The 144,179-nt window shown below is 39.6% G+C and overlaps 7 protein-coding genes and 1 long non-coding RNA gene across 14 annotated transcripts; 5 read left to right on the forward strand and 3 right to left on the reverse strand.

The window, feature by feature from the left end:
- The first annotated feature begins 21,013 nt into the window (after window positions 1-21,013).
- On the forward strand, window positions 21,014-28,277 carry LOC107828925 (uncharacterized). Of its 2 annotated transcripts, XM_075255333.1 has the most exons (7): window positions 21,014-21,474; window positions 21,917-22,058; window positions 23,057-23,148; window positions 23,332-23,438; window positions 24,493-24,499; window positions 26,894-27,153; window positions 27,866-28,277. In XM_075255333.1, exons 1-7 carry the CDS (start codon window positions 21,172-21,174, stop codon window positions 28,014-28,016), a joined length of 1,062 nt encoding a protein of 353 aa, XP_075111434.1. In that variant the 5' UTR covers window positions 21,014-21,171; the 3' UTR covers window positions 28,017-28,277. The 2 variants fall into 2 exon arrangements, with proteins under 2 accessions (XP_075111434.1, XP_016511804.1); XM_016656318.2 differs by lacking the exons at window positions 26,894-27,153; window positions 27,866-28,277 and having other exon boundaries at window positions 21,020-21,474; window positions 23,332-23,434; window positions 24,471-25,291.
- Window positions 28,278-28,592: 315 nt separating this feature from the next.
- On the reverse strand, window positions 28,593-35,237 carry LOC107828926 (uncharacterized). Of its 4 annotated transcripts, none has more exons than XM_016656321.2 (7): window positions 34,541-35,237; window positions 34,173-34,351; window positions 30,733-31,400; window positions 30,452-30,644; window positions 30,007-30,071; window positions 29,669-29,879; window positions 28,593-29,246 (listed from the first exon to the last, which is right to left on the reverse strand). In XM_016656321.2, exons 2-7 carry the CDS (start codon window positions 34,278-34,280, stop codon window positions 28,884-28,886), a joined length of 1,608 nt encoding a protein of 535 aa, XP_016511807.1. In that variant the 5' UTR covers window positions 34,281-34,351; window positions 34,541-35,237; the 3' UTR covers window positions 28,593-28,883. The 4 variants fall into 4 exon arrangements, with proteins under 4 accessions (XP_016511807.1, XP_075111433.1, XP_016511805.1 ...); XM_075255332.1 differs by having other exon boundaries at window positions 34,173-34,442; XM_016656319.2 differs by having other exon boundaries at window positions 34,490-35,237.
- Window positions 35,238-37,111: 1,874 nt separating this feature from the next.
- LOC107828924 (uncharacterized) lies at window positions 37,112-37,474 on the forward strand. The gene has a single exon (XM_016656316.1). It carries the CDS (start codon window positions 37,112-37,114, stop codon window positions 37,472-37,474), a length of 363 nt encoding a protein of 120 aa, XP_016511802.1.
- Window positions 37,475-42,022: 4,548 nt separating this feature from the next.
- Window positions 42,023-42,703, reverse strand: LOC142182046 (putative mitochondrial protein AtMg00860). The gene has a single exon (XM_075255906.1). It carries the CDS (start codon window positions 42,701-42,703, stop codon window positions 42,023-42,025), a length of 681 nt encoding a protein of 226 aa, XP_075112007.1.
- A 4,239-nt stretch (window positions 42,704-46,942) lies between these two features.
- Window positions 46,943-50,464, reverse strand: LOC107828928 (uncharacterized). The gene is made up of 6 exons (XM_016656324.2): window positions 49,969-50,464; window positions 48,796-49,316; window positions 48,507-48,699; window positions 47,996-48,060; window positions 47,610-47,820; window positions 46,943-47,541 (listed from the first exon to the last, which is right to left on the reverse strand). Exons 1-6 carry the CDS (start codon window positions 50,134-50,136, stop codon window positions 47,188-47,190), a joined length of 1,512 nt encoding a protein of 503 aa, XP_016511810.1. The 5' UTR covers window positions 50,137-50,464; the 3' UTR covers window positions 46,943-47,187.
- Window positions 50,465-55,004: 4,540 nt separating this feature from the next.
- Window positions 55,005-57,464, forward strand: LOC107828929 (heavy metal-associated isoprenylated plant protein 31-like). 3 transcript variants are annotated; one of them, XM_075255335.1, is made up of 3 exons: window positions 55,005-55,258; window positions 55,336-55,414; window positions 57,053-57,458. In XM_075255335.1, the coding sequence occupies exons 2-3, from the start codon at window positions 55,336-55,338 to the stop codon at window positions 57,382-57,384; spliced, it is 411 nt and encodes a 136-aa protein (XP_075111436.1). In that variant the 5' UTR covers window positions 55,005-55,258; the 3' UTR covers window positions 57,385-57,458. The 3 variants fall into 3 exon arrangements, with proteins under 3 accessions (XP_075111436.1, XP_016511812.1, XP_016511811.1); XM_016656326.2 differs by having other exon boundaries at window positions 55,009-55,262; window positions 57,053-57,464; XM_016656325.2 differs by lacking the exon at window positions 55,005-55,258 and having other exon boundaries at window positions 55,327-55,414.
- Window positions 57,465-57,850: 386 nt separating this feature from the next.
- On the forward strand, window positions 57,851-103,613 carry LOC142181497 (uncharacterized). The gene is made up of 3 exons (XR_012710159.1): window positions 57,851-58,054; window positions 95,236-95,294; window positions 103,383-103,613. It is a non-coding gene; the product is annotated as an uncharacterized LOC142181497 (long non-coding RNA).
- A 13,769-nt stretch (window positions 103,614-117,382) lies between these two features.
- On the forward strand, window positions 117,383-118,078 carry LOC142182047 (uncharacterized). Its single transcript, XM_075255908.1, has 2 exons — window positions 117,383-117,581; window positions 117,756-118,078. The coding sequence occupies exons 1-2, from the start codon at window positions 117,383-117,385 to the stop codon at window positions 118,076-118,078; spliced, it is 522 nt and encodes a 173-aa protein (XP_075112009.1).
- Window positions 118,079-144,179: the final 26,101 nt, after the last annotated feature.

The raw sequence follows: 144,179 nt of genomic DNA on the forward strand, positions 1-144,179 counted from the left end.
AAACTTTTCTTTGATGGGGCTGCAAACATGAAAGGCGTGGGAATAAGAGCGGTGCTTATTTCTGAAACAGGACAACATTACCCTGTTACAGCTCAGCTTCGTTTTTATTGTACGAATAACATGGCAGAATATGAGGCATGTATCTTGGGTTTGAGATTAGCTGTAGATATGTATGTCCAGGAAGTCTTGGTCATGGGTGACTCGGACCTACTGGTACACTAAATTCAAGGAAAATGGGAAACACAGGACTTAAAGCTTATACTGTACCGACAATGTTTGCATGAGCTTTGTCAGCGGTTTCAGTTAATAGAATTCAAGCACATTCCAAGGATTCATAATGAAGTGTTCGATGCGTTGGCTACTCTGGCATCAATGTTACACCATCCGGATAAGGCTTACATGGACCTTTTGCAGATTCAAGTCCGCGATCAGCACGCTTATTGTAACGTAGTGGAAGAGGAACTTGACAGTGAGCCATGGTTCCATGACATCAAGGAGTATATTAGGATGGGTGTGTATCCGATACAGGCCACAGGTGATCAGAAATGAACAATTCGACTGTTGGCAAGCGGGTTTTTCCTTAGTGGAGGAGTGTTGTACAAAAGAACTCCAGACCTCGGGTTGTTGAGGTGCATGGATGCGAGGCAGGCCACATCTATCATGACTGAGGTACATTCAGGAGTCTGTGGACCGCATATGAGTGGATATGTTTTGGCAAAGAAGATCCTACGGGCAGGTTACTATTGGCTTACTATGGAGCGAGATTGTATCAGTTTCGTACGTAAATATCATCAGTGCCAAGTGCATGGAGACTTGATTCATTCTCCACCATCAGAACTACACACAATGTTCGCACCATGGCCTTTTATTGCCTGGGGCATGGATGTTATTAGGCCAATTAATCCAGCAACGTCAAATGGGCACAGGTTTATTCTGGTAGCTATAAATTATTTTACCAAATGGGTGGAAGCTAAGACGTTCAAGTTTGTGACCAAGAAAACTGTGGTGGATTTTGTGCATGCGAACATTATTTGTCGGTTTGGGATATCGAAGGTGATTATCACAAACAATGGGGCTAATCTTAATAGTCATCTGATGAAGGAGACATGTGAGCAGTTTAAGATTACTCATCGTCATTCTACCCCATACCGCCCTAAGGCAAATGGTGTGGTTGAGGCAGCCAATAAGAATATAAAGAAAATACTCTGGAAAATGGTGGAAGGATCTAGACAGTGGCACGAAAAGCTGACTTTTGCATTGTTGGGATACCGCACCACTGTTCGTACCTCAGTGGGGCAACTCCTTACTCTTTGGTGTATGGCACGGAAGCAGTGATACCCGCAGAAGTGGAAATCCTGTCTCTCCGAATCATAGTAGAGGCTGAGATCGATGATGATGAATGGGTGAAAAGCCGCCTTGAGCAGTTGAGTTTGATTGACGAGAAGATATTGGCATTAGTGTGTCATGGTCAACTGTACCAGCAAAGAATGGCAAGAGCGTACAATAAGAAAGTGCATCTGAGGAAGTTTGAAGTCGGACAGTTAGTGCTGAGACGTATTTTGCCTCATTGGGTTGAAGCAAAAGGAAAGTTTGCTCCAAATTGGCAGGGACCATTCGTCGTAACCAGAGTGTTGTCTAACGGTGCACTATATCTGACAGATGTAGAAGGAAAATGTGTAGAAATAGCCATCAATTCCGATGCGGTCAAGACATACTATGTATGATTTCTTTATTTTGATTGTACTTGTTTGTATTTGGCATATTTTAAAGATTGAAATGACGAACGCATTTTGTTCTGCTATCTAAACACTTGTACCCCTTGTCATCCCCTTTGAGCCTTATTTATTCTCTTTCATATCCCTCTTTCGGAATCAATGGCACCATTAAGAAACGCGAGTGCTGAAGAAAAAAAATGAAAAGAAAAAAAAGTAAAAAAAAAAGAAAGTAAAAAAGGAAAAGAAGAAGAAGGAAGAAAAGAAGGAAAAGAAGAGAAGAGGAAAATTGAAGGTGAAAAGAAGAAAGAGAAGAAAGGGAAAAGAAAAGAAAATGAAGAAAAGAAAGGAAAACAAGAGCAAAAAAGAAAAACAACAACGTAGTCTCTATGACGTAAACTACGTTTGACTTGATCCCGCAAGGGTACGTAGGCAGTCTCGCTGAGGTTCTGTCATACCAAAATAAAATTCAAAAGTTCCCAAGCAAAGACTGGGGCAGAAGTCGTGGTTGTTGTAAGAAATCTGATTTCGAAAGTTGTAATTTTAACCCATTTTGAAATTATTTTGATGCCTTTCACACCCTTTCTTTCTAGCCCCGGCCAAAACCCACATTATGGTCCAAAAAAAGACCTCCTGATCAATCTTTGAAAAATACCAAGTCAAGCAGGTAAATCTAATTCATGTCTGGGGCAACATCTGGTTCAAGCAAGAAAAGCAAAATATAAAAATGAGAGAGTCTTATTGGTGAAAACCTGCATAGGCACCGTAAGGCGAAGGGAGTTGAGAGAAAGAATAAAATGAGAGAGTCTTATTGGTGAAAACCCTTGCGGGCACCTTGAGGCGAAAGTGAGTTGAGAAATGATTGATGGAGAAAGGCATGTTGGTGGAAAATTGTTTCGAGGTACCACAAGATGAACAAGGCTAAGGTTTGGATAAAGTAATATGGAAATTCTGGGGCAACAAAGGGTGGCGACCAAGAGTTGGTTAGTTGGACAGATTGGGCCGATTAGTCCGAAATGCAGGTCATGACGATTGGTACCAGCTGTTCCGGTCAGATAAGTTTCTTTCCCTTTTTCTTTTTAACAGTCATCCAGTTTTGGATTCTTCTTATCCTTAACTCGTAAACTCATTGCATTTCATTTTCTTTGGGGGTTTTATCTATCTAAAATGTTTCAATGTTAGTTTTGTTTAAAGCAAGTGGAAAGGGATTTCAAAACTCACTACCAGATTCCGGAAAGTGTAAAGCGCGATGTGGTCAGAGCATGTCAAAAAACAATGTGATGAAAGGTGGAATATAGGGAATCACCGGAAATGTCATTGGTGGAATGATTGGGAAATCTCGGGGGAAGTGCAAAGGTTCAAAAAAGGGTCAAAGGTGTGAAACAACAACATGGGTACAGAACACTCGGTTTGTTAGAGTCATGGGTTCGGAGATCAGTCAGAAAGTCAAAGCGGTTCAGGGCCAGTTCGGGAAGCTAGTCGGAACAAAACAATGCAGCAGAAAGATCTCCAACAAGAATGCCGCCAACTAACCACCATTTTTTTGAACTGACAAATTTTCTTTGATTAAAACAGGGGCAGAAAAAGTTCGTTTGTGTCAGGGGAACTCTCTGTGGGGAAAGGCAGTCACCAAAGGGATTTAGTTTTTAAATTTTCAGGACCCTCCTGGATAATGGGATTTAATTTAAAGCTTTCAGGGCCCTCCTGGATAATGGGATTTAATTTAAAGTTTTCAGGACCCTCCTGGATAATGGGATTTAATTTAAAATTCTCATGACCCTCCTGGATAATGGGATTTAGTTTTTAAATTTTCAGGACCCTCCTGGATAATGGGATTTAATTTAAAATTTTCAGGACCCTCCTGGATAATGGGATTTAATTTAAAGCTTTCAGGACCCTACTGGATAATGGGATTTAGTTTTTAAATTTTCAGGACTCTCCTGGATAATGGGATTTAGTTTTTAAATTTTTAGGACCCTCTTGGAAAATGGGACCTAGTTTAAAGTTCAGAAATAGCATAATCTAGCATAATTGTATTCCAAAAGAATATAAGTTAGCTTAGAAGTTTGCATGTTCGAGACAGGATTCAATTAGGAGTTTCCAGGACCCTCCTGAATAATGGGACTTAGCTTTAAGATTTCAATCAGATAACAACATTTAGCATAAACTTTGTTGTAAGGTAGTATAATTCAGACATGAAAGTTGTCGCCTTTAAGATAAAATTTGACCTTTGATTTTCAGGACCCTCCTGGATAATGGGGAGTAGTTTAAAGATCCTCTTAGATAGCATGATTTAGCAGAAGTCATGCCTATAGGAGATATAACTTAGATTTTAAATCGTTGTTTAGTCAAGAGTTGTCAGGACCCCCCTGAATAATGGGACCTAGCTTTCAAATTCTTAGTAATACTTGGTAGTATGGTTTAGTTTTACAATCACATCTGCCACAGCCACCAAACTAGGGTAGAAAATCTTCTTTGTTTTGTCTATCTTGAAGTCAGGAGCCCGCCTGGAGAGCAGGGAATACATTTCAAGTTGAAGTCAGGAGCCCGCCTGGAAAGCAGGGAATACTTTCAAGCGCAGCAGTCAGGAGCCCGCCTGGAGAACAAGGGAGTACAATTTAAGTTTTAGCTTTCAAATTCTTTGTTTTATCTATTCAGAAGTCAGGAGCTCGCCTGGATAATAGAGGAATACATTCAATTTCAAGATTCAGAAGTCAGGAGTCCGCCTGGAGAATGGAGACATACGGTTCAAGTTTCAGTAATCGGAAGCCCACCCGTACAATAAGGGAATACATTCAAGTTCAGCAATTTGAAGAAAGGAACAACACCTCAGTTTGTAGTTCGCAATGGCAACAAGGGATTTTACCAAGAAAACACAAGACAACAAAACAACGAGGAAGTACAATAACAAGTTTGAAGAATTCAGTAGAATTTTGTAATTCGTAGGTCATAGTTTAGTCTAACTTCTTTTATTTTGCCATGGTGTAATAAGGAAGGTCAGCAAGCAGTAGCAGCAGCAATCGCAGTGAAATCATAGCTCCTGGTAGTCCCAGCTACCAGACACTCCCGAACTACACTGACCTGATTCCTGTTTAGCCCAGGATATGTAGGCAACCTCTGAAGCAGGGTGCGGTCAGCTCTTTCAAAAAATGCTTCACACGGAATATTCAAACGGGCAAAAATTGTTCGTTTCCGCTCACTTGTCTTTGCGCGAAAACCCTTCATGTTTTCGGGCAAAGAGGGGCAGCTGTGAGCACGTGATTTTTGCCCAAAGAAAATTATTCCCAGAAATTCAAACAAAAACAATTTCTTTATTATTTTACAATTTTTGTGAATTTTGTTGTCATTTTCTGTTAATTGTTGCATTGTATTTGTGCATTTTTATTCATATGAAAAATACAAAAGTATGCATTTGCATTTAGGATTTAATTTCATATTTTTAGTATTAATTAGGGGTTAATCTATTTTAGAACAAATATGCATAAAATAACAAAGATAGTTCACTTTTGTATTTTTAATTGTTTAATTGTGAATTTGACCCGAAATAGTTTTTAAAATAATTTTAGAAATCAATTAGTGAAATATATTAGGACTTTATTTTAATTGTTGCAATTTTATAAAATCAGAAAAATACAAAAAATATAGATAAAAGAAACAAATGAAAAGAGAAAAAAAAGAAAATAAAAAGAAATAGAGAAAGGGCTGCCCACGATTTGGGCCATGCCCAATTCATTTCACCCGGGCCCAACATTTTTTCTTCCTTCCCACGCCCCAAGCCCAATCCAACACAGACCAGGTCCGGATCTTCAAAAGTCTAAACGACGTCGTTTTCAGGAAGCTCATCTCAGCCGTTGTTTCTTGATCAAACGGATGAGATCGTCTTAGGATGTTTTATATATATATGTCCGAATGTTCATGCCCCCCTATCTCGTCTCTCAGACCCCCCGTCCATCTCTAACCCTAAAAACCAGCCGCCCTTATATCCTCCGTCGGAACCCCACCGCCGGCGAACGCCACTACTCCTAAACCCCTCCAAAATAACACCACGAAACCTCCTCTTCCCCCTCGTTATGGATCCACCACCCATTTCCTTCAAATCCAGCCCTAGCTCGTCGAATCTTCGATCAAAGGTTTCCGGCCAAAACACAAAGTAACCCAATCACCACCAAATTAACACCATGAGACCGCCTGAGCCTCCCCTACCCAAACCCCATGGCCTTGTCTCTCGAATCTGCCTGGAAAAGCTCGAATATCAAATCGAAGGTTTCCGACCAAAACCCTAAGGCAAAATCTCCATGATTTCGGACCCTAACAACCCTAACCAGGTGTTTTCTTATGAAAAACACATGGTTAGGGATGTTACGGGTCAGAAATTTCGGGGAATTTGGAAACAACCATTGGCCGGAGCTCTTTGTTGTCAGTGAGTTCGTAATTGGTATTTTCTTTTATTTGCAATTTCTTTTTCCTTTTCTGATTCTCTGCATGTGTGAATTCCATGGTTAATGTTTTGTTAATTTGCGTTTTATGTTTTGTCAATATTGTTCTAATCTTGTGTCCTGATTTGATTAAGTCTAGTTGCTTGTTTGATTTTAATATGTTCCAATTCCTGATCTTAGTTCGATTTATAATTTGTTAATTAGTTTTACTAAGTTTTGCTTAATTTAATTTCTGGTGTTCCTTTAGTTAATTACTAATTAGTTCATGTTTGGCTTCAGTTTGATTAGTCGTCTAGCTAGTTCTAATTAGTTTAGTTTGTTTTGGTCTGATTAAGGCTGAACTGGACTCTTTGGGAGACTATAATTGATTTGTAGTTAGGCTAACAGAGTGTTTGAGTCAGTTAGTTAGGGGTTTGAAGCTTAGCTTGTTTGGGTAGTAATTTCAGGGAGGAAATAAGGGTAGTTTAGGCATGGAAAAGGGTAGTTGTATTAAGAATAGTAATTTCAAACCAAGATAAGGGTAGTATAGGTATTGTATAGGTAACACCCTAGGGCCTTCTAGAATAAGACTTTAGTGTAGATTTCAGTAAACTTAGGGCAGTAACTTGAGAAACAAGGCAGAAATTGAAGGACTAATAGGGAGAATCTGAAATTAAAAGAGGGAAAATATGTGAGTGCCATCTAGAACATTCTACCCTATTTGATGCCTATAAAAGGCAACCCCAATGCCTTCATTAGGGGGTCTTGGCCAGAAAAATTCCCCAAGGAAGATCCTCTCTGATTTTTCATATCTGAACTTGAAGTTCAAAACATTCAAAAAAAACCAACAGAAAATCTAATAGAAAAAACAAAAAAAATAGTTATTATTCCATTGGAATTTTCAGTTCAATTTCCAGTTTCCTAGTTCAAAATCGGATAAGCTGTGATTTCAGAGAAATTTGAGATGGTTTCGCATGAGATTAGGTCCAATTAAGCTAAGTTTGATTGAGCTTGGGTCTGGTTGAAAGTGTTGAGTTCATTCTGAGTGATTTCCAAGGTTATTTGGTCTGTTTTGAAATTGATTCAAGTTGATCCATCACTTTGTCTGATTTTCAAACTTCTTTCTGGGCTATACTTCGATTTTCTGGGCTGTATATTTGTTGTTGTTTGGTTATCTCAAAGTGTTGTTGCCTGTTATCCACTACTGCTGATCTTTTCTTCTTCTTTGAATCTTCATATCCAGGTACCAATGCTGTAATTTTCAGGCTTTCGAATATGAAGCGAAGTGATGTTTAAAGAGATCTATGAATTCGCGTTTTGTCCTAATTTCATGCCCTATTTTAATTTCATCCAAATTATTTGTATAAGGTGGACTACATGAGTCATTTGGACTATATTTTAGCATGTTAATTGTTTTCCATTTGTTCTGGCAGCAAGTATGATGAATTGATTTCTGTTAGCAGTTAGTATTTGAGTAAGCATAATGATGCCTTAAATTTAGCTGAGGTGTGAACTTGATGTTAGTACTTGAATGAGCATTAGTGTTGGGAGTGTAATTAGATATCAGCTATTCATGTTGGTTAAATTAGCTTTTGGATGTAATAGTTTCATTTAGCTAATAGTGTTTCAGCTTAATCGACATGTTCTGGATAAAGCAATAGAATACGTAGGTCTGGGTATAAAAAATCGGAACTCAAGCAATAACTACCTTTGGAATTCGATCAGAACATTGAAGAAACATTTCAGTAAGAACGGGGTGAATTGATTAGTAGGTTGGTTGATTTGGTGGGTTTGGCTCAACAACCTATCTGCACAAGGTAAAGGGTGTAAATACCTCCATGGGTGGCCCAGGTCACGTTCCACTGTGAATATACGTCTGGACCTGGGCCCAAGTCTATAGTTGCCCATTTATTGTTATGAAACACAATCCGATAGTTTCGAGCAAGAATGCTAAGGCTATGTTGTTATTGTTTCATCGGGCTTAACTAAGTTTGGATTGAATCATGAGGATTTGTTTTCCTCTAATACTTTAATTAACTAGGATTTTCTTTTTGTATTATTTTAGAGATAAAAATTAGAAAAATCATAGTTGCTTTTAGGCTTGCCCTTTTAAAATAAAATGAAATGAGCCTCGCCAAATGAGAAATAAAATTGTGGGGCCCTCAATAAATATTGTATTAACTTTTAGACTTCGGGATGGGCCGTTTAGCGAATCTCACGGCCTTCCCCAAAATAATAATACACTAGACTCTTTAAGCACGACTTTAATAAAATTACATTCCTAAACTCGGGTGCGCATTGATGCGACCCAAATCCAAATCTCAACGGAGTCGAAATGTGTTGACAACCATGGGTGCATTGATTGCGACGTGGTTCGAGATGCATTTCCACAACGTTGCAATTCTTTTAAAATATAATGATAAAAGCGGTTTACGAATAAGTGGCACATAGGCTAGCATGTATTAAAATCAGATAAAATCAAATACAATAGTTGAGTGACCGTACTAGAACCACGGAACCCGGGAATGCCTGACACCTTCTTCCGGGTTAACAGAATTCCTTACTCAGATTTCTGGTTCACGAACTGTTAATAGAGTCATACGATTCCTCGGTTCGGGATACAACCGGTGACTTGGGACACCATTAATTTCCCGAGTGGTGACTCTAAATAATAATAATAAATCCCGTTCTGATTGTCCTTTAATTGGAAAAACTCATTTCTGCCCTTGCGGGTGTAAGTGAAAAAGGAGGTGTGACAAGTTTGAAAACTGTAACTTTTTCCCGAGACTTTTCATCAAGTAAGTGTTTCATTTTCAGATAGCATGAGGAAAGTACATCTCTATGTCTACATGTCAAGATACAGTTAAAAATCATGAATGTCACCAAAACTGGGTAGCAAAAGGCAAAATGCATCTCTATGCATGTATCTCAAGTATGTATGTCTAATGCAATGCCTCTCAGTGATGAACTCATGTACTCACACTCCCAGGGTGCTCAACTTCACTGTCTCGCATTATCTCTTACCGTGCTCAATACTCAGCACACTAAATCACTCAGCATTGTATAGTACCCGTAGCGGCGTGCAACCCTATCCATAAACGTATACATAGTCGACTGCGCTCACTAGGGGTGTGCAGACTCCGGAGGGGCTCCTACATCCCAAGCACTATAATCCGCACAGACAACTCACGTGCCATAGTATCAATATCATCACTCGCACGGACAACTCACGTGCTATAGTATCAATATCTGAACCCGCACGGACAACTCACGTGCCAATAATATCAATAATTTGAATTCGCATGGACAACTCACGTACTGCATGGACAACTCACGTGCCATAGTATCAAGATTTCACAATCAAGCCATTGGCCTCACTCAGTCATCAAGCTCTCTAGTCTCACTCACACACCTACAATGTCGTGAAACTAGCCCGACAATAATGATATGATGTATCAATAAACAACAACTGAGACTCAGATATGATATGAATGCAAGAATATGACTCAGTACGAAATATCAATGAAATCAGTGAGATGACAGCAAGAAACGATCTCTATGGGTCCTAACAATATCATCATAAAGCCTAGACAAGATATCTAGCATGATTTGACAACTCAGTTACTTAATCACATAGTGAAAGCATAGATATCAACAAAATAGGACAATTAAATAGTGCCATGGAACAACAGAGTCACAATTCACAAGGTGCACGCCCACATGCCCATCACTTAGCATGTATGTCGCCTCAATATCAATCACATAACACGTAATTCGGGGTTTCATACCCTCAGAACTAAGTTTAGAAGAGTTAATTATCATAAACAAGCTAATTCCAAATGCCGAGCAGGCCCAGCAGTGCTCCAAGAATGCCATCCCATGCATAGCGAACTCCGAACAGCTCAAAACTAGCCAATAACAACTCAAATACATCAGATAAAGCCCAAGGAAACAATTACAAATGATAAAGATCAAATCCTAAATCAAATCCCAAATCCGGCCAAAAATACACCATGGCCCGCGCCTCAGAATCCGACGAAACTCACAAAATCCGATAACCTATTTGATTACGAGTCCAACCATACTAGTTTCACTCAATTCCGACTCCAATTTGATATTCAAAACTCAAAAATTCATATTATGAAATTCTAGGCCAAAACCCCCAATTTAACTTTAAAATTCATCAACCCATAGCCAAAAATGAAGATAGATTCATGAAATGTAATCAAAACTGAGTAGAGAACACTTACCCCAATCCTTGTGATGAAATTTGCTCCACAAATCGCCTCAATTCGAGTCAGGGATCTTAAAATATGAAGAAAGAACCAAAACCTTGATTTTTATAACTCTGCCCAGCACTTTCGCATCTATGGCCTCGCACCTGCGCAATATCTATCGCAGGTGCGGAACATCATAACCAATAGCTCCTTAGCAATAGAAACATGAAGAAAAATGGTCCAAAATCGATTCGAAACATGCCCCAAGCCCCTTGGAACCCCGTCCAAACATACCAACAAGTCCCATAACATAAGACGGACCTACTCGAGGCCTCAAAACACACATGACAACAACGAATCACACCTCAATTCGAAATAAATGAACTTTGAAACTTCAAACTTCCACAACCGATGCCAAAACCTATCAAATCACGTACGATTGACCTCAATTTTTGCACACAAGTCACATTGGACATTATGAACCTATTCCAACTTTCGGAATCGGAATCCGACCCCGATATCAAAAAGTCCACTACCGATCAAACTTTCCAAAATCCCAACTTTCGCCATTCCAAGCCAAATTCTACTGCGGACCTCCAAATCACAATCCATACGCACTCCTAAGTCCAAAATCGCCCAACGGAGCTAACAGAACCATTAGAAATCCAATCCGAGGTCAAATACTAAAAAGTCAAACTTGGTCAATCCTTTAAAATTAAAGTCTCTAGCTGAGAATCATTCTTCTAAATAAATTTCGATTAACCTGAAAATCAAAACCGACGATTCACATAAGTCATAATACATCATACGGGGCTACTCATACCCGAGAACTAGCGAGCGAAGTGCAAATGCTTAAATTGACCATGTCGGGTCGTTACATCCTCCCTCACTTAAACATACGTTCGTCCTCGAATGTGCCTAGAGTTGTTCTCAAAGGCATCAAATCGCAGAGTAACCTTACTATGCACATACTTGGGGGTGATCCCATGTTACCCTATCCCATATAGGTCTTATAACACAACATAATGGAAATTCCATAAGTCATCCTAGCCCATAAACATCAGAACCAAATTTCCAACCAAGTTTGAACAAGTTGTATCAAACCAAATCCGTAACCTAAGATGTAATCACATGATATACCTAAAAACTCAAATACTCAAAGCGATAATTTCTACTCACGGTAGTTGCTCAAAGCCACCCAACGCCGGTAATAAACCTCGTATCAAACCAAGCCTCGTTCTAACACCTTCCTATACTGCCAATGATGAAAGAAACACGCATAAACTCATAACCATTCATTAGATCAACCAGTTGTGGAATTTCCCTCTCCTTCGACAAGAACTATAATAAATTTTCTAAGCCGACTTTCGATATTATCCTTCCAACATGTTGTAATCAATTCCGATAGTATTCATTCTAGGTCCAATGACCTCATCTCATCCAATACGACCACTCTAGTGACATGACACATCAATACAATCTAAAGCCACAACCCGCACAATCCGACCACTCATCTAATCATAAATTCCACTCATAGGGACGCCACCGGACGTATAAGTCCAAAAGCACGTGCTCACACAACCAACATCTCTGCGCTCAAGCTACAGTCAAAGCCCAGCCTCAAGTCCTTCGGACTGGCCCATCATCAGCTTACCAAAATCATATCTCGTGCCTCTTCCATGGAATCACAAGCCGTCGATGCACAACTAATACTGAGCGCTCATGTACGCATATGAATCCAAGGAAGGAATTCAAAGGATTACGCTTCAAGCTGAATCAACGCCACACGATAATGAAAGAAAGATGGGAAGTATATCATAAGTGCCCTGTAGTCTTTCAAAGATAAGTATAGACGTCATCATACCGATCCGCAAGACTTTACTAGACACATGCTCATGACTTGTAGTACCTATGAACCTAGAGCTGTGATACCAACCTGTCACGACCCAAAATCCACCAGTCGTGATGGCACCTACCCTAACCTGCTAGGTAAGCCAACTAATACCTATCCAATTTCAATAATATTAATAAGACAATTAAACAGAGGAATTATCTAAATCTTATACATTTCCCAAGGACTAGTAGTACAAATTATGAGCTTCTAAGAATAGAGTTTACAAAGCTGATATGAAGTAAATACATCATCTATTTGAAAAATACATAAACAGAGTTTTATAATTCTAAGGCTACCATGAATAAGAGGTAGTTATAATAGGGATGCAGGTACATTTTCCAATTCAGCTCCCATCGAACACAATAACATCGGCATGCGAAATCTACACGCAATATGGAGGAAGTGTAGTATGAGTACAACCGACCCAATGTACTCAATAAGTAACAAACCTAAACTTAGGTTGAAAGTAGTGACGAGCTAGAATAAGTTCGGGTCCAGCACCAAAAACCAATAGCAGTTCATAACAATGTAAATCAAGTAAATAAATAAGTAGCTCAGAGATAAAATGCTCAACCTTTTTCATAGTTTTCTTAAATAGTTCTGCTTTTCAAGTATATTAGTAAAAATCCAAATCCTTCACCGAAATAGTCAAAAATATGAGTAAGTTTGAAAACTGTAACTTTTTCCCAAGACTTTTCATCAGGTAAGTGTTTCATTTTCAGATAGCATGAGGAAAGTACATCTCTATGCCTACATGTCAAGATACATGTAAAAATCATGAATGTCACCAAAACCGGGCAGCAAAAGGAAAATACATTTCTATGCATGTATCTCAAGTACGTATGTCAAATGCAATGCCTCTCAATGATGAACTCATGTACTCACACTCCCAAGGTGTTCAACTTTACCGTCTCGCATTATCTCTTACCGTGCTCAATACTCAGCACTCTCAATCACTCAGCACTGTACTATACTCGTTGCATAAATATATACATAGTCGACTGCGCTTACTGGGGGTGTGTAGACTCCAGAGGGGTTCCTACACCCCAAGCGCTATAATCCGCAAGGACAACTCACTTATTGCACGGATAACTCAAGTTCCATAGTATCAATATCAGAATCAGTACGGAGAACTCACGTGATATAGTATCAAGATCAAAATACGCATGTGCGTAATGTCTCACGTGCTGCACGGACAACTCACGTACCATAGTATCAAGATTAGAATCAGCACGGATAACTCACGTGCTGCACAAACAACTCACGTGCCATAGTATCATGATTTCACAATCAAGCCCTCAGCCTCACTCAGTCATCAGGCTCTCCAATCTCACTCACGGGCCTACAATGTCATGAAACTATCCTGACAACAATGATATGATGTATCAATAAACAACAACTGAGACTAAGTTATGATATGAATGAATGAATGAATATGAGTGAGTACAAAATATCAATAAAAACAGAGAGATGACAGCAAGAAACGACCTCTATGGGTCCTAACAATATCATCATAAAGCCTAGACATAATATCTAACATGATTTGACAGCTCAGTTACTTAATCACATGGTGAAATTACAAATATCAACAAAATAGGACCATTAAACAATGCCATGGAACAACAGAGTCACAATTCACAGGGTGCACGTCCACACGCCCGTCACTTATCATGTGCGTCACCTGAATACCGATTACATAACACGTAATTCGGGGTTTCATGCCCTCAGCACTAAGTTTAAAAGAGTTACTTATCTCAAACAAGCCAATTCCAGAGGCTGAGCAGGCCCAGCGATGCTCCAAGAATGCCATCTCACGCGTAGCGATCTCTGACAACTCAAAACTAGCTAATAAAATACATCGGATAAAGCCCAAGGAAACAACTACAAATGATAAAAATCGAAACTTAAATCAAATCTAAAATTCGGCCAAAAATCACACTAGGGCCCACACCTTAGAATCCGACAACCCATTCGATTACGAGTCCAACCATACTAGTTTCACTCGATTCCGACTCCAATTCGATGTTCAAAACTCAAAAATTCATATTATGAAACTCTAGGCCAAAAACCCCAATTTCACTTTAAAATTCATCAACCTATTGCCAAAAATGAAGATATATTCATGAAATGTAATCAAAACTGAGTAGAGAACACTTACTCCAATCCTTGTGATGAAATTTGCTCCAAATATTGCCTCAATCCGAGTCCCACATCGTAAAATATGAAGAAAGAACTAAAACCTCAATTTTTATAACTCTGTCCAGCACTTTCGCATCTGCGGATAAGTGGCCATCTGCGACCTTCGCTTTTACGGAAAAAGGGCTCGCATTTGCGAGACAAGCTGCTTCTGCGATAGCCATGACCGCATCTGCGATCGCGCTTCTACGCAAATACCTCCGCACATGCAGACCTTCACTCCTCAATGAAATCTCGCATATGCGATGCTTGGCTCGCATCTGTGGCCATCGCTTCTGCACAATATCAATTGCAGGTGCGGAACACCAGAACCAACAGCTCCTCAGCAATAGCAACATGAAGAAAAATGGCCCGAAATTGATCCGAAACACGCTTGAGCCCCTTGGGACCCCGTCCAAACATACCAACAAGTCCCATAACATAAGATGGACCTACTCGAGGCCTCAAAACACACATAACAACATAAAATGACGAATCATATCTCAATTTGAAATAAATGAACTTTGAAACTTCAAACTTCCATAACCGATGCCGAAACCTATCAAATCACGTTCGATTGGCATCAATTTTTGCACTCAAGTCACATTGGACATTACAAACCTGTTTCAACTTTCGGAATTAGAATCCGACCCCGATATCAAAAAGTCCACTTCTGGTCTAACTTTCCAAAATCCAACTTTTGTCATTTCAAGCCAAATTCTACTTCAGACCTCCAAATCACAATTCGGACGCGCTCCTAAGTCCAAAATCGCCCAACGAAGCTAACGGAACTATCAGAAATTCAATCCGAGGTCAAATACTAAAAAGTCAAACTTGGTCAATCCTTTCAAATTAAAGCCTCTAGTTGAGAATCATTTGTCCAAATAAATTCCGATTAACATGAAATTTAAAACCAACGATTCACATAAGTCATAGTACATCATATGTGGCTACTCATGCCCCAGAACTGGTGAGCAAAGTGCAAATGTTCGAAACGACTGGTTGGGTCATTATACAAAGTCACTCATTGATCCAACAGAACAACACTGATTCCAGAATTGATGAAGATTTGCAGCCCATCGACAGCCAATTAGATAAGGAAAGTACTTCTGACACCTTGAACAATTTTAAAGGGAAGAGCAACACAGAACCTACTAATGTTAGCAGCATCGAACAAGACAAGGAAAATGAGAGGAATATATGCATAGAAGATGAGGAATCCAAAAGCAATGACATAAAGTATGGGATGGAAAATAATCAGATGGTTGATAATAGAATGGAAAACAAAGAGGAGAACACCATTACTAATAGGGATGCATCATATACCAATATCCCTAAAGAAGCTACAAAATCCAACTCCATGGGAAGTAATAAGAATGTCGAGAAGATCACAGAAGGTAACCAGATTCCAAACAATCCTCCAAAGGATCCTCTTGAGATCACATAAAAAACACAAAGAAGTTATACAAGAAGATGAAAATGACAGTGATAAAGATTTACCTGGTGGCAGAGGAAGAACCAAAACCAAAAAGACTGGAAAAGGGAGCAAAGCAAGAACTACACACTCTGTGAAAAGGAGACAAAAAATGAGTACCCCAAATTGTTCTAATGATTAGTGCAATCTTCTGGAATATAAGGGGAGTTAGATCCAAAAAAGCAATCCACAGATTAAATCATCTTATTTGCATCAATAAAGCACAGTTTGTTGTTGTCTTTGAACCTTTTGTGAATAAGAATAAAACTAATAGCTACAGGAAGTTCTTGGGCTTTCATAATTGCATCTCTAATGATAACGGTAAAATTTGGTACTTCTGGAGTAGCAACTCTAATGCCTTTATTTGTGCTAGTGAGGAGCAACATGTTACTATTAAGTTTGACAATGGGATTGACGACAATTGGGTCTTTACCGCATCTGTTTATGCTAAATGCACTTCTGCAGAAAGAACGGTTCTTTGGGACAACTTAGAATGCTTAAGCTATAGCGTTAATTCTCCATGGTGTATCAGTGGAGATTTCAACATCATTTTAGATATCAGTAAAAAATTTAGAGGTAAACCACACAGAATCCATAGAAGTTTTCATTTTATCAACTGTATGGATACTTGTGGGGTCACTGACACTAGCTTCTCTGGTCCCAAATTTACATGGTATAACAATATGAGACCTAGTAAGAGAATATGGAAGAGGTTGGATAAGGTTCTTACAAATGATATTTGGAATCAAAAATTTCAGAATTGATTCATAAGACATATTGTCATGACAGGGTTTGATCATAGACCTCTCCTTATGAAATGTTAGGACACCAATAAGCCTATATTCAAGTACTTTAGATTTCTTAATTGTTGGGTGGATCAACATGGCTTCTTTGATGTGGTAAAACAAGTTTGGGAGGTTCAGGTTAATGATAATCTAATGTGGAGACTCCAGACTAAGCTCAAAAATCTCAACAAAAAACTTAGTCATTGATCCAGAAATGAGTTGGGTGATATTAATGATGAAATGATCAAATAGGAGGAAAAAGTTCAAGAAATGGAAGATATGGACTTAACCAACGCTTCATACAGACTAGAGAAGAGTCTAGCATAGTTCATGAAGAATACATCAAGTGGCTTAGCATGTAAGAATCTGTGCTTAAATAGTAATCTCATATCAAATGGTATGAAGAGGGTGATAGTAACTCTAAGTGTTTTCATTGTTTGCTTAGAGAGAAGAGGAGAAAACTTCAGCTAAACAAAATTAAGAATGATAGAGGAAGATGGATCAAAGGGAATGATAAGATATCCAGAGCTGTAGTGAAGCATTTTGAATCCATATTTAATCTTCCTAAGTGTATTCTTAACCCCAACATCTTAGACTGCATTCTTAGTAGCATTTCTGAAGAAGACAATGATATGCTGACAGTTTTGCCCAATGAAGAAGAAGTTAAAGAAGTTGTCTTTAGTCTTAGTGCTTCGAGTACAATAGGCCTGGATAGGTATAATAGTACTTTCTTTCAAAATGCTGGAGCATCATCAAAACTGATATCTTAGATTATGTCCTGTATTTTTTCAATGGTAAAAACCTTACCAAATTCTTCTCACATACTTGTCTTGCCTTAATTCCCAAAGTAAATGCTCCTACTACTTTCTCTAAGTTTAGGCCAATTAGTATATCCAACTTCACCAATAAGTTATTATCTAAAGTCATTTCTCTTAGACTCAATCCCCTATTACCCAAATTGATTTATAAATGCCAAAGTGGCTTGTCAAAGATAGACTTATGACAGAGAATGTTTTATTGGCACAAGAAATAACTTATGACATGAATCAGCCTAAAAAGGAGGCAATGTAGTGATTAAACTTGATATGGCCAAGGCTTATGATCGAATGCAATGGCCTTTTGTCACAATTGTTCTAAGAAAATTTGGATTCTCTGAACCTTGGATTGATTTAATTTACAATCTTATCTCGGGGATGTCGTATTCAATCAATATTAATGGCTCTAGAAATGGTTTCTTCACCTCCTCACAAGGGCTTAAATAGGGGGATCCTCTATCTCCCTCCTTATTTATCATTTTTGCCGAAGTTCTTTCCCTATCCCTTTATGACTTACTTCTTAGTGACAATTTAGTATTGTTCTCTATGCCACAAAAGGGTCCTCAAATCAATCACCTGGCCTATGCTAATGATATTGTAATCTTCAGTAGTGGCAAGAGTAGTTCTATCAATATCATCATGAAGTCATTCAGGAATTATGAGCTTGATTCTGAGCAAAAAGTCAACAAGAACAAAAGCTTTTTCCTGACTTCTCCTAAAATGCCACCAGAATTAACAAAATTAGAGACTGCACCAGCATGTTGGATAAATAGTTCCTCTCACTTATCTTGGATGCCCTTTATATGTGGGGAGAAGAAAATTCAATATTTTGATGGTATGGTCAACAAGGTGGTTCAGAGACTCAATGGATGGCATAGTAAAATATTATCTCATAGAGGTAAAATTGTTCTTATCAAAAATGTGCTTCAGTCCCTTCCTACCTATACTCTTTCTGCTATGTGTCCCCTTAAGGGCAGTTTGAAACAACTAAAGAGGCATTTTGCTAACTTCTTCTGGGGATCAAGTAGTGAGCACAATAAGTATCATTGGAGTGCATGGAAGAAAATACGTTTCCGTAAGGAAGAAGGAGGAATTGGTATTAGAAGCATGGAGGAAATCAGTGATACACTGGCCACCAAGAGATAGTGGAGATTCAGAGCCACTCCATCTTTATGGTCAGACTTTCTTAGAAATAAATATTGTATCGGCTTCATCCTAGCACCAAAGTGTGAACTTCTAAGGATTCTCATCAATGGAAAGGATTACTGCAGTCCAGAAAGAAGGCAGAAACCAACACGACTGGCAGATTAATCTAGGCAACAATATTTTCTACTTTGATAATTGGACAGGAAAAGGAATAATTCATCCAATCACTTCACAAGTGAGAAAAAGTACTAAAGTGATGGTTATCCACTTCATCACCAATGGGCATTGGAATATCCAAAAGCTCAGTGAAGTTACTTCCCCTAGTGATATCCACTATGTTAGAAGCATTATCATAGGAAATCCATATGAGAAGGATCATATTATTTGGAACTTGACTGAAGATGGAAGATATTCTAACTTCTCAACTTGGCATATGAACAGGACCAGAAGATCAAAGGATCACCTGCTTAACAATGTGTGGCATACTAGTATTCCTTTTAAAATTTCCTTTCTTTCATGGAGACTGTGGAACAAGAAATGTCCTTTTGATGAAACCATGAACAGATTTGGGAGAAACACAGTTTCTAGATGTAATTGTTGTATCAACCGCAAAATCGACATTATGCATCATGTCTTTATAGAAGGAAGTGCTACAAATTATATTTGAAATTTTTTTGGAGCTATCAGGTATCTTCTAAACTCATGATGGCAATGTAAAGCTACTAATACAATTCAAAATTTTATTTTGCAGGCACTTCCAATTATAATTTGATGGGAGATTCGGAAGGAAAATTGAGCTTGCAAGTATGGTGGTCAAAAAAGATTTAAGCTTTTCAAAACAACAAATTAGTTGGACTATACAGCTAGCTATCAATAAGGAATTCCCCAATTGCTACCTGGCATTACCATGGATCAACCAGTGTGGTAAAATGATGAGAATGAAGCCTATCTCAAAGTGTATTGTTGTTTGTTGGCAAAAACCTGAACCAGGTACACTCAGATTGAACACTGATGGTAGCTATATCATTCAAACTGGTAAGGCTGGAATAAGTGGTATTCTAAGAGATGAAAGGGAGGTGTGTATCATGGTCTTCTCGTGTCCAATCACCTGTAGCAGTAACAATATCTTTGAAGCTTCAACTGCCGAGTTTGGTGTCAATTGGTGCCTAATAATGGATGCACGAACTTTACTTTGGAGATGGACTCTCTAATTTTTATAAATATGCTAAAAAAAGACTATCAACAACTACAAAATGAAGAGGATAGTTGATGTAACTTCAAAGAGTTGCAACATACTAATGTCAAGTTCACCCACTACTTTAGCGAGGCCAATTATGTGGCGGATTACTTAGCAAAGCATGCAAGTAATGATAATGAAGCTTCTCTATATCTCTCTGCTATGCAACTTCCAAGAGAAGTTATAGGATTTTACCAATTGGATAATGGGCAGATGCCAAGCTTAAGATCAAGGTTCAACAAGGCCAACTTTTTTGTTAGCTAAATCACATTACCGATTCGCCGGATATAGTTATTTTTGCCCACCACTACCCTGTTTTTTGTAGGATAAAGTTTTTATCCTATTGTTGTATTTTTGAAGGTAAGGTCTAGTCTTCCTCTTGTACACTTTTTCCAGTTAATACAACTCCCCAAACATCTAGGAAATTTTATTTAAAAAAAGTGTAGTTTCTACTATTTTTTATTTATATCTAGTATTTGATGTAGGTTTAGATGGGATGTTTATGGTGCTTTTAGTAATCATTCTTTTCATAATTTCAATTAAATCTAACAAGCAGAGTTTGTTAATTTTTTTTATGAGGACAAAAGTATTTAAAGTACCAAGACCGCTCAAAAAAGGATCAAAGAGTGCTATTTAAACTTACCACTGCAAAGGGGCCATTTTTATCATTGTGATCAATTGGTTGGAAAATAAATTATTCCTGGATAATAATTTCAGAATTAATTATCTAGGGATTATTATCCCATACTTCCGTATGGATTAAAAAAAATATAATCTCAGGATCCGGATTAGTTATGCCGCAATTTTATCCCAACTAAACGTGAGATAAACTCATCTCAAATTTAATCCCGGGATTATTGTCCCGTATTCCTTGTACCAAACGAGCCTTAAGGGATCATTTGGTTGGATAACAAGTTATACTATGATGAATTATCTCAAGATTAGTTATCCTGCCCTCCCATGGAGATAAAGTAACACTACAATCCCGGGATAACTAATGCAGGGATTAGTTATGCCATGATTTGATACCAACCAAATGTGGGATAAACTCATCTCAAATTTAATCCCGGAATTAATTATTCTTTATGTCCAGTACCAAATGAGCCCTTAGCCTATTATTTACCCCGAATCCGAGAACCCATGGAGCTTGGTGCGGTCCGAAATCGGGCCGTAATGTCGAATTTGGTATCTAAAACATCACAAAACCCTCGTCTTCAACTTGCAGCCTTACCTTCATAGTATTCACCTTGGAGCTACAGGCAACTGTTAATATCAGCCAGAAAAGCGATACTCTAAGAAAAATGGTGAGCAAAAGGCAGAAATTAGCTCGAAAGCGATACAAGGAAGAACACCCGGAACTATTCCCCAAGCCAGAACCAACTCCACCCAAAGACCCGAACAAGAAAAAGAAGAAAAATAGCAATTTTAAGAAGAGAAAAGGAGAATCCAAAGATGTTAGAGATCCTAATAAGAAGCGTTTATTACATACAAAGCACCCTTTTAGAGTCGCTGGAATGAAGCCTGGCGAAAGCTGTTTTATTTGTAAAGAACACGACCATATTGCCAAGGATTGTCCTAGGAAAGCTGAATGGGAAAAGAATAAGGTATGCTTTTTTCCTTGGGCTAAATTTTTAGTTTCTTTATTTTTCTGTAAATCTGTGTTGCAGTCTCTTTGAGCTTAATATTCCATAATTTGCTATTTTTACTAACCAAAAAAGAAAATATACACTCCATATCATTTGCAAGATATTATTCATTCTTTACAACTCCGTGCCCAATCCCAGTGTCCACAGCCACTGATTCCACCAACTTTTGTGCCCAATGAGATATTGACAAATGACTTAGGAAATGATTTTCTTAGGTAAAACGTTTTAACCGAGTCTGCCAAAAACATTCAAGTCATACCAGAGATGGCCAAATTGGATTGAAGCTATTTAGTCTTTTAATTTTACGTTCACTGCACAATGTTAATGTTTTGCTACATTAGAAGCATATTATTGCTCTCATACTGATTGATGCTTCTTTGTTTGATATGCGTTTATGAAGATATGTTTGCTTTGTCGTCGGCGCGGTCACAGCCTGAAGAATTGCCCCAACAAAGATGATGAAAAGGTGGATAAAAAGTTATGTTACAATTGTGGGGAAACAAGTCATTCGTTGTCTAACTGCCCCTATCCGCTTCAAGATGGTATATTGCCTTTGAACTTATCAAATATCTCGTTTCTTCATTTTGTGTACAATGTATTTTCTGTTACTCTTTTTTATTTGGGCATGCATAGCGTTTTTTCATGTTTCCAGCTTTTTCTTGCCCTTCTCATTTTATTTTCATTAGTGGCCCTTTATTTTCCATGTACTCTATGTAATATGTATTAACTTAGTAATGCAAAGTATGGAAGTGTTTAAGCCTCAAATAGTTTAACGCTAAAGTACTAAATAAGACGCTTAACCAACTGGCGGGGTCATGGATAGTTGGTGAACTGGATATTGCTGTCTTGAACAGTGGTTCTCCATGTATCTATACTTGCAAAGTCAGGAGCTGCCACAAATTGGGTTAATTCCGAACACTGTTGTCAAAGGCACGCTTAAGCCCTAAAGGCGAGGCTCAAACCATGTTGAGCGCTTCGCCTCGCTTTGTGGGCGCTTCAATGTCGCATCAAGGCTTTAAGGCATATTTTTCCTTGCCAATGAGTTTAAACCTGTAAAGGCAACACTAGAATCGATATTTTACTTTATCGTAAATTTTTTTTAATTTTTTTGTCCATATATTTGTTATTCATGCTTATAATTATTGATCTTGGACTACATATACATATTTTAGTTTTTCTCCAGTTGCACCTTTTTTCATTAAAGCCCACGCCTTAATTGCACTTTGCGCTTAAAGCCCTGACGGAACTTAGAGCTATTTTGCATTTTTCGCCTTTGATAACACTGATTCCGAGTTATAAAATAATTCTCATTCAGAATTCTCTGGCGGAGACAGGAAACGAAATGTATACAAGCAGTGAGTATAAGAGCTACACAAAAAAGGATACGCAAAATTCTTGCTATATGTCTGCTATTCCAAATTGAGTTGCCCTTGTGTTACAAGGGTCCATCAAAATCGACGAACAATAATATCACTTCTTTTAGAAAGTTTCTTCTTGTTTCTCTTATTAGTAATATCATGTTGTTTTCTTAATTATGCAGGAGGAACAAAGTTTGCCAATTGCTTTATTTGTAAAGAACAAGGTCACTTGAGTAAGAATTGCCCTAAAAGTACTCATGGTATATACCCAAAGGTACATATATTTGATTGGCTTCAGACACCATTTTCAATCACTTCACAACTACCTTCTGATGCTGGTTCAATACCCTTCGTGTTTATTTCTAGCCTAAAACAAGCTCATTTCTGAGAAGGAAACTTAAAAAATTAAGTCTTACAGGAGGTTAGAAGTTCAAGTTTTTGATGTCTTTTTTTGCAGGGTGGTTGTTGCAAAATTTGTGGCGGTGTTACACATTTGGCAAAAGATTGTCCTAATAAAACCGGCAAAGCTTCTGAAGGGGCCTTTGGTAGAGTTAAAGCTTGTACGTATTTTCGTGTATTATTCCATTGATTTGTTCTTCGAGACATCTACTTTGCCTTTGCATCTGGAAAAAAAAAAATGCTACCTGCAGGCTGCAACTTTTGTATGCTATCATTTTACATACCATACAATCATTATACCTTTTTATATGCTTTGACTTCTTTACTTATATGCTATCACTGCACATATTTCACTCTCTAACTTCTTTGTTATTCAGCTTGGCTCATGTCCTATATACATAATCATTTTGGCCTCAACTGTTGTAGATTTAGCCAGGCTGCATATGAACTCTATGAACTGAACCACTCACTCTCTTCTTTTTTCTTTTTTTTGGTACAAGGCCTAGTCTTACTTGTTTAGTCTTTGATGGTATAATGACAGTGACAACTTCATCAGAAATTTTCTTGCTTTCCGTGTCTCTGTGGAACAATTTTGGTCACGGCACAGCCAAGCCAACTTCTTTGTAGCAGAAGATAACTAATCAAGCTACAGTTTGTTTGTTTTTCATGTTTGTTCCAAATAGTTGAATGCCTAATACTTCCTCCGTCCCAATTTATGTGACGTTGACTAGGTACGGAGTTTAAGAAAGAAAGAAAGATTTTTGAAACATGTGGTCTAAATATAGAAAGGTGTTATTCTTTTCGCGACTGACTAAAAAGGAAAGAGTTTCACATAAATTGAGACAGAGAGAGTAGGTCATATCGCAGTCAATCTAGTTCTGTTATAATATAATCGTGCACTCCAACAATTCCATGTCCATGAATTTGTGTCAAATGTGGCAATGAAGCAGTGCATTTAATTGGCTTGTGTGGGTGATTGTTATAGAAGAGATGTGTCATGACATAAGTGGCTGACATGTGAATAACTTTGGTGGATGCTTGTTTGCTCCTTAATTGATTCCAAAACATGCTGTGATATATTTCTTTTTACTATATGCCATTAGTTTGGTGGCAGCAGATGCTGCTTGTTAGTGTTGGTTCAGTTTTAATTCTTACACTTTTGCACTTCCTTTTTGCGACTTTTCCTGTTTCTGGCAGTTCAATTTGAGGATCGGCCAAGAGGACAAGTTACCAAACTCAGCGGCGGGGATGATCTCGAAGATGACTTCATGGCAGAGGAAGTTCATGAAAATGGTGATGTTAAATTAAAGAAGAAAAAAGAACCTAAAGTTGTGAATTTTGTAGGATGAGTGAATCTCTGGTAGAAGTGGTGATTCTGTAACTGAAGTGCAATCTATTGAATATGTCTTGTCCGATAACTGCAATCCGTTTTAAATTTACATTTGGCAGTATTCTTTTCTCCTCTAGTTAATGAGGATCTTGGACATAAAATACGCCAGAAAATGAAACACTTAATGACAAATTGTTTGAGAGTTGCTGCTGGGAGCAGCTAATGCCTAACGGAGTCCTTTGAGTTTTGACGAAAAGGCATAGGACCATTTCAGTGATCAATCTACTCGCCATCAGTTCGTAGGTGAATTGCATTCTTCCCAGTTCTACTTCTATCCACCTGTTTCTTTCTCACAAATAGATGTTATGCTCATCTGCACTGCATAGTATATGTTATGAGAATCATTTTTGATGTCAAGAATTTCTGGTTGATAGCAGCATAACAGAGTAGATTCGTGCTTATCATTTTAACTTTGTGGATTTCCATCGGAAGGTACATTTCTTTAGGTCAATAAGGCCTTGTTGAAGTGGCAACATTGAGATGTCCTTGTATTTTATTACTTATTCCCTTATGTAGGTAATTTATAATTCTCTTATAGTAATGTCAGACTCTGATATTATTTCATTTGAGTCGTGTATATGCATTTTTCTTTCCACAAAAATGAATATATCTTGTCTTCGTTATCCAATGAAATATTTTATCCTGATAATAAGTTTATATGATCGTTTTTAATATTAAACTTACAACAACAACAAACCCAGTATCATCCCACATAGTGGGGTCTGGAGAGGGTAGTGTGTATGCAGCCTTAACTCTACCTTATGGAGATAAAGAGGATGTTTCCAATAAACCTCCGCATAGAGAAGCATAAGCATCACATTAATAAAGAGAAACAAAAGCGCGACAGCGAGAAGCCATGTAAAAGCAACATAAATAACAATCAGATAGTCAGACCGAAATGAAAGAGACGATATGTAGTCATAGAAATCTAATACCAACAGAATACGAAAGTACGTGCTAATACTACCGGTACGACAAGGAGAACACTAAACTAACTACCCTACTATGTTACTACCCTACTCAAATCTAAAGCCATGAGGATACGTCTGCAGTATGAGCCATTCAAACCATTTGGAAGGGCAAAAAAGAAAAATAAAAGAAATAAGGTAGTGGAAGAAAAAAAAAGTCAACATGATAAAGTGCAAAATGTCCTAATGTAACAGGAATAACGACTGTCGTGCAAACTGCAACAGGCATGACCAAAGAGTGGTCGTGGACAAGGTGACTAAATTAATGAGCCTCAGAAAATAACTCTCAACCTCTTAATGTTGTCTTGTCCCTCTTTATTCTCCGTAATTCTCTCATGTTTTATAAACCAGCTCACGTATCCTTTCTTACGGATTCAAGGATCTCTATCCCCATTCCATTCAACTCTATTCTCTACCATTTTCTCCTTTATCCCCCCATCCCTTTTCTTTTTTTCCTATCCATTTTGCAGAGATCCTTACCTATCTCATTCCAGGACACCATGGTATAGTATCTTCCTTCTTTTCCCTTGTTTTGTGTTTCATTTCCTTTTCTCAGATCATTTTATGTTATTCATCATTTTCTGTATTATTCTTGTTCCATTTTTAACAAATTCGGATATTTTCAACTGAAATGGCATCCAATTGATCCGTGGAGCTGGTCCATAAGAAATTTCTCATCATATGGAAAACAAGCACTGAAACAGGAAAAATAATTGGTGCTTTGATGGAAGGGGTTGCCTTTACTTTGGCCTGGAAATGTGATCTTGGTTGGCATTTTTCAGGATTTCAAGTCAATGATACAGAAATTTCAACTCTATACAGAGGCGAATTCGGGATTTAAATTTAATGGGTTCAGCTTTTAAGATTTTTAGCATTGCATCGTAATATTTGTTGAAATTTTAGTAGGTTTTTACGTATAAAATTCATACTCCGTGTCGAAAGTCATGGTTCAGTTGAACCCGTAGTCGAAAGGCTACGTTCGCCCCTGGGTATGCATGCATGTCAGCATGTGTTTGTACTATGAACCTAATGCTGCATCTACTGGGGAAAAGGTGCTGGATCTGCTCATCTTGGTTGGTTGCATGCATCTGTCAATAGTTGTGTAAACAATTCATTGTCTGTGAAACTGATTTTCTTTAGGATTTATCAGTTAATTATTATTCTGATGAGGAGGACCCGTGTGGTTTTTTGCTGTAATGACTTTTCATTATCTGTGTTTTCATTTTGTTTTTCTCTAATTCATGACTTAAATATATGGGCAGGCGAATGCTGTTTCTGGAATGGCAGTACAAGATGAATGTAAGCTAAAATTCTTGGAATTAAAAGCAAAGAGAAACTACAGGTTCATTATTTTCAAGATTGATGGCCAGGAAGTGGTGGTAGAGAAGCTTGGCAGCCCTGAAGAAAGCTATGAAGATTTCTCTAACTCTCTGCCTGCCGATGAATGTCGCTATGCTGTCTTTGATTTGGACTTCATAACTAATGAAAATTGCCAGAAAAGCAAGATTTTCTTCATTGCTTGGTATCCTTTTCATCCTTTTTTTTGTCTTCATTCCTCTCCAGCAAATTCAACTTTGGTAATTACTAGTTGAATTTAAGTTATATATACTGACAGATTATAGTTTTATTACATTGTCATTCAATTTACCAGCTAATACCTATAGGGGTCGTTTGGTTTTAAGACAAGTTATACTGGTATTATTTTTTATTGATTGTACTATTTCATCCTCTGGTAGGTGTAATTTATCCCACTATTATTTTTAATCCGTTATCCCAGGATTAGAACCAAATAAGAGATAGGTGATACTAAATATTTATTCTAGGATTATTTTTGCTTATCTAACGACTTGATAGTGTATAATTGCCACTTTATTTCAGATTATCATATTACTATGAAGAGATACCTGTTGTAATAGGTAAACTTCACCTGAGGGCGTAAAAATGCAACAAACTATCGATGCATGAAACTTAACTCTTCTTAGTTTACTCAGTGGCGAAACTATATTATCCCTTCGTCGAAAAACTACACTGTGTATATAGATAAAATATTAGGTTTTAGAGGTATATAACATATATTGAACACCTTTTGTCATGGAATTTTTTTACTTTCTTCAAGTTTGAACACCGTTGGGGAAGTTCCTGATTCTGCACTGAGTTTACTTGCGCCTAAGGCTTGGGTTTCAGATAGATAGCATCGAATAGCGTTGTTCTAATTACTTTGTCATGAATTTTAGGTCACCTGAAACATCAAGGGTGAGGATGAAGATGGTGTACGCGAGCTCAAAGGATAGATTCAAGAGAGAACTGGACGGAATTCAAGTTGAGTTGCAAGCAACAGATCCTAGTGAAATGAGCTTTGACATTGTAAAAGCACGAGCCTATTGAGTCTCATTACCTTAACATTTCCAGCCTTAATCCACCAGCATCTTTGCCTGTGTTCATATTATACACTGATCTGTGTATCTGTTGATGTAATATTATGTGCCTTACTCTGTAGTCTGAATGCTGCAACAACATAGCAGCATTCCGTTTCAGTTCCATCTTCCTTTGCCTTAGCATCTCCGACTCTTAAATAGACAAAAATCATATATCAATTGGTGGCTTTTTTCTAATTGTTGCTCTTAAATAAAACATCTGATTGTGCTCTTTTTGCGTGTCAACTTTAGTGATGACAACTTCTTATGGATAACTTGTTTAAGATATGCATACAACATTTACTAAAACAACTTATAGACTGAAATGCATCTGAATATACTAAAACACGTTTTAGTTTAACTAATCCCATTGCATTTTCTTTTTACCAACACCATTTACTAGCTGTCATAAAAGTTTTGCAGAACGTATGCAACTGTATTTGATTTTTCTCCTCTTCAAAGTCTTCCTCACCACACGAACCTTCTTGGAAAACCTTGACGAGTTTAACTTCTATACACTAACGGTTTCAGTCAGGTCTAACTGTAAGTAACTCTACTGTAAGTAACTCTTTAGTAGAAAAATCTTACACTGTATGCATATAGCTTAAATCCTAACTAGATACCATTGTGTTCCCACTGAACGTCGCCACTGAACTGCAAATTATATTAATATCTAAAAAAGGAAAAGGCTGTAGCTGAATTGTCTTCTCCTACACATATACTCTCCCAACACCAGGATTTATCGTTCGTGCTCCTTCATTGTGTTAGATGATTAATACAAAAAACTCTTATTAACAAAATATACCCTGTAAGCTATGAGTAAGAAAACCTAAACTCTTCACTGTTGTTTGCTTTCTTTCTTCCAGTATTGTTGTTCCCACGATTCAACTTGTTTTATTGAATTTTCTTTTCTATCAAGAATACAGTGAAGACCTGCAGGACCAAAGGGAGGTGGCATGGTGCACGGTATTGCATCCGAGGGGCCTTCAACGAGAGATTCTAACATGAACTTCCTTGTCACTCCTTCAGCTGCGCATGCCATTGCTTCTGAACAAAGCTCTACTGCATTTCGTGGTACAATAGGCTTGTATTTCAAGAGCTTTGCGTACTCGCTTAATAGATGGAACATGTAGTCATACACATAATCCATTTTGAGCTGTTCTTGAATGAAATTGCTTGCTGCCTTACCAATGTCCTGTGCCTATTTTATTCACCAAAGTCATCATTAAACATGATAAAACATGGTCGCAGGAAAATTATCACTGATTCAGCTTGATATTCTATTAAGAGCATAAATATGAGAATTTGCAGTAGAAATTAATTTACGTGTCATTAATGCATGTGTGTCAATATGTATTCCTGACATCTAAAAGTATGGTCATTTCGTTTTTAACTGAACCTGAGAAAACTTAAGTTACGAATACTTTCCTCATTCTTCAAGCATAATTTGGGTGTTGAGAATACAGACAACACTAAAATGGTCTGATGCATCAATCGATTCTAGTGACTAATTTAGAGAAGAACACTAATAAGATGGTGAAGACATGATTTTATAGCATCGAAATTTTCAGGTGAATTGGCAGTCAAACTTGAAAATAGAGCTGGGGTCAGATGATAGATTACCTCTTGTTGGTGAGTATTGCCCCAGTCAACAGCATGCTTGATAGATCGGCATTTGTCATTGTCTTTTACGGGCCAGTAATGTTTCAGCGGCATCAAACCTCTGGTGTAGAAATCGTAGTAGTGGGGTTCTACAAGTAACGTAACAGAATCACAGGCCAGAATGTATTTTTCACTCACGGACCATGCAGATCCTTCTATATAAATCTTGTATCTGACATATTGCACGGTGAAGAAAGAGAAAAATAGGAAAACATTTAGGACGATATAAATAACAAAAATGGATATGTTCACCAAAAAATAAAGCCATAACAGTAAGAAAAGCAAATTTGTTTACGTACCTGTGGATGCACTGACTAGCTAAGTCTGATTGCTTGTAACCTTGCTTCTGTTCTTGAATCCAATCCTACATATATTTCCAGATCCATCACTTAAATTTCTTTTACATTCTACCTTTCCTACAGTTATTTCCAGATTCATCACTGTAATTAACATCACAGAATCTGATAGCCCCAGATTCCTGAACTGCAGTGAAGCTGACAAAAATGTTCCACATACATTCACCGCGCCATTTAGATTAATATGGAGAAGTACCCCAAAGATACTTTTATAAATTTGCAGTTGTAACACTTCAATTCCCTTTTTTTTGGAGGGAGGTGGGGAGGGGGGAAGAAGAGAGTTTCCTTTTACCCTCTTTCTTTTTGCTAGTGGTAGAATATAGCGTAACGGGGTCTTGAAAAGCTGTATTTCTTGACAAAAGAATATGAATGTTGCACAACTTGATACCTGAGCATATACGCGTGCATTCCAGTCCTGCTTTTCTGAAACATTGCACTTGAGCAGAGCCATCCTGGTTTCAGCAACAACAGGATTGCCCTTCCAATAGGCATACCGTTCCCTGTCGGTCCATTTCACCTTCTCATTCCCTTTTCTTAAATCCTTCGACAAAGTTTCCCAAGGCTTTATATTAATCTCTGGCCTACACAATGTTTTTGAAACAAAAAAAAAAGTTTCACTAAAACTGTTAAGATTATTATATCAATATGGATGCAAAAAAGAGTTTGTACCATCCCCAGAATGACCAATCTGGAAAAACAATATCCAAACTGGTATTGTTCCCACAGTATCGGAACAGAGGTGGAGGAGGAGGCGCATTAGGGCGTCGGTAGAATTCAGTATGAATGACTGGCCAGTCGACACAGTCGAACATCAGGTCCAAATCAGGAACTTTACCAGGGTACCTACGTAACATTTGTAAAATACCCCACAATGTGAATTGGTCTCTGCTTTGAAATGACTTCCTATATGTCTCAACATATGCTCTTCCTTTCACTATCACCAACCGAAAATTTGCCGTCCTTCTGGCTCGCATCACCATTTCTTCGGTGATTCCTGTTTCTCTCCAAGGCCATAAGTCATCGTAGATCCAGCGGAAGTAATCTGGACAGGTAGATGGAGGAGTTAATGAAGTGGCTTGGTTTTGATCCGTGAATTTTGACGGGTAGTAAGAAGCTGGGCAAGTCCTTGTGAGGTTTCCAAGTGTACAATTTAGTTGGACTTCCAGTTTCTTTTGGGGCGGCTTTGAGACTGCTGGTGTTGCATCAGTGTGATTGTGAAATGTTACGAGTTCCAGTTTCTTTTGGGGCTCTTTTGAGTTAGCTGTGGTTGTATCAGTGGGATTGTGGCATGCTATGGGGGTTAATATTGACTTTCCTGGAGAATATCCTGCAATGGTCTGTAAATTTGGAAGAACAAAACCAATAAGCCTAATAATTTGGAACGATTAGAAGATTACAAAAACGCAACGATTTAGTTTAGGACATTAATCAAGTCTGACAACGGGTTTTCCATTCAAGAAGAAGATGAATTGGTTCATACTGCAGACAACAAGAAGATATGAATACTGAGCGATATTGATAGACGGTGTCTTCGACATACATGCATGGTCGTTGGTGCTTTATACAACAAAGGGTGTACCTATAATCACAATGGTGAAAGAACAAGATGATCAAGAGTAGGCGAAGTTGTTTCATATTGGCACATAATCCCCAGTTTTCGTTACTATAGCAGTTTCCTAATGTAGCATACTAAGTAAATCTGATTCAATCCTGTTCCGGTCTAGCATCAATTACCAGAAATACTATGACTTGACAGAAGTTAAAATTACTTTAAAAACTAAAGATTACTTTACTATCCATCCTAAGGAGAAAAAAGAACAACGAATACAGAAAACCATAAAAATTAACAAAGATGTAAGAATTGAGGACCCCAAAAGAAAATGACCATCACCCATAATGAGTCACCCAATACAGAAAAAAAACTGGAATAAAATATCGTAAAAATAGCACAGGCTAACCAGTTTTCAGACTGGTCATTCAAAAATAGTCAGCGTTTGCAAAATCATTGAAAAATAGCCACAATTTTGCTGCAACACGGAAAGTTGCAACATAATATACTGGAGATTGGAGCACCCATATATGAACTTCCAGCATATTATGCTGGACCAGTATATTATACTGGAACTCCAGTATATTATGCTGGAGTATTTTCCGGATTTTGAACGGTATTTTCGTTCATATCTATCTTTACATGAAAAATGGCTAAATTTTGATTACTTTTGAAACTGTGGCTATTTTTGAATGATCACTATTTTTGAATTTCTCACCAAAATATCTGGACTAGGATTTTCCTTCTGTTATTCTGCCAATCTTTTTCCGGTTTTGCAGTTGTTTTGGACCAACTACTGTATTCATGGACTTGGAAAAATTTTCAAACAGTACCATTGAAACTGTATTACATCACTTTATCCAATATTAAAGAAATTAAAATACATCCAGAATTACATATCAAAAACTTTTTCAGCTCAAATGTACAGTTTCTAAGAAAGGAAGTTAAAATAAAATATACTAAAATATAAAGTAAGTGAATAAACAAATTTTGGATTCCTCCTCTAAAATATGGAAATTTTATTTAATGACTTTCTTATAATTTTAAAGCCAATACAACAGACACCATCAGAAGTAAACGAGAGATAACAAGTAGTAATAATGTGAAATTTTTTATCAATATAAATACTTTCATACATAAATTAATGAATAGACATTCCATTACATCTGGTAAAATTAATACTAGGTTATAAGTAGAGGCGGAAATTGATCCCTAATTATACATAAAATATCTAATTTTAATTTTACGCAAAGACTATGGGTTCATGCCCCATGTGGCCTATAAATCCGCCCCTGGACTTATAAGCCTTGTCAACTTTTCTTATTAGGAGGAAACAGTTCATAATCCAACCACACATGTTTCATTAGATTATAAACTATAGATGGTTTGCTTGCTTGATATTACAAACGCTGTGGTCCAATCTCTAAGTTAAATTGGAATTAGACGTGGTATATAGTCAAAATGCACCAACTGGGCTAATTTTCTAGGGTTCCTGTAAAAATTCGTCACTTGCAAATCCTAGTATGGAAATGTCCATACTGTTTCGCACTCGGTATTGATACCTGTATTGAGAATCAACTAAATTCAGATTTGCACTGTATATAACTAATTTACAGGAAAAACATTCCCTATTAGGAGCTTCGTTCATTTTCAAATCTCGAATCTAAAAACTACTACGTAGAGAAAAATTGATGTGGGGCTATGTTTGAAATTGCTGGTAGAGAAAGCAAAAAAGATACAAAAGGGAATGTAAAAAAAAAGGACGAAAAAGTGAAGGGGAAGAAGAGGAAATTGAAGTAGAACTCAGTGCATTTTGTAGAGCGTCGGCAACAGAACACGGAATTCCTTGCACCAATTAACGCCACGTACCCTTGTACACCTAAGCGTCCTTGTCACAGGAAAATTGTTTCACTGTCTCTGCCTCATATGAATTATGACGTTGCATGAATTACTCCATTAAAGATTTAAATCGCTAAATGACAGCGTAAAAGATGGGTAAAATGCAAGCTGTAATACTATCCCGCCGCTAATTTATTTTTATTTTTATTTTCCGACTGTCCCGCCGCTAATTTATTTTTATTTTTATTTTCCGACTGTCCCGCCGCTTATTCGCCAAACAGTTTTTATTGCAGCTTCAATAATGTCCCGCCGCTTTTCGGGTCGGACTCGAAATATAAAGGTCAAAAGTATCTCATTGCTATTTGCTGGTATTAAGTGAACACTCCTATTTGATTACAGTTAAAATATTTTTTAAAATATATAAAATCATACTTAAGAAAAACTATTAACTCCATAATAGTAATGATTGACATTGACACTATTAAGTCAAAATATTACTCAAGCTAATATTAATGTAATAACTTTGGCAGTATCAAGCTAATACAGTAAAAAACAAAAAAGAGAAGAGAATTGTTTTTCCCGTCGGGGTTCGTTATTCGTTGAGGAGATAAATGAGGTATACGGTTAAATATAGTTAAAAGAATTTATACAAAGCTGATCCATGTCAAAAAGCAAGGAGACAATAACTTTCCAAATTAAGAGTAAAAATAATGAAACTTACAATTTCAAAGGAAGAGTGCAGCAATCGCATGGAGACGATAACGCCGATGAAGAGTAGAATAGAGATGAAGATTGTTACTGAAGATCTCACCGTTGTCTTGGACGCCATTAATGAACAGCTAGCAGATAATTTCTGTGAAATGTCTACGAAGCCCTAACTTTCCTTCTTTCTCAGCTCAACTGCAGTAAAGCTTAACACTTGTCAACATAAAGATGCAAGTTGTTGCATGCACCGCTATACACTTGTCCACCTAAATATGGAAATATCTAGCTGCCAAAATTTTCTTCAGTATTAATTATCAAAAACACAAACTTCACCTTTTTCCAACTTTGAAAGCAAACCACAAGACTTTATTAGTGTATACCAACCTAAAACGGCATTTGAATTTTTGGTTACAAGGCTAGGTGAAGTACAAATATAGCACGCGAACCCCACCCCTATTGGCCAGCTGAAAGAGAGAGAGTGGCTGCAGATGGAGAAATGTATTGACTTTTCTTAAATGGTGTAGTGACTAGTCGGTGATACTTAAAAACGAAGTTCCTGTTTTAATAAATAAATATTTGGGTTGAATTATAAGGGAATTTTGAAGGGGAAGAGGATGAGGCTAGCACCTAAAGCGTGAGCTCAGATGAAGAAAGTGGAAAGTGGAAATTTTATGGACAATATGGAAGAATAATGTGAAGTAGCAAGATTTTTCTCTTGTCTGCCGCTCTTTCTGCACTAATATGCTGCAAATTCAGGTGATTCTTAAAAAAAGAAAGTGGAAGTTGAAAAAGACCCCGAGAGGACCTGCGCAAAAAGTTAAAATTGTTGGACAATATGGAGGATTAATGTGAAGTAGAAGGTGGGGGTGGCAAGAATATCCTGATGCCAGTTGGGGCTCTTTCTGAACTAATTATATGCTGCTAATTCAGGGGAGGCTCGTTCTTTATTTGTCAGTATATAATTAGTAAGCAGCATGGGGTGTGAAATAGTAGTGTCTGAGAATGAGTGTCATTTATGAAGCAAAAAATGAGAATGAGGAGCAATTTCTGGAATTTCTGGTACCAATTACATCTAGCAAAGGTGGCAAAATGTCAATGGAACGTATGTTTGAAGTCGGTCGTTGCTTTTCTTGAATCATTTGAATAAGGTGCGTGGGGTCAACTAACATGTGAATTAGTCATGGCGAGAGTGAGTTTGACCTAAGGGTGTCTAACGGGTGGGCCGGGCCGGGTTGTGTAGGTAAAAATTGAAACTGTCCGGATTTCGAATCGGGACGGTTATGGGTTAGGAATTATCGGGCTTAACGGGTTCGGATTTATCCGGGTAAAAAATGAACCGCAAGGGTTACGGGTACAAGGGGTCGGGCCGGGTTTTTTTTTTTGTTGGTATTTTGTATAAATATGGTAATTTATATTAATATAAAGAATACATGAAGATGGAAAAAAAATTGCACTTATAAATTACAAGTGCTACATTTATTTCAAAATTCAAACTTACAAATTGAAAGGTTTACATTTAACAATAAGTAAATTAACGAAAAAAGAATAAATTCAAAGGTTTTGCATTGCCTTAGACTTTAAAACCTTAAAAAAAATAAAAAAATCTAGCCTTTAAACCGGTCCGATCCGGTCTGAACCGAGCCGATTAACCGATTCTACAGGGATTTTGGTTGATCGGGTTTGACCGATCCGGTTAACCGGATGAATTAAAGTGAACGGACCAACCCCCTAACTTCGGTAACCCAGCCCATCCGGCCCCCTAAGTACCGGACCGGATCAGGCCGGGTTTCAACCGGTTTGGGCCGGGCCGGCCCTGGGTCAACCCGGCCCGTTTGACACCTCTAGTTTGACGCTTTCTTCTCTCTTGTCGTTGCCTAACCTACGTACTGTTTATAAATGCGGTACTATTTCCTAATATTAGCTATTCTATCATTAATTATCGAAGAAAATAAAAAATCTACTTAGTTTAGGGCTCTTCACTAGTCTTACCAGTGAGAATCCTTCTTCGTGCCCTCCTTCCATTCACTTTTACTTATTTAAGATTTTAAAAATAGATTTTTAATTTTATTTGTCACTTTTAACCTAACAAGAGAAACAATTTCTTTTTTCCTATTATACTCACAATATTAGTTAGTTATTTTAAATTATTTTCTCAAATCCATTAAAAATATGTATCAATTAACATGAGTATCATGATAGATTATGTACTTTATTTATTATTTCTTAAGGGATGCGTAAAGTCCATAGTCGACAAGTAAAAGTAAACGTAGGGAGTAAATATGTTACAGTTCCGTATGTTGTGTTATTGCAAATTTTTTAGCATTATAAAATTTCAACGCGCAAGATGAGTAGGGGCAGAGCGACAGAGCTAGATGAAATTCCAGTGGAGCTTTGGAAGAACGCGGGTCGAGTAGGTTTGGAGTGTCTCACTGGGTTGTTTAATGTCATTTTTAAGATAAACAGGATGCCCGAGGAATGGAGGTGGAGTACGATAGTTCCGTTGTACAAGAACAAAGGTGATATCCAAAATTGCAGCAATTATATGGTATAAAGTTTTTGAGCCACACTATGAAGATTTGAAAGAGGGTGGTGGAAGCCAGGATGAGAAGGAGCATGTCTATTCCCGAGAACTAGTCCGGATTCATGCCGGGGCGCTCGACTATGGAAGCTATTCATCTGGTGAGGAGATTAGTGGAGCAGTATAGGGAGAGGAAAAAAAACTTGCACGTGGTGTTTATCGACCTTGAAAAAATGTACGATAAAGTGCTGAGGGAAGTTTTGTGGAGGTGTCTGGAGGTTAGCGGTGTTCCGGTAGCGTACACTAGGGTGATTAAGGATATGTACGATAGTGCTAAGACTCGGGTGAGGACTGTGGGAAGGGACTCGGAGCACTTTCCAGTTGTGATGAAGCTGCACCAGGGATCGACTCTTAGCCCGTTTTTATTTTCTTTGACGATGGACGTGTTGACCCGGCACATACAGGGGGAAGTGCCATGGTGCATGCTATTTGCCAATGATATAGTGTTTATCGAAGAGCCGCGAACTGGGGTCAACGCAAGGTTGGAGATTTGGAGGCAGACCTTGGAGGCTAAAGGTTTCAAGTTGAGCAGGACTAAGACAGAATACTTAGAGTGTAAATTCAGTGACGGGACTCATGAGTCACACGTGGATGTGAAGCTTGATACTCAAGTTATCCCCAAGAAAGGTAGTTTCAAGTATCTCGGGTCTACTATCCAGGGTAATGGGAAGATTGACGAGGATGTCGTACATCGTATTGGAGAGAGATGGATGAAATGGAGGCTTGCGTCCAGCGCTTGATGTGATAAGAATGTTCCACCAAGACTTAAAGGTAATTTTTACAAAGTGGTGGTTCGACCAACTATGCTATATGGGGAGGAGTGTTGGCCAATTAAGAACTCACACATGCAGAAGATGAAAGTAGCAGAAATAATGATGTTGAGATGGATGAGTGGGTATACCGGGAGAGATAAGATTAGGAATGAAGCTATTCAGGATAAAGTGGGAGTGGCCTCTGTGGATGACAAGATGCGGGAGTCGAGGTTGAGATGATTCGAACACGTAAAGAGGAGAAGTATTGATGCTCCTGTCAGGAGGTGTGAGAGGCTGACTATGGCGGGTTTGAGAAGAGGTCGAGGTAGGCCAAAGATGTATTGGGGAGATGTGATTAGGCATGATATGGCGCAGCTTCAGCTTACTGAGGACATGACCTTTGATAGGAAGGTATGGAGGTCGAGGATTAGGGTAGAAGGGTAGTAGGTATTTGTAAGTTTCTCCTTTTCTTACTAGTTTCTTTAGTAGCACTCAGGTTTTTGTACATGCTTAAGTAGATCGTTACTTTATCATATGATTTAGTTCGCTCCTAATATTGTATTTCTTGTTGTTAGTGTTTAGTACTACTATTTTTCCTCCTCCCACCCCCACCCTTTTTTTTCTTCTTCTTATTCTTCTTCTTCTTCTTCTCTTCTTGTCTTCTTCCTCTTCTTCTCCTTCTTTTTCTTCTTCTTCTCACTCTTTCTAAGCTGAGTGTCTATTGGAAACAGTTTATCTGCCTCCACTAGGTAGGAGTAAGGTCTGCGTACGCACTACCCTTTCCAAACCCCACTTGTAGGAGTATACTGGATTTGTTGTTGTTGTAGCAATATAAAATTGGGGGTTTAAGAATTCTATAGGGAACATTTCCCCGCAGTTTACTGAAATGTAATCGTTAAGCTACTTCGTAAATACCGTAGTATATTTGCTATTTTGGGGCCTATTCTGTTGTATGTTTTTCATTGATATCAATACTCAAATACATCCTCTAGACCAAATATTCGGAGTTTTCTCAAACTAAAATTATTCTAAGATTTTGACATTGTGTATCTCTAAGCACCGTTGAATGTAGATATTCTCATTGCAAGTTGCAGGATATTAGGCCTGAAAACTCGAGCAACCATTCTCCTATGTGTCAATTACTAGCGCATCCAAGACCCTATCTCCCAACTCAGCTGAAGAGGCCTAGCTAGCCTAATGCGAGAAGTGCTAATTCGGTTCATTCAAGAATGTCACTGCCTTGGAATCTATATATTTATATAAAGGAGGGCCAAAGAGTGCTGACATGGCGCATCTCTTTGGCCAGCATTTATACTTTTCTTTTTTCCTGAATTTTTAGCCGTTTTACAATTTTTTCCATTTATGTGCTCTTTTAACAATAAAGAAGACGGATACAGCCGATTACGAAAGAGCGCCACACTCGTAACACTCCGACATATAATGATTAATTAATACAAGACAGAGATTAATCATACCATTAAGACATATACATTCTCATCTCCTTTCCTGATTTTCTCTATATTTGTTTCAATTCACCACCACTTTTCATACTTAAAAAGTTCATGCTTATGCTCCGCTATCACATTTAGTTGAAACACAAATCAACGAATTCCTTTTTATTCGATCTATGTTCCTTTTTGAAAGAACTGTTTTGTATCATTTCCTTACTTTACACGTAAAACATTTTCGCCTATGACTAATTGGCTATGTAGTTTATCTTTTGTTCTTGTGTATTTTGTTATTGTTGTCTTTTTTTTTTTTTTGCTTATTTCCTTATGACTTTTTTCCTTTTTTATTTTTGTTGAAAAAATTTATTACTCCATATTTTCTATTGCAGGACAAGATATTCAAAGTCACCAAATCACATGGAATTATTGTGTTCACTCTTTGCCAATTATAACGGTGGCTATCTTCCGGCCTCATTTATCTTGGGTAAAAAACCATTAATTTTCACATCCAAACTCTTTGTTTTATCTTAATTTTGGAAAAATTTACTGTCATATGGATTAGCTGCCACTAACTTCTTTTTTTATTTGTGGGTTTCAATAATGTGGAATAAAGTGATGATTTTTTTAAATATGGAATGTTAGAAAATGAGATGTCAATAAATACAGCGTCAACAAGATTAGTAAGGCAATTTCAAAAAAGGGGAAAAGTTAATTGATGAAAGAAAAGATAAAATACAGGGAATCAGATGTAATGAACTAGTATGGATTATAGTAACTGAGACAAAAATAGAAGGGAGAAAGCTTTATTGATCAAGGAAGCACTGTTTGTCAATAGAATTTTACACAGATCTAGCTAATTACAGTAGACCTAGATAGATACTCCATGGAAATGACCTGAGAATTAAGAAGAGAAAAGGAGGTTAGGATCCAGAGAGAAGAGAGAGAGAAATGAGAGAGAAAAGAGAAGGAGTTTGTTAGGAAGTAATGGAATTACCGAAAATTGATTGATGCTTCCCTCTTCCAAATATAATTTATTGTTTGTTAATGTTGGTTGGGTTACTACAAGTGGGCCATCGACTTTCTTATTAATTTGGCCCAATGTGTCTTTATTTATACTGGCCCAAAGATGTAGCCTATAGAAGCTTCTACACCCCATTATAGCAATACCCTATCTCCACTTTCCTAATTCCACCTTCAAACGTTACAATCCCTTCCCCTTCAAAGAATGACCTTGTCCTCAAGGTCTTTGCAGAGCCACGAACTCTAGAAATCTGCCTTTAATGTAACCCCAATCTTCCCATGTGGCTTCTTCTTCACTCAAATTAGTCGAGTGAACCAAGACTTTCACACGAACCCCATTATCCACTTTAGTCATTTTTCGCTGCAAGGTAGCCATAGGCTGAATCAAGACTCGACCTGCATCGTCACAAATCAGAGGTTCTGGCTGAGAATCGATAGCTGGTCCAACCCTTTTCTTCAACTGCGAGATGTGGAAGACTGGATGTAGCTACGAATCTGCTGGCAACTCCAAACGGTAAGCCACTGAACCCACTCTTTGTAAGACTTTATAAGGCCCATAATAGCGAGCACATAACTTCACATTCCTACGTGCAGCGATAGAAGCCTGTCGATAAGGTTGTAATTTGAGATAAACCAAATCTCCAACCTCAAGGGCTCTCTCAGTTCTGAGTCTATCTGCATAAAACTTCATTCTTGACTGAGCTTGAGTTAGATTGTCTTTGAGTATCTGTAATAAATGTTGTCTCTATGCTAAGAATACTCTAGCTGGATATCGACCAATGCTTGGCAAGGAGCCTAATGGTAACTGAGTCGGGGGATAACCATATAGGGCTTGAAAAGAAGTAGTTTTAAGGGAGCTATGGTAGTTGGTGTTGTACTACCATTCTGCCAAATGGAGCCATTTAACCCATTCCTTAGGATTGTTGAAAACCATATCCCTCAAATAGGTCTCCATACATCTGTTGAGACTATCAGTCTGACCATCTGATTGAGGATGGTAAGCTGAACTAATATTAAGCTTAGAACCCAAGGTCTTGAATAGATGCTGCCAGAAGTGGCTAGTGAAAATGGTATCTCTATCAGATACAATAGTCTTAGGAAGCCCATGTAGTCTATAGATCTCTCTATGAAATAGTTCTGCTATATCTTGAGCTGTGAATGGATGCTTAAGAGGTAGGAAATGTCCATACTTGGTTAATCTGTCAACTACCACCAAGACTGCATTTTTATGACCTGACTGAGGTAACCCTTCTACAAAATCTAGGGAAATGTCTTCCCAAGCTTGGTTGGGTATGGATAAGGGCTGTAGTAATCCTGGAGGGTGAACATGTTCTGACTTCACCCTTTGACACACATCACACTCACTAACCCATTCACATACTTCTGTCTTCATGTTAGGCCAGTAGAATATAGATTGCACTCTTCTATAGGTCCCTTGTTGCCCTGAATGACCACCTAAAGGTGACTGATGTAGTGCTTCCAGTATCTTATGCCTTAACTCAATACTCTTCCCAATATAGATCTTTTGTTTATACCTGATAATTCCCTGATGTAAAGAATAGTCTACATTACTGTCAGAGGCAATGGCCAATTCCCTCAACAGTTGTAAGGACACAGGGTCAGATTCATAGCTTAGACTCACTTCCTGTAACCAAGTAGCTTGAGTTGTAGACATAGCCAGTAAGGGTACTTTCTTCATCTTGTCTTCTTGAAAGAGCATCAGCTACTGTGTTTTTTGTTCCCTTCTTATATTGTACTTCATAGTCTAACCCCATCAACTTGGTTTGACTTTTCTGTTACAATGCTGTAGTTACTTTTTGTTCCAAGAGATATTTCAAACTCTGATAATCTGTCTTGACAATAAAGTGTCCACCTTGGAGATAATGTCTCCATTTGTCTACTGCAGCTAACACTGCCATATATTCCTTCTCATATGTAGAGAGACCCCTGTTTTTGGGAGCTAAAGCCTTACTGAAATAGGCTATAGGTCTACTCTCTTGCATCAACACAGCTCCCATGCCAGTAGAGCAAGAATCTGTCTCCATAATGAATGGCTTGGTGAAGTCAGCTAAAGCCAATACTGGTCTGATGCCATGGCTTCTTTCAATTGCTGAAAAGCCACTTCTGCTTCTGCATTCCATTGGAATGAGTTCTTCTTCAATAGATTAGTCAGTGGTCTACTAATGATACCATAAGATTTGACAAACCTCCTGTAGTAACCAGTAAGCCCTAGGAAACCCCTAAGAGCTTTGACATTCTTGGGAACATGCCAGGACACCATGGCTTCAATCTTAGAAGGGTCAGTTGATACTCCCTTCCCAGATATTATGTGCCCTAAGTATTCCACCTTATCTTGTCCAAAAGAACATTTGGATAGCTTGGCATACAACTGCTCTTTCTGCAATACTTCCATTACTTTTCTGAGATGTAATGCATAAGTTACAACAGAAGAACTATAAACTAAAATATCATAAAAAAATACTAGCACAAATTTCCTCAAGTAAGGCTTGAAAACATGGTTCATAAGACTTTGGAAGGTCGCAGGTGCATTAGTCAAGCCAAAGGGCATGACCTTGAACTCATAATGCCCTAAATGAGTTCTAAATGCAGTTTTGAAAATATCACACTTCTCCATTCTTATTTGATGGTAGCCAGCCCTAAGGTCAATTTTAGAGTAGATACAAGATCCTTTAAGCTCATCCATTAGATCATCTACTAAGGGGATAGGAAACTTATCCTTAACAATCATTTTGTTAAGTTCCCTATAGTCAATTCAAAATCTCCAACTCCCATCCTTCTTTTTGACAAGGAGAACTGGGGATGAGAATGGTGAATGACTTGGCTGTATGATTCCATTAGTGAGCATTTCATCAACTTGCTTTTCTATTTCATTTTTCTGGAAATAGTTGTACCTGTATGGTCTGATGCTAACTGGTTTTGCATCAGGTTTCAATGGAATGAAATGGTCATGCTCCCTGCTTGGTGGTAATGTCTTGGGTTCTGCAAATACTCCTGGAAACTTCTCCAATACAGATTTGATCTCTGCAGGTATGGTTGTAGCCTCCTTCATTTCTGTAACTGTTATTGTAAATAAATGTGCCCATATCACTTGCCCTTTCTTCAAAAGTTGTTTAACCCCAGAGGCTGTCATAGCTTGCAGTTTCCCTTTTTCAGAGAACCCTTTCGGATCCACCCTTTTTCCCTTGACACTAACATGTAGCCTGTACTTAATAAAATCAAAGAGTACTTGGTTGTGTCTTCTTATCCAATCTCCACCTAACACCATATCACAACCACTCACATCCAACAATCTGAGTTTATGTTCAAACTCAATGCCATGTATCTTCCACTTAAACTGAGGACATGAATAGTAGCTCATCAAATGACTCCTATTAGCAGCTGTTACTCTCATAGGAGCATTCTCTTGGATTGCACATCCTAGTTGTTTGGCAGTGCTACTAGCAACAAAACTATGAGTACTACCACTGTCAACTAGTATAATCAGTCCTTGCTTCCCATACATCCCCTTCAACTTGATAGTGTTAGAAGTAATAGTGCCAGATAATGCATTTAAACTGATTGCTTCATCAATTACTTCTTCAGGAACCTCTAGTGCTCTCTCTATTTCCTCCACTCTAGGTTCTTCTTCTACTTCTTCTTGTTCAGTTGTCCATATAATGCATTCAATTATCTATCCTTACATTTGTGACCGGGAAAGTACTTTTTCCCACACCTGTAGCATTCTCCCTTAGCTTTTCTAGCTTCAAACAATTTATTCCTTGAGATGACAGAGTTAGTATTGCCTTCCTTTGGGATAAAATTAGAAGCTCTACTCCCTGAAGTACCATGAGTCATACTATACTGACAAGTGCCCCTTCCCACACTTCCTTTATTCTTTCTGCTTACTGCTTCTAGTAACTCTTCTTTGTGTCTAGCTTTCTCAACTGCCTAGCTTAAAGAAAAAGGGTCCAACATCTTAACTGTGTGTCGAATTTCTTCTTTAAGCCCTTCAATGAAGAACCCTAGAAAGAACTCCTTAGGAATGGTAGGGTGCTTAATCAATACCCAAGTCTTAAGGTCTTCAAATTTTTCTAGGTATTCTGTCACACTCCCCACTTGTTCAATTCTTTTAAATTTGCCTAGCAAGTTAAGATTACTATTGTCTGAATCATTGAATCTTTTGCAGATTTCCTCCACAAAGTCGGGCCATCTCACCACACCTATACTAATTTGGTATGAAAAGTACCATGACTCAGCCTTTCCATTTAAATGAATAACAACAGTTTCAAGTTTATGCTGAGGATCAGAGATGTGATTATAATGGAAGTACCTTTCACATTTCCTCAACCACGACCTGGGATCACCATCTTCAAAGTATGGACAGTCTACCTTTGAAGCAAAGCTGCTCGAGTGGTATCTCCCCATAGGCTGCTCGTGAGGCTCCACCATTCTTGCCCTACTTCAAGAACCTTCCACCTGAAGATTTCCTGAAGGCGCACTTCCCAGAATTCCATCTTTACTAACGAAGATTTTATCCATCATTATGTCAAACTTGTGATGTAAATCATCCATTTTTGAGTCATTGGAGTCCAGCTTTTTATTCGTCTCTGACATGTAATTCTGTAATTGATTCTCCAATTTCTTTATGTTTTCTTCTGTAGCTTTAGCCCTAGTTTCTGGTATTGTCATGGTGCCAGGACTTGCTCTGATACCAAATCTGTAATGAACTAGCATGGATTATAGTAATTGAAACAAAAATAGAAGGAAGAAAGCTTTATTGATCAAAGAAGCACTGTTTGTCAATGGAATTTTATATAGATCTAGCTAATTACAGTAGACCTAGCTAGATACTCCATGGAAATGACCTGAGAATTAAGAAGAGAAAAGGAGGTTAGGATCGAGAGAGAAGAGAGAGAAATGAGAGACAAAAGAGAAGGAGTTTGTTAGGAAGTAACGGAATTACCGGAAATTGATTGATGCTTCCCTCTTCCAACTGTGTATTTATTGTTTGTTAATGTTGGTTGGGCTGCTACAAATGGGCCAACGACTTTCTTATTAATTTGGCCCAATGTGTCTTCACTTATACTGGCTCAAAGATGTAGCCTATAGAAGCTTCTACACCCTATTATAACAATACCCTATCTCCCCTTTCCTAATTCCGCCTTCAAACGTTACATCAGAATTGCATCCAAAACGTATGGCTATCTTTTGTAATTTCAGGTTTTGCTGAATACGTGGTGGGTGAGGAGATAAACAAAAGAGAACGAGGAAGAAGGTAAAAAGGGAGAATAAAGAAGAAGAAGAAAATTGGTCTTTTTTAATCTATTCTTTTGGGTATATAAAAATTATTACTTTTGTTTCTTTTTATTTTATTTAATGAGATATAGTAATTTTTTGCCTTTTCTTATTTACTTTGTGAATATAATGGTGGAATCAAATAAATTTGAAAAGTTTATATATAAAATTAAATTCAATATATTCAAAGAATTAGTCACATTTTTAGTAAATTAATTTTTTTTAGGTCATGATTTTGAATCAAAAATCTTTCGGACTATCAACCCTCGTATTTAAAAGCCCCTATATTTATTCTTTGTTTATATTAGCAAAATAAATACTTTTATATTTTTGTAGGAGCGCGGCTTTTGTGACATTTAAAATCGGAGAAAGTTATAGTAGTGAAAATCTTAAATTTTTTATGATAATAATACATATATCAAAGATTGTTATTCTTGTAAGTATGTACATGTATGCACGTTTACACTTGGAAAGGATAAAATTAAAACAAAGAAGTATTTGTGTGAGAAATAAAATTAAATCAAATATTCATAAAATAATGATGGAATTTACAAACTATGTAAATATTAGAATTTAGTTTTTCTTTTCAAACAAAATAAAATGTCTGCAGTATATTGCCAACTAAAGGTCTCAAAGAATTTCTTAAAAAAATATTTAAATATATTAAATATTTGAATACATTAAGATTATACAATGAAACATGTGTTTACAAGCACAAACTGTAGAACCTACAACTTTGAATAGGGTTGGTTCTACACATACAGAGAGAAGGGATTGGGGGACTTCTATTAATTTTTATCGTAACATTACAAAATGTATAACTTACTATAGGTTGACAATTAGTATTAAGATAAAATGTGTTGTTATGGAGTTAAAAATGATTATTTATGTTTATAACTGCCTGTGAAAATGGTGATGGTTTGGGACATGAACAAAGGAAAGGACGTGTTTTTATTTTATTCTCTTAAGCAAAAAAGGTAGATTGATTGTATTTGGTCTTAATACTTCTTTGCTAATTCATTTTGGTGCTCCTCTAGCTATTGATACTACTACCATATTACTAATTCATTGAAAGACAACTGCTTAAAAAAAAAAAATAGAAGAAGAAAAAAAGTTAGTGCAATCAAGATACTGTAAGTTACTTTATGTAATTGTGGTGACACTGAAAGTTTATCAGTTTCCTTTTTAGTCGATATTGTGTTCTCGACAATAAAAAAAAAATATATGTTTTAAACTACTTTCAGTAATTTAATAGTATTAGAAAATTATCATTTCAAAAATTGAATAGGTTTTCCTTAACTGCCGAAGCGCGAACTAATTAACTAGTTTATAAGTAAACAAGTGCGAAGTTTTAGATTGGTGAATAAACCAAAAGAAGTTTACGTAATTTCCTTCCAACTCTATCTTACAATTTTAATTGTTGAAGTGTTAATTAAGTGAGATATTCAAGGGAGATAATAGATAATTTAGACAAATATTCTTACGACTAACGCAATTAAATATCTTCCAAATACGTGGACTGAAATAGTATTATGGTTTATACGGGTTGCAAAATTACTTCAATTATGTTCCTAATTGTTGGGTGATGAATAGTACTCCACATTTACTGTCAAACAAGTGACATAATTTTCAACGAAGATACGCTGTTTTAAATATCAATATTCACTTTGACAAAAACTTCTGCCGACGAACGAGAAATCATGTCCAAGTATCAATAAATTAGAAGTTCAGCTGACTTGAAACCTGTGATCATCAATTACTCTATCTACCACATAGTACATACTCAATTCACATTGCAACTTAGTTTGCTTGCTCGTGATGGTATAGGTAATATTTTTCGGACTGACATGACAATTACCTAATACATTATTGGTACCAAGTAGTTTTAGCACCAATCTAATTTCTTGTCTATCTTCTTGACTACCTAAAGAATAACAACTACGTTTTCTCTTTTTGCTCCTCTTTCTCCAGTTTAAGGACTTGTTCAATGGAACTTTCTTTTCTTTTAATGAAAGAATCAAGAGACAATTGATTAAAGGGTATGGGCATTTTACATGGACTTTCATCAACAGGTCCCTTAACCATAGATTCCATCATTAGTTTCTTCTCAATACCTTCAGCTGGGCATGCCATTATCTCTGAGCAGAGCTCAGTGGCCTTTTCAGGCACACTGGGCTTATATCTAAGCAGCTTAGCATATTCATTTAAGAGATGAAACATGTAATCATACACATACTCCATCTTCAAATCTTCTTGAATAAAATTGCTTGCACTTCTACCAATTTTTTGTGCCTGAGAAAAGTCAACAGGACAAAATTAATTGATACTATATTTAGTTGTTGTAAGGGTAATGTAGTTACCTTTTTCTTATTTCTATTGCCCCAATCAACTGCAAACTTAATGGATCCACACTTGTCATTTTCATTTATGGGCCAATAATGGACTTGTGGCATCAAACTTCTCGAGAAGAAATCATAGTAGTGGGGTGTTACAAGCAAAGAAACTGAGTCACAAGCAAGAATATATTTCTCACTAACAGACCATGCAGATCCTTCAATGTATATTTTGTATCTGCATGCATTTGTAAAAACATTATATATAGCATGGGTCACACAAATAAAGAAAATTATTATTATAAGCTAATGAAATTTGAGAGAGGAAACAGGGGAAAAACCTTCAATTGGCAGATTGGTATTAATGTTATTGGTATTATAAAGGTATGACAATGAAGCTTGATTGGATTTACCTATGGTGACATTGGTTTCCTAAGTCAGAATTCTTGAATCCTTGCTTTATCTCTTTCTTCCAATCCTGTAAACAGCAGCAAATGTGTCGGTAAATTTTGAAACCTTCAGGAGACCACAGTTTTTCGTGTGATCTATAGGTTACGCATTCGAGCCGTAGCATCAGCCATTGATGCTTGCATTTGGGGACTGTCTACATTGCATTCTATTGGGGTGTAGTCCTTTCGCGAACACTGCGTAAACGCGGAATGTGCACCGGACTCCCCTTTTCAGGAGACCAGAGTTCATCCTTAGTTCTGATGCCGGAAGGGGTAAATACTATTCACACGAACTATTTATACCAAATTACATTAATTTACTATGATTATATGATAAGTTGAGGTGAGAATCTATATTTAATTAACCAAGATTAGGTTGCAAAAGTGAATCTAAAAACACATGTCATGTTTACATATATTTGGTGTAAATATTGAATGCGAGTAAATGTTTTCAAGGAAGAGTGTGGAAGCTCACCTGGACATAAATGCGAGCATTCCACTCCTGATTTTCGGACACGTTGCACTTAACGAGCTCCATTCTCTTCTCAGCGACTTCTGGATTGCCTTTCCAGTAAGCATATGGTTCCCTATCCTGCCATTTCTGCTTCTTGTTCCCTTTTTCAAGATCCTTTAACAAGTCTTGCCATGGCTTTATATTGATTTCAGCCCTACCAAATTGATCAAACTAGCAACTTATATATATATTATAGCATGCAAAATGTAAAGGCCGCATAAAACTTAAAGAGTAAAAACTTGATCCTTACCATCCCCAAAAAGACCAATCAGGAAAGACAATATCCAACGTTTCACTATCTCCACAATATCGAAACAAAGGTGGTGGAGCTATTGCATTATCTCCAACAAAATCACTTGCTCTTATAACCGGCCAATCGACACAATCGAACATTAAATCAAGATCAGGAATTTTTCCAGGGTACCTTCGTAACAACTGAAGAATGCCCCATAACGTAAAAACATCTCTAGTTTGAAATCCCTTCTCATATGTTTCTACATAAGCTCTTCCATTCAAAATTACAAGTCTGAAATTAGCAGTCCTGTTGGCCCTTTCGACCATTTCTTTCGTTATTCCTGTTTTCCTCCACAGCTTTAAATCTTCGTGTATCCAATGGAAGTAATGTGGACATCTCGGATTGGCTGATGAAGGTTTGTTGTTAATGATTTTGTAATCTGGTGGGTAGTGATTTACTGGACAGGTTTTTGTAGGGTTACCAGATGAACAATTGAGTGGAAATTCTCGTGTCCTACTTTGCAATACTTTGTTTACCTAGAACATCGAAAAGACAATAAAAATAACAACCAAAATTAGCCTCCTTTTGGTAAACAGGTCATTTTGATTCTAAAAAGAGTTGGAAAAATAATCTCTTGGCTACTTTATTTTACAACAAATTCTTTACGAGATATGAAATCAAGTGTCCGAAGCAACGGATAAAGTTATTTCTATTTAACCTATAGGTCACGGGTTCAAGCCGGAGAAGCAACCACTAATGCTCGCATTAGGGTAGGTTGTCTGCATTACCCCATTGGGGTGTGGTCCTTCCCCGAACCCTACGTGAACATAAAATACGTTGTGCACCGGGCTGCCCTTATATGACTTGAAATGGTGTCAAATTATAAAAAATTGAACACACAGAAAAAGTCAAGGGGATCCAACATATAGTATATTTACATAAATAAATAATTAATTATCTAGCTACATAGTGTATTTTTCCGGCAAAGAAATATCAATTGACGCCTCTTGATATAAGGCGGCTCCGCCACTGAGTTAGGAGTACTACAATTAATTTTCAGGTTGCTTGGAGTTCTATCAACTCATTTCGGTACGATTAAGTGCTGAAAAATGTTGGAATTTTCTCCACTTACAATTAGAAGACTCCATACATAAATAGAACATGAATAACTAAAGAAATTAAACTTACGGCTGAGGTTGTGTCGAGCACCGTCGTCCACATGTATGAACCTAGTACGAGAAGGAAGACTAATAAAAGAAGAGAATGTTTTGAATAGGGCTTGTTGATGTAATGTGGAAGCCAAAATGAGTCTGTGGATCTTCTGTAATTCCCAATCCTTTGGTATCCAATATCCATGCTTTCTTCTGATATACTCTATCCTTCTGTCTACTCAAATTCCCTGATATTAATCAACATTACAGATTAAACGGAAAAAAGAAAAATACATGTCAATACTAAATTGGTCAGATAACATGCATATTTCACCTTAAGAAAAGTTTTTCTCGTGAACTTGCATGGAAACGGCAAGAAAGAAGCTTGAAGCTTGTTCCCCTTTATTTATTTTTCTTATAGCAAAAGTCACCTTTGAAGCCGAATCCAAGATTTAAATTTGATTAATTCAATTTATAAAATCTTAATTGAACATTTGGAATTATTGTTCGAAATTTAGTAATTTATACGTATGAAAAAATGTTGAATTCGATTGAGCCCGTAACTTCTTTTTGATTTTCAAAGCAGTGAGTATGAAAGGAAAGAAGAAATAGAAAGGAATGGTTTGTACACCTGATTTTTCAGGTTCTGCTTAGTACTGTACAATAATTTATTGCTGATTCTCCTTTTTTACCTTTCTTTCTGGTTGCGTATAACAGAGCTGTAATACTTGGAGCCATGCAATTGAAAGTGGAGAATGAAAAGCAAGTAGTTTAATTATCTTGAATTAATCTGGTAATTTTGTAGAAAAGGAAAATTACATATGACAAGTCTAATTGTCCGAGTCAATTGAGTGGGCTCCCTCTTGGACCAGAGATTTCAATGGGCAGTAAACCAACTTTAGCTTGAGTTATGGGGCAGCCCATCGTTCTAGGAAGGACAAAAAGCTTAGAAACAACAACAACCCAGTGTAATCTCACTAGTGGGATCTGGGGAGGGTAATGTGTACGCAGACCTTACCCCTACCCCGAAGGAGTAGAGAGGCTGTTTCCGAAAGACCCTCGGCTCAACAAGACAAAAGGACAAAAGAACAAAAGAAAATAATATTAGTAACACCACAGAACAATATGAAAGAAATATATACATACATATATATATATATGAAAAATAAGAACAACATGAAATCAAGAGGCATGATACCAAGCAAAAGCAAAATAGTATCCTTACCAAACTAGTCCCCCAAAGTTATGACATAAGACAATACTCAGCTACCTCCTAACCTACAACCTTAATACTCGACCTCCACATATTCCTATCAAGTGTCATGTCCTCGGAAATCTGAAGCATCGCCATATCCTGCCTAATCACCTCCCCCCAATACTTCTTAGGCAGCCCTCTACCTCTTCTCGAGCCCTCCACAACCAGCCGTTCACACCTCCTTACCAGACTTGCTTCCCGCATCTTGTCATCAATGGGAGCCACGCACACCTTCTCTCGAATATCATCATTCCTAATCTTATCCATCCTACTATGCCCGCACATCCACCTCAACATCCTCATTAGAAAGTGAGAGGAAATTAAACTGACTTTGGTCACTTAAATGTATTTTTAAAAAGTTGGAGGTCCTTTTTAGATAAGAAGGTTCTTTTTTTTTTTTCTTTCCTTCTTTTGCCATTGTTACAGTAGACAATGCTGGTCAATTAATTAAGCAGGAGACTATTTATTTTTTTACAAATTTGCAGAAGAATGTCAAATTTAAATCAAATTCTGAATTTTCGAAGACTCCAAAAATATTCTGATTTTCAGTAGCCTTCTTTCATAGGAGTATTTCTCTTTCATCTTCTTTTTTCCTTTTTCTGCAGTGAAGGGAAATATAAAAAACATTAGTTTGAAGACATTTGCATCTCCCTAAAATTATGAAGTATTAAGCTGGAAACCTCGTGTCTTACAAAATATGCACATCTTTAATTCAATCATTATCTAAACCTTATGATAACATTAATTTGGAACTCTGTGTCTCGGAAAACTTGTAAACTTAATCCGAAATTGGTCATCTTCAATAATATGCGTATCATTACTTGTATACAAATTCTAATTTGAAGTTCAATGGTCAAAACTTGCAGTCTATATATGAAGCAGAATTAGCGAATTTTGTTATATCTCCATTAGGATTTGTAAGATGTTTATCTGGAATTACCTCACGTTTAGCACCAGCTGAGAACTGAGAAAAGCTAGCTGAAGGTCATTTGGATTAGAATTAGCTTTTCAATCCAGGAACAAATTTTTATCTTTTTAAATGGAAAGATGACTTTTGTTAATACTTATATGTTTTACTCCCTCCGATTCACTTTAATTGATTTTTTTTTTATGATTTACAATATTTGATTTTTTTCAGATTCAAAAGGAGTTAACTTTTTTTTCTTTCCAAAATTGCTCTTGGAGTAAAGAGCGTAAGACTATTGTTATATTTTTAATGAACAAATTAAGGTTAATAAAGTTAATTTTATTGTTAATTAATGCTAAAAGATGGATTCCTTAATATATGTGAAAATAGTCAAAAAAAATCAATTAAAGTGGGCCGTAATATTTTACTTCCTTGTACATTTAACAGTAGCCACTTTGTATTGCTGAAAGCTTGTTAAAAATTTGACTCTCTTTAGCCTGGTTGGGTAATGCCAAAATCCTGCATATAGCAAGCCTACGAAGGGCTGACGTGGCCCAAGGCAGAGTCATGGTCAAGCATGGTGCTTGTTAAAATTGCACGGGCTAGTCAGTTTTTGGACTGGTCATTCAAAAATAGCCAGTGTTTGTAAAGTCATTGAAAAATAGCCACTATTTGCTTTAACAGGAATTAGTCCAGCATAATATACTGGAGATCGGTGCACCTGTGTATGAACTTCTAGCATATTATGCTGAAACTCCAAGACGCGGAAAGTTCCAGCATAATATACTGGAGATTGGAGCACATGTGTATGAACTTCGAGCATATTGTACTGGATCGGTATATTATACTGGAACTCCAGTATATTATGCTGGAGTTCCAGTATACTTATGCTAGAACTCCATTATAATATGCTGGAGTTCCAGTATATTTATGCTGGAGTTCCAGTATATTATGCTAGAGTATTTTCCGGATTTTGAACAATATTTTCGTTCAGATTTATCTTTACATGAAAAGTAATAAAATTTCGATTACTTTTGAAATTGTGGTTATTTTTGAATAATCATTTGTAAATCTGGCTATTTTTGAATTTCTCCCCATGGTGCTTGCTTAGTGGACTTGATTAAGAAATAAAGTTGTATCCTTACTATCAGCAATAACTTTTGGCATAATAGTAAGTGCTTGATCCTAACACTAATATCAGAGTCAAAGTCATGGGTTCGATCCTCAAGAACAACACGCTGCATAAAGCATGTTGGGAGGGGGATTGTTGGATAAAGACAACGTCACGCTTATAGCAAAGCCCATGAGAGAATTGGGTGGCCCGGTTCAAAGTTATGATCGAACATGACCCTTGTTTGATAGGTTTGCGTAAGAAATAAAGCTACGCTCTTGCCGTGGACTATAGCTTTTGGCAAGCAGTTGATCCTAACAAGCCTTCACTAATAGTATTTGGGAGCTAAAGTAATAATTACTTGAACGTTGTCTTGTGGCAACACAGAGGCTCAAAATTTTGAAATTAATGGCAATTAAAAAACATCAGTACATAATTAATTGCGCTTGATCTGCTATTGGCAGCCAGCATCATTACTGAACTCCATCATATTGGTTACAATCATTCTACCAAATAGAGCTTACGCATTATTAGCATTCTCGCCTTTGTCATGGTACTAAAAGGGCCATATGAAAATGATTCACTATAATAGTAAAAGAGGCAGAAAGACTGATTTTCTTTGCGGAAAATCTCTTTCTTCTTTATGGCATTTTCTTGCAGCCTTTTTAAAGAATATTCTCATCATATATATAGTCCTTATCTTACCTGTTTGATTGGACACGAAGTTTAAGAAAAAAATGAAGACTTTTGGAATTTGTGGTCCTAAACAAGTCCAAATGGGGCCCATAGTATTTGTGTGGTTATAAAAGCTTCTCATTAAGGATAAAGTTGTAACTTTAAGCTAAATTATTACCAAATTTAGAAAGGGTTCATTCTTTTTGGAACGAACCAAAAAGGAAATATGTTCACATAAACGGGGAGTATGAATTTCACTCTCACACTATACATCAGCCGATCCTGCCTTTCACAGGTTTGATAATCCGACAGTTCTTACCTCATCATTCAACACTTTTATGTATTTTTTATTGTTAATAAAATTGGTGTCTTAAATGAAATATATAGTTTGTGAGCACATCGTTTGTTCGCCGGTGTATAGTCAAATCTCTCTATAACATCTTCATTTGTTTCGATTTTTTTTATATTATAGCGAAATGCTGTTATAGAGAACATATATTATAATATAACATAAAAATTAGTTCCATAAATGTCTTGACTTTTATAGTAAATAGTTGTTATATAGCGATATTGTTATAGAGAAATCTGACTGTATATATTGCCTCCCAGTACATGCAATGTACCTGAGAGATGCCCAATAAAGCTTACACAAGTTAGAAATTTTTTGTCTCTCATTGAATTTGAATCTTGGACTCATATGATTTCACTGATTTCATTAACGGTTAGGCAACACCTTTGATTGTATGCATATAATTCTAACATGGTAAGGAAAGAGAAGAACTAGTTCAGGATTTCTGGTACAAGAATTGCATGGAAGCATGCAACAACATATTTGGCACTAGCTAGAGGTGGTCGATATGTCAACGTAATTTACAACATGAAATATATAGTATCTTTGTCGCGATAACTTTATATAGAAAATAAAGCTGTAGCAAATTCAGATCTTTCTGTGAATAGTGTGTTGCGAGAGAAAAGGTATTTTGTGGGGTTGGGCCATAGGGGTGGTGGGGGGTAAAAGGTGATCATCACGCCAACACAGTCCACGCGTGAAATCTCTCAAATTTCAAAACCCAATGCAACATTCAGCAATGCTATGCTATGAGGAAGGGAGCAGTAATTAGTACTTCTGTCGAATCTCTGGCTTCATAAATACAACCTTAGTGTTGGGTGACTTGTAACAATTACTATAAATTACATAAATAAAAAAGGGATAGCTAGCTCTTTCATCAGAACCTAGCTAGTACTTGAAACAAATTTAAGGAGAGCCAGTGTTCTGTTGACTGACCATAATTAGGTCTTCTTCGTATTGAAGACCAGACCTACCTCTCTTTCTCAAAAATCTTGAATTTAATCAAACAACAATTTTGTTTCATCAACATGTCTGTAAGTCTCTCTTTCTCTGTTCTATGTATAATTTTTGGAATGAGAATGTGAATGGAATAATATTATGTTGCAGATGGTGGAGGTAAGAGTTCCAAACTTGGATTGTGAAGGATGTGCTAACAAGCTTAGAAAAGCCCTTTTCAAGCTCAAAGGTCAGTCACAATGCTCACTAACATGACAATGGCGACTTCTCTTTCTATATATATCTGTAAATGGAATAGAGTGTTGGGCTAAACTAACTTAAAGATATTCTTACTGGTATTGTCTGCTTTGGACCGAGCCAACACAGGCTTTCCCAAAAGTTATCACACCATTAAGTAATCCATACACCTTATATGTAGACTCTTAATGTTTTTAGCTACTAAGACTTTAATTTGTTGGCACACTCAATAGAGAGAAATCGTTGTTCCTTCCTTATAGTAAAATTGAGCGGTAAGGATTATTGAAGTGTCCTTCTTCGTAGAAGGGGAAGAAAAGCTGTACAAGTATGAATACTAATAATTAGAAAAAGGAGAATTTCTTCACGTACATGAATATTGTGAAATTAAATTGTATATATATGGATAAGATTAAGTTGGTTCTAGGTACAAATTAACAAAAGAATAATAATATTGATATCTCAAAGAAAATGTTTCCTACTTTCTAACTGTTATACACAATCAGTAGAATTATTTATTAGAAACAAAAATAAAAATTGCTATGGTGGAATAGATAGTGTTGACTGAAGAGTAGCAGGGCCGTCTCTTCTCAATCGCGACTCTTGAAGTTGACCCGTGACCCCTGTTCTTTGGGTGAATTAATTTTGGAATTTTTTCGTTCTTTTTTTTTCTTTTGTTTTTTCATACTTTTGGAAGAAGAGCGACCTTAAATAACAAGAAAAGAAAAAACCTTTGGTGAGATTTGAACTGACATCAAAGAATGTACAGAGAAATTGCAGCCATTTAGCTGCGCGTTTAACCTTGTTTTGAATGTTTGGAGTTCCAAATGATGCTGCAGTCTTATTTCCTAGATACTGATCAGGCTTCCCTTAGTATTGCCCCCATGCCTCATGATTTCCGTACCATAGCAAAATGTTAGTATGAAAAGAAAAAGAAAACAAAATTTCATTACTAGAATGATATTAAGGTTTTGATAGTACAGGTTTGGAATGTCTCCTTTAGCAAGGAAGTATGGACTGCCTTGTCATTGGATTCTTTCCCACATATCATCATGGGATAAAACGAGAATTATCCAACAATTGCGGTTGTATCTCACTCCATTAACTTTATACTCTATATCTTTAGTCCTAGTGTGGCCAAACACATATAGTTGCACTTTTTTACATAGATATGTGGTCAAGGAGAAAGACTGAAAAAGGTCGCAACAACCAAAGAATAATAAATCATACACAACACCAAACTGGATTACATTGAAAAGCAAACGGGGCCAACAACTATGTCAAGTCCAATAAGCATGGTAGTTTCAAATTAAATGAAAACATGACAGGATTAGTACATATCACATGCCTATGAGAGATTTCCCACATAATTGACTTTATGTTGAATACATAATTTGAACAAATCCATATAGAAACAAAAAAAAAAAGACACTAGGTGATTATTTCTTTCGATTTGCTTAAGCTTTCATAGGTAGAGTTATTCAGTATTTGTGTTGGTCGTAATAAACACGTGTATGGTCAAATTGTCATGATATGCATAAGCTGGCTGTACGGCACTTTAATTTGAAGGGACAGCTATTACACAAAAACATCATCGTGTATATTTTTCTTATTTCTTGAGATGAAATTTCAGGAGTAGACGATATAGACATTGATATGGAGACGCAGAAAGTTACAGTTAGAGGCTACGGATTGGAAGAGAAGAAGGTGCTAAAGGCAATAAAGCGAGCAGGGAAAGCAGCAGAGCCATGGCCCTATCCAGTTGGGTACTCACATTTTACTTCATTTTATCAATACCCAAATCACATCATCAGCCATTACTACGACACATCTCGAAATGTTGCAGCACCAAGTGTACATACTTTCTTCCACACTCCTGCAGTTTATTCAGTTGCCGTGGCTTCAGATGAAGCTGTTGCTTCTCTTTTCAGCGATGACAACCCACATGCATGCACTATCATGTGAGGTTAATCTTCATGCCTTTCGGATTTAATTTGGAGCTACATCTCCTAAATTTTTGTATTTTCCCTCTGTAACTTGTATACCTACAGCAGTAGAAAGTTGAACTGTTTGGCATGATTAACAAAAGTTTCTCTGACATAAAAATGTTTTCCTTTTCTCTTTTTATGTAATTGCGCTCAACATGGAAGTCGGCATAGCAAATCAAATTTGTAACCCTCCTCAAATTTATAAAAGTTTCAAGATACGCTAAATATAGAACTTTTATTTTTTATCTTAAAAATATACTTCTATTACGGATTTAAACCCCTGTGATTGATTTTTGAGTTACTTTTCAATTTATAAATAATTGGATATACAATTAGAGGAATATTAATAATTTAATATTTTTAATTATTAAAGGTGGGTATCATTAATTATTAGTTAAGTGAAAACAAAACAAACCAAAAAAAAAGAAGCAATAAAACAAGAAAATAGGGGACCAAATCGAAAAGCTCATAAAGGGCTGTTGGAACCCAAAAATGATTGAAATCCTTGGTACGAAAAAAAACAGAGAAAGCCTTCTGTTCCTTCTTGCAAACAGAACCATATAGAGGCAGCAAATCCAGCGAACTACTTCACGTAGACAACACGAAAATTCTAGGCTTCCTTACAAATAATTAGTTCTTGAACACAGGTATGTAAAATTTCATATTTCCTCTATATCAATAGTAAATTCCATGTTTAGGTATGAAATTTTAAAATTGATTAAAATGCACTGGTTGTTGTAGAATCGATTGTTTGGCTGACGTCAATTGGACTGGGGCCTACGTATTAACTCGAGAAGTATTGAGATGAGTTGATATAACCCTTTTTTAAAGTGGTTTAACTCACAAAAACACACATACAAGGTGTTTGATGAATTGCTTAAAAGAGCTTATATTTACTTAATTGGAGCGAATGAGTACTTATTAACATAGAATTGTTCTAGCAAAAGTTTAGATAATTTATTATGATATATGTGCATAAATTTTCAGATTTTTGTATTATTCTTATATGCTATTTTCATGTTGAAAATTTATGAAGAAGCAAGAATCTTTAGAAATTTTTTTAGATGTTTATTTCATCTAAGTCCGAGCTTTAAACCAGATAAGTTTATACTACTATTTGGAATAAGCAATGGTCTGGTTATTAGAAAATTAGTATTTAAGGATGTCAAACTTGGATACCTATGACCTAAATCAGCCATTAATCGATGTACTTGAAGTGGAGATCATTACAGAAGTATTTCTCAATAATATAGTTGAGTAGAAGAAAAAGAATTGATGATGAAAGTCCACTTATCAAATGAGATGGAAACTAATACTATAACAGATTACAACATGTGCTAAAATTCCATTTAATTGAAACAGTTGTAAATAATGCACTATTATACTATCATCGCCACTCTTTTCTATTATCTTTAACTAGTGGAAAACACAAAATATAACAAGTAATACTATTGCTTAATAATATAAGCACAACATTACATGTATCTGTGGGTATTATATGCATAAACATAATATACAAATTGTATAGACAAGTGTGCATCAATTAAAAAGCTCTACATTTAAGGATACTAGTAAGAGTATGTATTGGATGTTCCAGAAAAGATTTAGACTTGAAAAGTCACAAGAAGAAGCTTTAGAAAGAAAAGATTTTTGGAAGTATTCTTTATTCTGAGAAGGGGTCATCGTCCAGGCCGAGGGTCCTGACCAAGACGTTGACTTCCTGAAACTACTTATGCCAAAGTAGGGAGCACGCGAGCCGAGGGTCTCGTTGCTGAGAATTTTCTTAGCTAAGCTAAGGTATGATGCATGAGTTCTGAGAACCATGAAGTGAGTGACACCTCGTGGATTGAGCCTATTCAATCAGGTTGGGATCGAACCCATGCCGATCACACGATGACTAAGATAGAAACAGGTCAGGATAGTTGGAACTCCCAATGTATAAAGTGAAGTATTTTTTTATAAGAAATAAAAAGAAAAGAATTTCTTTTAGAATATTCACAAACTGCTATTATGCAATTATTTTAGAATTATTCTTATAAGCTTAATGTTTTACATGCATTTAGAACATTTGCTCGTAATGTATATGTTATTAAAGTTCCGCCCCCTGTTGTTGAGACTCACTGAGTACAATGTATGGTACTGACGTTCTCTTTTGGGAACCTACGTTGGCCTGCGGTACAACGTAGGAACCGGTTTTGCAGGCGAGCAGGCTACTGGTTAGGACTTCCTTCTCTTCCACTACTATTGATGAGCTCCGCTTTTGTTCGTGGAGTATTCCTTAGAGTTATCTTTATTTGGTTATTTCTTTGTTTAGTTATAGAGCTGGCTAGAAAATCTCATATCCTAAGCAGTGCGTCAGTTTATCAGTAGAGGCTTCATAGACATAGTCGTTGGGCTAAGATTCGGATATTTTTGATAATAAATTGACAGTAACTCAGTAGTTACTATGAATAAAGTTTTGGAGTTGATTTATTTAAATATTTAAATTAATCAAAAGTATTTGAGTAGAGTATTGCCTTGTTGCATATAAAGTTTGGAGTTATAATAGATTTGATAAGTAGAGATGGTTCGCTCGGTCATGTTTAGTGATCGAGTGCCGGTCCCGACTTGTTTAGAAAATGTGTCGTGACAAACTTGGTATCAAAGCCTCAGGTTTATGAAGTCCTAAGGGTCTATGAAGCCGTGTTAGTAGAGTCTTGTTTATGGGTATGAAGCGCGCCATACCTATAAACAGGAGGCTACAAGCATTTAGGAAAAATCTCATTTTTTCATACTTTAGATCGTGCAGTAGATCCTACCTATAAAAAATTATCTAATATATTCGTTTTTCCAAAACTCGCATAAATGGCTCGTACTCGGAACTCTGACACCGACACTCAGGATGCTGCTCAAGAAACTATTGCTACCATTGTGGCTCAAGGTAGAACTAAGAAGGCTTTAACTCAGAAAAAGAAGGGTAGATCGGCAAAAAGGGTCCAAGTACCCCGAGTTGAACGTGAAGAAGGGGTGGATAATGATGAGCAAGTACCTCAGGATCCAGTGCCTCCCCCAACAGTAGCTCCGACTCAGACAACTATATCCCCAGAGGTGGGGCAGATGTTTAATGCAGTCAACAGCGCTATGGAGATGTTTAAAGCCTTCATGGCCAACCAGAACGAGAGAAGAGATGAGATTCCACCTCAATCAAATAGACAGAACAATTTCGAGTCCTCAAGAGTGATTGAATTTTTGAAGTTGAATCCTCTAGTGTTCCATGGTTCTATAGTTGATGAAGATCCAATGTTGTGGCTGTAAGGTGTCAAGAAAGCCCTCCGAGTGATGAAAGCATTTGATGATGAAGTTGTGGAGCTGGCTGCTTACCAGCTTAGAGATGTGGCTGGCACTTGGTTTGAGATATGGGAAAAGGAAAGAGATGAAGATGATGTTCCACCTACTTGGGAAGAATTTTGAAGAGGCCTTCATGGCTAACTTTATCCCAGAAGAGGATAGGGAAGCTAAGGCTACAGAGTTCGAACAACTCAAGCAAATGAATAAAAGTGTGCAAGAGTACTACATGGAATTCATAAGGTTAGCTAATCATGATCCTCATGGTTAAGACAGAAAAAACAAAGATTCGCAGGTTTGTTGGCGGTTTGGATTACCACATTAAGGATACGACATCAGCTGTAGCGGTAGGAATAACAGCTTTCTCCTATGTTGTGGGATTCGCCAAGCACTTAGAAAAAGACAAACAACAAAGGACAGAAGAAAAAGAGCATAGCAAGAAAGCCCGAACATCGGGCAGGTTTAATGGTACATCCAGCGGAGGTAGAAGGGATTCCTCTAATAAGGAGTTATTAGCACTAGCTCAGTCCAGTCATCAGTCAGGTGGTGGGTCTTCCTTCAGACGTACTCAGAGTTATGGAAATAAGTCTCGCCAGAATCAAAATTTTAGGACACCATCCTCACATAGCCAGATCACGTTGAGCAACAGTCACACCAACAAGGTCTTTGTGGAACATGTAAGCGGCAACATTCAGGTCAGTGCAAGCTCGGGGTTTTATGGTTGCTATCATTGTGGAGACATTGGTCATATAAAGGCTAACTACCCAAAGTTGCGACGTAATTTCAGTGGTGGATCAACTCGTCCTTCTAGTTCCTCAGCTATTGCAGTTGCACCACTTCAGGCTCGTGGTTCTCATAATCAGACCGGGCATGGGTCAGGCATAAGTGCAGATCGAGTTACTCAAGGAGGGGGACAACCCCATTTGTTTGCTACACTTGATCGTCAGAGTGTAGAGGCATCTACAGAAGTTATTACAGGTATACTTTTAGTCTGCTCACATAATGCTTATGCCATAATGGATTCATGTTCAACATTTTCATATGTGACTCCATACTTTGCAAACAACCTTGGGCTATAACCTGAACAACTTAGTGAGCCATTCCTAGTATCTACTCCAGTTGGCGAGTCAGTGAAAGTCACAAGAGTCTATAGAGGTTGTATAGTTTCAGTCCAAGGTCGCAACACCAAGGCCGATCTCATAGAATTAGAAATGGTAGATTTCGATGTGATCATGGGTATGGATTGGTTATCTTCCTGCTATGCCATGTTAGATTGTCATGCCAAGATAGTCAGGTTCCAATTTCCAAATGAAGAAGTCTTAGATGGAAGGGTAGTTCAGCATCGCTTGTAGGTAAGTTTATTTCTTACTTTAAGGCACAACGAATGATCGGTAAGGGGTGTCTCGCCTATTTGGCTCACGTTATTAATCCAGAATCAGAACCACCAGCTCTTCAATCTGTTCCAGTTGTTAGAGAATTTCCAGAAGTTTTACCAGATGACCTTCCCGGACTTCCTCCTAAAAGAATCATAGACTTTGGCATTGATCTTATGCCAGGCACTCAACCCATATTACCTCCTTATAGGATGGCTCCAGCGGAACTTAATGAGTTAAGAGAACAGTTGAAAAACCTTCTTGACAAGGGATTCATCAGGTCGAGTGTTTCACCGTGGGGTGCCCCAGTCCTGTTTATCAAGAAGAAAGATGGGTCTCTCAGAATGTGCATCGACTATCGGCAGTTGAATAAAGTTACCATTAAGAACAAGTACTCACTGCCAAGAATTGATGATTTATTTGATCAACTTCAAGGTGCAAAGTACTTTTCAAAAATAGACTTGAGATCGGGGTACCATCAGTTGAGAATCAAAGAAGAAGATATATCTAAAATAGCCTTTCGCACTCGCTACGGGCACTATGAATTTCTAGTGATGTCCTTCGGGTTGACTAATGCTTCAGTTGCATTCATGGACCTCATGAATAGAGTTTTCAAGACATTCCTGGATACCTTTATTATTGTGTTTATAGATGATATTTTGGTGTATTCTACGAGCAAGGAAGATCATGCAGAACACCTCAGAATATCCTTGCAGACCTTGAAGGAAAATGAGCTTTATGCCAAGTTTTCAAAATGTGCGTTCTGGTTGCAGTCAGTGGCATTCTTAGGCCACGTGGTATCTAAAGAAGGAATAAAAGTAGACCCTCAAAAGATAGAAGCAGTCAAGAACTGGCCTAGGCCGACAACGCCAACCGAAATTAGGAGTTTCTTGGGGTTAGCTGGCTACTATAGAAGGTTTGTAGAGGGGTTTTCCTCACTTGCAGCTCCATTAACTAAGTTGACTCAGAAATCACTTAAGTTCCAATGGTCAGACGCTTGTGAGCAGAGTTTTCAAGAGTTAAAGAAGAGGTTGACCACTACACCTGTGTTAACCTTGCCGACAGGTTCGGGTGGGTTCAAGTGTATTGTGATGCCTCCAGAGTGGGCCTTGGTTGTCTTCTTATGCAAAATGGAAAAGTTATTGCTTATGCTTCCAGGCAGTTAAAGAATTATGAAAAGAACTACCCCACACACGACTTGGATCTTGCAGCAGTGGTGTTTTCATTAAAAATATGGCGATACTACCTTTATGGCAAGCATTCTGAAGTGTTTATAGATCACAAAAGCCTCCAGTACATTTTCAAGCAAAAAGAATTAAATTTGAGACAAAGAAGGTGGCTCGAGCTACTAAAAGATTATGACATCAATACTCTTTATCACTCGAGCAAAACTAATATTGTACCAGATGTACTTAGTAGGAAGTCAATAGGTGTCTTGGCCCATCTTGCAGTACAAAGGCGATCTTTGGGTTGAGAAATTCAAAAACTAGCAAATGATGGAATTAGATTAGATGAGACCGAAGAAGGAGGTATAACTACTTATGCCTTAGCGCAATCCTCCCTTGTTGCGCATGTTAAGGCTAAGCAAGACGAAGATCTGTACTTAGTGACATTAAAAGAAGGAGACAGAAACAAAGAAATCACTGCTTTCACTCTAGGAAGTGATAGACTTTTGAAGTTGAATGATCGGTTATGTGTGCTTGATGTAGATGGTCTTACGAAGGCCATAATGGAGGAAGTTCACAGTTCGAGGTACTCTATCCACCTAGGTGCTACCAAAATATATCTAGATTTGAAAGAGTTGTATTAGTGGAAAGGCATGAAGAAACAAGTAGCAGATCATGTGGCTAAATGTTTAAATTGCCAGCAAGTCAAAGCCAAGCATCAGAGGCCTGGTGGCCTAGCTCAAGATATAGAGATACCACAATGGAAGTGGGATATGATTAATATGGATTTCGTGGTAGATCTACCTCGCATGTACCGTAAATATGATTCAATTTGGGTTATTGTAGACTGACTAACAAAGTCCGCGCTTTTCCTACCAGTAAAGACGACAGATTTCGCATAGCAGTATGCGCAGTTGTACATCAAAGAAATAGTCTGATTGCATGGTACTCCTATTTTAATCATATGTGACAGAGGCCCTCAGTTCACAATGCATTTTTGGCAGGCATTTTAGAAAAGATTAGGGAAAGACTAAATGCGGCTCAGAGTCGTCAGAAATCCTATTCTGACAAGAGGCATCGTGACTTAGAGTTCATGGTTGGTGACAAGGTGTTTTTGAAAGTTTCACCAATGAAAGGAGTTATGAGGTTTGGTAAGAAAGGGAAACTTAGCCCTAGATTTATCGGACCTTATGAAATTCTAGAAAAGAAAGGAAACATGGCTTATGAGCTAGCGCTACCCATTGAGTTGTCCTTTGTTCATCCTGTCTTTCATGTGTCTTTGCTTAGAAAGTACATTCATGATGAGTCTCATATAATACCTGCCGATACCATAGAAATTAAAGAAGGCTTGCTTTTAAAGAGGTACCTATAGAAATTCTGGATATGCAAGTAAGAAAGTTGAGAACAAAAGATTTATGTATGCGGTAAAATTAGGGGGGTCTATTTCCCGCCATTAAGGTACATTCGAGAAGTCATTTCAGCATCTGAGGCTGTAGGATTACGATCGAGCTCCCTCCCTCGAGGATCGTCCGCGACCCTGCAGAGATTCTGAGGATAAGGAATCTGTCCGCGACCCAATGAAGGTTCCAAAGACGGGGGATTCTCGAGGCAAGCAACTAGAGTCAATAGACACCAGTACTATGCCTAGCCGTCCCATCCCCATGTCTTTACATTCAATACACTTTGTACTATATGGTATTCCCTCTCTTATATAAGGGGAATCCATGCCACTTTGTAAAGGGCTGATGTTGCTCCATTTTCTCCACAAGTGCTATAATATCTCTCTCTCTCTCTTTTCTTTCTAAATTACTTGTTCTCACTGGCCCGAGGCCACCTTTATATTCATCGTTCTCTTACTTGTTCTTCATTATATAGCTTATTTTTGGCCGTAAAGAGCCTTGCTTAATTATATCCTCAGTTTTTATCCCATTCCCAACTATCCCCGATAGCTCGAACTTGACCCTGACGTCAATCCCGAGGTCCCCCATCGATCAGACCTATACCCGAGCAGCAGGCCCCTCGGTTCGATTACTATCTCGTTTTAGCTTGCATTTCATCATTAAACTCCATATTATTAGCATCAACTGCTCTAACAACTAGCTCGGGAATAGATCATGTATTTTTTAGAATCCTATTTACAAATTTAATTGTTGTTACTATTTTTGCGGTAAATAGTTTGGCGCCCACCGTGGGGCTAAAAATAATAGTGATTATTTTCTTGTTGGTTTCATTGCACAAACGCACATTATCTTTCACACTTTTGTTTGTCCAAGATCCTTTGAGTTCAGGTCAAAATGTCTGGCTCGGTGAACGGAGTCGAGAACGATGACCTCGAAAACCACAAGGAAAATGACGTGGCTGTCCTGGCCGCTGGAGCACCACTACAGAATCTTGATAACGCGTCCGGACTGATTCTAGCGGACGCGGATTCACAGTACGCACAACAAGTCAACAAAACTTCTCACACCGACAAAAGCATACGGCACAACGACCGATAGGAAGCTCAAAAAACCTCGGCCCGGGAAGAACATGAAGTTATCCTTCACGATATTTTTGAAATGTTGCAGGCACAGTAGTTGGCTATCGCTCAGTTGCAGAGCCATCGTAAGACTCCCAGCACAATACCGCCGGAAATAGCTCCCTACACTGAATGAGTGCCCAAAAGATTAAGCAACAACGGATCGATAACAGACCCCGCCATAGCAAAGATGCTTGGGAATCTCTCTAAGAGGATCGAGTCAGGTTCGTGGAGGTTCATGCAACAGTTGTCCCCCGGGGAAGCGGTCCCGGAACCCGCTTCACGAAAATCCGAAACGCCGGAGCTCCCAAGGTATGACAGGACTTCGGACCCCGACGAGCGTACCACCGCTTACACGTGCGCGGAAAAAGGCAGCGACCTTTAAGATGATGAGTTCAAGCCCGTCTCGATGAAGAAGTTCGGGGAAACACTCTCGAAAGAAACCGTGATGTGGCACCGCAGCCTAGCGCCTAACCTCACAAACTCGCTTACCATACTAGCAGATTCCTCCGTAGAAGCACATGCCGATGCCATTAAAGCAGTAACGGAAGAGCTTGACACATCTGAGGCCGAACGAAGAGAGAATGAAATACCACAGGAAGTCGCGTCTCATTCCCTGATAGGACGAATGAGATCGCTCCCGCTTTCGGATGATTGGGCAACACAGGCCTTTTCCCGAAGTTTAAATGAAGCATGCCCGACGACTCCAGGTCATTTCAAACAAATCTTGATCAGATACCCGGCCGAGATCTAGTCGGATGCTCGTACCTGGAACCGGTCACAAATCAGGGCCGTGGCCAACTGTCCGGGAACCTCTACGGGCTTGGTGTACCTAAGCAGGCTCCTGACAAAGAAACTAATGCCAAATAGATGGAGGTACTATCTATGCGCCGCAGATGGGAGGAACGCCACAAGATGCAACCTACCTCGCAACGGTAGGGAAAAAGCTCGAGGGCAACATCCTCGAGGAACCTTCAGTGGAACCAGATCTGACGAGGCACAACCGGTAGAGGAACCCTGCCCAGTAGAGTACGATTTCAACATTGCTATACCAAACATCGTGATTACCATAAGCGAAACCAGGGATACTGAACGACTCAGGCCTATTCGACCAAGACCCCTTCAAAAGAACCAAAACTAGCATGGGAACTGATCGCTTCAAACTCCACACTACTAAAAAGTAGGAAGAGAGGGTCGCAATAGCTTTTACCCGATATGAGGGTCGGGATCGATTTCCATAGGGAGCTAGGAATGGAGTCGAGTATCTATCTAGACTAGAGTTGTGTAATTGTTCCAAATGTCACTTCCATACATTTTTTGGATTTTTAGATTATAAACTACTATTACCAAGCTTAATTGAAACTAGATTATGCTACGAGATAATTGTTAAGTTGTATCTAATGAGAAGAAGGGCAATAGGGTCGTGACATTACCTAGGTGGCTAATTGACGGGTATAAGTTACTAAAGTTCGATTGACATAATTGGGGCTTATGCTATAACCGTTGCACAATTTTACCCACTCTCACACCTCTCGGTAGAGAGAATGATTTTTCCCAATTGACTCTCTCGAGACCAAACGGGTAGGCAAATTAGCTCAAGCAACTAGGGTTCAAGTGGGGTAATTACTCTCTCGAGGTTCAACCCTTTAATTGGGACTATCAATTCTCTTGAGTCCATCTCAATTCCTTGTTGGGTCAATTTTGGAGACTTGGGCTTTCTTTCTCAAGAAGAGCCAAGTCAACTTAGCACAAACCAGTGTTTGCAACCACCAATTCATAGATTAAACCATAAAATTGACCCAAATAACAAATACCCATAGTCAATCTACCAATAGATGGCAACACCCATCAATTACCCACACTAGGGTTGAGCCACAACCCTAGCTAATGAGTTTAGGTACTCATGCTTGAAGAAGAAAATAGAGAAATAGATGAAGAACAAGGCATATTAATTAAATGCTAAATGAAAATACAAGAATATATCATTAACTTGAAGCTAAGATGCCAAAAATGGCTACAGATGAAGTTCCCACGAGCGCAACTAAGTTCTAGATATATCTGATAACCTAAAAATGATATATTGTTCTATTTATACTAGGCTGGAAAAACTAGACAAAAATACCCCTGTGGGGTCAGCGCGGGCCGCGTAAAATGGACTGTGGCCACGCTAGGCTCTTGGACTTTAATTCTGGGTTCTCTTCCTTGGGCTCCGCAGATCGCGTAAAATGGATCGCGGCCGCGGAGGCAGCTGTCGCAGCCCGCACAACAATGACCGCGGACCACGTTAGCATTTTCCATCTCTCGGAATATCTCTTCCGCGGACCGCACAAAAAGGCAGTGCGACCGTAGAACTTTCACCGCGGGCCGCGCAGTGTGGACTGCGGCCGCGTTGCTTGAAGCCTGATCTTGTCATCTCTCTGAATCACCTAGTGCGGCCGCATTCTATTTTGTGCGGTCCGCACTATGCTTGTTTGCCCTCAGTTTACTTTGTCTTTAATACTTGAGTAGGTTTCACTCCGTTTGAGCCGATCTTTGACATTTCGTCACTTTGTCGATCAAACCTGCAATCAAGCACAACTTATGAGCCTTTTGGGACTATTTTGTAACGATTTATAATCAAAGTATAAGCAAGAAGGAGCATAAAACTCGTTAAAATCTCTACTTATCAACTCCCCCAAACTTAAGCCTTTGCTTGTCCTCAAGCAAACAAAATAAGACTCACCCCCTAAAGGAAAATCCAAGTATTTCCAACTATCCTAAAATAACCTCAACAAGCATCAATTGGGACTAACAACTGCCCTCAATACGAATGAATCATTAACAATATTTAAACTTTGAAAAACTATGGATCAAGTGTGACACAAGAGAATCAAGAGTTGACTCATTACATCAAAGAACTCTCTCCATTCACTTTGGCCATTGTGGAACCCAAACTCATACATCCTCAACTCTCCCTAAGCAAACCTCACCTTTTAGAGTATTAGCACACAAACCGAGGTTAATGAGAATTCACTAATCTCTATCAACAAAAAGTCACTAGTCCGGCTCTAAGTACCATATGCTTGCCCCTCATGTAAGTATCCACTAATGTAAGCGTCCTTCAACTCAAGATTATATAGGGCTTTTGAGGAGTCAATGTGAAGGCTTTTGGTTCAGGGTAGGAAAAGTTTGGTCTAAATGGGTTCCATCTTCCCTTAGCACTTCTTTTGATTCATTTGACACAATTCTCTTGACTCTTTGAGTGTCTCACTTCTTTTTAAGGGGTTAGAGAGACGTAATGTCACTCTTTTTATTGCACTTCAAAGCGTTTCTCCTTTTTCAACTTTTTCCACACCTTTTTATCTTTTGTTTTTTTTCTTGAATCCCTTTTTATTCTTTTTCACATTGGGCTTTCTTTTTGTCTTTTTCTTTTCTTTTCTTTTATTTTTCATTGCCTTCCTTTTCTTTGCTTTAGTACCTTTTACCACTTGTTCCTTCTCTCCTCTCTCCCCCAAAACTTATACTTTTTCCATTGCTCAAGGGAAGATCAGGTGCCGAAAGAGGGTATATTTTAGAATGGATATAGGCTGATAGTATTGATTCTTGAAAGAAAAGGGTTTAAGGCTCAAAAGAGTTAACTAGGGAGTATATCATTGGTGGGCTATGGAATTGTTCAACTATCATTTGGATCAAGGAGAGCTTATAATCACTTCTCAAGCCAAATTTCACTTAAGATTTCGCCTCAACAGACATTCAGGGCAAGTTCTAGACCATTGGCTCGGAACTTGGACTCACAATTCAATTTCTCACCACACAAGATAAAGGATTGTTAAAGACATAGAGTTGGGGACCCACAACAACCTTAGACATGATTTGAGCACACAATGGTCCCGAAAGACCACATGATGATTGTTTGGTCAACACAACAGTCTCAAGGTCATGACTTTCACCATCTTAAACACAACGACTTGTTTTTGACCATGGGATTAAAGGCAACTGTGTTAGGCCCAAGTGAAGCTTTTCTTGAGGAATCCTTAACTACAAGCTACCAAAAATAGAAACAAAAACGGACTCAAACCCTTAAGAAGGTTGTCACGCCATCCATCATCGGGAAGAGCCACCCGGTTCACACAATACTCCACCTTTGGAAAGAACCGTGACATTAAGAAAACCAAAGGCTTATTGAAAGCGCCAAAAACAAAACAAAAAGCTACGAGCCTATCTAAGGAACTAAAAACGAATTTTTTTTACGAAAATAGAAAATAGAATGAATGTGTACAATAGGGGATTTGAATATACAATGGAGATGAACATATACAATAATGTAACTTTATATACAGACCAAATGAAAGATAAAAAGTGCGATAAAAGTAACTAAACGTAAAATTATATACAGACCAAAGATGAAAATCAAAAAGACATAAAATAAAACAATATATACAGTCATCCAAAAATGTAGAGCGTACCCCCTCAAATAAAAGTTGGCATTGTCCCCAATGCCAACTAAATAAATAAGCACCAAAAAGTATAAGGAAAGGATATGGGAACTCCCTATGCTGTGTCTATCTGCATGGGATCATCAGTGGTCCCTAGGTCCTCTGTATGCGCGGGAACCTCAGACTGGTTCCCGGTCTCCTGCTGCTCAGCTGTTGGGACTGGGGCCTGGACCTAGACAGGCTGAATATCAGGAACATCCTGTGGCTGACTAGAGGGAGCCTTCCTGGTGGGTCCGCCAACTGGATGATCGCCTCATCTGCACTAGGGAGCTTCCTCTTCTTCTTTGGAAGCCTCTGTGTCTGCTCCTGTTGTGGCTCTGCTACTGGTGCTGCTGCTGGGGCTGGATCCTCAAATAACAAGTCTAAAGGCAGTTGGTCTGCCTTCAGTTTGTCAACATCCTCCCTCAGCGCCTTCACAGACTCCTTGGAAGCCCGTGTTTTGCGCAGCTTCTTGTGCTCCCTGGCAAGCTCCTTCAGGGCCTTGCCATGTGAATCCACTGCCTTAGCCAAGGCAGCCTGAGAATCGAGGATCTTTTACTGGTTGGCAAGAATCTCCTAAAGTGAATCCTCAATAGACTGGGGCACCTGCACTGGCTGTGGTGCCGACTGAGCCGCAATGGTAAAAGCCAAGGTGGACAACTTGGATGACGCAGCTAACATCCAGTTGTTCAAGCTATGAAGTGTATGGCTCAGCTGGTGGCTTCAAACTCCACACTACTAATAAGTAGGAAGAGAGGGTCGCAATAGCTTTTACCCGATAGGAGGGTCGGGATTGATTTCCACAGGGAGCTTGGAATGGAGTCGAATATCTATCTAGACTAGAAGTGCGTATTTGTTCCAAATGTCACTTCCATACATTTTTGGGTTTTTAGATTATAAACTACTATTACCAAGCTATTAATTGAAATTAGATTACGCTATGAGATAATTGTTAAGTTGTATCTAATGGGCATAAGGGCACTAGGGTCGTGACATTACCTAGGTGGCTAATTGACGGGTAGAAGTTACTAAAATTCGATTGGCATAATTAGGGCTTATGCTATAACCATTGCACAATTTTACCCACTCTCACACCTCTCGGTAGAGAGAGTGATTTTGCCCAATTGACTCTCTTGAAACCAAACAGGTAGGCAAATTAGCTCAAGCAACTAGGGTTCAAGTGGGGTAATTACTCTCTCGAGGTTTAACTCTTTAATTGGGACTATCAATTCTCTTGAGTCCATCCCAATTCCTTGTTGGGTCAATTTTGGAGACTTGGGCTCTCATTCTCAAGAAGAGCCAAGTCAACTTAGCACAAACCAGTATTTGCAACCACCAATTCATAGATTAAACCATAAAATTGACCCAAATAACAAACACCCATAGTCAATCTTACAATAGATGGCAACACCCATTAATTACCCATACTAGGGTTGAGCGACAACCCTAGTTAATGAGTTTAGCTACTCATGCTTGAAGAAGAAAATAGAGAAATAGATGAAGAACAAGGCATATTAATTAAATTCTAAATGAAAATACAAGAATCTATCGTTAACTTGAAGCTAAGATGCCAAAAATGGCTACAGATGAAGTTCCCACGAGCGCAGCTAAGTTGTAGATATATCTGATGACCTAAAAATGATAAATTGTTCTATTTATACTAGGTTGGAAAAACTGGACAAAAACACCCCGGCGGGGTAAGCGCGGGCCACGTAAAATGGACTGTGGCCGCGCTAGGCTCTTGGACGTTAATTCTGGGTTCTCTGCCTTGGGCTCCGCAGATCGCGTAAAATGGATCGCGGTCGCGGAGGCAGCTGTCGCAGCCCTCACAACAATGGCCGCGGACCACGTTAGCATTTTCCATCTCTCGGAATATCTCTTCCGCGGACCGCACAAAAAGGCAGTGCGACCGCAGAACTTTCACCGCGGGCCGCGTAGTGTGGACTGCGGTCGCGTTGCTTGAAGCCTGATCTTGTCATCTCTCTGAATCACCTAGTGCGGCCGCATTCCATTTTGTGCGGTTCGCACTAGGCTTGTTTTCCCTCATTTTACTTTGTCTTTGATACTTGAGTAGGTTTCACTCCGTTTGAGCCGATCTTTGGCATTTCGTCACTTTGTCGATCAAACCTACAATCAAGCACAACTTATGAGCCTTTTGGGACTATTTTGTAACGATTTATAATCAAAGTATAAGCAAGAAGGAGCATAAAACTCGTTAAAATCTCTACTTATCAACTCCCCCAAACTTAAGCCTTTGCTTGTCCTCAAGCAAACAAAATAAGACTCACCCCCTAAAGGAAAATCCAAGTATTTCCAACTATCCTAAAATAACCTCAACAAGCATCAATTGGGACTAACAACTGCCCTCAATACGAATGAATCATTAACAACATTTAAACTTTGAAAAACTATGGATCAAGTGTGACACAAGAGAATCAAGAGTTGACTCATTACATCAAAGAACTCTCTCCATTCACTTTGGCCATTGTGGAACCCAAACTCATACATCCTCAACTCTCCCTAAGCAAACCTCACCTTTTAGAGTATTAGCACACAAACCGAGGTTAATGAGAATTCACTAATCTCTCTCAACAAAAAGTCACAAGTCCGGCTCTAAGTACCATATGCTTGCCCCTCATGTAAGTATCCACTAATGTAAGCGTCCTTCAACTCATGATTATATAGGGCTTTTGAGGAGTCAATGTGAAGGCTTTTGGTTCAGGGTAGGAAAAGTTTGGTCTAAATGGGTTCCATCTTCCCTTAGCACTTCTTTTGATTCATTTGACACAATTCTCTTGACTCTTTGAGTATCTCACTTCTTTTTAAGGGGTTAGAGAGACGTAATGTCACTCTTTTTATTGCACTTCAAAGCGTTTTTCCTTTTTCAACTTTTCCACACCTTTTTCTCTTTTGTTTTTTTCTTGAATCCCTTTTTATTCTTTTTCACATTGGGCTTTCTTTTTGTCTTTTTCTTTTATTTTCTTTTTCATTGCCTTCCTTTTCTTCGTTTTAGTACCTTTTGCCACTTGTTCCTTCTCTCGTCTCTCCCCCCAAACTTAAACTTTTGCCATTGCTCAAGGGAAGATCGGGTGCCAAAAGAGGGTATATTTTAGAATGGATATAGGCTGATAGTATTGGTTCTTGAAAGAAAAAGGTTTAAGGCTCAAAAGAGTTAACTAGGGTACTCATTGGTGGGCTATGGAATTGTTCAACTATCATTTGGATCAAGGAGAGCCTATAATCACTTCTCAAGCCAAATTTCACTTAAGATTTCGCCTCAACAGACATTCAGGGCAAGTTCTAGACCATTGGCTCGGAACTTGGACTAACAATTCAATTTCTCACCACACAAGCTCAAGGATTGTTAAAGACATAGAGTCGGGGACCCACAACAACCTTAGACACGATTTGAGCACACAATGGTCCCAAAAGACCACATGATAATTTTTTGGTCAACACAACAGTCTCAAGGTCACGACTTTCACCATGCTAAATAAAAGAACTTGTCTTTGACCATGGGATCAAAGGCAACTGTGTTAGGCCTAAGTGAAGCTTTGCTTGAGTAAACCTTAACTACAAGCTACCAAAAATAGAAACAAAAACGGACTCAAACCCTTAAGAAGGTTGTCACTCCATCCATCATCGGGAAGAGCCACCCGGTTCATACAATACTCCACCTTTGGAAAGAACCGTGGCATTAAGAAAACCAAAGGCTTATTAAAAGCGCCAAAACAAAACAAAAAGCTACGAGCGTATCTAAGGAACTAAAAACGATTTTTTTTACGAAAATAGAAAATAGAATAAATGTGTACAATAGGGGATTTCAATATACAACGGGGATGAATATATACAATAATGTAACTTTATATACAGACCAAATGAAAGATATAAAGTGCGATAAAAGTAACTAAACGTAAAATTATATACAGACCAAAGATGAAAATCAAAAAGAGGTAAAATGTAACAATATATACAGTCATCCAAAAATGTAGGGTGCATCCCCTCAAATAAAAGCTGGCATTGTCCCTAATGCCAAATAAACAAATAAGCACCAAAAAGTATAAGGAAAGGATATGGGAACTCCCTAAGTTGTGTCCGTCTGCATGGGATCATCAGTGGTCCCTGGGTCCTCTATATGCGCAGGAACCTCAGACTGGTTCTCGGTCTCCTACTGCTCAGCTGCTGGGACTGGGGCCTGGACCTGGATGGGCTGAATATCAGGAACATCCTGTGGCTGACTGGAGGGAGCCTCCAGTGTGTCCGCCAACTGGATGATCGCCTCATCTGTACTAGGGAGCTTCCTCTTCTTCTTTGGAAGCCTCTGTGTCTACTCCTGCTATGGCTCTGCTGCTGGAGCTGGATCCTCAAATAGCAAGTTTAAAGGCAGCTGGTCTACCTTCAGTTTGTCCACATCCGCTCTAAGCTCCTTCACATACTCCTGGGAAGCCCGTATTTTGCGCAGCTTCTTGTGCTCCCTGGCAAGACCCTTCAGGGCCTTGCCATGTGAATCTACTGCCTTAGCCAAGGCACCCTGAGTACTGATGATCTTTTCTCGGTTCTTCAGGATCTTCTTTAATGTATCCTCAATGGCCTGTGGAAGCTGTGCTGGCTGCGGTGCCGACTGAGCCGTAAGTCAAGGTGGATAACTTGGATGACGCAGCTAACATCCAGTTGTTCAAGCTATGAAGTATCTGGCTTAGTTGGTGGGCAATGATAGGATGGTACCGAGAAGATGGAATCCCCGGGCCAGCCGAAGTAGAGGGACTAGCAGTAGTGAAGGTCCGGGAGGCATGTCAGCAACTGTGGAAGTAGGCTCAGTGGAGGGCTCTACCGCAACCGGCTCTTCAGACTGGCCAGTTGGGGCAGAAGCAGGCGGCTTGTAATTTTTGTCCTTGGGGTTGTCTGACCCCTTCAGACTGTACCATGAAAACGGAGCCACATGTTTGACCTTGATGTCAAAAGGTCTCTTCTCCACCTCCAGTTCCCCGAAATACATAGAGAGGGTGCTGGGAAAAGGGTAGTTCCGATCATGCTCAACCCCCATTGCAGAAATGACTTGGGACATCACATTGCCTATGTTGATAGGGTATCCTGCCATAATAGATGCAACAAGAACAGCCCGGGCAAGCGGAATAGTCTAATCATGGGTAGTGGGGATGAGCCGACTGCACACAAAAGTCAACCACCCCCTTGCCTCAAAGTTAAAAGTCCTCCGAAGTATTTTGACCCCTGCTTGAAACCACTCTGGAACCGTACCCGGGACTGCCAGGTATGAGGCTAGCCACAGATGAACCTCCTCACCCATTGCCAACTTTTCATTGTAAAGGGACTCATCTTCTTCGTTGAACCCCAGGTATTCATTTAGTGCCTTCCCGGTAAATACCACATTTTTTTTTTACAGTTTGGTCACTTTAGTGCCCTTCAAGATGTGGGCCACATTGCTATTAAACTCCTTGACCATGTGCTCATTCGCTTTCACATAATTATCTTTGAAGTGCTCCCAACCCACTCGAGCTCGAAACTGTCTATGTACATTGGGGTATAGGGGTAGAAGGTCTCTGTCAATGAAGCTCCTCTCAAGAATCAACTTTCGTGCCGGCCACCATTCCCTAAACTTGTGGAACGCCACCTGACTGACGAATCTATCTTCCCAGATAGTGGGATTTCTAGTCCGGTCAACACCCCCAACCTGAGGCACACCACCCCCAGGTAACTCCCCATCTCCCTCATCACCTCTAGCACCCTCTCCAGATATTGACGCTGTGGGAGAGGTAGAGTATTCATCCCCACTACCTGCCGCTGAGCCCTCAGATGACCCAGAAGAAATGTTGATTGAAGCTCGAGCATCGGAGGAAGAGGGAGGAGTGTCTCTATGTATGGCTTTCTCCGAATACGGTATGTATAGTGGGACTGAATCTTAAGAGATCTCCCGGGAGGTCTCATACTCACTCCCCGAGTTGTCAATGGCTCTGTCAGCCGCTTTGATTGCTTTCCTCATGTCCTTTATGTTTTTTCTAGCCTGGGGAGTGAGTTTTACCATCATTTACTTCCCTCCCCGGGAGGAATTACCTCGGCCAGGTTGTTTCAAGCCTTTGCCTCTTTGTTTGACCATTGTCTGCAAGCATAAACATCTAGCTTTGTTAGTATCAACACAGACAGTGAAGGAGATATGGAAAATGAATTTGCAGAACAGAATCCACAAACTGCAGAACATGTTGCAGAAATAGTGCACCGCGGCCCACACAAGAAGGAGTGCGGCCGCACTGGGGGCATCGCGGACCGCATAAAGGCGACCGCGGTCCGCACTAAGGCAAGGTCTATAACACCACCTCTCTGAATCCAACCACCGCGGCCTGCACAAGGTAGCACCGCGGCCGCAGTAGGCCAGCGCGGACCGCACAAAATACAATGCGGCTGCGCTGGGCAAGAGCCCAATTCCTAAAAATTCCTCACCGCGGTCCGCACAAAATGGCACCGCGGACCACGTCAAAGCACCGCGGACCGCATAAAAATCACCGCGGTCCGCGGTGGGTGATTGGTCATGGCACTGAGTTAGGGTTCTTGGTCTTGCATTTTTGTTCAAATTTTCACCTAACTTTGTCCCTACTCAATTTACCCAGTTAATAATAATCCTCAGGCACGCAAAACTTAACAGTTAAACTAAACTAACATCAAAATTGAAGAATTACGGGGGAAAAAAGCCTACACAGTTAATAGAAAATGACATAAAATGAAATTAACTAATTAAAATAACAAGAAATGGTTGAATTGTTACCAGATATTGAGAAGAAGTGAAGAAACACAATGCAAACAAGCTAGTATAAAGAAGAGGAAAGATGAATAGTGATTTTTAGGTCTTTGAGAATCAATTTTTCGAAAAGGGTAACCAGTGACCTCAGAGGTGTATTTGTAGACAAGCATGTGGGACCCAGCCTCACCTACCAGCACGGTCGCACAAAACGGACTGCAGACCGCGCTGGGTTTGTTCAGAAGAAGCTTGAGAAGGCAACCTCTGCGGTCCGCACAAAACCGACCGCGGCCGCGGAGGTCCACCACGGTTTGCACTAAATGGAATGCGGCTTCAGTGCCAATCATCAGAGAGCACATCACTTGTCCTTCACCAGTGCGGACCGCACAAAGTGCAATGTGGCCGCACTGGCAACTTCAGAGACTGTTCAATTTTTTCCAAATTGTTTTGCACTGTATCAACACAGTCCCTGCAACACCTCACAACCAATTAGCTCAAAAATCATTCCTACACTACAAAGAAAATGAAACAAAACAAAAAGAAAAAGACATGGGTTGCCTCCCAAGAAGCGCCTAATTTAACATTGCGACACGACACATGTTACCATCACATCACTTTAGATGAAGAAGTGCCACCACGTGGATGTCATCAAATTTTCCAAGATAATGCTTGACCCGGTGCCCATTAACCCTGAAAACTTCACCATTTTTGTTCCTTATATCAAGAGCACCAAATGGGGTCACAAACACAACTTCAAATGGCCCACTCCACTTTGACTTGAGCTTACCCGGAAACAAACGTAACCGGGAATTGAACAAGATAACCATATCTCCAACCTTGAACTCCTTACCCCGAGCATATTTGTCGTGAAGGTACTCCATTTTGTCCTTATACAAGGATGAACTTGAGTAGGCATGGAATCTAAAATCATCGAGCTCATTGAGTTGTTTAACACGGAGATTTTCCGCAATATCCTATTCCAAATTCAACTTCCTCAAAGCCCACATGCCCTTGTTCTCTAACTCAACCGAAAGATGACAAGCTTTTCCAAACAACAACCGATACGGAGACATACCAATCAGAGTTTTGTAAGCCGTCCGATAAGCCTATAGAGCGTCATCCAACTTTTTCGACTAATCGATCCTATTAGCATTGACAGTTTTTGACAAGATGCTCTTAGTTTCTCTGTTGGAGACTTCCACTTGACCACTAGCTTGAGGATGATAGGGGTAGAAACCTTATGATTGACACCGTACCTGGAAAGCAACGTGTCGAAAGCCTTGTTGCAAAAGTGAGACCCCCATCACTAATAATCGCACGAGGAGTGCCAAACCTTGTGAAGATGCTCTTTTTAAGAAACACAACAACACTCCGGGCTTCATTATTAGGCAAAGCCATGGCTTCAACCCATTTTGAGACATAATCAACCGCCACGAGAATGTAAGTATTCCCACAAGAGCTAACAAATGGACCCATGAAATCGATGCCCCAAACATCAAAGATATCCACTTCAAGAATCGTATTGAGAGGTATCTCATCTCTTTTTGAAATTCTGCCCGCTCTTTGGCACTCATCACATCTCTCCACCAAATCGCCCGTATCTTTGAACAAGGTGGGCCAATAAAATCCACAACTAAGAACTTTCGAGGTAGTCCTCACCCCACCATGATGGCCACCATAGGGTGAAGAATGGCAAGCCTCTAAGATACTCAAATTTTCTTCCTCCGGGACACATCTACGAATCACACCATCCGTGGAAATCTTGAACAAGTACGGCTCATCCCAATAGAAATCCAAACTATCCTGCTTGAGCTTCTTCCTTTGGTTAGAAGAGAGCTCACATGGGATTATTCCGGTCACAAGGTAATTGGCAACATCAGCAAACCATGGCATATCCTTCATTGACACCGTAAGGAGTTTTTCGTCGGGAAATGAATCATTGATCTCAAGGCCGTCACAAGGCCTCCCCTCCTCCTCCAAACGGAACAAGTGGTCCGCCACTTGATTCTCACTACCCTTCCGGTCAATAATTTCTTGATCAAACTCTTGAAGAAGTAACACCCATCTCATCAATATCGCCTTGGAGTCTTTCTTGGTCATCAAATACCTAAGGGCGGCATGGTTGGTGTGCACTATAACTTTGGCCCCCATAAGGTAAGGTCGAAACTTTTCCATAGCAAACACAATAGCCAACAACTCTTTCTCGGTGACTGTATAGTTCCTTTGAGCCTCATTCATGGTCTTGCTTACGTAGTACACCGGATGCAACATCTTGTTGATTCTTTGGCCCAAAACAGCCCCAACCGCAACGTCACTAGCATCACACATGAGCTCGAAAGGCAAGCTCCAATTTGGTGCGGTAATGATGGGGGGAAGTAAACTTGAGCTTGAGAAGCTCTAATGCTTGCATACAACTCTCGTCGAACAAGAACTTTGCATCTTTCTCTAGCAACTTGCACAAAGGATGTACCACTTTAGAAAAATCATTTATGAACCTCCGGTAAAAACCCGCGTGCCCAAGAAAACTCCTCACCCCTTTGACAGAAATAGGGGAGGAAGCCTTGAAATCACCTCTATCTTGGCTTTGTCAACCTCAATTCCTCGCTTCGAGATTTTGTGACCCGACACTATACCCTCTTCAACCATGAAATGGCATTTTTCCCAATTGAGTACGAGGTTTGTCTCTTCACACCGGGCCAATACTCTATCCAAATTTTTCAGACACTCATCCAAAGAATCCCCAACCACACTGAAATCATCCATGAAAACCTCCAAGATATCCTCCACCATGTCGGTGAAAATAGCCATCATGCAACGTTGGAAGGTTGTCGGAGCATTACACAATCCGAATGGCATTCGAGAGAAGGCGAATGTGCCATAGGGACATGTAAAAGTTGTCTTCTCTTGGTCCTCCGGGGCAATTAAAATTTGATTGTACCCCGAGTAACCATCAAAGAAGCAATAGAAAGCATGCCCCGCAAGACGTTCTAGTATTTGGTCAAGGAATGACAATGGGAAATGATCTTTTCGGGTCACCTTGTTTAGCTTCCGGTAGTCCATACATACTCTCCACCCAGTTACCGCGCGAATAGGAATGAGTTCATTGTTGTCATTGGCCACCACAGTCATACCACCCTTCTTCGGCACACATTGCACCGGAGAAGTCCAAGAACTGTCAGAAATAGGATAAACCACACCGGCGTCCAACCACTTGATAACCTCTTTCTTCACCACTTCTTGCATCGCCTCATTTAATCTTCTTTGATGCTCCAAGAAAGGCTTTGCATCCTCCTCCAAGATGATTTTATGCATGCAAAATGCGGGGCTTATTCTCCGAATGTCAGCTAGAGTCCATCCAATTGCCCTTTTTCGCTTTTGAAGCACCGCCAAAGTGGCCTCAACCTTCATGTTAGTAAGGCAAGAAGAAAGAATAACTGGTAAAGCAGAATTTGAACCCAATAATTCATACCTGAGGTGTGGAGGAAGTGGCTTCAACTCCAACACTGTTGGCTCCTCAATGGATGGCTTTGTTGGTGGAGTTTTCCGGTTTTCAAGATCCAAAGATAGCTTCCTCGGCTCATAAGAATAAGAGCCCATCCCATGTAGGGCATTGACACTTTCCACTCTACTAGCATCATCATTGACATCCATGTTCAAGAGCACTACTTCAAGCGGATCTTCCACGTTGATCATAGCACTGGTATCATCCACAATCACTACTGTGACAAGGTCTACAAATGAGCACACCTCGGTGCTATTGGGCTGCTTCATAGATTTGCAAACGTGGAAAACGATCTTTTCGTCTCCCACTCGGAAAGTCAGCTCACCCGCTTCAACATCAACCAATGCCTTCCCCGTTGTAAGGAAAGGTCTACCCAAGACAATAGGAACCTCATAGTCCACTCACAATCCAAAATCACAAAGTCGGCCAGCAATATGAATTTGTCCACCCGGACAAGCACATCTTCAATAATGCCTAAATGTCGCTTCATCGATCGATCCGCCATTTGAAGTCTCATTGAAGTTGGCCTAGGTTGCCCAATACCCAAAGTTTTGAAAATCGAGTAGGGCATCAAATTGATACTAGCTCCCAAGTCACAAAGAGTTTTAGCAAAATCCGCACTCCCAATGGTGCAAGGAATGGTGAAAGCCCCGGGATCTTCAAGCTTCGGGGCCATTGAATGCACTATAGCACTAACCTGGTGAGTCATCTTTATAGTTTCACAGTCCATAGAACGCTTCTTTGAAACCAAATCTTTCATGAATTTTTCATAGCCTGGCATTTGTTCAAGTGCCTCCACCAGAGACACATTAATAGATAAGCTCTTCATCATGTCAATGAACTTTTTAAACTGATTATCAATCTTCTGCTTTGCGAGCCTTTGAGGATAAGGTGGAGGTGGCCTTGGCAGAGGAACCTTGGCTTTTGGCACCACCGGCTCGGGCATGTCAATCACGTGTTCCCTAGACGGGTTCACGACATCATGGGTTTCTACCTCGGCCTCACCAATATCAACCCTTACATCATTGTTCATATTCTCTTCAACCACATCTTCAACAATCAAAGGTACATCAACATACCGCAACTCAACATCTTTATCCACAACTTGCTTTTGCTTTGAGGCATTCACATCACTGCCTCTCCCACTTCTTGTTGTAGCCTCAGTCACATGATTGTTATTTCCACCCTTCGGGTTCACTACCGTATCACTTGGTAGAGCACCCTTCGGGCGAGTATTCAATGACTGAGAGATTTGGCCTAATTGCACCTCCAAGTTTCGGATAGAGGTGTTGTGAGAAGCCAACTGTGCATCGGAATCCGCATTCCTCTTCATCATCTGCTCGAACATCATTTCAGTTCTACCCATATCATTACCAGAAGAACTAGGACTCTGAGAAAAGAAAGGGGGTGGATTGTTCGGTTGTTGTTACATTGGGGGCCTTTGAAAGCCTTGCCCCATGTTGCCTTGGTTTCCATTATTGTTCCACCCGCCTTGATTGTTGTTGTTGCCCCAGTTATTGTTATTTCCATTCCAGTTGCCTTGGTTGTTGTTCTGATTACCCCAATTATTGTTTTGGTTGTTGTTCCAATTGTCACCACTTTGTTGTTGATTGCCCCAATTTCCTTGGGGTTGCCATTTTTGGTTTGAAGAGTTTCTCCTATTGCCTTGATAGTTGTTGACATATTGTACCTCTTCACTTTGTTCATCATAACCATCATTTTGACACCCATCATATTCATCAACAAATTGCTCAGAATTTCCTTGATTTTGTTGCCTCCTTTGCCTTCTCTTGTTGACAAGCATACTAACACCCTCCATGGCATTCACTTGGAGATGATTCTGAACTTGTTGCAACTGTGCCTTAGCAAATTGGTTCATCGTGGTGGTAAGCTCAGCTATCGCTTGCCCGTGATAATGTAATTCCTTATGCAAATGGATAACCGTAGGGTCACCTTGAGGCACATTTGCTCTACTCTGCCATGCTGAAGATGTGTCCATCATTTCATCAAGTACATCACATGCCTCCTCATAAGAAAGTTTCATAAAATTGCCCCCGGCCAATTGGTTAACAATGCATTGATTTGTAGTATTTATGCCTCGGTAGAAGGTTTGTTGGATCATGGCCTCAGTCATATCATTATTTGGGCACTCCTTCACCATCGTTCTATATCGCTCCCAAATCTCATGCAAAGGTTCCGTTGGCTCTTGCTTGAAGGCTAATATTTCATCTCGAAGTGCCGCCATATGACTAGAAGAGAAGAATTTGGCAATAAACTTATCCGCCAACTCATCCCAAGTTATGATGGAATGGTTGGGGAGTCTCTCGAGCCAATCCAATGCCTTTCCCTGAAGTGAGAACGGGAAAAGTCTCAATCTCAACGCATCCTTGGACATATTCGTCTGTTTGCTCCCCCAGCATGTATCTACGAATGTTTGTAGGCATTTTGATTTGCAGCGCCCGTGAAGTACCCACACTGCTCAAGTAAGGTCAACATCACATTGGTTATCTAAAAGTTGCCCACCCGGATTCGGGGTGGGACAATAGCACTTGCGTAGCCCTGGTTCAGTAATACTCTGGGAGCCACTCATGGGGGAACCAGGGGAGGATCTGGAATATTGTCATTTGGAATAGCATTTGCATTCTGGCCTCTCCGTTGACCTTGAGACGCAAGAGACACCTCATCTTGTTCAAGATCATCTACCTCCTCCTCCGCTATCACGTTTCCAAGAGGATCATTAGCGTTGTTTAAAGCCATGTTCGTACCTGAGTAATGACACAAACAAGTAAGTAACAAGGAAGGAAAGAAGAACAATACACAAAACTAACTACATAGATAGCCAAAACCGTTAGCTCCCCGGCAACGGCGCCAAAAAGTGATCGCTTCAAACCCACACTACTAAAAACTATGAAGAGAGGGTCACAATAGCTTTTACCCAATATGAGGGTCGGGATCAATTTCCACAAGGAGCTAGGAATGGAGTCGAGTATCTATCTAGACTAGAAGTGTGTATTTGTTCCAAATGTCACTTCCATACATTTTTTGGGTTTTTAGATTATAAACTACTATTACCAAGCTATTAATTGAAACTAGATTATGCTACGAGATAATTGTTTAAGTTGTATCTAATGGGAAGTAGGGCACTAGGGTCGTGACATTACCTAGGTGACTAATTGACGGGTAGAAGTTACTAAAGTTCGATTGACATAATTGGGGCTTATGCTATAATCGTTGCACAATTTTACCCACTCTCACACCTCTCGGTAGAGAGAGTAATTTTGCCTAATTGACTCTCTCGAGACCAAACGGGTAGGCAAATTAGCTCAAGCAACTAGGGTTCAAGTGGGGTAATTACTCTCTCGAGGTTTAACCCTTTAATTAGGACTATCAATTCTCTTGAGTCCATCCCAATTCCTTGTTGGGTCAATTTTGGAGACTTGGACTCTCTTTCTCAAGAAGAGCCAAGTCAACTTTGCACAAACCAGTGTTTGCAACCACCAATTCATAGATTAAACCATAAAATTGACCCAAATAACAAACACCCATAGTCAATCTACCAATAGATGGCAATACCCATCAATTACCCACACTAGGGTTGAGCCACAACCCTAGCTAATGGGTTTAGCTACTCATGCTTGAAGAAGAAAATAGAGAAATAGATGAAGAACAAGGCATATTAATTAAATGCTAAATGAAAATACAAGAATCTATCGTTAACTTGAAGCTAAGATGCCAAAAATGGCTACAGATGAAGTTCCCACGAGCGCAACTAAGTTCTGGATATATCTGATAACCTAAAAATGATAAATTGTTCTATTTATACTAAGCTGGAAAAACTGGACAAAAATACCCCTGTGGGGTCAGCGCGTGTTGCGTAAAATGGACCGCGGCCGCGCTAGGCTCTTGGACTTTAATTCTGAGTTCTCTGACTTGGGCTCTGCGGATCGTGTAAAATGGACCGCGGCCGCGGAGGCAGCTGTCGCGGTTCGCACAACAATGACCGTGAACCACGTTAGCATTTTCCATCTCTCTGAATATCTCTTCCGTGGACCACACAAAAAGGCAGTGCAGCCGCGAAACTTTCCCCGCGGGCCGCGCAGTGTGGACTGCGGTCGCGTTTCTTGAAGCCTGATCTTGCCATCTCTCTAAATCACCTAGTGCGGTCGTATTGCATTTTGTGCGGTCTACACTAGGATTGTTTGCCCTCAGTTTACTTTGTCTTTGATACTTGAGTAGGTTTCACTCTGTTTGAGCCGATCTTTGACATTTCGTCACTTTGTCGATCAAACCTGCAATCAAGCACAACTTATGAGCCTTTTGGGACTATTTTGTAACGATTTATAATCAAATCATAAGCAAGAAGGAGCATAAAACTCGTTTAAATCTCTACTTATCAGGAACCACAGGGCACGTCTAATACGGCCTGTCTGAGCTCGGGCCGGGACGTCGAGCTCTGTACCATCAAAAGAGGTGCAAAACACGGACGTCTTATTCAGACGACCGCTGGCATACCACTCGGGGACAGCGTCGGCCCATTTCGCCAAAAGAATAAAATCCCTCGCAAAGGGTAGAACTAAAATAATTCGGCAGAGAGCAATACAGAATGAGAGGAAATTCTTCACAATATGGCGCATCGCCGGCATCAATGCCCCACCCTCGGAAGGATTAAAGGGTAAGCAAACCACATCTTCGGCCAAGACTGAAAAGACACAGCGGAGGGCTGTATCGGGGCTCACGCCTCAAAAGGGTAAGAACATACCAAATCTTAAAACGTCGCCTACGGATCCTGCGATGAGGAAGAACTGCTTTACATCCTTGTTAATTTTTCACTAACCTGTATGCAGACAGCTGGCCAGGACATACAGAAGCTCTAACTCTACATAGAGATCCCTAGGTCTTAAAAAGGGGCTCACCGCGCTCTTTCCCCTCAATCGGGCTTCCGCCCCAAAGAGGGCCTCATCAGCAAGATTATTAGCGGAGCAACGTACCCCCTAGAGGAGGATCCAATAAGGTCGCATGCCTTCTTGTACAGTCCAACGACGAGCGATGATCTTCTTCTAAGGGCTCCGTCCCCTCGGGAGGACCGGGAAACAGCAGACTAAGTCCCGATCGGGAATTATGTACCGGATCGAATAGTCTAAGGAGCTGCGCCCGCGCGGGCCGAGCCCACGACAATGAAACAATGTATGTTCACACCAAGCAATAAAAGGATATCTTTTCAGCATCTTATTCTCCAGACAAGGAAATCTCAAGTATACTCCCGGCAGGGACCCCTCCACCAAATGCATCCCGAAATACTCGGAGACTTAACGTCAACAATTTGGCACTCACACGACTCCAGGGTCGAAAATCTGGCTCATAAATCCCCTACAAGGCAACTCCGAGCTCACGAGATGCGGTCTTCAAGCTTAAACAAACTCGATGGCTCGGAGACTATCATTAATTGCCATGCACTGGAAAACCCGAAACTGTAAGACCCCTAGCGGGCAGCCTCGACGTAACCCGATCTATTCTACATTACAACAAAAACTGTAAGACCTTAACATGCATGACAAACTATAAGACTCAACAGTCATGACAAACTATAAGACCTCAACAGGCATGACAAACTGTAAGACCTCAACAGGAATGAAAAACTTTAAGACCTCAACAGGCATGAAAATCCCAAAGTTCAAGCTATACGTCGCATTTGTAATAGTCCTAAAAGGGCATACCCTCGGTGTAGACGCCTAAACTATCACTCGAGATCAAAAATGGCTCCGGCCAAACATATATGACTACGGTCAAAATGGCTGATACAACCAAATTAACGTGACTCAGGGACGCCTGATTGTCGCTAAACAAAAATTGCAGGCCACTACTTCGAATATACTTCGGAAAGAACTGGTTAAAACAGACTTCCCTCAACAGGCAAAAACGAGCTTCAACCATGTTAGCTCAAAATCACAAGGCTTCGACCTACTCAGCCTACGAGCTATGAACCTTCCGAGGTGCTCAAACATCGCCGATAACGACTTGAAATCGAGGTTCTTCCAAAGCCGATGACAGGTCAGGCAAAATTATTTCAAAAGACCTTAACGAGCGGAAAACAAAGCCTACAAAAAGCCTACGGGCAAAACAGTGTAAGAGCCATTGTCGCCAGCCAAAACAGCCTCCGAGCCGCACATTGAAAGGTCTCTTTGACCAAACAACGTAAGAGTCATTGTCGCCAGCTTAAAAATTGACAACTTGAGGATTAAAATGAGCTCGAATCGTAACCAGATTCGGAGACCAGATCCAAAATAGTTAACTATGCAAGCCTCCAAGCCACATATTGAAAGATCTTAATGACCAAAACAGCGTAAGAGGCACTATCGCCGATCTGAAAATACTTAAGGGTCAATTAAAGCTCGAGTCGCAATGCGACTCAGAGACTGGACCCAAAATAGTTAAACTGCAACATGCCTAAGGGCCCAGTATAAATGCTAATGTTGACCAGCCAAGTGAGCCTCTGGTCCACGCGTCTGTAAGGTCACTTTGACCCGAAGCACAAAAGGCCATCGTTGCCCCCTATACATGCAGGAAAGAACTTTAGGTTCAATTAAAGCTCGAATCGCAATGCGACTCGGAGACTGGAACCAGAATAGTTGAAACAGCCAAACGCCCTAGGGAAAGAAATAAAAACCATCATCGCCAGTCCAAACAAACGCAAAACTCGAGGGTGAATTAAGCTCGAGTCGGAACCCGACTCGGAGACTGAACCCGAAGATGGTTAAAGCACGTAAGCCTAAGGGCAAATCCTGGGTCGAATCGACCCAATTGAAACTCTAACGAGCAGAAATACAAAAGATACAAGCTGTAGGGTTCCCCCTCTTATTTCTACATATTGACGACGGAGCGCAATCTCGGCCTACGTCATATAATAAAAGCTATATATACACAACAAAGAAGGCAGGGAATGCTCATTCCGCTTTTTTTCCTGGCAGTTATAGCCCGGCGGTCTCCTCCTCATCATCGGACAGTAGGAACTTGGCATCGTACTCCTCTCCTTTGGCTTGCTCGATCTCCCCCGAGAGATCAAAGCCCTTGGCGTGAATCTCCTCAAGGATTTCCCTCCGGGATCTGCACCTCACGTACTCCTTGATATTGTTTACACGATCAAGGGTCTTCTTCAGCTCAGCTTTACCAGTGGCAGCTCTTCTTGAATAAGCCGACATTTTCTGTCCCGCCCTGGTATTATTCATCACAACCTCGGCCCATACATTCACCACCTCAGTTTTTGCCCTTGATATCTCAGATGAGAGTCTCACGATCATCTTCGCCCTAGCAGAATCATTCACACGGGCGGCCTAAGTTTGCACCTCAAGAGCGGAAGCCCCGGCCTGAGCCCTCTCTTTGGCCTCAGAATGGGCATTCATATGCGCCTACAGCTCGAAAAATTCTTGTTTGTCTTTGCCAACCTCGCCTCAGAGTTGTTCTAGCTCATCCGCCTTATCATTCAACTGAAATAGCAACACATCAAGACGGCGAGACAAAAAGGGAATACAGGCTAGCATGAGATGCAGGATACCTATTTCTCCAAGAGGGCCTCCCAGGCCCGACTCTGGTCCACCTCACGCCGTAAAGAGACGAGCTCGCTTTCCTTTGCCGCACAAAGAAGTTTGAGGGATTTCTCCCTATTTCGAGTATCCCGCAACTAGGTCTCGCAATGAAGTAGTTCGGCTTTGAGCCTATCAAAAGCCTGAGAAAGCATTGAGCCTTGCCGAAGGGAGCGCAGGGCTAGAACATCCTTACAGCGGTCGAAACTCACCATAAGGCCAAAGTGCTGAGCCTCGCCGAAGGCCGAAGCAACGTCCGACGATGCACCAATCCCAAAAGGTTGTCGGTCGGTCGAATTGCTTCCCCTTAACCGCTACGAAGAAGGCGCCTCACCACAAGCCTTCTTGCACCCCAGAGCATCTTTCCTTTTACCAGCATTCCTTGACCTCGGGGCCAGAAATCTCTCCTCCTCCCTTGGGGAACTCGATCTCGCTTCGAAAGGACTCCCGACGCCTGCAACAGATAGATCATATGAGCCAGCAAGAAGGAAGCCACCTCTTAGGGGGGCAGAACGCCAGGAACCTACCATGATGCTTCGCTTCCCATCTCTCTTTTGATAGATCTCGCCACCGGCGCCTATTGTAGGTCGAGCAAGCTGCTAGCCTATTTGACCATTCGGCTAAATTAGGGACCTTGCCAGCAACCAATGAGTTGCTATAAACAAAAAAGCAGAGAGAAGGGATGATAGAATAAAAGTTCCTTTTATACATTGGCAAAGAGAAGAAACATCTTTACACTATTCGTTTCCCGGGGGGAACACATGAAGCAAAAAGGAAGGCATACAAAAAGGGATCGTAGACTACTCCTCGCCACTATCGTCTTCACCCTTATCAGGGACAATCTAGAGTGCCAATCTTCCCTCCACAGCACGAGCCTCCTCCAAATCAATAGACAACTCGAAGCCTCTAGCCTCGAGTTCTTCCAGGGTCTCCCTCTTCGCCTCCGCTTTGGCATACTCGACAGCTCAAATTAGTCTCTACTTAGCTGCCATGGACATGTCACAAACCATTGTATGCGTTGTGGTCGCATCCTCCTTATAAGCGGAAGCATCTCGTTTGACCTCAGACTTAGCCGCGGCCAAAGTAACAATCTCCCTACGAGTGTCCGTGAGAAGATCCCGGGATATCACCAATTCCCCGGCCACAATCTCGTTTCGCTCTTTTATCCCGGAGATCTCCGCTTTCAACTAACTAATCCGTGGGTCACTCTGCTCGACCTAAGGGAGAATGGCAAGTCAATGAATATATTAATTCAAAACATGTGTGAATACGAGGTAAAAGCAGCCCAAAGTTCTCCCAAATCTTTGTCTCTCCGGGCAAAACGAGCCTCCGAGTCCTGTAGCTTTGAAGCGATGTTCTTATGCTCCTTCTTGTGGCAAAAAAGTTCCCCGCGGAGCCGAAGAATGGCATGGCCATACATATCCTTACACTGAGGCACAATGGGAAAGTTAATAAAGACGACGAATAATGCCTGAGAGCAAAAAGAAAAACTCAAGGGACAACTATCATCTGTTGCATGGACTTCTCTGTGATTTAACAGCACCAGAAATATCGAGATCAGCCTGTCGATTACACCATTAAAAATGTTGGCAATAAAATCTCCCCCTTTGAGAGGAGTCCCAGCTGTGAAGCCGATCATCCTTTTGGCATCCCTCAGCTCCCCTGATGAAACCGAAAAGTTCAAAATGAAGTCATTCGGTTCACCAATTTCTCCAAGTGGCAACCCACATTCCTGGAAGGCCCCGAGCTCCGGTCCCTCAAGATCAATGCCAACGGTCCTCCTAGCAGAAGCTACATCGAATCCAGCCATGCGATTCGAAGCTACATCAGCATACTCTTCAAGGACTCTCGGCTCATCAGCCCAGCCGGAGCCAGCCGTTCCGGACTTAGCAGCCTTCGATCGGGGTGCCTACAAATTTCTCGCACTGGACCTTGTTCTCCTCCTCAACGAACGATGATCAGGATTAGACCCGGAGGTTAGAGCAATAGTCCCATCAGGTCAGGCAACGACTACCCTACTTTTCCTTTTCTTGTTCATACCAGGCTCCAAGGCCTCTACTTTACCATCAGGGGCGACCTCATCTACATATTCTTGCCAAGACCTGCACCAGCACAATAACCGCAATACGTTTTTGCTATGGGCTCGGAAGGAAATACAAAATACAAAGCACAGGCGATAAAGGAACCTCACCATGATTCTTGGTCACCCAACGCTCCTTAGCCAGGACGGTCCAATATCGAACGTGGTATGGGAACTTCTCGCTCAAACGCCTGATTCATCCTGACAAATCTAGGACCACCTCTGGATGGCAAGCAGCGGCTGCAGAAAGCATAAAGAGGTTATTGTGACGAACTAAAGAGTAGTCGAGAAGCGGTTAAAGGGAAATTCGTTAACTTCGGTATTCTATTGCTCTGGAAAGGGCATTCTCTGAGCCGAGATGATGTCCGAGGTCTTCACTCGGATAAACCTGCTCATCCATCCTCAATCCTTCCCCCTCATCAATGCTCGTGAAAAATTATTTTTGGTAAGGTGGCAGAGCTTGTTTATGCCTCGATATAGCTAAGGGCGGTACAGTCTGATCAGATGATTAAGGGTTAAAACCTCACCTTCAACCCCTTCGGTGAAATATCTAAGCATTAACACTATCCTCCAAAAGGATGGGTAGATTTGACCAAGTGTCACCTGGTATCGGGCGCAGAAGTCAAGAATAACCAGGTCAATTTCCAAGGGAGGAGATTCGACGGATTTATCAGGGCCCAGGGTGAATGGGTAAGTGTATATATAAAGGAAGCCAGCCTTGAAGTCAGTAATGTTATCATTGGGGCCGGGAATCTCCACCTCCACCGCCTTGCTCCATCGGCAATCCTCCTCACCTTGCTAACATCGGTCACGATGCTAACATATCGAGACACGTGCTCACACCGGCCCGGCGTAGATGAGGGAGTATCGATGTCAAAATCCTTCTACGTGTCAAGATTAGGTAGGGTACATTGCTCTAAAGTGGGAACCGATCTATTTTCTCCCTCAGGTAATCGGGACGACGATGCAGTATCATTCCGTTGGGGAACCGTCCTAGAAGTCCTAGCCATGTAAAATGGTAGAAACCCTTCTATGAAAAGAGGAAAGGAGGTCAAATAACAAAATTCTGACTCGCAGGCTTGTAAAAAGGGTGAATATGGGAAGTATCTAGCAACCAGTGCATTTATAGGAATCGCTAGGGAAGCAGAAGAGACGATGGCAGTTAGTGGGTTTCTCGATCAGCGCATCTGACGACGACCCTACATGATTCACTAGGGCATGACATTTAATGCTCTTAGATGGTTGATGTCATGGAAATAATGACCTCGAGACAACGATTCAATATCGTTTCCTATTACTTCGTTCTAGGAAACGTGGAGACTATCTGTATGCGGTGAAATCAGGGGGATCTATTTCCCGCCATTAAGGTTCATTCGGTAAGTCATGTCAGCATCTCGAGGCTGTAGGATTACGATCGAGCTCCCTCCCTCAAGGATCATCCGCGACCCTACAGAGATTCCAAGGATAAGGAATCTGTCTGCGACCCAACGAAGGTTCCGAAGATGGGGGATTCCCGAGGCAAGCGGCTATATTCAATAGATACCCGTACTTTGCCTAGCCGTCCCATCCCCATGTCTTTACATTCAATACACTTTGTACTATATGGTATTCCCTCTCCTATATAAGGGGAATCCATGCCACTTTGTAAAGGGCTGATGTTGCTCCATTTTCACCACAAATGCAATAATATCTCTTTCTCTCTCTCTCCGTCCCTCTCTCTCTCTCTCTTTTCTTTCTAAATTGCTTATTCTTACTGGCCCGAGGCCACCTTTATATCCATCGTTCTCTTACTTTTTCTTCATTATATAGCTTAGTATTGGCCGTAAAGATCCTTGCTTAATTATATCCTCAGTTATTATCCCATTCTCGACTATCTCCGATAGCTCGAACTTGACCCTGACGTCGACCCCGAGGTCCACCATCGATCAGACCTATACCCAGGTAGCAGGCCCCTCGGTTTGATTACTATCTCATTTTTGCTAGCCTTTTATCATTAAACTCCATATTATTAGTATCAACTGCTCTAACAACTAGCTCGGGAATAGATCACGTATTTTTAGAATCCCATTTATAAATTTAATTGTTGTTACCATTTTCGCGGTAAATAATTTAGAATTGGTAAAAGTTTTGTGGAGTAATCATGATTTAAAAGAGGCTACGTGGGAGGTCGAGGAAGATATGAGAAAGAAATATCCATACTTATTTGAGGAAAGAGGTATGTGAACCTAAGTTTGGTTTGACATTTATATTTCATTTATTAAATAAAAGTTAGCAAGTGTTTCTGTCCTTCCTAGATTATACTTAGTTGTTGTAGTAATTTAGTTTATGTCGTTGTGTATTTAATTCATTAAAGTGATTTACTTGTCCTAGAGTTGTTGTGCTTTAGATTCTTGTTAGTTATTGTGGTACCTCTGTGACGACCCGACCAGTCATCTCATTAGCTACCGCTCTTATTTTCCCATTTCTGCTACTTTATGCTTTGTTTATCTGTGTTATGTGGTATCGGGTTGGTCGGATCAAATTTGGAATGATTTTGGTAAGGTTTGAGATACTTAGTCTCTTTTAAGGAAGGTTAAGTTGAAAAAGTCAACCGGATGTTGACTTATGTGTTAGAGGGCTCGGATGTGAGTTTCGATGATTCAGATAGTTTCGGGAGGTGATTTGGGACTTAGGAGCGTGATCAGAATGAGTTTTGGAGGTTCGGAGTAGATTTAGGCTTGAATAGGCAAAAATGGATTTTGGCGATTTCTAGTTGGTAGGTGAGATTTTGATCTAAGGGTCAAAATAGAATTCCGAGAGTTGCAGTAGTTCCATTGTGTCAGTTGGGATGTGTGTGCAAAAGTTTAGGTCTTTCGGACGTGGTTTGGTTGGGTTTTTGATCAAAAGCAGAATTCGGAAGATTTTTAGAAACTTAGGCTTGAATCCGATGTGTTTTAGTTAATTTGATGTTGTTTGAGGTGTTTTGAAGATTGGAACAAGTTTGAATAAGGTTTTGGGATATGTTGGTGCCTTTGGTTGAGGTCCCGAGGGCCTCGGGTGAGTTTGGAGTGGTCTATCGGGCCAATTCATGAAGTTGGAGCCTACAGAAAATTGTAGGTCAGTGCTGCAGAAAAGAGACCTTCGCGTTCGCGAGAGGGTCCTCGCATTCGCTAAGGGTCAGTCGAGGAAGGTGGAAATTAATCCTTCGCGTTTGTGATGAGATCTCCGCGTTCATGAAGGGATGGTCGTAGGTGCATCGCGTTCATGGGTGTGTAGTCACGTTCGCATAGAAGGACTTGAGAGGCTGAGCTTCAGTGGAATTAACTCATTGCATTCGCGATGGATGGAACGCATTCGCGAAGGTCCATCTAGGTAAAGCATCGCGTTCGGGAGGGTTTGGTTGCGATCACGTAAGAGGAAAATTGGTCAAAGTTAAGTTGTGCTTCAAGAACGCGAGGCTTTGACCGCGTTCGCGAAGAAGGACTTTCAGGCCTGGGCAGAAGGTTTAAAAGGTCGTGTCTTGTACGCGAATGTGGGGTTTATTTCCTCCATATTTGGTCGTTTTTGGAGCTTTTTGAAGGTGATTGAAGAGGGGTTCAAGGGGAAACATTTGGAGGTAAGAATTTTGGACTTAAAACTTGATTCTATTGTGAAATCTACCTAATAAATCATGGAATCTAAGCCTAAAATTGAGAAATTAGGGCTTGAGATTAATAGACTTTAAATGAGGATTTGAGGGGTCATTTGGACTCCGATTTTAGTGTTCTTGATATGTATAGACTCGTGGAAGAATAAGGATTCCGATGATGTAATTTTTATCAAGTTTCGAGACATGGGCCCAGGGGTCGAGTTTGGCCAATTTCGAGATTTTTGGTATTATTTGATTGTTTTCGCTTGGGCTTCGTTGCCTAATCATATTTTGATGCCTTGATTCTGATTTTGGATAGAATTCGATGTGAGTGAAGGCCGTTCGAGGGGCAAACGCATTGCGTAGTAGTATTTTCACTGATTTGAGGTAAGTAACCATTGTAAATCTGGAACTGAGGGTACAAAAGCCCCGGTATTTGACTTGTTTTGATAAACGCGGTGACGCACATGCTAGGTGACGAGCGTGTGGGCGTGCACCGGTAGGGATTGTGACTTAGTCCATCCTGTACCTACAACTAAGCCGCGTATTTGATTCGAAAATATTATATTATTTCCTATTTTGGATATTTATACTGTATTATGGGATGTATGCCATGTTTGGGACCTTGTGCCGACCTGTAAAAACCCTTAGGGGCATTTTGGTTGTTTTTCCTCACTTTACTTGCTAAAAGCATATCCTCGGTCATGTTTTACCTATTTAAATGTTTAAAACTGGTTTTATCTTTCCACTTCTAAATGAGAGGACTATTCAGACTGAGTTCCCTAATTTCCACTGTTGTGCCAGAGAAGCTGTGAGGTTAATGAGTGAGAGAAGTTGAGAACCTAACTGTGAGGATATTTATTTATGTGAGTTATGGATCGGGCTGCATGGCGCAATGATACTTATATGGATCGGGCTGCACGCCCGCAACGATATATATATATATATATATATATATATATATATATATATTAGATCGGGTTGCGCGCCGCAGCGATATGACGCTTGGGCTGTAGGAGGCCCTCCAGAGTCTATACACCCCTAGTGAGCATAGTCGACTATAAATTATGGATTGGGCTGCACGCTGCAGCGGTTATTATGATTTCTATTATTACGAGATATTAAAGAGACTGAGTGATGAGAGTTGAGTCATGAGTGACTGAGAGGCTGCCCGAGAGGCCATATTTTGAGTGACTCCTTGCCCGAGGGGCTCAGTTACGATGTTTTCACTGATTTCTCACTTCTTTTAAATAAGCCTCTATTGGAAATATTGCTAAGCATATGATTTCAAGTGTTTAAACTAAAAATGTTGACTTTATGACGAAACTGGTTTTATACTGTAAAGTTGATCCGTTATTTTGTTGTTTATTCAGTATATGATTTTGAACTGCTCATCACTGCTTTCATTCCTTATTTACCTTAGTTACTTACTGAGTTGGCATACTCACATTACTTCCTGCACCTTGTGTGCACATCTAGGTGCTCGAGCGGCCGAGTGAGGGTCTTCAGCTGATTCAGTGTTTGCCAGAGATTTCCAGGTAGCTGCATGGCATCCGTATCCCTGTTTTCTCCTCCCTATCATGTTATTTTTCCACATTTTCTAGGCTTGTGATGTAGTAGATTCTCAGACATATATTAGAGGCTCTAGGCTCGTAACATCAGATATTTGGGGATGTGTAGCCTTCATGTTTATTTGACATTCCGCGTATGAAATTGTGTTTTAAATACTTATTATGAAAAATTGGTATCTAAATCTGTGATTGAAGTGGTTTTTATAAAAGAAACTTGTTGTAGTTAATGGTTTGGGTTGACTTGCCTAGTAATGTGATAGGTGCCATCACGACCGGGTAACTGGGGTTGTAACAAGTTGGTATCAGAGCCTATGTTACATAAGTCTCACGAGTCATGAGCCGGTTTAGTAAAGTCTCGCGGATCAGTACGAAGACGTCTGTATTTAACCTCTAGAGGCTGCAGAACCTTTAGGAAAATCTTCATATTCTTGAAATTCTTGTCATGCGAATCTGTTGATCCGATTCCATTCTCTCACAGATGGTGAGGACATGTGCTACCATGCAGGGTGTACAACCACCAGTTGGGGCCACCAGGGGCCGAGGACACGGCCGAGGCCGTGGTAGGGGCAAAGCAGCTAGGGCAGCACCTACAGATCCACCAGCTGCCCCCATTTAGGATCAGGCCAGTTGTGGATGCTACATCAGCACCAGCTCAGGCACCAGCTGTGCCTATTATGATTCCAGGCCTTCAGGAGGCTTTAGCTCAGATCTTATCAGTGTGTACCGATTTCGCTCAGCCGGTCTCAGTTACTACGGCCGCATCTACTTCTTAAGCCGGGGGAGGCACCCAAACTCTCGTTACTTGTACACCTGAGTAGGTTGTGCAGGGACTTCAGACACCGGGGGGCACCTCCAGCCCAGCCAGTTGCACCAGCTCAGGAGTTTGTGGTACCAGTTATGCCAGACAATGAGCATCGTCAACTAGAGAGGTTTGGTAGACTCAAACCTCTGACTTTTAGCGGTGTAGAGGGCGAGGATACCTAGGGGTTCTTAGATAAGTGCCAAAGGATGCTTCGTACAATGGGGATTCTAGAGACCCTTGGTGTAGCTTTTACCACCTTTCAGTTTTCTGGGGCTGCCTTCACTTGGTGGGAGGCGTATGAGAGGCGTAGGCTTGTTGGTGCGGCGCCCCTTACTTGGCAGCAGTTCTCTGTTCTCTTTCTAGAGAAGTATGTGCCACAGTCTCACCGAGAGGAGTTGCACAGGCAGTTCGAGCAGTTGCGTCAGAGAGAGATGACTGTGACACAGTATGAGATGCGGTTCTCCGAGTTAGCCCGTTATGCGGTTTGGTTGGTTCCCATAGATATAGAGAGGATTATGAGGTTTGTTGATGGTCTCACATATCAACTTCGGATTCTCATGACTAGGGAGAGGGTGACAGGTGCTACATTCAAGGAGGTTGTTGATATCGCCCATGAGATTGAGTCGGTTAGCCGCTAGGAGCGAGAGGAGAAGAAGGCCAAGAGGCCTCGGGGATCTGGTAGCTTTAGTAGTGCTCTTTCGAGGGGCCAGTTCCAGCAGGGCAGAGGTCGCCCATACAGGTAGGCTTATTAGCTCGCCCAGGTTATCGTGGGGCACCATCGGGTTATGGTTCTCACAGTTCTCATCAGGGCTACTCATCACTCAGTGCTCTTCCATCCTAGAGTTCGTCCCGAGCTCCATCAGTGTAGGGTTCTTCCATGCCAATTCATTCTACTGGTCACTTCGGTGCCAAGGGTTCCCTTCAGTCCCCATCTCCAGCACAGGGGAGTTGTTACGAGTGTGGAGAGTTTGGGCATATGAGGAGGCATTGTCCTCAACTTCGTGATGGTCAGTCTCAGTAGAGGGATCAGCCTTCGACTTCTGCTCCAGTTACTTCACCACCCTCCCAGCCAGCTAGGGGTGGAGGTCAGTCAGCTAGGGATCTCCCTAGAGGGGGAGGTCGATCAGGTGGTGGTCAGACCTATTTCTATGCCCTCCCAGGTAGACTAGATGTTGCTGTTTTAGATGCCGTGATTTCAGGTATTGTTTTAGTCTGCCACAGAGATGCCTCTGTATTATTTGATCCCGGTTCCACCTTTTCTTATGTGTCATCATACTTTGCCTATTATTTGGATATGCCCCGTGAGTCTCTTGTTTCACCTGTTCATGTATCTACTCCAGTGGGTGATACTGTTGTTGTAGACCGTGTGTACCCATCGTGTGTGGTGACTATTGGGGGTCTAGAGACCCGAGTGGATCTTTTACTATTATGTACGGTGGATTTCAATATCATTTTGGGCATGGATTGGCTATCTCTGTGTCATGCGATTCTGGATTGTCATGCCAAGACAGTCATATTGGTTATACCGGGTGTGCCACAGATTGAGTGGCGAGGTTTGACTGATTATGTTCCCAGTAGAGTGATCTCATTCTTGAAGGCCCAGCCTATGGTTGGGAAGGGTTGCCTTTCATATCTAGCATTTGTGAGGGATGTCGGAGCTGAGACTCCCAACATTGATTCTCTTCTAGTTGTGAGGGATTTTCCCGATGTGTTTCTTACAGACCTGCCGGGCATGCCACCGGACAGGGATATTGATTTTGGAATTGACCTGGTGCCGGGCACTCAGCCCATTTCTGTTCTATCGTATCGTATGGCACCATTGGAGTTGAAGGAATTAAAAGAGCAGCTTCAGGAACTCCTCGATAAGGTGTTCATTCGGCCTAGTGTGTCACATTGGGGTGCACCGGTTCTATTTGTGAAGAAGAAGAATGATGGCACTATGAGAATGTGCATTGATTATAGGCAATTAAACAAAGTAACAATTAAGAACAAGTATCCCTTGCCTCACATTGATGATCTATTTGACCAGTTTTAGGGAGCGAGAGTGTTCTCCATGATCAGATTATCACCAGTTGAAGATCAGGGACTCGGATATTCTTAAGACATCTTTCAGGACCCGATATGGTCATTATGAGTTCCTGGTGATGTCTTTTGGGCTAACCAATGCCCTAGCAGTGTTCATGCATTTAATGAACAGCGTGTTCCGGCGTTATCTTGATTCGTTTGTCATTGTCTTCATTGACGATATGCTGGTGTATTCGCATAGTCAGGAGGAGCACGTGGAGCATTTGAGAGTTGTGTTGCAGAGATTGAGGGAGGAAAAGCTTTATGCAAAATTCTCCAAGTGAGTTTTGGCTCAGTTCAGTGGCTTTCTTGGGGTACGTGTTGTCCAGCGATGGTATTCAGGTTGATCCAAAGAAGATAGAGGCAGTTCAGAGTTGGTCCAGACTGTCCTCAGCCACAGAGATTCGCAGCTTTCTTTGTTTGGCAGGCTATTATCGCCGGTTTGTTCAGGGATTTTCATCTATCGCATCGCCCTTGACCAAGTTGACTTATAAGGGTGCTTCATTTGTATGGTCGGATGAGTGTGAAGAGAGCTTTCAGAAGCTCAAGGTAGCTTTGACCACAGCTCCAGTGTTGGTTTTTCCATCAGCTTCAGGTTTATATAATGTGTATTGAGATGCTTCGAGAGTTGGGATTGGATGTGTGTTGATGCAGGAGGGTAGAGTTATTGCTTATGTTTCTCGTCAGTTGAAGACCCATGAGAAGAACTACCCCGTTCATGATTTGGAGTTGGCTGCCATAGTTCACGCATTGAAGATTTGGAGGCATTACTTATATGGCATGTCTTGTGAGGTGTTCACTGATCATCGCCAGTCTCCAACACTTATTCAAGCAAAAGGATCTTAATTTGAGGCAGGGGATATGGTTGGAGTTGCTTAAGGATTATGATATCACTATATTGTACCATCCAGGGAAGGCCAATGTGGTGGATGATGCTTTGAGCTGAAAGGCAATGAGTATGGGGAGTTTGGCATATATTCCAGTTGGGGAGAGACCTCTTGCAGTTGATGTTCAGGCATTGGACAATCCGTTCGTGAGGTTAGATGTTTCGGAGCCCAGTCGGGTGTTGGCTTGCGTGGTTTCTCGATCTTCCTTATATGATCTCATCAGAGAGCGCCAGTATGATGATCTACATTTGCTTGTCCTTAAGGACAGAGTTCGGCATGATGATGCCAGAGATGTGACCATTGGTGGTGATGGGGTGTTGAGGATGCAGGGCCAGATTTGTGTGCCCAATGTAGATGGGCTTCAGGAGTTGATCCTGGAGGAGGCCCATAGCTCGTGATATTCCATTCATCCGGGTGCCGCGAAGATGTATCATGATTTGAGGCAACATTATTGGTGCAGAAGAATGAAGAAAGACATTGTGGGATTTGTAGCTCGATGTCTCAATTGTCAGCGGGTGAAATATGAGCATCAGAGACCGGGTGGCTTGCTATAGTAGATGGATATTCCCGAGTGGAAGTGGGAGAGGATCACTATGGACTTTGTAGTTGGACTTCCATGGACTTTGAGGAAGTTCGATGCTATTTGGGTGATTGTGGATCGGCTGACCAAGTCCGCGCACTTCATTCCGGTGTGTACTACCTATTCTTCAGAGCGGTTGGTAGAGATTTATATCCGGGAGATTGTTCGTTTGCATGGTGTCCCAGTTTCCATCATATCAAATAGGGGCACTCGGTTTACTTCGCAGTTTTGGAGGTCTGTGCAGCAAGAGTTGGGTACTCAGGTTGAGTTGAGCATAACTTTTCACTCTCAGACGGATGGACAGTCCAAGCGCACTATTCAGATATTGGAGAACATGTTGCGTGCTTGTGTCATTGATTTCGGAGGGTCATGGGATCAGTTTCTACCGCTTGTAGAGTTTACTTATAACAACAACTACCAGTCGAGTATTCAGATAGCTCCATATGAGGCTTTGTATGGGAGACGGTGTAGATCTCTGGTTGGTTGGTTCGAGCCCGGTGAGGCTAGGCTACTAGGGACAGACTTGGTGCAGGATGCCTTAGAAAAGGTGAAGGTGATTTAGGAGAGGCTTCGTACAGCGCAGTCGAGACAAAATAGCTATAATTATAGGAAGGTTCGGGATGTGTCCTACATGGTTGGCGAGAAGGTTTTGTTGAAGGTTTCACCCATGAAGGGTGTTATGAGATTTGGGAAGAAAGGGAAATTGAGTCTGCGGTTCATTGGGCCTATTGAGGTGCTTTGGAGGATTGGGGAGGTGGCTTATGAGCTTGCTTTGCCACCCAACTTGTCAAGCGTGCATCCGATATTTCATGTTTCTATGCTCCAGAAGTATGTTGGGGACCTGTCTCATGTTCTAGATTTCAACACGGTTCAGCTGGATGGTGACTTGACTTATGATGTGGAGCCAACAGCTATTTTGGAGCGCTAGGTTTGAAAGTTGAGGTCGAAGGATATAGCTTCAGTGAAAGTGCAGTGGAGAGGTCAGCCCATGGAGGAGGCTACTTGGGAGACCGAGCAAGAGATGCGGAGCAGATATCCTTATCTGTTTGGGGCTTCAGGTATGTTTCTTGACTCGTTCGAGGAAGAACGTTTGTTTAAGTTGGGGAGGATGTGACAACCCATCCAGTCGTCTCATGAGTTACCGCTTTGTTTTCCCCATTTCCACTTCTTTATGCTTTGTTTATCCGTGTTATGTGGTATCGGGTTGGTCGGATCGAATTCGGAATGATTTTGGTAAGGTTTGAGACATTTAGTCTCTTTTAAGGAAGGTTAAGTTAGAAAGGTCAACCGGATGTTGACTTATGTGTTAGAGGGCTCGGATGTGAGTTCCGATGATTCGGTTAGTTTCGGGAGGTGATTTGGGACTTAGGAGCGTGATCAGAATGAGTTTTGGAGGTCCGGAGTAGATTTAAGCTTGAATAGGCGAAAATGGATTTTTGGCAATTTCCGGTTGGTAGGTGAGATTTTGATCTAGCGGTCGAAATGGAATCCGAGAGTTGCAGTAGTTCCGATGTGTCAGTTGAGATGTGTGTGCAAAATTTTAGGTCATTCGGACGTGGTTTGGTTGGATTTTTGCTCAAAAGCGGAATTCGGAAGATTTTTAGAAACTTAGGCTTGAATTCGATGTGTTTTAGTTGATTTGATGTTGTTTGAGGTGTTTTGAAGATTGGAACAAGTTTGAATGAAGTTTTGGGATATGTTGGTGCCTTTGGTTGAGGTCCCGGATGCCTCGGGGTGAGTTTTGGGTGGTCTATCGGGCCAATTCATGAAGTTGGAACCTATAGAAAATTATAGATCAGTACTGCAGAAAAGAGACTTTCGCGTTTGCGAGAGGGTCCTCGCATTCGCGAAGGGTCAGTCGAGAAAGGTGGAAATTAAGCCTTCGTGTTCGCGATGAGGTCTCCGCATTCGCGAAGGGTTCGGCGTAGGTGCATCGCGTTTGCGGGTGTGTAGTCGCGTTCGCGTAGAAGGAATTGAGAGGCTGAGTTTCAGTGGAATTAACTCATCGCGTTCGCGATGGATGGAACGCATTCGCGAAGGTCCGTCTAGGTAAAGCATCGCGTTCGCGAGGGTTTGGTCGCGATCGCATAAGAGGAAAATTGGTCAAAGTTAAGTTGTGCTTCACGAACGCGAGGCTTTGACCGCGTTCGCAAAGATGGATTTTCAGGCCTAGGCAGAAAGTTTAAAAGGTCGTCTTGTCCGCGAATGTGGAGTTTATTTCCTCCATAGTTGGTCGTTTTTGGAGATTTTTGAAGGAGATTGAAGAGGGGTTCAAGGGAAACATTTGGAGGTAAGAATTTTGGAGTTAAAACTCGATTCTATTGTGAAATCTACCTAATAAATCATGGAATCTAAGCCTAAAATTGAGGAATTAGGGCTTAAGATTAATAGACTTTAATGAGGATTTTATGGGGTCATTTGAACTCCGATTTTAGTGTTCTTGATATGTATAGACTCGTGGGAGGATAAGGATTCTGGTGATGTAATTTTTATCGAGTTTCGAGATGTGGGCCCAGGGGTCGAGTTTGGACAATTTCGAGATTTTTGGTATTATTTGATTGTTTTCACTTGGGCTTCGTTCCCTTAGTATATTTTGATGTCGTGATTCTGATTTTGGATAGATTCAACACGAGTGGAGGCCAATTCGAGGGCCAAAGTCATCGCAAAGTAGTATTTTCACCGGTTTGAGGTAAGTAACCATTGTAAATCTGGAACTGAGGGTACAAAACCCCCGGTATTTGACTTGTTTTGATAAACGCGGTGATGCACATGCTAGGTGACGAGCGTGTGGGTGTGCACCGGTAGGAATTGTGACTTGGTCCATCCCGTAGCGACCATTAAGCCGTGTATTTGATTTGGAAATATTATATTATTCCGTATTTTGGATATTTATACTATATTATGGGTTATAGCCATGTTTGGGGCCTTGTGCGACCTATAGAAACCCTTAGGGGTATTTTGGTTGTTTTTCCTCACTTTACTTGATAAAAGCATATCCTCAGTCATGTTTTACCTGTTTAAATGTTTAAAACTGGTTTTATCTTTCCACTTCTAAATGAGAGGACTATTCGGATTGAGTTCCCTAATTTGTGTGAGGTTAATGACTGAGAGAAGTTGAGAAACTAACTGTGAGGATATTTATATATGTGAGTTATGGATCGGGCTGCATGCTGCAACGATACTTATATGGATCGGGCTGCATGCCACAACGATATATATATTGGATCGGGCTACGCGCCGCAGCGATATGATGCTTGGGCTGTAGGAGCCCCTCTGGAGTCTACATACCCCCAGTGAGCGTAGTCGACTATAAATTATGGATCGGGCTGCACGTCGCAGTGGTTATTATGATTTCTATTATTACGAGATATTAAAGAGACTGAGTGACGAGAGTTGAGTCACAAGTGACTGAGAGGCTGCCCGAAAGGCTATATTTTGAGTGATTCCTTGCCCAAGGGGCCCAGTTACGATGTTTTCACTGATTTCACCCTTCTTTTAAATAAGCCTCTATTGGAAATATTGCTAAGTATATAGTTTCAAGTGTTTAAACTGAAAATGTTGATTTAATGACGAAACTAGTTTTAAACTGTAAAGTTGATCTGTTATTCTGCTGTTTATTCAGTATATGCTTTTGAACTGCTCGTCTCTGCTTTCAGTCCTTATTTACCTTAGTTACTTACTGCGTTGGCGTACTCACATTACTCCCTGCACCTTGTGTGCAGATCCAGGTGCCCGAGCAATCGAGTGAGGGTCTTCAGCTGATTCAGCGTTTGCCGAAGATTTCTAGGTAGCTGCATGGCGTCCGCAACCCTGTTTTCTCCTCCCTATCTTGTTATTTTTCCGTATTTTCTAGGCTTGTGATGTAGTAGATGCTCAGACATATATTAGAGTCTCTAGACTCATGACACCAGATATTTGGGGCTGTGTAGCTTTCATGTTTATTTGACATTCCGCGTATGAAATTGTGTTTTAAGTACTTATTATGAAAATTTGGTATCTAAATTTGTGATCGAAGTGGTTTCTATAAAAGAAACTTGTTGTGGTTAATGGTTTGGGTTGGCTTGTCTAGTAATGTGATAGGCGCCATCATGATCGGGTAATTGGGGTCGTGACAACCTCCTTGTCGGAGTGTGAGTAATTAATTTATGAGTTGCGTATGGTGCCTATGAATGGCCTGCTATGGTATATTTGGTTGTTGTTGATGTGGTTTTGGTATTTGTGACAGGGATATTTTTTTTGGATAGTCCAATTTACAAGGAAAACTCTGCCGAAATTTTTGAATATTTAGGGAGTTTGCCAAAATTTTGAGTCCCTTGGAAGAGTTAGTAGTGCTAAGAAAATTTAAGAGGTTCAAGGACTTAAGGAATGATTGTTAGCTAAAGAATAAGGCCCTAGTAACATTCGAGGACGAATGTTTTTAAGGAGGGAAGATTGTAACACTTCTCAAATTTATAAAAGTTTCAAGATACGCTAAAATATAGAATTTAAAACTTTTTTATCTTAAAAATATACTTCTATTATGGATTTAAACCCCTGTGATTGATTTTTGAGTTACTTTTCTATTTATACATAATTGGATATACAATTAGGGGAATATTAATAATTTTAATTATTAAAGGTGGGTATAATTAATTATTAGTTAAGTGAAAACAAAAAAAAAATAAAAAAAAATAAAAGAAATAAAACAAGAAAATAGGGGACCAAACCTAAAAGCCCATAAAGGGCTGTTGGAACCCAAAAGGATTGAAGTCCTTGGTACGGAAAAAAATAGAAAAAACCTTCTGTTCCTTCTTGCGAACAGAACCAAACAGAGGCAGCAAATCCAGCGAACTACTTCACGTAGACAACATGAAAATTCTAGGCTTCCTTACAAATAACTAGTTCGTGAACACATGTATGTAAAATTTCATATTCTCAACTATCCTACAGTATAAGAATTGGATAGTTAATTCCCTTTTTTCTCTATATCAATAGTAAATTCTATGTTTAGGTGTAAAACTTTAAAATTGATTAAAATGCAGTGGTTGTTGTAGAATCGATTGTTTGACTGGTGTCAATTAGACTGGGGCCTACGTATTGGCTCGAGAAATATTGAGGTGAGTTGATATAACCCTTTTCTAAAGTGGTTTAACTCACAAAAGTACGCATACAAGGTGTTTGATGAATTGCTTAAAAAAACTTATATTTACTTAATTGGAGCGAGTGAGTACCTATTAACTTAAAATTGTTCTAGCAAAAGTTTAGATGATTTATTATGATATATGTGCATAAATTTTTAAATTTTTGTATTATTCTTATATGCTATTTTCATGTTGAAAATTTATGAAGAAGCAAGAATCTTTTGAAATACTTTTAGATGTTTATTTCATCTAAGTCCGAGCATTAAACAAGATAAGTTTATACCACTATTTGGAATAAGCAATGATCTAGTTATTAGAAAATGAGTATTTAAGAATGTCAAACTTGGATACCTATGACCTAAATCAGCTATTATTCAATGTACTTGAAGTGGAGATCATTACAAAAGTATTTTTCAATAATATAGTTGAGTAGAAGACAAAGAATTGATGATGAAAGTCCACTTATCAAATGAGATGGAAACTAATACTATAACATATTACAACATATGCTGAAATTCAATTTAATTGAAACAGTTGCAAATAGTGCACTACTATACTGTCATTGCCACTCTTTTCTATTATCTTTAACTAGTGGAAAACACAAAATATAACAAGTAATGTCATTGCTTAATAATGTAAGCACATCATTACATCTATCTGTGGGTATTATATGCATAAACATAATATACAAATTGTATAGACAAGCGTGCATCAATTAAAAACCTTTACATTTAAGGATACTAGTAAAGAGTATGTATTGGATGTTCCAGAAAAGATTTAGTTACACATGAAAAGTCACAAGAAGAAGTTTTAGAAAGAAAAGATTTTTGGGAGTATCCTTTATTCTGAGAAGGGGTCATCGTCCAGACCGAGGGTCCTGATCAAGACTTTGACTTCCTGAAACTACTTGTGTCAAAGTAGGGAGCACGCGAGTCAAGGGTCTTATTGCTGAGAATTTACTTAGCTAAGCTAAAGTATGATACATTAGCGCTGAGAACCATGAAGCAAGTGGCACCTCGTGGATTGGGCATATTCGATCAGGTTGGGATCGAACTCGTGCCGATCACATGGTGACGAAGACAGAAACAGGACAGGATAGTTGGAACTCCAAAAGTATAAAGTGAAATATTTTTTTATAAGAAAGAAAAAGAAAAGAATTTCTTTTAGAATATTCATAAAATGCAATTATGCAATTATTTTATAATTATTCTTATAAGCTTTATGTTTTACATGCATTTAGAACATTTGCTCGTAATGTATATGTTATTAAAGTTATGCCCCCTGTTGTTGAGACTCACTGAGTACAATGGATGGTACTAACGTTCTCTTTTGGGAACCTATGTTGGTATGTGGTACAACGTAGGAACCGATTTTGCAGGCTAGCAGGCTACTGATTAGGACTTCCTTCTCTTCCAGTGCTATTGGTGAGCTCCGCTTTTGTTCGTAGAGTATTTCTTAGATTTATTTTTGTTTAATTATTTCTTTGTTTACTTAGAGAACTGGCCAGAAAATCACATGTCCTGAGCAGTGCGTCAGTTTATCAGTAGAGGCTTCATAGACCTAGTCGTTGGGTTAAGATTCAGATGTTTTTGATAATAACTTAGCAGTAATTCAGTTGTTACTACGAATAAAGTTTTGGAGTTAATTTATTTAAATATTTAAATTAATCAAAAGTATTTGGTTAGAGTATTGCCTTGTTGCATATAAAGTTTGGAGTTATAATAGATTTGATAAGCAGAGATGGTTCGCTCGGTCATGTTTAGTGATCGAGTACCGGTCCCGACTTGTTCAGAAAATGGGTCGTGACAAAAAATGGGTTAATCCGGAAGAATTCATAATCTCTCAAACTTGAGGAACCCCCAATTTGCGTCTTTGGACATAATAAAAGTTAACCACATTGGTTATCTATTTTTGAAGTAGATAATATGGATCTTATTCATATTTGACTTATTTTTAAAAATATCTATTACAACATATTTTTAGTGGATAATATGGATGAATAATTATTATTTTTATTTATTTTGCTACCTCTAATTGTATATCCTATGTGATGTGTCCCGCTATTAATGAAGTGTGAACCTTCCATTTCCGAGAATACCAGAGCTATTATGTGGGGGAGGGATAAAAGGGGAAGGAGATAATATGCTATTAATAAAATAGAACAAATGAAGTTGAGCGGATTAAGTGTTTCCATTTATCTCGCAGCACATGTTAGCTTAACATGCACCATCCATATGGAAGAGAGCTCAGAATCCATTGCAGAAGACAATTCTATCTCAGGAATCAGCTCTGCTAGTAGGAAGTCAACAAAGAAAAAGGATGAACTGCTAAAGGCAATTGCAATCTCTGAGTTCGCCAATGGCAGGGGTGGAAACCAATGGAACAGTACTAGCTAAACCTAGGGATGAAAATCCAGAGGAAATTGGGGGATCTTCAATAGCCATAGCACCAGTTCAATTGGAGGTGGAAGGAACATCCACTTCAAAGGTAGTTTTAGGGATCTCGTCACAAAGTCAAAATAAGCTTTCATGGGCAGATGAAGTACAAATAATGGAGGAAGTTACAAGTAAGGCATCAATCTGGGACAAATTTGACATCACTAAGGTAACAAATGTAAGTTTTAAACTAGAATACATAACTCCTAAGGTGCATGCATATACTCCTGTGGGTGAAATTGAAATAGAGGATATTAATACAGAACTGGAATAATGGAAATCTGTTGTAGTATGCTATGTTTTAGGAGCTCACCCTCCCTTTTAAGTTTTAAATAGCTATATCCAGAAAATATGGGGCAAATATGGAATAAATAAGATTTTCATGATGAAGAATGGGATAGTGCCGGTGCGATTTGATGATGAAGTGGGGAAGAATGAAGTGGTCCAAGAAGGAATACATCATTTCGAGAACAAACCTTTTATTGTGAAAGCATCGCATCCAAACTTGGAATTTACTAGGGAGAAGCTCAACATAGTTCCAATCTGGGTTAAATTACGAGGTTTGGACTTCAAATATTATAGCTCAAAGGGATTAAGCAAAATAGGAAGCTTAATTGTCAATCCACTAATGGTTGACAATCATAGAGGAAAGAAGATGGGAATTGGCTTTGCACGATTACTTATTGAAGTAGGAATGGATGTTAAGTTACTAGATAGGGTTTTCTTTAAAAATGAAAAGGGATGCTTATGGAGCAAAAAGTACCATATGATTGGAAACCTACTTTATGTAAGTTTTGCAAGAAATATGGACATGAGGAGCAGAATTGCCCGGCAAAAATGGTGCAGCAACCGTCACCTTCCTAGAAACAACAAGAGGAGAATCCACCAACTTAAAAGCATGATTAACCAACTGAAAGGAAGGCAGGGAAGACACACGCTGTGATTGTAAGCAAGGAGACAACAAGAAGTCAAAATAGTGGACATGATAACTCAGGATGGTTAACACCTATAAATACTGCCAGCAATACACTAAGCAAGCAACATGGGAATAAGGAAATTCAAATTAACAAGAAGAATACCTTCAAGCCACTAGCTCAAGAAGGTCCTAGTGATCCAGCATGCTAATGTATGCAAGGAATGCTAAGTCTAGTAAAAAAAGAGGGTGGGACAGCCAACCTTCCCTCCAATCATGGATAACATTATCTGTTGAAATGTTAGGGGAATGAATGCCCCTAACAAGAGATAAAGCTCCTTTGTACTAAAGAAAATATAGGTATGATTGAAATTCTGGAGACAAAGACTAAAGCAAACATGGTGGATCAACTGGCCAACAAACCATTTGGAGGCTGGGGATACATCACCAACCTAGAGTAATATTATAATGGTAGAATATGGTTAACTTGTAGGCCGGACTGCTTTCAAATTGTCCTAGTAAGTAAAACTACCCAAGCAGTCACTTGCAACGTTCATCTCCTCAGTTTAAAGCTTACCTACGTGTCAGTTGTAGTATATGTTTTTAATACAAGAGAGGAGAGAAGACATTTATTGTCATATTTGGAGTCAATAAGTGTAGGACTCAATATGCTATGGATAGTGATGGGAAACTTAAATTATGTGCTCCAACCAGATGATGGAATTGGAGGCAATCCCATTAGCTTGTCAAAAATAATAGAATTTCAAAGCTATGTGGAAGCATGTGGATTGATTGAACTACCAATATGTTTAAGTAAATATACTTGGAATGATAGACATAGATATGAAAGAGTGATATCCAAAATAGATTGGGTGTTTATTAACATAGATTGTCTGAATAGTTGCCAAGTTTCAAAGCTCATTTCCTACCAGAGGGAATACGTGATCATTATCCCTGAAGTTGGTTCTTACTGATAGTCCTAGAAGGGATAAAGTTACTTTTAAATATTGTAGTATTTGGGCAACTCATCCATCTTTTCTTGATGTAGTAAAGGAAGGATGGGCTTAATAAGTGGATGGTTGCATCATGTTTAGAGTGGTGAAAAGCTAAAATACCTGAAGCACAAACTGAGGAAGTTGAATGGCCAACATTTTAGTAATATAATTGCAGTAGCTGATGAAGATAGGTTGAACCTTGCTCAGGAACAAGCAACACTACATCTGCACCCTCAGGATATTACTCTGCAGACAAAAGAAAAGGAGTTATTTCAGAAATTCAAACAATCTTCATACCCTACCGAATTTTTCTTGCAATAAAAAAGTAAGGCAACATGTATACGGTTGGGGGATGATAACACAAGGTATTTTTTCTCTGTGATCAAGTACAGGAAGCTTCAACAATATATCATCCATTTAACAGATAGTCAAGGCATAATACAAACTTATTAAAGTGCTGTTGACTCTATATTTCTTGATTACTATAAGGACTTGCTAGGGAAGAAAATTCCTGGCAGGGTAAAAGCTTTCAAGAGATTAATTAGGAATGGCAAGTGTTTGTCAATAGAACAATAATTGCAGTTTGATAAGTGTAGATTTTGACCATTTATTAGTACCTTCTTGCTTTAGTTTTAGTCCGAAAGTGTTGATTTATGCTCTCGAAACTAATGAAATTGTACAAATTGCCGAAATATTAGAAATTTGGACTCTAATGAATAAATATAAATAAAAAATAAGTGTTCCGACTCATAAGGCAAAAATGGGCGTAAGAGACAAAAAATGTGGTACGTAAAATTATTTCTGTGGCGGCAGAAGAAAGCGTGGATTGTAGAATTCTCTGCATGGCCGCAGATCTGGTGTTGAAGCTCAAAATTTGATTGAAGAGAAGTGCGGAACGCACACAATTTGTGCGGTGGCAAAACATAGTTGCACTGACAAGAATTCAAAAAGTTCAGAGAGTGTGCAAAACGACTAAGATGGATCCTTTCCAGAAGTGTGGACCGCACACGAAATTGTGTGGCTGTAGAAGCTGAAGTGCAGCTGCAGATCAAATTGTACAACCACAGAATCCCTCAACCTGCAGACTCGAGCAAAGTGCAGACCACACATGGAATTGTGCGGCCGCAGAACCTCTTGAAGGACATTTTATTCAGCAAATTTTGGGCCACTATAAATAGACGGGAATAACTTTTTTTAGGTCAAGTTTGTAGTTTTTGAGTGGTAGCCGTTGTAGTTTACCACTTTTGATAATTTGCGACCAATTTGGGTTAAAAACACAATACTTTATCATTTTAATTTTATAGTATGACTTTAATTAGTGTTTCTTCTTTATTTTCTTTCATTTCTACTATGAGTAGCTAGATATTTACTAAGGTTGTACGCATTAGTGTATAAACTTTATGGGTAATTAATCTGATGCTTGTTTATGATTGTGTGTCTATTATTTAACCTTGTTCATGCTTTAATTTTAGAATTAATGGTTGCAGATATTGATTTATGCCTTTTTGTCTTGGTTTTTACTTGAGAAAGAGTGTCCTAGTCTAGGAAAACTTGGCTAACAAGAAATTGGACTAGTTAAGGATTTGACTAGCCTAATTAAAGGGTTTGAACTAGAGATAGGGAAAATCCGAGTTGAGCTCATATCAAATATTTGTCTTGATACCCATTTGAGCTTGAGAAGCTAAATTGAGAAAAATCACTCTATGACCGAGAGGTATCGAGTGGATAACTTAGATTTGAGAGCTATAATACACCTCAATCACTAAAACAAGTGTTAACGTAATTAACCCATTAGGATAACACCTAGGCGAAGGTTTCATCTCTAGGTCTTTTACCTATTTGAAAATAACCAAAAAAAATTAATCAAATTCTAGTTTCATTTCTCTAGTTTATCATTGATTGTATAGTTTATAGAAGTAATTTGCAAATCCATCTTGTTTGGAAGTGTATTTAAGTTATTTCTTCTACATGCATTAAGTGTACACTCTAATACTCACACTTAGCTCCCTGAGAAAATCGACCCCGACTCATAGTTGGGTACTATTCTTCCAACAACCTCTTCCACTCATTGTTGAGTATGGATTGGGAGTGGATCAATTTTTGGCGCCGCTGCCAGGGAATTATAATGGTGTTATCTATATTTAAGTGTGTTTTTGGAATATCTTCTTTCCCTTCCTTGTTAATAACTTGTTTAAAAAATCATAGGTATAAACATGGCGAACAATGAGCTTGAAATATGCATTTAGGGGACTTGGACGATAAGGAGGAAGCCCTCGATGAGGTACCTCAGGTGCCACAAGCTAATTGTAGGGGCCGGGTACCACAAGACAACGTACACGTTCTACCCACACCTCCACCACATCCATCACAAGCGGTCAACACCAGATATTTCTCAATGAAAATTATGCTAGTGCAATAATCCCTCCCCGTATTAGGGCGAGCAACTTTTAAATCACCAACGTGATGCTCACATTTTTTGAGCAACGAGGCTTCTTCAACGGTGCACCAACCCAAAATGCTTACAAACATCTGAAGGGCTTTATGGATACATATTGGGGGAGCAAGCAAACTAATATTTTCAAGGATGCATTGAGGCTGATAGCTTATATGAGTCCACCAAACTATAGAGCACCTGATCCTTTATGAGTTTCTACTGAGAATACTTATGAAGCAGTAAGTAAAAAAGACAAGGAACTTTTACGTGGAAAAATCCCACTGTCAATGAGCATTGTCCATGCCATGTCTTCCAGAGTTCTGTTCTTTCTTTCAGCAACACCATTTTGTTGTGGAGTCCTTGATGCTGAGAAGTTGTGTGTGATTCCATTTTTGTTACAAGCTCATCAAATTTGGCGTTGTCAAATTCTGTCCCATGGTTAGATCTGATGCATACTAACTTCAATTTTATCTTCACTTGGATCTTCTTGACAAAGGCCATAAGTACCTCGAAAGTCTCATCCTTTGTTCTAAGAACCAGTGTCCAGGTGAATCTTGAATTTGGAAAACCACGAACCAGGTCCTTCTAAATTAATTTATTCAGAAGTGAGAAGCTTGCATGCCCCAATCTTCCATGCCAAAGTTCTGCGTCATCATCAACTGACTTCAAGCATCTCATATTACCATTTTGTAGAGATTCAAAGTCAAAAATGTAGATGTTCTTGTTTCTTATGGCCACTACAACCACTTTTCCAGTTACTAGATTGGTAACTGTACACACTTTTGATAAGAACTCTACTTTGTTCCCTTTATCACAGATTTGAGAAACACTTAGGAGACTGTACTTCAGGCCATCTACATAATACACGTTCTCAATTGAGTGTCAAAGAAACTTTCCAACTTTTCCAACACTGAGAATGTACCCCCTCAATTTTTTCAAAGGATACATTCCCTTACTGCAGGGCTTTCAGTGAGAAGAAATCCATGGTGCTTCCAGTCACGTGCTTTGAGCATCCACTGTCCATGGTCCATTGCAGCCCTCTTCCTCTCATTGTTCTCTGCACATACAAACTATGGGTTAAATTTAGGAACCCAAACTAGTTTGGGTCTCTTGTTATGATAAAAGGAATGGATAAGGGCTTTTCTAGTCCATGCAGGCAGCATTCGTTTCTTGCGAGTGGTACCTGGTCCCTTGTTAGTAGTCACTTTGTCAGTAAACCTTTTGTTTTTCTGAACAGATTGAATCCTGGCCTGGCAATTTTCTTTAAAGTTCCCATTGTTCCCACAGTGGGTACACAGCCAGTTATCAGGAACAATGACGTACTTGCTGTGGGGGTTGTAAGGGGTTTTCTCCATTTGGAACCCGATTCCCTGCCTGTTTCCACTATTGTTGAAATACATGGCAGTGACAGCATCTGAGGACCAGGTCCACTTCAGAGATTTTTCAAGATTAATTTTTAGTTTCCCCAATTCAGCTTGAAGTTGCCGATTTCTCTCAAATTTACCACATAGACTAGTTTTCACATCAGTGAATTCCTTTTCAAGCTTGAAGTGTGTCTCACTAGCTACTTTTTTCCCTTTCCCAAAACTTACTGTCCTATGTTCTCCATTGAGTCCCTCACTGGTTTCCTCTAGGTCAGTGATTATCACTAAAAAATCACTCTTCTCTTGCTCAGTAGCTGAAATTTATCCTTCTAGAGTGTGTTTCTCATTGCTAAGACCTTCTATTGTTTCCTTCAAGTCAACAAACACTACCATCAGGTCATCTCTCTCATTTTATACACTAGTTATTTTTTCATTCAGAACTTCCTTTTCTTTTTCAAGATTAGCTATGGTCTCATTTAGGTCCACTACACAGACCACCAGATCATCTTTAGATTATTCAGTTTCTCCTAGTTCTATGGTCAGGATCTCCTTATCATTATCAAGGTTATAATAAGCATCAATTTGAACAGTTGCTAATGACCTTAACTTCTTAGAAGAGTAGGATTTTAGATTTCTCTGAACATCCCTGAAATTTACCTCATCATCTTCATCTTCTTCATCATCATCAGACTACGCCATCAGCGCAAACAGTGAGTCATACTTCATTGCTTCAGTTTCCACTGCCATCATGGAGTTGTTTTCTATATCTGGTTCCCTTTCAGATTCACTGGAGGAGTTTCCCCAAGCAGCAAGAGCATGCTTCACAATATCATCAGCTGTACTTTTTCGACTGAATTGTTTGTCTCGAACCAGGTTCCTTTTTGCTGGTTTGTCAGGGTTTTGTTGTATTGCTCCTGTTTCACAAGTGCACATTCTTTGATGAAATGCCCTGGCTTTCCGCACCTATGACAGAGATCATTATTCCTTGCATTACTTGAACTGACCCTCTTTGGGATACCACCATTCCTTTGAACCATCTTTTGAGATATTTTAGTAAGATAGGCCATATCAATATCTTCTTCACTTGAGTCACTGCTTTCAGCCTTGAGTACCGGGTTCTTTTCCTTCTTTGGCTCTCTCCTTTCACTGTCTTTCTTTCTTTTCATCTCGTATGTCTTCAAATTACCAATCAGCTCATCCATGGTTAGAGTTTATAGATCTTTAGCTTCAGTAATGGCATTTACCTTACTTTCCCAAGAACCAGGTAGAATACTAAGGATTTTCCTTACAAGCTTGTTTTTGGGAATAACATCTCCAAGTGAATGAAGCTTATTTATGATGAATGTGAATCTGGTGTGCATATCCTGTATAGACTCATCATAATTCATCCTGAAAAGCTCATACTCTGTGGTGAGCATGTCAATATTAGACTGCTTAACCTGAGTAGTTCCTTCGTGTGTGGTTTTCAACACTTCCCATATTTCTTTGGCAGTATCACAAGTTGAGACTCTATTGTACTCATCGGGTCCTATACCATATACCAAGATTTTCTTGGCGCGATAGTTCTTTTCTACGGTTTTTCTGTCAATATCACTGTACTTTTTTCTGTCTTTCGGCACCATTGGTCCCGTTTCTTTAAGCTTCTTCATAGGAACATATGGACCACCACAGATGATGTCTCACAGTTCTGAATCTTCGGCGATTATAAAATTATGCATGCGAGTCTTCCACCAGCCATAGTACTGACCATTGAATCTAGGAGGTCTGTAGGTTGATTGCCCTTCCTCAAAGTTGGGTGGAGTAGCCATTGAGATTATTTCTAGGCGTTAACCTTTTAGAAAGAACCTACTATGAACCAATTGATAGTTTATATGAGTCCACTATACTATAAAGCACCTGATCCTTTATGAGTTTCTACTGAGAATACTTATGAAGCATCAAGTAAAAGAGACAAGGAATTTTTACGTGGAAAAATTCCACACAAGGAGACAAAAATCATGACCTACACTTGTAGGCTTTCAACTTGACTAACTTGTAATCTCACTATTACAAGCCACTTTGTAATAACTCTATTACAAAGACTTCAACTTAACTAACTTGTGATACTCTTATCACAAGCCACTTTGTGACTCTCTAGTTACAAAGGTTTTAAACTTATGACTAAACCTAGTTACAACATAAACTCAAAAAGTTTACGGATTTTGTGTTTCCTAAAACATAGCTTCTAAGAAAGCAATATAGGAGTTACAATGAAGAACGAATAACAAGATTACAACTCAATACGGATACACATAGACTCATTGTGAAACTGATCCTTTAGTGGAGTTGTCTTCTTGTTCTTGACACACCAGTGACTTCAATGACGGATGAGCACTTTAATGCTTGAGATAATATCACTAAATGTACAAGTGAATATGTTGTGCCTTGCACCAGGTTGTTATACTACAAAAGACATCACAATGGTGATGTCAATTCTTGGTACACGCTTCTTCCCAATGAGAAGTGACCAATGCACTGTCTGTTGCACTGTCGCGTGTACTGTTACGGACAGTCACTTTCTGCAGTTGTGTTTCAGCTATACAGTTGACTTGTACTTCTATTAGAGAACCCTAATGGACTAGGTCCCTATTTTGTTCCTCTTTGTAACAGTTGCAGACAGTCACTTTCTACTGTTACGTTTCAACTGTACAGTTGACTTGTATTTCTGTCGGAGAACCCTAAGGGACCAGGTCCCTGTTGTGTTCTTCCTTGTGGTTGTTCATTCATTTTCTAGAGATCAGACTGGACATTGTTCATTTGAAATGTATACCAGGTGGGTCAGGTTCTCTATCTAATTCTTGACAATAAGTTTGTTAGATCATCAAAACATAATAAGCATAAGGCAAAGACATTGAAAACCTATCAGAGACTAAGGCTTTTTCCCTTCTCTCTACGAGGGAAAGCTTTAGATTTGTTGGAACATCTGCCTAACCATTCAATACACACTTGGGATGAGTTGGCAGCCAAGTTAATTGTTAAGTGTTTCTCTCCCGGGCATATGGCTGCACTTCGGGGTGAGATCTTGGCATTCACACAAGAACCAAATGAGCCACTACACAAAATTGGGAGCGCTATGCAACAATGGTTAAGGAATGTCTCAACAATGATATGGCAGAAAACATGTTGCAACAAATCTTTTATTGTGGGATTAAAACAACCAACCAATGTGTAGTGAATCAATTAGTCGGGAAACTTTATGACTGCGCCTTATGCAGAGGCGTGTGACATTCTAGATGAGATGGCAGAGAAGTCATCGGCTTGGAAATCCCGAGCCAATGTCTTACAAGGTGATCTGAATATGATCCACCTCCACAAAGAATTGCAAGACCATGGGCAAGTCATTGCCGAATTAACCATAACCATAAGTCAACTAGCAAAGTACCAACTCAATCAAGTGCAAGCTCCTAAGCAAGTTCACGCTTTGAAGGGAGTTAATGTTTTGATGAACAAAAAGAAGAGTAAGGGCCCACAAATTCAAACCCCGATGGAGAATGTGAAATATGATGGCAGTTTCGATCGAGATGATTCTTATAATAAGCAAGAGGAAGAAATGCACTATGTGAACAATTTTCAAGGGAAAAGAATCAACTTCCAAAGCCCAAATCAACAATAATGGCAACCACAAAATAACCATGGCAATTAGAGTTCTAGCAATCAAGGGAATTGGCATAACAACAACAATCAAGGAAATTGGAGTGAAAACAACCAAGGATATTGGGAGGCAACAATCAAGGTGGTTAGGGAAACAATCAAGGCAATCAGGGGTCGAGTTTTTAAAGGACCACAATGTATCAACAACCGAGCAACCCATCTTCTTATCCTTCTCATGGTTCAAGTTTTTCAAACAATGAGATGGGACATATTGAGAACATGTTCAAGCAAATGATGGAAAAGAATGCCGATTTGGATTCCCAACTTGCCTCACACAATACGTCAATTCGAAATCTAAAAGTTCAAATGGAAAAAATCTCTCAACTCTAAATTCTCGTAATGAGGGTGCACTACCAAGTGACACGGTGGTGAACCTAAAGGGTGGTAACAATACGGGGCATGCTATGACAGTTATCACAAGAAGTGGAAGAGGTGGTAATACACCCTCCTCAAGTGAAAGGTGACTTGTCGATGATGACCAAGTGATGCAAGAAGAAGAGATCCCAAACAATGTTGTTCAAGCAAACGAGAAAGTGTGGATTGATATTCATGATAGTGTGGAAGAGACTCTAGAGGAGGTGAACCCATTTAGGGAACACATCATTGACATACTGGAACCGGTAGTGCAAAAGGCAAAGGCACCATTGCCTAAGCCTCCACCTCTATACCCTCAAAAACTTGGCAAACAAAATGGTAAGAATCAATTCAAGAAATTCATTCAAATGATGAAGAGTCTTTAACAATGTGTCATTGGTATAATTTTTGGAGCAAATGTCTGGTTATACAAAGTTTATGAAAGATCTTGTGACAAAAAAGTGGTCGATGAATTTTGAGACTATCAAAGTCACTGATAAAGTGAGTGCAATTGTTCATTCAATAGCTCCCAAGTTGGAGGATCCCGGTACTTCCATGATTCCTTGTACAATTGGAAGTGTCGAGTTTGATAGGGCTCTTTGTGATCTTATGGCAAGTATAAATTTGATTCCCTATTCAATTTTCAAGACTTTGGGGATTGGGAAACCAAGACCCACCTCTATGAGATTGCTAATGGCCGATCGAACCATGAAGAGACCGTTGGGTGTTATGGAAGATGTTTTGGTCCGGGTTGATAAATTCATTCTTCTGGTGAACTTTGTCATTCTAGATTTCGATGTTAATTATGAAGTGCCGATCATTCTTGGGAGACTTTTACTTGCTACGAGTAAGGGTCTTTGTGATGTAGAAGCTGGAGAACTTATTTTCCGGGTTGGTAATGAAAAAGTGGTATTCCATGTGTGTAAGTCCATACGGAAACCAAATACCAATGAGGTGTGTTCTTTTGTGGACTTAGTGACTGATATTATTGTGGATGATGCAAGTGCTACTATCAATGTTGGTGATATGTTGGAGTCTGTGTTGCTTAATTTTGATGATGACAAGATGGATGGTTTCATGGAATGCGTGAACTCTTTGCAAGTAATGGGGTAGTACATTTATGCACCCCAAAAATTATCCTTGGATCTTGAAAATAGGAAGACTCCTCCTACAAGGCCTTCTATTGAAGAGCCACCTACTTTGGAGTTGAAGCTATTGCATCCACACCTTCGGTATGAATTTCTAGGCCCTTTTTGTACTTTACTGGTTATTCTTTCCTCCTATTTGACTAACGTGCAGGTTGATTCCCCATTGGCGGTGTTACAAAAGAGGAAGAAGGCTATTGGGTGGACCTTGGAAGATATTACCTTTTGCATGCATAAAATCAAGTTGGAGGATGGTGCTAAACCATCCATTAAAGACTCAACGAGGCTATGCAAGAAGTTGTCAAGAAGGAAATTATCAAGTGGTTGGATGTCGGGGTTGTCTACCCCATCTCTGATAGTTCATGGACCTCTCCGGTTCAATGTATCCCAAAGATGGGGGGCATGACGGTGGTTACCAATGATAAGAATGAATTGATTCCTACAAGAATAGTGACCGGGTTGAGGGTTTGTATGGATTATCGCAAGCTCAACAAATTTACAAGGAAAGATCACTTTCCACTTCCTTTCTTAGATGAAATGCTCAGTAGATTTGCCAGACGTGCTTTCTATTATTTTCTTGATGGGTACTTGGGCTACAACCAACTTCTCATTGCTTTGTAAGATTAAGATAAAACAACCTTTACATGTCCCGGTGGTACTTTTGCTTTCAAGAGGATGCCATTTGGTTTGTGCAATGCACCGATGACTTTTCAATGGTGTATGATGGCTATTTTCACGGACATGGTGGAGGACTACCTTGAAGTTTTCATGTATGACATCTCGGTGGTAGGGGATTCCTTTGATGATTGTCTTGCAAATTTAGACAAAGTGTTGGCAAGATGCGCAGAAACCAAATTGGTACTCAATTGTGAGAAATGCCATTTCATGGATGAGGAAGGTATTGTCCTTGGCTATAAAATCTCAAAGAATGGAATTGAAGTTGACAAGGCAAAGATTGAGGTAATCTCTAAGCTTCCACTCCCAACTTTGGTAAAGGGTGTGCGGAGTTTCCTAGGCCATGCGGGTTTTTACCGGTGCTTTATCAAAGATTTCTCAAAAGTGGTGAACCCATGGTGCAATCTCCTTGAGAAGAATGCCAAGTCCAATTTCAATGATGATTGCATGAGAGATTTTGAACTATTGAAGGTCGAGTTGACAACTACTCCTATCATTACCGCTCCAAATTGGAGTGTGCCTTTTGAACTCATGTGTGATATAAATAACGTAGCGGTTGGAGATATTTTGGGCCAACGTATAAACAAATCTTTTCACCCGGTCTACTATGCTAGTAAGACTATGAATAGTGCCCAAGTCAATTATACCATTACGGAGAAAGAGCTCCTTGCTATTGTATTTGCAGTTGAGAAGTTTCGCCTGTACCTGATGGGTGCCAAAGTTAATGTCCATACAGACCATGTGACGCTCCATTATCCTATAAGCAAAAAGGATCTCAAAGCACGGTTGATTAGATGGGTGCTCTTTTTGCAAGAACTTGATATTGATATCCAAGATAGGAAACATAGTGAAAACCAAGTGGCGGATCACTTGTCTCGTTTGGAGGAGGAGGGGAGGCCGCATGATGGCCTTGAAATCAATGACTCCTTTACCAATGAGAAACTTTTGGAATTTTCAATTAAAGAGGTTCCATGTTTATGGAATCATTCCGGATGAGCTCTCTTCAAACCAAAGGAAGAAGTTCAAAAGAGATTGTCAAGATTATTATTGGGATGAACCATACCCTTTTCGGATTTGTACAAATGGGGTGATTAGAAGGCGTGTATAGGAAGAAGAGCAAGGAGATATTCTTGTAGCTTGTCATTCCTCACCATATGGTGGTCATCATGGTGGAGCAATAACGATGGCCAAAATTCTCAGTTGTGGTTTCTATTGGCCTCCTCTTTACAAGGATGCTAGTGATTTGGTGAAAAATGTGATGAATATGAACGGGCCGGTGGAATCTCAAAGAAAAATGAAATGCCTCTCATAACCATCTTGGATATTGATATTTTTTATGTTTGGGGCATTGATTCTATGGTCCCTTTTGTGAGCTTTTGTGGGAACACCTATATCTTGGTCGCGGTGGATTATGTATCTAAATGGGTTGAGTCTGTCGCTTTACCCAACAATGAGGCAAAACGTATAGTGTTTTTTTTTCTTGAAGAAGAATTTGTTTACAATATTTGGTACTCCATGTGCAATCATAAGCGATGGGGGGTCACACTGGCTTACAAAACACCTATCAGAATGTCTCCATACCGGTTGGCATTTGGGAAGGCTTGTCATCATCCGGTGTAACTAGAGCACAAGGCACTATGGGCTCTAAAGAAATTAAATCTTGATTGGGATGTATCCGCTAACTTGCGTGTTGCACATTTAAATGAATTGGATGAGTTATGGTACCATGCATATGCGAGTTCGTCCTTGTACAAAGAAAAGTTGAAATGTCTTCATGACAAATACATTTGGAACAAAGAGTTCAAGGTTGGCGATCTTGTATTGTTATTTAACTCAAGGTTGAGAATATTTCTCGGGAAACTAAAATCCAAGTGGAGTGGTCCACTTGAAATTATTAGAGTGATACCTTTTGGTACTTTAGACATGAAGAACAAAAAACAATGAAGTATTTCGAGTCAATGGTCATCGGGTGAAGCACTATTTGGGCAAGGTTGGAGATAGCCACGTGATGGAGGTCATTTACTTCACTTGAGGATGCTTTGACACTGCATCGTGCCACGACATTAAATTAGGCGCTTCTTGGGAGACAACCCATGTTATGTTTCTTTTTCTTTTGTAGTTAGATGTTATTTGTTGTTCTAACTTGATTTGAATTATGCTACAAGTTTGAGTGTGACTTCCAAGAAGGGTGGACTAAAAAATGGCTAAGTGTTGAACAACTGCAGAACACACTTTATTTGTGTGGACCGTGCAATTTTATGTGCCACAAAAGAAGTACATGAGCGGCTGCATTTTTCACATGCGGACCGTAAAATTAGAAGCCTACCAAAGTGTGAAAATGTAAATTCTTTAAAGTTTAAGTCTATCAGTGTGGGGCTAATCTGCGACCTAAGTGAAAATCAACGGACGCACTCAAAAATGTACAGATCGCACATTTGGTTCAGAGAATTTAGGCTCGGGTGAAGGAGTGCGGACCGCACATAGAACTGTGCGGCCGTACTCGACCCCTTTTACATCTTATGACTCTGAGTATAAATAGAACTTTTGAGTTCATATTACGCTTTTCACTCTACTCACAATCACTGTTACTCTGCAAGTTTTCCTGAGAGATTTTCACTATCCACCACACACACCTACCTGTGCTTACACACCTAGTGTACTCACTCTAGTTGGTATGCTTCATTTCATGTTAATCTTTTGTGATAGTTTAATTTTTTTGAAATTTTAGTTTCCTTTTAGGTCATCTGTTGTTAGAGTTCATCCATGTGTCCATGTGGGGTAAATCTGTACTGGGTAGTTGATAATGCATGCTCTAATAGGTTGGGTTAGTGAGATTTCATGTTTATACCATGTTGCCATATCGATTTGTTTAAGTAATTGCAAAATCTAAGCACAAAATGACTGCCTGTTCATATTCGGAATCTGTGGCCGCACTTGAATTTATCTAGTCCGCAGTTGTGTTGTATTGGGCAACCTGGTGAAGGCAAGTGCTTCTGCAGCCGCACTTTAATTGTGTGGACCATAGAAATTTGAGAGAGGTTGCACTTATGTATATTAGAGGTCTACCTCTTGAGACCCATATGTGTGGACCACACTGATAATTATGCGGACCATAGATGCATTCTGCAGCCGCAGAAATGCCGTTGCACTGTCTTCAGAGAAGAGGCTTCTGAGCCTCTGAAGTTTCTTGTTAGAAGTGCGGCTGCACTTGTAATTGTGCAGTCTGCAACCCCTTTTTGCGGCCACACATCAAATATGTGTGGACCGTAGTGCCCCACTCCTGCAGCATGTTGTCTCTGTAGTTACCTTACTGTGTCCACAATGTTCTCCCTTGCCTACATAAGTCTTGAATGTGTTGAATGATGACTTGTAAATAACAATCCTCTTTGCTTTGCTACAGACAATGGTTCGATTGCGCGGCCGTGGAAAAACTACAAAAGGCAGAGGTGACTCTTCTAAGGGTCGAGGTAGAGGTACCTTTCTCCTTAGTCAACCCAAAATTGTTAGGAAGAAGGCCACAACAGTCAGAGGGAGGGGTGCATACCTCTCTGAGTCTAGCTCTTATGTCCCATCTAGGAAAGATTTTGAGGGCAACTCCCATTTTATTCCGGAGGAACAGGAAGTTTTATAGTCTAGGCTACATGGGCGATCTGAACCCATGGATGAGGCCTCTTTATCTCATAGCACTTTCAAGGGTTCAGAAAGTGATGGCCAGACTTCTGAGCCACCAGTTGATCAAAAGACGGATGCACAGATTATTCTGGATGTCCCTGATGATGGTAGTGGGGGAGAGGTTACATCCATTGGTGTGGAGATATCAAAGAAGAAGGAGATATGGGAGGACATATTTTTTAGCTTGGATGCCTTCACTAATTTTCGAATGTGGTGGCCTATGAGATCCTTAACCCTTGAGAGACAGTTTCTGTTGAAGGATCTAGAGACATACAACCCTACAGTGCTGAGACAATTTATAGCAAGGAAGGGTTGGACGTTGTTCACTGAGAGAGTGGTAGATGCCATGGAGTACCTTGTCTGTGAGTTCTATGCCAACATTTCTCACATCAAAAAGGGGACAAAGGTGACCAAAGTACGCAACCTCAAAGTGAGGTTTGATTAGCACACTCTATATGCATACTTGGGGTTTGAGGACTTAGAGCCGAAAGAGTACCTAGAGAAGTGTGCTATGAAAGAAGAAGTCCGACCATGCATAGCTGAGATCTTAGCACCACGGGGGCCACCATCACCATGGATCACTGTTGGGGTTCCCATTCAGTGGAACACATTGAACTTTGAAGCAAAGGGTTGGCATACTTTTGTGTGTAGCACACTTGATGCATGCCAGAATGAAACCCATCTACCTATTCCACGTGATGTTCTAGTGGTTTCTATCATGGCCGGGTACCTAATTAATATGGGTGTCGTGATGTCGGCCAACATTACGTTGGTAGCACAGCAGACCAACACGACTTACCCTTATCTCAACACTATCACAGAGTACCTTACTAATGCAAAGGTAGAGCCAAGATCATATGATACAAAGGTGAAGCCGAAGAAACCATTTTATTGGTACTCATTGATGGATTCGACCAACCCAAAGAAGAGAGCTCATCCTTCTACCACCACAGGCCAATCTGATGAGCCGATAGTGGTAGTATCTGAGACAACTGACATTCCATCTACCTCTACTGAGCCCTCTTCTAGTGCTACTTCTATGCCTCCGCCACCATCTTCAGGTCCTACCATAGTCCCTAAGGCATCCCCTGCTACAGCTTCGAGGCTGGTTCCCATTCCTACAGTTCCATTATCTGCTTTGTGAGTCTTTCAGACATTGGCTAGTCTCAACATTTAAATCCAGACAGCTACTTCAAAGCTGTCTGAAATATCTAGTATTGTTGTAGGGCAGGCATACACACAGGTACAACAGGTCTCCACTGATTTTGATGAGAAGCTGTGCACGATTCTAAACAACCAGAAGATAATCATAGCCACTCCGGTATAACACGGGTCAATTATGGAGGAGTTGACCAAGGAAGTGAAGAAGTTGGGGAAGTCTCAGGCCAACAAGAGATCAGTTAATAAGCTTAGGAAGGAGGTGACCCAACTTGCAACAAGTGGGGATTTTCAATTTGACATGTTACTTGACCCAGACCAGTCCGCCCCAGATCCACCTGCACTATCTGCACCGGTTGCACCAGTTGGCCAGTCTAATGAGCTATGCCTTACTGCTGACACTGCTAAAGAAATGTGTGCAATGTTTGCCACTCCTACCACTCCTAGATATGATGATGATGAAATACAGTTGGTTGACCCAACGGGAGATGATGTTGCTAGGGCCAGTGAGATGTCCTAGGATGCTTAGAGAGTTTTTCTTCGCCTCTCTCTTTTTATTCTTATTTTGTTAATCATTGGGACAATGCTTACTTTTATTAGGGGGAGTGGAGTTTATTTGATTGACATTTTTGGATACATTTGGACTGTAATAATTGGATGATTCTATTTTTTTCTTATTTTAATATATCTATCTCTAGTAGTTATTGTTCATTAGCTTCTTCTTTTTTTGATTTTCCACTTTGGTTTTTGTTTTGTTAAGTAGTTTCTTTTTATGTTAGTAGTTTATTTCTATATTTTCTTAATAGTATAGATAATAAATCTTTGGTTTTCTTAATGCCACGGTTATTTCCAAAGGCAAATTCGTGTGAACTGAGTGACTCGTCATGACGATGGATGGCGTGACAACCTTCTTAAGGGAATGAGTCCATTTTGTGTTTAGGTAATAATAATAATAATAATAATAATAATAATAATAATAATAATAATAATAATAATAATAATAATAATAATAATAATAATAATAATAATAATAATAATAATAATAATAATGAAAGCGGTAAAGAGTTAAAATCTGAAAAATGAGTTATTTATGCTTCATTTGGTTCCAACACACTTAACTACATGCATATGGTTCGAAACAAGGTTTATAAAGAAAATAGCTCTAGTTAGTGACTTTGAGACTCTTGAATTGACTTTCGTAAACATTGAGTGATTTATTGGACCATAGTGATCTTTAACTTAATTGTGGTTGTTGTAGGCTCTCAGCTCGATCCTCTTTTATGGTATAGTTGCATGAGGGGTAAGGTGATCTTTTGTTGCTAGACCAAGTACCCATGCGAATGGTCTAGAACTTGCCCCGAATGTGCTTCAAGGAGAAATCCTAAGTTTGCTTGGTTTCGAAAATGATTGTAGACTTTCCTTGGTCCGTTTGAGCTTTCTACAACCAACCAATGTTGTTATCCCTAGTCAATCCCTTTTGAGACTTTAACACTTCTCATTTGATAACCATGATATAAAATTTTACCCGCTTTGGTGTGATCCTCTCTTGGTACCCGGACCTTCCTTCACACTCTTGTGAAATAAGTGGCTTAAGGCATATGTTTGGGGGAAAGTTGAGGAATTTGGAAGAGGTATCAAGGCACCCAAAAGAGAAAAGGTATGATCTCTATGAAAAGAGAAGATAAGAAAAAGAAAAAGAGCAAAAAGAAAATGCAAGAAAGAGAATAAAGGGAAGGGTTGATGGAATCAAAAAGAGGTAATTATCCCTAACATGAACATCAAGGGAGAAAAAGAATGAAATAAACAAGAAAGAGTGATGTAAATTCTCTCTAACCCTCAAGAAAAAGAGAATGCCTCTAAGAGTTAGTAAATGTGAGCCTAGAAATGAAAATGTGGAGTGCTTACGGAAAGGAGTAACCTCTTACCCATATGGTAGCCTACCCCAATCACAGCCCGAAAAAAGTCCTACTTGATTTTAGACCACGTGAGCATACATTAGTGGTGATCTACATGAGGGGCAAGACTATGGTACTTGAAGCTGTACTTGTGACATTATTTTGTGAGACAAGAGTGAACCTTTCATTGATCTAAAAATTGAGTGCTAACTTTTGAAGTGAGATTGACAAATGGAAGGTAGAGGAGGAAGAGTTTGGAGTCCACTAAGATCTACATGATAGAACAAGAGTCCTTGATGAGTAAGTTAATTCATGAAGCTCAAATGTAACATTAGAACTATATGTGAATGATATGTGAATTGTCACCTTGTTGATAATGCATGAGTATTGTGGGTAATTATTTGTCCCAACTGAGTATGAATGGCTTACCATTGACTCTCTGAAATGACCTTTCATTCTGAGAAAATGGGAACTAATCTATTTGCTTGAGGACAAGCAAAGACTTAAGTTTGGGGAAGTTGATAAGTGTGGATTTTGACCACTTATTAGTACCTTCTTACTTTAGTTTTAGTCCGAAAGTGTTGATTTATGTTCCCAAAACTAATGAAAGTGTGAAAATTATAGGAATGTTGGAGATTTGAACTCTAATGAAGAGATCTAAATAAAAAAGAAGTGTTCCGACTCGTAAGGCAAGAAGGGGCGCAACAAACCAAAAGTGCGGTCCGCAGAAGAAAGCGTAGACCACAAAATTCTCTCTGCAGCTGCAGATCTAGTGTTGAATATCAGACATTGATTGAAGAGAAGTATGGACCACACACAATTTGTGCTGCCGTAAAACATGGTCTCACTGACAAAAATTCAAAATGTTTAAAGAGTGTGCAAAATGACCAAGATGGAACCGCGCACGGAATCGTGCAGTCACATAAGCTAAAGTGCAGTCGCAGATAAAATTGTGTGGCTGCAGAATCCCGCAACTTGCAGACTCAAGCAAAGTGTGGATCACACATGGAATTGTGCGTCCGCAGAACCTCCCAAAGGGCATTTTTGTCAGCGAATTTTGGGCCACTATAAATAGATGAAAATCACTTTTTTAGGTCAAGTTTTATAGTTTTTTGAGTTGTAGCCATTGTAGTTTACCACTTTTGGTAATTTGTGATCAATTTTGGTTAAAAACACAATAGTTTATAATTTTAATTTTGTATTATGACTTTAATTTGCGTTTTTTCTTTATTTTTTTCCATTTTTAATATGTGTAGCTAGATATTTACTAGGGATGTGACACAACCCTAGTGTGTAAACCTTATGGGTAATTAATTTAATGTTTGTTTATGATTGGATGTTTATTATTTAGCCTTGTTCAAGCTTTAATTTTAGAATTAATGGTTGCAAACATTGATTCATGTCTTTTTGACTTGGTCTTTACTTGAGAAAGAGAGACCTAGTCCAGCAATTGGCTAACAAGAAATTGGGCTAGTTAAGGATTTGACTAGACTAATTTAAGGGTTTGAACTAGAGATAGGGAAAACCCGACTTGAGCTATTAACTATTTAGCTTTATACCTATTTAAGCTTAAGAAAGCGCACTATATGACCGAGAGGTATTGAGTAGATAACTTAGAGTTGAAAGCTATAATACACCCCAATTACTAAAATAAGTTTTAACATAATTAACCCATTAGGCTAACACCTAGGCGAAGGTTACATCCCTAGGCCTTTTACCTATTTGAAAACAACCAAAAAAAATTTAATCAAATTCTAGTTTCATTTCTCTATTTAATCATTGTTAGTATAGTTTATAGAAGTAATTTCCAAAACCATCTTGTTTGGAAGTATATTTAAGCTGTCTCTTCTACACGCATTAAGTGTACACTCCAACACCCACACTTAGCTCCCTGAGAAAATAGACACTGACTCATAGTTGGATACTATTCTTCCAAGGACCTCTTCCACTCATTGTTGATTGTGGATTGGGAGTGGATCACAGTTGTTGAAGCAATACATAAGAGCAGAGGTCAAAGCTACAATTTTTCATATATATGTAAATAAAAGTCCTAGTCCGGATGATTTTGGAAGTGGTTTCTTCAAGGCTTTCTGGTCTGTGGTTGGAGAAGATGTAACCAATGTTATCTTGGAGTTCTTTGATAATGTCCAGATGTTGAAGCAATTAAATTCAACTATCATAGCCTTAATCCCCAAAGTTGAAGATCTTCTGAATGCAAGCCAATACAAGCCAATTTCATGTTGCAACACCATATATAAGTGCATATCAAAAATCATTTGCACTAGAATAAAGGAAGTCCTCCCAACAATAGTAACAAAAAATCAAGCGGCTTTTGTGGAAGGTTGATCCTTAATTCATAATGTCTTGATATGCCATGATATACTGAGCTATTATAATTGGAAAACTACCCAAGATGCCTAATGAAAATAGATTTAAGGAAAGCGTATCGCATGGTTAGTTGGGAGTTTTTGGAAGAGGTTCTACAAGGCTATGGCTTTCCTAGGCCATTTGTCCAATTGGTAATGTGTTGTGTTACAACCCCTAGTTACACTGTCAAAGTTAATGGAAAGAGATATGGTTATTTTCAAGGGGAGAGAGGACTAAGACAAGGGGATCCCATATCACCTATGTTGTTTGTTCTAGTAATAGATTACTTGACAAAAGGCCTTGGTAAGATGAGTGAGCTTCCAGATTTTTACTTTCATCCAATGTGTAAAATAACTAAGTTGACACACCTAATCTTTACTGACGATTTGATGTTATTCTGCAAAGGGGAAGTTGCTTCTATTAGTAGGATTATGTAAGTTATCAATCACTTCAGTGCAGTGTCTAGGATTTTGGCCAACCTAGACAAATTTGATATTTTCTTGGCAGGCATGGATGAGGATATCAAGTAGGAGATCCTAAATTGCACAAGGTTTTTTCACTGCCTCTAAGATACCTTGGTTTACCTCTCTCCTCCAAAAAATAGAGCAAAGTGGAATGTCATGCTTTGGTTATTAAAATTATAGAGAGAGTACGCAGTGGTTACTCCAAATTACTCTTGTATGGTGGCAGAATATAGGTTATCAATGTTATTCTCTTCTCCATTTATAATTTCTGGGGAGTTGTCTTCATTTTACCATAGAGTGTGGTTAAGAACATTGATAAAATATGCAGAGATTACTTGTGAGGTAATTCCATAGTCCAAAGGAAGGTATCTCTTGTTGCATGGCAAAAGGCCTGCATGCCTAAAAAATATGGAGGACTGAAGATAAAGGAATGTAAACAATGGATTATAGCTTCTGTTGGTAAGCTGTTATGGCAGGTGGAAACAAAAAACGACTTAATATGGGTGAAATAGGTAAATGAAGCCTATATGAAAACTAGTCACAATATCTGGGAGCACCAACCCCTAAAGGATTTGTAACAACCCGATCACTCATTTTGAGCATTTGCACTTCACTCGGTAGTTTGAGGGCACAATAGCTCTGTATGATGTATTATGACTTGTATGTATCGTCAATTTAGATTTTCAGGTGATTCAAAATTAGTTTGAATGAATGAATTTCATTGTTGAAGCTTTAAGTTGGAAGAGTTAACCAAGTTTCACTTTTGCAAATTTGACCCCGTAATGGAATTTTGATGGTTCTGTTAGGGCCGGATGGTAGTTTTGGACTTGGGCGTAGGCCAGGATTTGCATTTGGATGTTTCTAGAAGGTCTCAACACTATTTGGCAAAAGTTGGAAATTTGAAGATTTGAAATATTAATAAGTTTGACTGGGAGTTGACTTTAATGATATCAGATTTGGATTGTGGTTCCATGAATTTGAATTTTTTTTTATGTCATTTAGAACTTGTGTGAAAAATTGGAGCTCATTCCGGTTTGATTTGATATGTTTCGGAACAAGTTTTTGAAGTTGAAAAATTCAAAGTTCATTAAGTTTGATTTGAGGTGTGATTCGTCATTTCAATATTGCTATGTGTGATTGAGGCCTTGATTAGGCCCGTGTTATATTTCGGAACTTTTTAGTATATTGCGATGGGGTCCCAAGCGGCTCGGAGGAGTTTCGAATGAGGTTCGGTTCGTTTGGATCCATTTTTCTAGGCTGGTTTGGCAGGGCTTCTGGTGTGACCGCACCTGCAGAGCTATGGGCACAGGTGTGGGGCCGCAAAAGCGGAAGTAGAATCGTAGAAGCGGGAGTGCTGCTAGGAGCAGGAGTCCACAGAAGCGGAGGTTTCTTCGTATCTATGAAGGCGCAAATGCGGTGAGTTTGGGCGCAGAAGCGAATGGCAGCGCAGAAGCACGATTTGGACTCGCACCTGCGTGTGCGCAGAAGCGGAGTTTGTACCGCAGGTGCAGAAGTAGGCCTCCAGTGCTTCTCCGCAGAAGCATGATTTTTGTCTCAAAAGCAACGCCGCAGAAGTGGCTAATGTGTTGCAGGTGCGAATAGTGCTGGGCAGAAACTATAAATCGAGGGTTGTCCATTTTTATCACATATTGAGCTATAGACCATGTATTCGGGCAATTTTGGAGGCGATTTTCATCACATGTATTGGGGTAAATGTTCTACACTCGGTTTTGATTATATTTCATGAATTTATATTTATTTTGATAATTGGATTATGATATTTTAAGAGAAATTGGGGGATTTTGTCTAAAATTTCATAAAGTGAATTATCGAGTTTTGAACATCGATTAAAAGTCAGATTTGAGTAAAACTAGTATGGTTGGAATCATAATTGAATGGGTTGTCGAATTTTGTGAGTTTTGTCGGATTTTGAGGGTGGGCCCGGGTTTAACTTTTTGGTTGACTTTGGGCTATATATATATTAAAGATTCGATCTTTATCGTTTGAAATTGTTTACTTAGGCATTATTTGATGTTCTTGAGTTGCTTTTTGTTAGTTTCGAGTCATTCTGAGGTCGGTACGCGGGAGATGGTATTTTTGGAGCATCGTTTGGATTGCTCGGTATTGGATTAGGCTTGTTCAAGGTAAGTAACACTTCTGAATTTAGTGCTGAGGGTATGAACCCTTGAATATACATGATATGTGTTTGGTGTTAAGGTGACTCACATGCTAGGTGACGGGTGTGGGGGCGTGCATCGTGTGAATTGTGACTCGGTTATTTCTGTGGTAATTTGTAGTTACCTAATCTTATCTGTATCCATGAAATCTCTATGTGATAGAGTAAATGAGTTGTGATCCATATTAGAAACCATATCTAGGTTATATGCTTATCCTGTTGGGACCCACTGAGGTCATTTCTGTTGTTGAGTTATCTGTTTATATTGAAATTACATACTCAGTCATACTCATTCATCTGCATATCATATCTTAGTCTATGTTATCATTTATTGATATATCACATCATTATTTATGGGCTGATTTTTCATGACATTATGCCCCGAGAGAGTGGAAAGATTGATGATTGAGTGAGGCTGAGGGTCTGATTGTGAGGATATTGATGGGATCAGGCTATACGCTGCAACGGGTATTATTGATTCATGATAGATCAGGCTGCACGCCACAATTGGTATTATTGATTCATGATGGGATCTAGCTGCATGTCGCAGTAGGTATTATTGATTCATGTCATGATTGGCTTATTATAGTGCATGGGCTGGATCTGCCTCTTTAGAGTCTGCACAACCCATAGTGAGCGCAGTTGTTATTGATTTCTGGGCTAGATCTACCCTGGAATGGATTTGCCCTGTATGGTACTGAGTGCAAGTGCTGAGTGTGAGTGCTGAGCGCGAGTGCTGAGTGACTGGAAGGATTAAGTGACTATGAGGACTGAGTGACTGTGAGGATTGAGTGATTAGTAGGACTAAGTGCATTGATGCCCCGAGAGCATGCACATGGCTTTATCACCTCATTGCATTACAATTAGCATGTATACTTGACATACAGGGATAGAGATGCATTTTCTCATATTGTACAGTATAGTGACACTCATGACATTCACATGCGCATTGACATGTAGGCATAGAGATGTGCTTTCCTAATGCCGTATGATAATGAGACTACTTAACTATTGTTGAAAGGTTTTAGGAAATATCACAGTTTTAATACTTACTCATATTTTTGGTGTTTTCGGTGAAAGAATTGGGATTTCCTATTATACTTGAAAAGCATGCCTATTTTCCATAATTATGAACAAGCTAAACATCATATCTCTGAGTTATTTCTTGTACCATTGTTATTACATTGTTATAAACTGTTGCTGGTTATTGGAGTTGGACATTAACCCTTGTCCCAGCTCGTCACTACTTTCAACCTAAGGTTAGGTTTGTTACTTATTGAGTATATGGGATCGGTTGTACTCATACTACACTTCTGTACCTTGCGTGCAGATGTTGGATGTTGTTGTTGTTGTGTATGGTGGGAGCTAGATTTTTGGGCTCCGCAGGATTGCAGTTGGTATTGGAAAAAATTGAATGCTCTAAAGGAGCATATGGCACAATGGTATAGTAGAGGTGTCTATCAACTGATGCTAGTGGCATGTATATTTAGTTTCCAGTAGCTACATAGCACTGAAGGGAGATATGACTAGACTGAGAGAAGCTGAGATTATATGGAATACTGCGTAGGCAAATAGTGATCACTTGGCTAGCATAGCAAGAGAAGCTAATGACCAGAGATAGACTGATGAGGTTGAACATTCCAATAAATGGAGACCTTAATTGCGTACTGTGTGATCGAGCAGCATTTTTTTATGGATTGTAAATGGATCCAGAATATACGGGAGGCATTGATCAGTTGTTTAGGAATAATATTACATCCCAAATTGTTAGCAGAAGTTTGCAATAGATCAAGAACAGGAACTGGAGGAAGTTCAGGAAAGAAGTAGCAGCAGCAATCATTAGTTCAGTAATATACTACACTTGGAAAGCTCAGAATTGGAAACATTTGAGGAAGATCACTGTAAATAGTGCATTTATAGAGACACAAACTAAAAAGGAACTTAGGGAAAGAGGTTGTATGTTAGTAGGTTCTAGGAGAGCTGGAAACTACACAGTTTTGATATAGAGGCTATGTAATTAGAATTGTTATGGTTGATGGTAGATTGGTTTCCTTTTCTTTTGAGATCTAGAGAGTTTCCGATCAGAGTGGATTGAAACAACTGGATACTCTTAGTTTGTAAATAATTTGGTTGTTATGGTAATTATTTGACCCAAAATTTAGATCTAGGTTTAAACAATTAGATTTAATGGAATATAGTGATTCTTAGCCATAATACCCAAAAGATATATTAACTGATTTTGTAGCAAGATAGTGCAGATATTATCTAAGTAGCAATAAATAGTGATAACACTGGCAATTTTTAATGACTCAAAAATGAAGGATCTAGCATTAAATAATAATAAATAGCAATGAATGGCATTTAAGTAAATAAGAACATGTGAGTCACTCGAAAAGGGTAAGATTAGTGGGTATTCATTTTGACAATGATGAATGATTGGTAAGTCTTTGGATACAGATTCTTATTGGATCGTGGGGGAAAAGTTAGACAAGAATCTCAAGAAAAAGGTATATTTTGTATGTGTATAGTAAAGCAAGATTCTTCAAAGAATGTCAATGTGTTGTCTTACAAATGAGTATTTCATGTCCCCTATAACTATGTCTCTTTCTATTTCTAAGGGAACATATGCCAAAAAACTCTAATAATACAGATCCGGAGAATATTCTCTGGAATATTCCATTTAAAGTCTTATCCTAAATCCAACTGTTATTAATCTGTTCAAGAAGAGTGCTCATCCTCGACCCCGTCCTCGATCTCTTGTTAGATCACTTCGGCCTTGAATATGCCTTTTATAGAAGTTATAATGGTGACACGTGGCAGCCCTTACAGGCCTTCTTAATGTTGATATGGTATAAACATAACTAAGATAGTTTTGGCCCAAACAGTTAGTCCCTTAGTTTGCCGAGGTCGCCCTTGCGAGCGAGTTCGATGAGCGAATAATGTCATTCGTGATCGAACTTATTGAACAGATAACATGGGTCATAGCCATCATGGAGAGCATGCAACATGGCTCTCTTTGGTCTCGTATTTCAAATCCCTTAAATTTCCCTTGTGATTTGTTGGAGCCATCTAGTCCAAGAGAGTGGGTGACGTCATGACGTCATGCATCATGATGATGCTTGTTCCCCATGCATTGCATCAATTTGTGTGTGACCTTTGATTGGATCTGCTAGTTTGATTTCGGTGAGAATTATGATGAGTCGTTTCGGGTTTGGTGCTTATTAAGACAAAACTTTTTAGATTTGGTGCCTCAATTTCTATATATAGGGGTTGTCAAACCCGAATTTGAAATTTTACCTTGCCAAAGTTTTGAGATTTCAAACCTCCTCTGTGAACCTTTCTTCTCTGCTTCGTTGCCCTACATTATATACCAATTTCTCTTTCTATTAATCTTCTTCGTTATCTCAAAACATGTAAAACTTATCATGCGATGTTGGTAAAGGGAGTCATGTCACTCCCTTGGCGGTTGTGTTTCCTACTCACGAGGAGAATGTTTCCGCTATTGATAAGGATGAAACTTTTCTGTCAGTGGAGGAGATACTTTCCCGCAACCCCGAAGCCAGGTCCGATCTTACCCGATCATCGGATGTGGCACCTGGGAATTTCCTATCGATAATGGCATCCAAACAGTTGGCTAAATTTAAAGCCAAGTTTGGCCTCCCCAACCATATCGAACTGGTCCCTGCTGAAAGGGACGAAGTGCATGTTAACCCACATGGGTACTGCGCTTTATACGCTTAACCCTTCCTTATCGGTTACTCATTTCCTCTTCTCCTGTTGGTGGAGTAGTTTTGTCGCCACTACAGCATTTTTCCTGCTTAACTCGCACCGTACGTCCACAAAGTCATCAAAATGTTGACCAAATTTCCTGAGCCTGCTGGGGTCGAAGTGATGGTGCCCCATTTGGTGCACTTGTTTGCCCCTAACTTCTATAAGGGGACGATGTTAAACCTTCACCACTATAGAGTTAAGTGTTTGGTGGTGAATATGGATGACAAGGCCAGTCGCCAATTCTGGTTGGATTTTTTTTATGTTAGGATCGAGGACGCTAATGTCGACGGCTTACCTGTGGCTTAAAATAATACACATAATTGTATTGTTTTATCCTTTTTCATATTTTACATCTCTTCGCTTGTTTGGAGCTAGCCGAGTGATTTTTCCTTCCTTACATCTAACAACCAACCTCCTCCTCTAGACGTGCGCATTACCGACTGGGTTGAGCAAATTCTCCCTCGTTCTGTAGGGATTCGCGACTAGCCGAGCTTTTTTAAGAAGTCCAGACCGGCTCTCCCCTTCGTAGGTAACTTATTTGTCTTAGTCGTGACCATTGCACCTCTTTGTCGTACAGTGGCTTGCTCTGCTAACTTCTGCATTTCTTCCTCTCAGGTTCGGCTACGGGGAAGGGTTCTCGAAGGAGCCGGGCGTCTGTGGCCTCGTTTAGGAGAAGGGCTGCTATGCCTTTGATGTCTTCCCCCATTGCGACTGCTGTACTTTTTACACCTGCCCCCGCCTTGGCTGCTATAGTACAAGAATCAACCTACTTCCTAATTGTTGCTTATGTTCCTCAGTTGTTTTCCTTGATTGATGGACGACGAGGTCTCCCCTAGTGATGGGGATTTAAGGCCTCGCATAAGGAGAGCCGTGGACGATGGGGGGAAAGTTTCGATCACTGTCGACTCACTAGGGGACGACTTGGTTCTCTAGGAGACGATGATGATTCATATAAGAGAGGATGACGGTGTGAGCATCAAGTCCTCGCAATTGGAATAGATGATTATGGACATGCTGGTGCGTCCCAACGAGGAGACGACCTTTGTGGGGGCATTTGGCGGCAGCCCCGTACTTAAGAGGCTAGAGGAGGCTTCGACTTCTCGGGCGGCAATGGATATTTCTTCACCCGCTGATATCAGAGGGAAAATTGTCGCCGAGGAGCGCGACAAGTCAGGTTCAAACATTGATGTGGACAATCTGAGGATGATCGATGAGGGGCTCACCCAACGTAAGGTGAGACTAGGGGAGGTTCGAGGACTATCATATCCCAATGGATTGTGATTTTCTTGTTGACTCCGAGATGGTAGTTCTTGCTCTCAGTCCTATTTGCTCTGATGTCGAGGATGAGACATTTAAGAACATAAATGACAGTATTTTGTTGATGAGCATCGTTGGCCTCGCTCTCAGGGTAAGTACGAATACTACCAGCCTCTTTCTTTATGCCTTATCCCATGTTTGTAGACGATTATTTTTGAAATGGAGAGTTCTCGGAGGGAGAAGAGGCATAAAGAGATTTTTGTGAAGTTAAAAGGAAAGTATATTGAGTACCACAGAAAGTACTGGGAGCTACGAGATCGGCCTCGTGAGGGAGGCGACATGCGGGACTTAAGGGAAGATTTGAAGAAGAAAGACGAGTAGTTGATGGCAGTCGTGGAGAAATTTAGTGTCCTTGAGGTGACGAGCGCAAAACATAAAACAAAATTGATGCTCGCTAGCCAAATATAGTATAGTATGATTATCGTCTCCACAAGGATTAGATTTAAACAATAGTAATTCTTGGTTTAACTACTATTTAGGATGATCAAAATTTGATTAGAATAATTACGAACTACGATTAACTACTAAAGTAAAGCAATTGACAATTGACTGCAAAGAACTAAAGATTGGTAGAGTTGGTTTCTGAAGGGATTTGACATGATAGTTGCAAGGTTGTTATTCTGGATATCATACAGTTATATTTCACTCTTGAGGTTCTATCGATTCTCACGAATTTAGTAGGTGATTAGCTTTACTTCCGATTCAGACTCCTCTCTCGATTAAATCTAAATCTTTCAAATAAACTAATGTGAAGTGCGGTGAAACTTGCAAGAATCTATTGGTAGGAATGATCTAAGAAAAACTTCTCACGAATATTTCTCAATCTTAGTTTAAACGGTAACTCAAAAAGCTCTCTCGATTACTTCAAAGAATCACCAAAATAAACAAAGGCATACACTTCAATAATATTCAACAAGATGTTCCTCTTTTGATTAAACACTTTAAAGAATAAAATCACAACTATATTAAAGCTCCTCCAATAAATTCAAGCAATTAAATAGTAGTCATATCCATACAACACCAACCAAGTCACAAAATCATGTCAAACCCTAAGGTAAACTACTTTATAGATATGGAGAAAGACATCACAAATAGAATTAAAGAGTAAGAAAACATCAATCTAACGGTACAATCCAAATTCCCGTATTGAATTAATGGAAATTATGAAATCTTGAATCTTGTAGCCTCCAACGCTCTCCAAAAGCTTCCAAGGTCAAAAGTCGTCTAAAATCGTATTTTTGATGTATTTATACCATGTAAGAACATGCATAGACAAAACTATCATTTTCAAGCTGATGTTGGATAAATACTCTATAAAATTTCACATGTGCGCCTTTGGAGAAGTTCAGTGAGTTGATTTTTACACTCTGCAGGAATTTTGCACGAGCGCCCGGCGGCACATGGCGCATCGCGGTAGAGCATATTTTCCATATTGATCTTGTTTTTCCTTACTTTTTGACTTCCAAACTTGGTCCTCGACCTCCGAACATGATTTCGACTTAATTTTTTGGGCTTTTACTCAGATTTTAAAGCTCCAAATCATCCATTTTATCTCCAAACTCACTTCTTCACTCGAAATCACATCCTACACCACATAACACACGTAATAAGCACAAATTACTAACAATTAGGCTCAACTACAATCAAAGTGTAGTAACTGCAGTGCAAAATATAGATAAAAACGTGAGTTCCTAGCCTACTATCAACACCCCATACTTAGACATTGCTCATCCTCGAGGAATTATACTACACTTCACCTAGAAAATATCTTTTTATCAGACAACTTTCCTAACCTATCATGCCAAGATTATTTAAAATAGACTAAGAACCATATCATAACATCTTAGTCTCAAGACTCGGCTGAAAAGCTTCACGCATTTTTTCACAACCTGCTCATTTACTCTAACATTAAGGTTAAAGACTTTACCTTACCTTCGCAAATCATGTACCCTTACACAAATAATAGAGAGTAGTTCCACATATAATAAAGTTCAAGAACAATTAAGAAATCAAGATAATAAGAATTCACTCTCTCAGAACTAAAATTCTTATGCCACATAGGATGTACCATAGGCTTGCCCGTAGTATAGTACTCTACTAATTGAGCTCATTTAGTCAAGGATCAAGTAGGATTTTAATTGGTTGTAATGTAGGCTGCGGAACGGGTATGATACATTTGGATATAGTGACTACACCTCCCTAAATAATTTAATACATATATATTAAAAATTTAAACCCCACACTTATGTTGAACCAAACCCCAACCTTCACACATAATAGTATCAAGCTTGCAATATCTTTAAGCACAAACAGGACAAAAGCTACCACTAGCAAGGAATCAAATTTATTTCCTTCTCATACGTAAACAAAATCTTTTTTTTTTCTTTTCAAAGTTTTGATTTTTTTCTCAATCAACATCATTTTTTCCTTCTTTCCATTCCTTACATGTGGCTCTCACAAATTTTCAACTAGTGCATCTTTCTCCATTATTCTTAGTTTCACTCAAAAGCGTATCGTACCTCCACTCAGCTCATAACAAGACGGTTTCAAGTGCTCACGAGAAGTAAATGGTTCAAACAGATGGTCAATTCAAACAAAGGGTCTAGGCTTGTAGTGTGGTTGCCAAAGAAATAGGATTACAGACTCAACGGGGCTAACTAGGATACACAAAATTTTGGCGGGTCACAAGCATATATCTGACTCAACAAAGAAATGCCTATATCACTTCCTTGACTGAACAAGACTGCTATTTTGCTTTGCAAACACACGGGACAAGTTCTAGATATCAACTGACATGCACAGAATATCAACTTCTCACACACACATTGGCACATAACTCACTTAGGATTGGATCTATCCCGACTCTCTAATCAAAACAGTTAGGCAACATCAAAATCAAACATTTTATGGCACTTATACATAAGTCAAGAATTGAGCCTAGGCATCACAACTAAGGCACTCACTACTCTCAACGCACAACAAAGTCAAGAGAAGTTATGTCTATTTAACACCATAGTACAAGACTGTAAATTTCCTAACAAAAGAAAAACTAACTACACTTGATTCAAGAAAAACCCTTAGAAAAGTACCGTGACACAAAGAAAAACCAAGAGGGAATTGTTACACTACCTAGGAAAAACAAAATATATTAATTTCTTCGACTTTGATCCCTCAAGAAGACAGTCGAGGAAATCCATCATCGGAAAAACTAAATTTTTTTTCAAACAAAACACAAGAAAACAAACATACATGTATATATTTACATCCCCCACACCACACTTCAAATTGTGGCATGTCCCCATGACACATAAATAAAAAGCAAAAGGTAAAAAAGCTCACCCGATTCATCTAGTCAGGGTCTGAATCAAAGTTGGGATCTCCTTTGCACGCCTGACCCAATGTACACATCCATGTTGAGAGCTTATTTTCGGCCTTCTTTGGGTACACCCCACACTTATCATGCTTACTCTCTCCAGTCCGTTCTTTTAGGGCTCCCATTGCTCCTTCCATCTTAAAACCCACCCTTTCTTCCCCATTCTGAGTATGAGTTGCCTTGCTTGAATATCCAGAATCCCTCTGTCAGTAGCCAAGAAGGGTCTCCCTAGAATCAGAGGGACTTCCCTATTTTCTTCCATGTTCAACACAATAAAGTCCACAGAAAACACAAATGTGTCTACCCGAACTAGCACATCTTCCACTATTCCTTCAGGTATGATTGTGGTTTGATCCACCAACCACATAGACACAGGTGATAAGAGTGGATTTTGACCACTTATTAGTAAGGGCTGCAAGTGTCTACGCCAGGCCTCAAACAAGCCGCGGTCCCGGGCCCTAAATTAAGTGGCCAAACGATCCGGGGCTAAATGTGCTTTTTGTAGGAATCAGCCCGGGACCGAGCCCACTAACTCATGGTCCACAGCTAAATGGGTTAGGCCCACAGTCCAAATGGGCTAAATAGGGCCAACGGTTATGCAGTAATTTTTTTTTAACTAAATAGAACTTAGAGACAAAAAGATGTTAAAAAAACATCTAAGGCAATGCCTTATAATATTATTATAGAATTGTAACCTAATTTTTTAATTCAAATTTAAAGACAAAAACATTGTAAAAAAATATTCAAAGTAATAAAATGGGTAGCCCAGTGCACTAAGCTCCTATTATGTGCGGGGTCCGGGAAGTGCTGGGCCACAAAGGTCTATTATATGCAGTCTTACCCTATATTTTTGCAAGAGGTTGTTTTCACGGCTCGAACCCGTAACCTCCTAGTCACATGGCAGCAACTTTATCAGTTACGCCAAAGCAATGACTTGTAATTTTATTATAGCAATTAAAAATATGGTAACATCTTTCTTAGTTTTTCTCCCCGTATGGAATGAGCACAACAAGGTACTAATACTACCATTGAAGAAAAAGGAACTAATCAAGAAGTGCAAAAAATACAAGTTACATACTAATTTTTGTTCATACAAGTTACATGCTATCTCTTACAAACTTCATAAATCCTTCAAGGTTCGGAGGAAGTTCCGTTGGTGGTGGCAGAATAGTAGCTTGTGCATCACCGCTTCCATTGTCGAATGAAACAGCATCCTGAGCAAGTTTAGCTAGCAATTTTTCATAAGCTTCGTCTACCTCTGGTTGTGATTCAGCAAGTCTTAAATTTCTTCTTTCTGAACAAATCCAATCTCTAAAAAGTACTGATTTTTCCAGGCTATCCTTCACAAACTGTCTATGATCACCAATTTGAAGTCTTGCTTGACTAAAAGCACCCTCTGATGCCACTGTTGAAGCTTGAATAGTTAAAATGTGTCGGGCCATCCTTGAAAGAACCTGAAAGAGTTTTTCTAGTGTGTAAACCTTATGGATAATTAATCTAATACTTATTTATGATTGGGTGCTTGTCATTTATCCTTGTTCATGCTTTGATTTCATAATTAATGGTTGCAAACATTGATTCATGCCTTTTTGACTTGGTCTTTACTTGAGAAAGTAACACTTAGTTTAGGAAAACATGGATAACAAGAAATTGGGCTAGTAAAGATTTTGATTAGCCTAATTAAAGGGTTTGAACTAGAGATACAGAAAACTCGACTTGAAATCATATCAATTATTTGGTTTGATACCCATTTGGGCTTGAGAAAGCCAAATTGGGCAAAATCACTCTATAACCAAGAGGTATTGAGTGGGTAATTTAGAGTTGAGAGATATAATACACCGCAATCACTAAAATAAGTGTTAACATAATTAACCCATTAGTCTAATACCTAGGCGAAGGTATATCCCTAAGCTTTTTACTTATTTGAAAACAACCAAAAATAATTAGTCAATTTCAAGTTTCATCCCTCTAGTTAATCAATAATAGTGTAGTTCATAGAAGTAATTTGCAACACCAACTTGTTCAGAAGTGTACTTGAGTCGTTTCTTCTACATGCATCAAGTGTACACTCTAACATCTATTCTTAGCTCCTTATGGAAACCGACCCCGACTTATAGTTGGGTACTATTCTTCCAATGACCTCTTCCACTCATTGTTGAGCGTGGATTGGGAGTGGATCAAAATCTAATGTTGTTGTCGGGGAGCTTTAATGGTGTTAGCTATATATTTGATTGTGTTTTTGGAATATTTTCTTTCCCTTTCATGTTACTAACTTTTTTAAGAAATTATAAGTACATACATGGCAAACAATGAGCTTGGAAATCTGCCTTTGGGGAGCTTGGACGACGATGAGGTACCTGAAGTGCCATAAGGTAATTGGAGAGGCCGGGTACCACATTAGAACATGCTCGTTCCACCCACACCTCCACCACAAGTGGCTCAACACCGGATATTACCCAATAAAGGTTATGCTAGTGCAATACTCCCTCCCCTTATTAGGGTGGGTAACTTTCAAATCACTAACGTGATGATCACTCTACTTGAGCAACGGGGCTTCTTTACTGGTACACCAACCCAGAATGCTTACAAATATTTGAAGGGCTTTGTGGATACATATTGGGGGAGCAAGAAAACTAATGTTTCTGGTGATGCATTGAGGATAAAGCTTTTTCCCTTCTCTCTATGAGGGAAAGCTTTAGATTGGAACGTTTGACAAACCATTCAATTCACACTTGGGATGAGTTGGCGGCGAAGTTCATTGCTAAGTTTTTCTCTCCTGGGCATATGGCTACACTTCGAGATAAGATCTTGGCATTCAAACAAGAGCCAAATGAACCACTACACAAAATTCGGGAGCACTATAGAACAATGGTTAAGGAATGTCCCAAAAATGATATGATAGAAAATATGTTGCAATAAACCTTTTATCATGGGATTAACATAACCAACTAATGTGTAGTGAATCAACTAGCCAGTGGGATTTTTATGACTATGCCTTATGTGGAGGCATTCGACATCTTATATGAGATGGCGAAGACGTCATCGACTCGGTAATCCGGGCCAGTGTCCCACAAGGTGATCTGAATATGATCCACCTCCACAAAGAATTGTAAGACCGTGGGAATGCCATAGTCGAATTGACCACTACCATAACTCAACTAGCAAAGGCCCATCTAAATCAAGTGTAAGACGCGAAGCAAGTTCATGCTATGGAGGGAGTGAATATTTTGGTGAACAAGAAAAGCACCAAGGGTCCACAAATGCAAACTCGAGTGGAGAACTATGTGCAAGATGATTCTTACAATGAGAAAGAGGAAGAAGTACAATATGTGAATAATTTTTCAAGGGCAAAGAAACAACTCCCAAGGCCCAAACCAACAACAATGGCGACTGTAAAACAATCATGGTAATTGGAGTTCGATTAACTAAGGGAATTGGCATAACAAAAATATTCAAGAAAATTAGAGTGGAAACAACCGAGGAAATTGGGGAGGCAACAACCAAGCTTGTTGGGGCTAACAATCAAGGCACCCGGGGGTCAAATTTTTAAAGGACCCCAATGTATCAACAACCGAGCAACCCACCTCCCTATCCTTCAAATGGTTCAAGTTCCTTAAACAATGAAATAGGACATATTGAGAATATGTGCAAGCAAATGATGAAAAATAATGCCAATTCAAATGCCCAACTTGCCTCACACAACACATCAATCTGAAATTAAAAAGTTCAAATGTGGCAAATCTCTCAAGCTCTAAATTCTCGTCCTAAGGGTGCACTACCAAGTGACACGGTGGTGAACCCAAAGGGTGGCAACAATACAGGTCATGCTATTGTGGTTATCATAAGAAGTGGAAGAGGCGAGAATGCACCCATATCAAGTGAAAGGAGACTTATTGATGATGACCAAGCGATAAAAGAAGAAGAGATCCCAAACAATGTGGTTCAAGCAAATAAGAAAGTTCAGATTAATATTGATGATAGTATGGAAGAGACTCAAGAGTAGGTGAACCCGTTAAGGGAACACATCATTGACATAGCAAAACCGGTACTGCAAAAGGCAAGGACACCATTGCCTAACCTCCATCTCCATACCCTCAAAGACTTTCCAAGAAAAATGGTGAGAATCAATTCAATAAGTTCATTCAAATGATGAAGAGCCTCTCAAGCAATGTGCTGTTGGTGGACGCTTTTGAACAAATGCCCGGTTATGTAAAGTTTATGAAAGATCTTGTGACAAAGAAGCGGTTGATGAATTTTGAGGCTATCAAAGCCTCTCATCAAGTGAGTGCGATTTTTCATTCAATGGCTCCTAAGTTGGAAGATCCCAGTGCTTTCCTGATTCCTTGTACAATTAGAAGAGCTGAGTTTACTAAAGCTCTTTGTGATCTTGGGGCAAGTATAAATTTGATGCTCTATTCAATTTTCAAGACTTTGGGAATTGGGCAACCAAGACCCACTTCTATGAGATTGCAAATGGCTGATCGTACCATGAAAAGGCCATTGGTTGTGATCGAAGATGTTTTGGTTCGGGTTGATAAATTCATTCTACGGACTTTGTCATTCTAGATTGTGAAGTTGATTATGAAGTGCCAATCATTCCTAGGAAACCTTTCCTTACTATGGGTAAGGCTCTTTGTGATGTAAAAGCTAAAGAACTCACTTTCTGGGTTGGTGATGAAAAAATAGTATTCCATGTGTGTAAGTCCATGCGGCAACCAAATAGCAATGAAGTGTGATCTTTTGTGGACTTGGTGACCGATGTTATTATTGATTAGACAAGCACTACTATCAATGTCGGCGATATGTTAGAGGTCGTTTTGCTCAATTTTGATGATGACGAGATGAATGGTTTCATGGAATGCCTGAACTCTTTGCAAGGAATGGGGACGCACAAATATACACCCCTAAAATTATCATCTGATCTTGAAAATAGGATGACTCCTCCTACAAATCCTTCTTTTGAAGAGCCACCTACTTTGGAGTTGAAGTCATTGCCTTCACACCTTCAGTATGAATTTCTTGGTTCTTGTTATACTTTACCGATTACTCTTTTTCTCTTGTTTAAATAACGTGTAGGTTGACTCCACCGTGACGGTGTTACAAAAGAGTAAAAAGGCTATTGGATAGACCTTGGCAGATATTTGGTGTATAAGCCCCAGTTTTTGCATGCATAAGATCAAGTTGGAGGATGGTGCTAAATT

This window comes from Nicotiana tabacum, chromosome 6 (genome assembly GCF_000715075.1).
Source record: "Nicotiana tabacum cultivar K326 chromosome 6, ASM71507v2, whole genome shotgun sequence".
In the NCBI taxonomy this organism is placed as follows: domain Eukaryota; kingdom Viridiplantae; phylum Streptophyta; class Magnoliopsida; order Solanales; family Solanaceae; genus Nicotiana; species Nicotiana tabacum.

Bases quoted from the DNA above. Each gene is read 5' to 3' on its own strand.
- LOC107828925 (XM_075255333.1), top strand. From the start codon at position 21,172: ATGGTGAGCAAAAGGCAGAAATTAGCTCGAAAGCGATACAAGGAAGAA. The intron at 23,149-23,331 runs GTACATATATTT...CTTTTTTTGCAG, and splicing joins CTCATGGTATATACCCAAAG to GGTGGTTGTTGCAAAATTTG. The intron at 27,154-27,865 runs GTATCCTTTTCA...CATGAATTTTAG, and splicing joins AAGATTTTCTTCATTGCTTG to GTCACCTGAAACATCAAGGG.
- LOC107828926 (XM_016656321.2), bottom strand. From the start codon at position 34,280: ATGGCGTCCAAGACAACGGTGAGATCTTCAGTAACAATCTTCATCTCT. The intron at 30,645-30,732 runs GTACAAACTCTT...AACATTGTGTAG, and splicing joins GATTGGTCATTCTGGGGATG to GCCAGAGATTAATATAAAGC. The intron at 29,880-30,006 runs GTACGTAAACAA...GCAATATGTCAG, and splicing joins GCTAGTCAGTGCATCCACAG to ATACAAGATTTATATAGAAG.
- LOC107828924 (XM_016656316.1), top strand. From the start codon at position 37,112: ATGGACGTGTTGACCCGGCACATACAGGGGGAAGTGCCATGGTGCATG.
- LOC142182046 (XM_075255906.1), bottom strand. From the start codon at position 42,703: ATGATTGTTAAGGATAAGTTTCCTATCCCCTTAGTAGATGATCTAATG.
- LOC107828928 (XM_016656324.2), bottom strand. From the start codon at position 50,136: ATGGATATTGGATACCAAAGGATTGGGAATTACAGAAGATCCACAGAC. The intron at 48,700-48,795 runs GTAAGGATCAAG...TCAATTTGGTAG, and splicing joins GATTGGTCTTTTTGGGGATG to GGCTGAAATCAATATAAAGC. The intron at 47,542-47,609 runs GTAACTACATTA...GACTTTTCTCAG, and splicing joins GCAATAGAAATAAGAAAAAG to GCACAAAAAATTGGTAGAAG.
- LOC107828929 (XM_016656325.2), top strand. From the start codon at position 55,327: ATGTTGCAGATGGTGGAGGTAAGAGTTCCAAACTTGGATTGTGAAGGA. The intron at 55,415-57,052 runs GTCAGTCACAAT...ATGAAATTTCAG, and splicing joins AGCCCTTTTCAAGCTCAAAG to GAGTAGACGATATAGACATT.
- LOC142182047 (XM_075255908.1), top strand. From the start codon at position 117,383: ATGTCTGGTTATACAAAGTTTATGAAAGATCTTGTGACAAAAAAGTGG. The intron at 117,582-117,755 runs GTATAAATTTGA...TTGTCATTCTAG, and splicing joins TCTTTGTGATCTTATGGCAA to ATTTCGATGTTAATTATGAA.